This window comes from Nomascus leucogenys, chromosome 16, assembly GCF_006542625.1.
Source record: "Nomascus leucogenys isolate Asia chromosome 16, Asia_NLE_v1, whole genome shotgun sequence".
In the NCBI taxonomy this organism is placed as follows: domain Eukaryota; kingdom Metazoa; phylum Chordata; class Mammalia; order Primates; family Hylobatidae; genus Nomascus; species Nomascus leucogenys.
The window spans coordinates 11,742,267-11,886,445 of NC_044396.1; the positions used below are offsets into that span (position 1 = coordinate 11,742,267).

At 42.1% G+C, this 144,179-nt stretch overlaps 3 protein-coding genes and 1 long non-coding RNA gene across 6 annotated transcripts; 3 read left to right on the forward strand and 1 right to left on the reverse strand.

Annotated features, from left to right (window-relative positions):
* Positions 1-7,926: 7,926 nt before the first annotated feature.
* PTDSS1 (phosphatidylserine synthase 1) lies at positions 7,927-81,202 on the reverse strand. Its single transcript, XM_003268333.4, has 13 exons — positions 80,663-81,202; positions 69,674-69,765; positions 59,050-59,094; positions 56,014-56,138; positions 47,430-47,588; positions 42,864-43,015; positions 38,509-38,650; positions 35,825-35,937; positions 32,769-32,834; positions 22,152-22,251; positions 12,210-12,278; positions 11,404-11,473; positions 7,927-9,023 (listed from the first exon to the last, which is right to left on the reverse strand). Exons 1-13 carry the CDS (start codon positions 80,839-80,841, stop codon positions 8,914-8,916), a joined length of 1,422 nt encoding a protein of 473 aa, XP_003268381.2. The 5' UTR covers positions 80,842-81,202; the 3' UTR covers positions 7,927-8,913.
* A 67-nt stretch (positions 81,203-81,269) lies between these two features.
* Positions 81,270-103,480, forward strand: MTERF3 (mitochondrial transcription termination factor 3). Of its 3 annotated transcripts, none has more exons than XM_003268332.3 (8): positions 81,270-81,382; positions 84,161-84,504; positions 85,743-85,895; positions 91,742-91,931; positions 96,436-96,583; positions 96,959-97,030; positions 98,803-98,964; positions 103,213-103,480. In XM_003268332.3, exons 2-8 carry the CDS (start codon positions 84,171-84,173, stop codon positions 103,405-103,407), a joined length of 1,254 nt encoding a protein of 417 aa, XP_003268380.1. In that variant the 5' UTR covers positions 81,270-81,382; positions 84,161-84,170; the 3' UTR covers positions 103,408-103,480. The 3 variants fall into 3 exon arrangements, with proteins under 3 accessions (XP_003268380.1, XP_030650859.1, XP_030650858.1); XM_030794999.1 differs by having other exon boundaries at positions 85,778-85,895; XM_030794998.1 differs by lacking the exons at positions 81,270-81,382; positions 84,161-84,504 and adding an exon at positions 84,656-84,669.
* A 3,802-nt stretch (positions 103,481-107,282) lies between these two features.
* On the forward strand, positions 107,283-112,034 carry LOC100604897 (cytochrome b-c1 complex subunit 7). The gene is made up of 4 exons (XM_003268330.4): positions 107,283-107,376; positions 109,723-109,794; positions 111,011-111,177; positions 111,817-112,034. Exons 1-4 carry the CDS (start codon positions 107,358-107,360, stop codon positions 111,892-111,894), a joined length of 336 nt encoding a protein of 111 aa, XP_003268378.1. The 5' UTR covers positions 107,283-107,357; the 3' UTR covers positions 111,895-112,034.
* Positions 112,035-112,445: 411 nt separating this feature from the next.
* Positions 112,446-115,951, forward strand: LOC115830661. Its single transcript, XR_004026208.1, has 2 exons — positions 112,446-113,267; positions 113,350-115,951. It is a non-coding gene; the product is annotated as an uncharacterized LOC115830661 (long non-coding RNA).
* The last annotated feature ends 28,228 nt before the right edge of the window (positions 115,952-144,179 follow it).

Sequence of the window (144,179 nt, forward strand, 5' to 3'; positions counted from 1 at the left end):
CAATAAAGAATTTTTTTAAACAAGATACAACCATTTGCAATATTTAAAAATCAAGGGCTAAAACAGTACAAATGAGAAAGGTTGAGGCAGTGGATCTCACACAAGATGTAGACCCTTGTTTCTGTCCTTGGGCCAACTCTGTCATACCCATTTTGGGTGAGATTTCATGAAGCTGGCCAGCTCTGAAACAGAGCGCCAGAAGTTGTGTTTACACCATTGTTCCAAACCTAAAAGGCAATTCTGCTGCTCGCAGCAATGTCGCCTGAAAAACCCGTGACAATACAAGATAATTTACAGGCCAACAATCACATTTTGGAGCATCCATTACTCCAGAACTCTGATTCTGTCATTTCCCTTTATAAGATTTACTTACAAAACTTACTTCAAATACAAGGCTGATGCATCAATTTTTTTTATCACTTCCATTTCATAATCTATTAACATAATAGTCAATCACTTGAAAGTGAAAACTGATCACAATATAGTGGAGGCTTCCTGTTGACTGATGTGAGTGCTCATTCAGAGGGTGTTTGGTGATTCTTTCATCTGCCCTGCTCTTTCTGCATTCCAGTGTGTCATCGAGTGTCCTCCAGCTGATGGGCATGCATTTAACAACACTATTTACACAAGAGGGCACCATCTGGACCAGAGGGAAGCCACTCTTTCTTTCTTTTTTCTTTCTTTCTTTCTTTCTTTCTTTCTTTCTTTCTTTCTTTCTTTCTTTCTTTCTTTCTTTCTTCTTTTTTTCTTTCTTTCTTTTCTTTCTTTCTTTCTTTCTTTCTTCTTTCTTCCTTCTTTCTTCTTTCTTTCTTTCTTTCTTTCTTTCTTTCTTTCTTCTTTCTTTTCTTTCTTTCTTTCTTTCTTTCTTTCTTTTTTTATTATTTTTGAGATGGAGTCGTGCTCTGTCACCTGGGTTAAAGTGCAATGGCGTGATCTCCGCTCCTGGGTTCAAGCAATTCTCCTGTCTCAGTCACTTGGGTAGCTGGGACTACGGGCACACGCCACCACACCCAGCTATTTTCTTTTTTTTTTTTTTTCTTTTACTTTTAGTGGACACGGGGTTTTACCATATTGGTCAGGCTGGTCTCAAACTCCTGACCTCAGGTGATCCACCTGCCTTGACCTCCCAAAGTGCTGGGATTACAGGCATGAGCCTCCACGCCTGGTTGCCACTGTTGCTTTTAAGCCAAGTTTTTATTATTAATTTTTAAAAAATTTGTGTATTTAGGAGGTCCAAGTACAGATTTCATACATGCATGTATGAAGGAGTGGTGAAGCCTGGGCTTTTAGTGCACCCATCACCCGAAGTGACATTGTGCCCAACAGGCAATTTTTCAACCCTCTTCGACAACCTTCTGTCGTCTCCAGCATCTATTATTTCACTCTGTATGTCTATGTATACCCATTGCTTAGTGGGTATTTATTTATTTATTTGAGATGGAGTCACTCTGTCACCCAGGCTGGCGTGCAGTGCTGCGATCTTGACTCACTGCAACCTCCGCCTCCCAGGTTCAAGCAATTATCCTGCCTCAGCCTCCCAAGTAGCTGGGGTTACAGGCACCTGCCACCATGCCCGGCTAATGTTTTGTATTTTTAGTAGAGATGGGGTTTCACCATGTTGGCCAGGCTGGTCTTGAACTCCTGACCTCAAGTGATCCACCTGCCTCGGCTTCCCAAAGTGCAGGGATTACAGGCGTGAGCCACCGTGCCTGGACAAGATTACTTATAAGTGAGAATAAGATGTGTACCTTATTTTTTTAAATGGATAATGGTGTTGGGCTTATCTCCTTTCTGTTGAAATTTCTTAGATGTACATAAAGAAAAACTCTTTGGCGGATACACAGTATTGATGAATGGACCTGCAGCTGAGGTGATCTGGGTGGCCAAAGCGTACAAACATACGTGGATGTTACCAAGAACCATAATGGCCTCTCCTTCATGCCCTATGTGTGGTCTGGCTAGCCTTGCACTCAAGCTGAGCCTGGCATTTTGTGACTCAAATGCGGTCCAGAGAAAGCGACAGGAAGACACAAAGGGTGAGTATGTGAGTGAATAGGTATTTGTGAGATTATGCGTTTCTGTAGGCGGATACATTTGTGATTGCACTCAAGCTGAGCCTGGGATTTTGTGACTCAAATGTGGTCCAGAGAAAGCGTCAGGAAGACACAAAGGGTGAGTGTTGGGTGAATAGGTGTTTGTGGGATTATGTGTTTCTGTGGGTGGATACGTTTGCGATTTCAGGCATCCTATTCTCAAGCACACTCCTCCACCGTCAGCATACTTAACTGACCACACCAAGAAAAACACAGCCCTATTCACTTTCATAGATGCTCCGGCAGGCGTGGGCTGTTATAACAGGAGTTTGGGAACTTTGGGCCCTGGGTGTTTTTTCAGCTTTCACCCATCATTTTGAACTGGGACAAGCAAGGGTTTAAGGGGAAAAATGCTGAACACCAGCACAGCAATACCACACATTGGCTTCTGTGGTCTGAGAAGAGCAGCAGGAATTCACGCCGTGATTGGTGGCTCTTTCCCACCTCAGCAAAGCACAGGGCTGCTGCTGCCCAGCGTGTGAAATCTAAGCCAGGCGCTGACCCACCGCTGGAATGGAAACTCAAACCTGCACAGCCTCTTGGCTTTGTGGCTGTCTTTCCTGCTCATGGCGGCAATCAGAAGTCTGTTCCCAGTTAGGGAGCAGAACCTTGACTGATAAGAGAGATGGGAAGAGAATTTCAAAAATCTTACATGAAAACCGCCTCCTAGAAAGTTAAAGTGGGGTGGCGGGAGGTTGCTAAGTGAGAACATTGGGGGTTATTTTGGGGTGGACAGACACCAGATCACCAGGGTGGTGAGTATGGAAATGTCACTGTCACCTACCATCCCATCCCCCTCCATGAAGAGTGGCATTTCAAAGTATTTGGCCAGTGAGTCATCAGAAAAATGCTATTTTTTCATTTTGGAAAAACACTGTATCACAGCAGGACATTTTGCTGTTATCTGTTCTCCCAAGAAATACAGTGGTGGGGGAGGACCCAACCCCTTCAAAATTAAAGCCATATGCATACCATATTAAAAATAACCCACCCAGCCCATTCCAGTATTGCTGACCATAGGAATTCAGTATTTATAATTTACATTCTTTCCCATACTTTGCTGTTTCAGACGTGAAAAGTAGAGGTTTATGGCCTCATCAGATTGTAAATCATTCCTGAGGGCAGAGGGAGCTGCTACAGAGGAGAGAAATTGCCTTCCAACAGTTTGCAGAATGCGTCAAAACATTGGGAAAATAATCCACGTGGAGTATGGGGACCGTGTTCAAGAGCTGGCATCTCGACTGATTTCAGGCCACAGAAACACAGGGATGTCGAGGCCGGACTCTGTCTACTCACAGGACACAAAAGACAACCAAGGCCAACACCAGTTATTCTGTCCACAGAGCACGCAACCAGCCAACCACGCCTGGAGCCATCTGAAGAGTGGCTTGGAGGTGTGGCCATCTCTAATCAAGCAAGCACCTGAGATCTGAGTCTCCTTCCAAGGAGGAGGAGCAAAGGTGTGGCGGTCACCAGGGAACCAGCTCCTTGCCATCCATTTGCCAGCTCTGAGGCCGGTGAGGATCTATGGGGCCGTGGTCTGCTGATAGGAGTGAGACATGTGCACAAGAATCCAGGGGAGGAGCCTGGCACAGAGTCTCAGGCTGTGTTGCTCTGGCGGCCCCCCCAGCACCTCCTGGCCGTGTGCTCTATGTGTAAGCTTGTGTTACTGTGGCTGCTGGGAGGATTCAGGGACCAGAGGGAAGGGGTGCGGAGAGCCCCACACAGGGGTGTTTTGAAGGCTCCAATCCTCTGAATGCCACTGTCTGGAAGTCGTGTTAGCAGTGGCCCTAGTGAACTCTTATTCCCCTGCTCCTGGTCTGGATTTCATCCACTCTAAGAGAGGTGGAGGATCCCTAACATTTTGAAAGCTGAAGATCTTTCTTAAGCCTTTCCCACGCTGCACTCATAAAATACCTAATCAGTCCATGACGTATGCAGTTGGAGAGATGAGAATGAGCCCAAACAGCCCTTTGTCGGGCGGGTGGGAACAGTCAGGCTTACAGCCCGGATTTCCAGTATGGATTGTTACATAAACCTTGCATGCAATTTGACTCTGTAATAAAAGCTATTGTGTGCATACTTCAGACACGAAAATGAAGTTACTTTGGTTTTTTTAGTCTCAAATGTTAGAAAACCAATTTTCTTTTAAAGGCAGACAAACTTCATTTCCTGTGGTTCGTAAAACCACAAGAATCTCCTTTACTCAGCATCCAGAAAGGGGCCACACCCTACGCTGGAACACCAGGCTCTGACGCCCCGGTGCTCTGACTGCTCTGAGGGGCAGGAGGTCGCAGCTCCGAGCAAATCTTCCTGCCACCGCAGGGCACTGTCGGTGCCCACAGTTTGCAGACCCTGGCCAGGGTGATGTCTTGAGCATTCCAGTAACAAAGAAAAACCAGCAATTAACTCCCGGGCACAAGAAGTACAAGCGTGAGCCCAGATCACTTAAAGAGGCTGGGTGGTTGGTTGCATCAGCTGTGAAAGCAAAACCCTTGGGTAAATTCTATGTTCTGAATGATGTTACTGTCCTCACTGGGGTTATGAGAGGGGAAGGGATCTGCCAACACCCTTCTCCTCTCTGCTCCAAGAGGACAACAATGCTGGGGCTTAGGAGTCCCTTTTGCCAGAAATGCAGGCAGGAAGCTTGCTGTCACCCGCCTCCCCAGCCAGGTGTACTGAATATGGAGGTAGAGACCAGGCTTCAACCAGAGTATTATGAGTATCAGAGTATCACGAGGGACAAATTCAGCTTAGCCCAGTGAGGCCTTGGAGGTACTTGGACCTGTTGCCACCCCTTGAACAGTGTTAGACTGTGACAACAAGTATCTCTTCGCAGGACAAGCAGCTTCAAAATTCCACCTAACAAGCTGCAGGAAAGGGAATATCAGAGTAGACCAAGTCACGGATGAACTTTCTGAAATGGACTAAAGGCATTTTTTAGTGAACGTGGAAGAAAAGGAAGCTTTTTACAATGTAGCATTCCTATAAACTAAAAAAATTTCAAATCCAACTGTTTTTTCTCTTCTTTGGTAGACATCAATGAAATAATTCCTTTAAATTCACAGAAGATAGCAAAATTAAAAAGCCGTATTTATTTAATGCATCAAATACCAAAGTTCAATTAAGGAAATTATTGCAATCTTCACCTGAGATAGGCCCATCATCAGGTTAGAATAAAGTGTGATAAGGGGGAAATGTTGTGAAAACCTCTTACGGCATAGCAACACGACTGCAGCCCACCAGTCTCAGCCATTACTGATACTGACCCTTGCAAAGAACCAAATCTCTAATATAATCCTGGGAATGTGCACACACATGTGAAGGAAAGAGGTGTATTATGTAATGGAACACTGACAGACAGACGTCTTAGCTCTCCTTACAGTTTTTTTTTTTTTGAGATAGTCTCGCTCTGTCGCCCAGGTTGGAGAGTGCAGTGGCGTGATCTCGGCTCACTGGAACCTCCACCTCCGGGTTCAAGCATTTCTTCTGTCTCCGTTTCCTGAGTAGCTGGGACTACAGGTGCCTGCCACCATGCCAGGCTAATTTAAGTATTTTCAGCAGACACAGGGTTTCACCATATTGGTCAGGCTGGTCTCAAACTCCTGACCTCAGGTGATTCACCCACCTCAGCCTCCCAAAGTGCTGGGATTACAGGCGTGAGCCCTGCACCCAGCCAGCTCTCCTTACATCTTGATTTCAATCCTATAAATGGGAAATGGTATGGAGCACTCTTGTCTACTATGGGATTTCTAGTTGTCATAACAATAAGAACCATATAAACAATGCCCACCTGGTAAACATTAGGGTGGGCCCAGGAACTCCGAAGCAGTCACTGAGCACATTCCAAAGAGCGTGGATGTTAACCCCCCAACCCCGTATTTAAAGGGCTAGCTTCAGTCTGGCTGCCAATGGTTAAATTTTTTCTTCACCACCTTGTGTTTAGCCTCCCCGTCTGTGTCCAACCTCCTCCACTTCTCAATGACCCCGAGGGCCTGTGTAAGTGCAGGATTCTACCCAAAACCCTCCCAATTCCCAAGGGTGGGCCTTGGCATAAAGAGGCATCACTCCAGGGTGCTACACAGTGGCTTCTGAGGGAAGACCAAGAAGGCTGAACCTGTTGTATTTGGTAATGAATTTTGTTTTCTCCTGGATGAGCACCTTAGGAGCTTACTGTAGAAGCAGAGTCCTAGTGAAAATAAGACTGGCATTGATAGGACGTCTTGTATCATCAAAATGCTTAACAGGTCCATGAAACATCCTAGCACTGCTGTGACAGTGGTTCCAAGGTTTCTACGAATGGTGGAAACAGACACAAAAGAAATGTGGGAAGAAGCTTTGGGAAGACCAAGAATGAAAAAACGGGAAAAGAACCGAACACTCAGTGCAATGCTACTTAAGGAGAAAAATACATAAACCGTTCTTCATGCTTTAAGTCCAAAACAATGTTGTCTCTTAAGAGGGCGGTTTGCAAACAGGGAACATGAGATAATTTACAATCAAATCATTTCAGATATTGAATGATAATTCTGAAACACGCATTCTATTTCCATCAATGTGAGATCTATTTCCATAGAAACAGTGAAAAAAGTAGGCCAAACTCAGCAGTACGGCTTCTAAAAGGAATGGCAGCTGTGGTTCTGGCCAGCCATGGAAAGCACTGGTTTTCTAACTGCTATAGTAAAGAGCTCTGACTGAAGGGAAATAGAAAGTTTCAACTCAAAGAAAGGGCATGGAAAGTATCTGAGGACTTTCCTGGCTGTTTGCAAAGCCATGGAGAAAAAATCGTCTCCTGTGCACCCTGCTATTCACAATGCCACAGTAAAGTCGAATTCACCATCTGTGAAACAGCTGCCTCCTGTAGGCTGGCCTCAGAGGAAGCACACATGCTCCATCAGTTGGAACAGGGTGACAGTCAGAAGAGTGTGAAAGTGTCAGGCCCAGCGGTCCTGAAAAATGAACCTGGAAACACTCAGTGAGGCACCACAGGCATGAGAAAGAAGAGACAGGTGTCTTCTCCAATGGGCACAAGTATGTCATGCTTAGAAAAGCAGAACACAGGATGAAACAAAACATATTTATTTGCAAAGAAAGATCACGTTTAAATTGTACCTGTGTTTAAAAATGGCCTCTTTGATGGGTTATAAAAGTGCAGGCAGGTTTTATAAAACACGCACTTTGCCTCTCTTCTATCCTTTTGTGGGAAGCAGGCGGATGCTGGCTGGAGGACATTTGAGAGCTTGGAGCTGAGGCTCATCACTGCCAAACCCCTCACTCGCCAAGTGAGCGGAGCTGCCACTGACGCTTCTCCACTCCCGCAGAATCTACTATTGAGCCCTGGGCCCCCTGAGGACAGGATGTGACCCTGGCTGGCATGAGTCATCCAACCCCTTCATCTTGGAATGCTTTTGCAGAAAAAAAAAAAGTGACACTTCTATGGCTAAAGATTTCCTTAAAGAAGAAGAGACATCAGAACGAACCTTTGTGCTCTGTGAAATTAGGGAACAAAAGATTACTTTCAGTGAGTTGATATCTGCAAGCTAATCAACTGGGTACTGGCCTCTTGTTAGAGGACAAAAAAATCCAACTTGGAAACCATTACCACAGGAAAAACAATGACTATGTTGTTCATTTCCCGTTGGTCACTTGGGAAGTCTAAGAAGTAGGACATATATGTCTGTAAGCCCTTTAAAATACACATCTTTTCTTTTTCTTCTCACTACATAAAACACATACACATTATCCTAAAGTCACTTGAAAAACACACTGACTGCTTACAATTAATGGAAGATACCAGTAAGATGCAAGAAAATGAGCATTTTACAGACAGACCTTTGATAGGCTTTAAAGTGAATCGTTTTTATTTAAAACAGGGATCCATCAGAGGTGATGAACTATCAGGGTCAAGGTTCTAGAGCATGGCACGGATGAAAGGTAATACTCACCAGCACCTCACATGGGACTCAGTGACAATGTCAGCAACACACCATGGAAGGAGAACAAACCCGATGTAAAAGGCACCTGGCTGGGGAGAAGCTGTGGTGTGCACTGCCTCTCTAGCAGGTTTGCTTTTGTGCACTGTGGGTAAGTCTGGATGAATAACATGGGGAAGGGAATAATCGGAAGCGAGGCTCCTATGCAGGCAGCTACCCTCTCCTGATTGGTGTATACTCGCCACGTGGTAGAAGGTCTTACAGGAGACTGAGGTTACCAAACAGGAATGCAACACCTCTCTCCCTTTTCTGCTATAGAAGGAAGGGGAACCCTTCCCCCAGTGTCAATTTCAGCAGCGGCTTCTAAAGGCTGTTAAAAAGCATCCTAACTTAAAAACAAATAACAACAGTAACCAAACAAAAGACAGAAAAGTGGCCTGAACTTAAATCAATCAATGGAAACGTAAATTCATAAAAATAAAATAAAAACTGGTGACCAGTCCATTAACCATGGGGTTAATGCCTTGTCTGAAGGAAGATGTTTACGCTGCATCCACGATCCAGCAGGTGCGGGAGCTGCTCTTGGCAACTGTGAATGAATAGCTACCGTTTCCCTTCAACACACCGCGCTGCCACCGGTGACCGCATGCCAAGTGCTGAAGTTAGAAGAGACCGCACGTTGGCAACGGCCCCCCAGGCGATGATCTGCCTGACGCGGCCAGGTCTGTGGGAAACAAGACTTACGATCTCAAATAATGACCCCCAAGTGCCCTCGCCTCTTCCTGCTTGCCCTGTGCGCCTCGACCTCCTCACGGGGAGGTCCAAATGAGTTCCATTTCCCTCTCAGTTCTAGGCACTCTGGAACATCTTTGATTAACCAGGGTTTTTCATTTCTTTCCAACGCCATTGGTGACTTTTGACTTGGAATGCCGATTCCTTCTCCTGGAAGAATGGCTTTCGCTGTTGCCTGCGTGCTTGGGTGGGCTGTCTTCAGAACCTGGCCAAAGAAATCAGAGCACACCGTCACCCTGGGCTCTGGAGATTGGTGGCTGCCCTTTTCCAGACCGCCCTAGGCTTGCCGGGGAACAGGTTCTTCCCTGATACGTGCACTCCCCCTAGTGGCCTCATTCAGAAATGAAGGCGAGGCTCTCAAAGAACTAGTACTGAAGGAGCACACACGGTGGCGCGGGGTTCAACGCAACAGCCCCCCAAAGTCTGGGTGGTTCCTGAAGCGTGTGTACATCTGTCCTGTGTATGATGGACATGGTCATGATGGTGAGGACCAGAAGTGAGAGCACAGGTGAAACAGAAGCCCAAACGAGGGGCAATTAGAACACACACCACGCGGTGCCCATCCTGCCCTGCAACCAAGGGTTTCCATCCCTTCACCTGCTCTACACCACCTTCTAAACCCGACATCGGGAAAGACTCTTGACACTATAAAATCAGAGCTATTTCACACCCTCTACCACTTGATCTGGAGAACATCTTTACAACTCAGGCCCCTGCTGCCCACGATGGAGGGCACTGGGCAGCCTCTGCCCTCCGGCTGAGCCTGTGTTCAGCCCCTGCCTGGCCTAGCGGCCAAGCCAAAGGGTTCTCTGCCCCAGGGCTCTGATCCAGCCCCATAGGAAATCTCCACCTGAGGCTGCCAACAAAAAAAAAGTTACCAGAGTTACAGTCTCCACTGTAAGGAGCATTTGACTTAGACTAAGAGATTCTTTCCCCACTCAGAAGACTTCTGTTTTTGTTATTTTTCTTTTTTTATTATTCCATCTAGTAAATACATCACTACTACTGCTTAATTCTTTTCAGTGGAGAACCCGTAAGTGCCAAGGTTGTTTGTAACGGCATGGTTCTAAATAAGACACCTGGGGAGCCCCTCTGCCCATCTCCATCAGATTTCACAATGGGCCGCTCACTGATCAATTCCGTGGTTCAGGAGAAACTTTCCCCAAAAGGGCGGCCAGCAACTCAGCAGAGTGTATGCTAGTGTCTCCCCTGGGAGATCTTTAATGAGCCTGATGCCAAAAGAACTTAGGAGAATGACTGCAACAGGGCGCTTTCTTCTCCATTGGCCCACCGTTTCTCTGAGCAATTTTGTGAGCTAAAATTCAGTCTTTAGTATTTGTAATTTTCTTTCCTCAGCCAAGCTTCCCAAGCAGCTTATACGGATTGACAAGGAATTACTGTCCAACGAAGTCACCTCAATGTCATTATTCTACAAGTCTAATTCTTTGAAATAACCAGGTGGCCCCAAATGTTCCCAAAGTGATCCTTGGAGGCCAGTGGAGGCTCCCTAACTACACGACTGAAATCTCTTACTGCTCTGCCTCTTGAATAAATGCCATTAAAATGATCCCCCTCTTTTGAAAGGCTTTTCCTCCTGATACACAATTCTTTTTTTTTTTTTAAGAGGCAGGGACTTGTTTTGTCTTCCATGTGGGAATGCAGTGGTGCAAGCATAGCTCACTGCAGCCTTGAACTCCTGGGCTCAAGTGACCTTCCTATCTCCGACTCCTGACTAGCTGTAACTACAGGCATGTGCCAACACATCTGGCTAATTTTTTAAGCTTTTTGTAGAGACAGGGTCTTGCTCTGTTGCCCACGCTGGTCTCAAATACCTGGCCTCAAATGATCCTGCCATGGCCTCCCAAAGTGCTGGGGTTACAGGTGTGAGCCACTGTGCCTGGCCGGATATACAGTTCTTCCTGTTCACTCATGATGAAAGCCAAGAGGAAGAACGTTCCCATCAGGGTGCTTGAAATGGTGTGGGGCCCTCAGGAAGGGCAGAGCTACGTGGAGCCTCTTCTTACAAAACAAGTTTCTCACTCAGATCCTGTGAGCATTTTGCATGTTTCTTTTTCTTTTCTTACCTTTTTTTTTTTTTTTTTTTTTTTTTTTTGAGACAGAGTCTCACTCTGCTGCAGAGGCTGGAGTGCAGTGGTTTTGAGACAGAGTCTTACTCTGCTGCCCAGGCTGGAGTGCAGTGGCATGACTTGGCTCACGGCAACCTCCGCCTTCCGGGTTCATGTGATTCTCCTGGCTCAGTGTCCTGAGTAGCTGGGATTACAGGCGCCCGCCACCATACCCGGCTAATTTCTGTATTTCCTGTAGAGACGGGAGTGTCACCATGTTGGCCAGGCTGGTCTCGAACTCCTGATCTCAAGTGATCCGCCCACCTCAGCCTCCCAAAGTGTTAGGATTACAGGCGTGAGCCACTGTGCCCAGCCATGGCATGTTTCTTAATAAGTGACAGGAGACATTCGATGGGTAGGCCTGAGACCCTTCAAAGCTTATATCATCTCCACTCAAAGAACAGGTAATAATTCCACATCTCAAGGACCCAGTAAAATTTTAAACAATGAACAAGATACCTTTTGTCCCTTTCCTCTGATGCCAGGAGATCTCTGGACTGTAGGTGCCATCTTCACACTCTGAGTAGGTCTAGGGAGAGAGACAGGCTTAGTGCAGGAATTTCAGGAACTCCCTGGGAGAAGTGGCAAGGCAAAAAGGCGAGCATGCTGTGTCCCTGCCTCTCCCAGGCTGGGCTCATCACTGGCAAGTGACAGAACCTCCCTGTGCTTATATTTCTCTGCTATAAAAACAAGGTTCTTTCCTCTCCCAGGTGATGCAGAATCAATCTTCCAAAACATGCCTTAAGTTCTTTAGACCGAAGGTGTAAATAAAGTGTTATTTTTACTGAAAAAAATATTACCGTCTACCAGACTGCCATCGTGTCTTAAAGCCATTCATGTCTATTTTCTATTGTATCCTCATATCTGCTCAATGAAGGTCAGGGCAAGCGTTTGCCCAGAAGAGCCACAGGCTGGAACACAGGACGAGGCCTCCACACAGTTTAAGAGCTGGGGAGAAAACCCAGCTTCCAAAAGCCAGGCCATGGCTTTCCTATCACTTTCCTTTTTTCTCCAAACAAACATAACGTTTTTTTATCTAACAAAAGTTAGACAAAAATATCGGTCTACTGAACAGAGCCGTCACAGGCAGGGCTAGCAATGGCTAGGGAGTGAGTTGCAACACGCAGTTTCTGCAGTGGCAGAACTGGAGGCCCTGACCTCAGGGTTCGCCTCGCCATATCCTTACAGGCACATGCTCTGAGCTAACCTGCCAAGCCCGGGGTGATTATTTTAAACAATGGCCATCCCTGCCTCTCCTTCCATACCTTTTCTCGGTGACCATAGTGTTCTGCATACCAAATCATGCCGTACAGACAGAGGAAAGTAGTGAAAGCCTGGAAGAGAAAAACAAATGATGCTGCACAAAAAAATTCCATTTCCCAGAACTTCACGGTTTCAGTGGGAATTAATGCAGGACAGCTCAATGCACTTCTGCCGTCTGGACGCCGGTTACAAAATGGCTGGACGTGGCAGAGATCAGACCTCAAGGGGAGGGTGCACACCCAAAGCTTCTGACAACAAGGGTTATGATGAGACCACAGTTACTACCTGTGACTCTACTATCAGAAAGCAAGAAAGACCATTTTCAGATGTGGGATATGGTGGGATGCATTTTCTTGATAGCTTTGCGGGTTCTGTTAAAGAAGACATAGAGGATTCTATGTTCTAGTTCTGACTTTCAGGGCCCATCCTCTCCTAGCTTCCCCATCACAGGAGAGCGCTAAGAGGACTCAGTGTGTCAGCTTCTAGGGGGAAGAGGTCACAGCGGCACCTGAGGGCCCAAGAACAAACACTCCCGGGGTAGAGGGTGGGGAGCTCAGCTGGACGGGGCTGCCCTTGCTTTTCCAGGCTTTTGAGTGTCAGTGACCCTACTCTGACCCCAGTTTTTATTGCTTTTGTTTTTCTTGGTTATATGGATAGGAAAACAAAGAGAAAATAAAGATGCTCTGTAACGCCCTGAGTGGAATGAGGAGGGTGTGGCCTGTGGGTGCCCAGAGGCAGGGACAACCTCTACTCCACACTTGCCCCACCCACTGGGCCTGCCCTGACACCCTAAATTATACCCTAATTTAAGGAAAGAAAAGCATAGACAAGAATCCAAAGTTTCAAAACATGTCAAAAAATCAAAGCTTAGGAAAAGTCTCTGGCTGCCTGAACTGCATACCAAAGGCGGGAGGGAGGGAGGGTGAGCAGGCAGAGCAGGGCCATGAATCTCCCTGGCCACACCTTCCCCACTGCAAGCAAAGCAACCAGAACAAAACAAGGCAACTGCCTGTTCCTTCCAAATTCCTCGCTCTAGAAACCCAGTCATATCAAGCCATCCTAGCTGTCGAGCCTCCATCTCTCCCCCTGCATTTCCTGTGGACACCTGGGCACCTGTCATTTTCCTGGACCCCTATCATCTTGCACCAACTGTGGGGACAGCTGTGAGAGCATGGAGGGACCTTCTCAAGGAAATAATTTTAGTTCTAAGAATCATAACTTTAGATCCAAAAGGTCACCTCAGAGACCATTAATTTCATTGCCCCTCATTTTCCAGAAGAAGAATGAAAGCTCAGAGAAGTGAACATTGGAGCCAGAACTCAGGTTTCTTGAAACCCCCGGATCTGAGTTTAAGGGATGGCTATTGATACAAATATTGGCTTTATGCCTATATAGCTTTATTTCTCCATCCATGTATCCATCCCTGAGAACGAAAAGCATCATGGGAACAGTGAACAGCAGCAGCTTCTCCTCTGCACAGCCACAGTCTGGTGGTAGGGCGGGAAGGCAGGGGCTGTGAATTCTCATCACGGCAGCCTGCAGTCCAGCTTTGGCCCAGTTCCTTTATCAGTGACATTTCCTGGTAGCTGCTGGATACACAGTGCCATCTTACTTCCAAAAAAGAAAGGAGAGCAACACTCTGGCTGGCCGTCCTCTTCCGTGCCAGTTACGTGGAAGCAGGAACAGTGGCAGCATGGAGAGAGAATGAGAAGCACAAGCAGCGCCACTGGTTCATTTCCTACTAAACCCACGTGCAAACTGGCATATACCTACAGGTTAGGGATTTATTAAAAAGCTCATATCCATCAAAAATTAGGCCACGAATGAATACATTAAAACTACAAAGTGAAAATGACTTCCAACCTTTAACATGCTCTAATGCTTGCCCAGATTTCTTAGACATACCAACGTTAAGTGTGCCATTTTCATGGCATGGAAAGAGTGGGAAGGACTAGAAATGATTTGCAGAGTGTAAGCCTGTGTATGCGCTAGGCCCCTTACAAAGAGCAAAACAGGACATTCTGTGTTTCACACAGCGGACTGGGGGGTTAGGTTCCACCTCCCCAAACCAGAGGGCTGTGGGGAGGCGGGTCCCTCCACTAGACTGTCATTGCAAACTCTGACCACCAGAGGGCAGGCACGCAGGGCTCTTCCCTTCCCCAGTCCCAGGCTCAATAGGACAGGCAGTGGCAGCTGCGGCTCCCTCCAGGCGCAAACAGCAGGCAAGTGGAGAACGACAGGTGCTTATCATCAGAATCGTCACACAAAGGGCCTGTTGTGATTGCCAAATCTACTTCACCTGCGTACAAAGAGGCCCATTTTACACTTGTCCCAGCAAACGGAAGCCGGTAATTTACAGGTTTGCAATCACACCTGTGGAAATCTAGGCACGTACCCACTGAAAATGTCACGGCTCAGATTTAAAATAGCAATTGCACACTTCGTTTAAAGAAAGGGCGGGGGAGTGAGAAGAAACTACGTGGGATGAGAGCCAGGCTGTCCAAGACCACGGGGCTGGCGGCAACGAGGGCGCAGGACCCCAGCTTGCCTTCTACATTATGGTAATGAGCATTCAAATTAATGACGGCCGAGCAGACAACCACGCTCCTGGAAAAGCTTATTAACCAGCACCCGGGATCTTTGCTTCTGCATTAATCTCAAGCTCCGTGCGCGCTCTCTTACCAGGCCAGGGGAGTAATTAGGGGCTTTGCTTCTCTGAGTGGGGCACAAGGCACGGTGTAACTTGAAGCTCTCTTATTGAATAATGTTCGCCTCCACTCCTGAGTCTGAGATCAATCTTGCTCTTTATAATAAAGGTCAGGAATATTTAAAAAAGTGTCAGGACCTTGTTTCTGTTCTTCTTTGAAGGAAGGCAGTGGAGACCACTAATCATCCTGTCTCAGGGCCTCTTTTCAGGCCAGGTCCCTCTCTCATGTCTCATCCTGTAAGTCTAATCAGAGATTCTGCCTGTCTTCAAAATCCTGCTCATTGTCCCCGGCCTGACCTCTTATTAAGGAATCCCAGCCTCAGTCAGCTCCTCTCCCAGAGGCATGTTCCCTGAGCTCTTAACCTAATCCCAGGACTCCAACTGCACCCTCCATATGGGCTCCTCCCAAGTATTTTATTTCCACCAATGACCAAATCCTTCCACTGTTACTGACAGATTAGAATTTCTCATAAAACAGGACATTTCCACCTGTAAATTCTAAAGGTTCCTCAAACCCAAATCCCCTGAACCAAATTCACCTCCTCCTTTCAATGGGCTTCTCCTATACCCCCAATCTGTCGCTAGCACTGGTGGCCACCCAGTGGCACCAATTAGAACCCTTGGAGTGGCACTCAAGTCCCCTCCCAGCTATCACAAGAGTAATGGCATCCTGTTGAGCGGATTCCTTAAACAACTCTCAGATCCAGCCCTTCCTCTGTATCTTCAATGCCTCTGCCTTGGTTCAGCTTCAGTTACTTGTCAACTAGGCCTGGCAGCACCTCTGACTGTGCTTCCTCCCCCCAGCCCATCTTCCCTCTAGACTCTCCCAGCCTCCATGGTGTTTCCCCATGAGATACAGATCAGACCACATTGTTTCCCCGCTTGAAAATCGCTGGAGCTCCAACTACAGCCGCACAAAGCCCTTCCTAAGCAGGGGACCCTGTCCTACTCTTCATCCAACTCGCTCTCTACACTGTCACTCCTCAAACAGGTCACCACTTTCCTGAGCCACTGGGCACTCTCACAGCTTCCTGTCTTTGTATGTTTGTCCCCCAGCCACCTGCATGTCGCAAGTCTTTGTCTCTTGAACTCACTCCTTTATTCTCCACGAAGCTGCCGAGTGCTTCCTATGCACCAGGCACTGTGCTTGAGACAGTGGGGCCAGAAGGATGACTTCAACTTATTCTTTCTGAGCAAGGAGTGCAGTGTGGAGGAGACGGATAGAAACAAAACAAATTCCACCGCACTGGGGTTAGAACTGAGAGTTACGTACAAAGCGCTACTGGTCCCAAGGAGGGAGCTATCTACTTGCCTTGGAGGTCAGAGCATATTTCATGGGGGGCATATGTTTAAGTTGGTCTTGGGGTATCAGTTTCATCATGTAGATAAGGCAGGGAAAGTCTTTCAGATCAGGCAGAGAAAACAGCATGGGAAGGGCAAAAGAAGTCTGGAAGGATGACTTGTTTAGGTAACTACCAGCAGACAAGTGCAGCCTGAGAATAGAGTACACGTGGGCAGATGTGATGGAATGCTCGCACTATGAAGGTCCTGAACACACGAGCAGATTTTATAATTCATCTGGGAGGTTTCATGATGGGGAGCCTTCTTCCTTCTTGAAGTTTCTTCCTGTGTGGAGGAAGCTTCACTGCTTCCCTCCACCCCTCACTCCTTCCCTGGGGAGGAGTCACACCTTGAATGGTGACTCTAAGGAAGCCAGCATTTCCTGAAAAAGGTGAATTCTCAGAAATGAAGATGCTACTCTGATCCCCATATCTTTCCTCTATCTTGCTTATCTCTTACTTATTTTTTAACTCAGGTGGGGGAAAAGATTGTGTTATTGTGCCCTCTCAAGCCCCCAACCAGAGAGAATGATTCTTAGTAGGGGAAAGAGATTGAGTTCTGAATTTTGGAAGATCATTTTGACAGCAGCATGGAGAATGGATTTGGAGGGCAGAATGGCAAGAAAATGGGTGTCCTGACAGCCGCAGAGGCAGTGGGAATGGAGAGGAGATGGAGTTGAGCTACATTGTCGAATTAACAGAGCTTAGTGACCGGCTGATTCGAAGAGTGATAGAGGACAGGAAGCAGCCTCCAGATTTTTAGCTGGGGCCTGGGGGAAAGCCAGTGGTTCACTGCAACCCTTAAAAATCCTGCTCACATATCACCAAGGAGCCTTCACCAACCCCCAGCATGTCTGTTGCTCTAAGTATCCTATAGCCTTATGCACACAATCTTTTACAGTATTTATCACATATTAACATAATTCGTTTGCATGTCTAATTGCCATCTGAACTCAGAGATCCTTGGAGGGCAGTGATGAAGAGCAGTTCCCTAGAGAGAATGTCTGGGTTTGAGTCCTGGTTCTGCCACTTAACTACCTATGTGACCTTGGGCAAGTTAGTGAACTTCTTTGTGCCTTTGTTTCCTCGTCTATAAAAGAGGGATAATAAAATACCTTCCCTCAAAGTCTGAAGATCAAATGTGGAATTCATGAAAGTGCTTAGAATGGTCTCTGGCACATAGTAGGCATCAGTAAATCTTATCACCGTCATCCATCTGTGTGGCTAGAGCTCCAGGCACAGCATGGAAGAGCACTCAGCAACTGTCTGTGAATGAAGCCCGGACTAAGAGGTCTGCACCAAGTGAACCAGAGGTCAATGGGAGCATAAGAAATGGTGCATGTCTTCAATAAGTTACAATCACACAGACACAAAGGCTAACCCACAAAAGGAGATATATTCTAAGTGTCAAATAAGTAACAGAAAGTCTCTAAAACTTAAAGAGAAATTAGAGGGGTCCCTACAGTCTGGGTGACTGCTATGGTTTGAATGTCCCTGCCAAAACTCTCCTTGAAACTTAACTGTGAACTTAACAGTATTAGGAGGTGGGGCCTTTAAGAGGTGATAGGTCATGAGGGCAAAGCCCTCATGAATGGATTCAGGTTGTTATCTTGGGAGTGGGTTCCCGATAAAAAGGATGAGTTTGGCACTTCCCTCTCTGTCTGGTGCACTTGTTTCTGCCTTTTGCCCTTCCACCATGGGATGACCTTGCTGGATGCCAGTGCCATACTTTTGGACTTCCCAACCTCCAAAACTGTGAGCAGAATAAACTTCGTTTCTTTCGAAATTACCCAGTCTGCAGTATTCTGTTACAGCAACAGAAAATGGACTATACAGAAAATTGGCACCAAAAAGTGGGGGTTACTATAACAAATACTTGAAAATATGGAAGCAGCTTTTGAACTGGCTAATGGGTAGAGGCTGAAAGAATTTGGAGGAGCAGGCTAGAAAAACCCTGTATTGCTGTAAAGGGAGCATTAAGGGTGATTCTGGTGAGGGCTCAGAAGAAAAGAGGGAAAGCCTCAGTCTTCTTAGAGATTACTTAGGCGTTCATGACCAGAATGCTGGTGGCAATATGAACAGTCAAGGCCATTCTGATGAGGTCTCAAATGGAAATGAGGAGCAAGGATTGGAAAGTGGAATAAAGGACATCCTTGTCATATAGTAGCAAAGACCTTGGCTGAATTGTGTCCATGCCTGAAGGCTTTCTAGAGTGTGCAACCTAAGGGCAATGAACTAGGATATCTGGTGGAAGACAGCGAAGCAGCAAAGCATTCGGGCTACTGTGTGGCTACTTCTGACTGCATACAATGAGATTCCAGAGGAAGGAAATGACTTAAAGACAATTTATAATTAAAAGGGAAGCAGAATGGAATAATCTGGAAAATTCAAAGCCTGGCCATGTAAACAGTGAAAAAGCATATTCCAAACACTAAGGGTGAGGCCACGTGGCTGTTAAAGAGATTACCATGGAAAGAAAGAAACCAGGTGCTATTCATCAAGAAAATGTGAGGAGGATCCCTGAAAGCAAAAGCATTTCAGAGATCTTCAAGGCTGCCCCTCCCATCACAGACCCAGAGCTCTAAGAGGGCAGAATGGTTTTCCATTACAGGCCTGGGGAGCCCTCCACGGGCTCACTGACCAGGGCTACCTACGGACTCTACTCCCACATTCTAGCAGAGTGCTCCTTGGCTGCCTTAGCTGTGGCTCAAGTGGGTCTTGGTGTGGCTTGGGCTACCACTCTGGGAGGGATAAGCTATAAACCATGGTGGTGTCCATGTGGTGTTAATTCTGCAGGTATGCAAAACGCAAGAGCTGTGGAGGCCATGGCTTCCTCCACCTAGATTTCGAAGGATGCAGCGAACTGCCTAGAAGACTAGTCAAAAACCTGCCACAGGGGCAGTGCCACTGCAGAGAGCCACTACTAGGGCAATGCCAAGGAGAAATGTGGGGTCGGAGCCACCAGAGAGGACTAGTGGCAGCAGGGTCATCCCCAACACCACAGAACTGTAGGGTCGCCAGTGTGCAACTCCCGCCTGGAAGAACTGAAGCACTGGCCGAACCCAGCACAGCCATAGGGATGGAGCTGCTGGGCCTGGGGGCCCAACTCCTGCTCCAGGCCAGGACGCAGAACATGAAGTCAGAGGAGATTATTCTCCAGCTTTAAGATGTAATGTTTCCCTGTTGGGTTCTGGACTTACTTGGGACTGCTTATCCCTTTTGTCTTGCCCACTTCTCCCTTTCAGATTTGCAGTGTCTATCCTATGCCTGTCCCACTATTGTATTGTGGAAGTAGATGACCTGTTTGATTTCACAGGCTCACGGCTGGCATAGTTCTTCTTGGCTGTGGCTCAGGTGGACCTTGGTGTGGCTTGAGCTACCACTCTGGAAGGTATAGGCCAGAAACTGCGATGGTGTCCAAGTGGGGTTAATTCACCTCAGGATGAATTGTGCCTTGACCGTCACTCATATCTGATTTAGATGAGACTCTGAACTTTGGAGTTGATGCTGGGCCAAGTGAAGACTTTTGGGACTACTGGCATGAAATGGATGTATTTTGTATGTAAGAAGCGGGGGTCAGGGGTGAAATGCTATGGCTTGAATGTCCCTGCCAAAACTCATGTTGAAACTTAGCTGTCAATGTAATGATATTGGGAGGTGGGGCCTTTAAGACATGATTAGGTCATGAGGCGTGTACCCCATAAATGGACTGATGCTATTATTGCAGGAGTGGGATTGTTATCACAGGAGCGTGTTAGTGATCGTGGGAGTGGGTTCCTGATAAGAAGGGTAAGTCCAGCCCACCTCCTGCTGTCTTACATGCTCACTTCCCCCTTCCGCCCTTCCATCATGGGATGCCCCTTGCCAGATACTGGTACCAGGCTCTTGGACTTCCCAGCTGTCAGAACCGTGAGGCAAATAAAATACCATGATTTAATTTCTCTGTAAATTACCAAGCCCATGGTATTCTGTTGTAGCAACAGAAAATGGACTAAGACAGGGACCAGAGAGGGCTGCCTGGGTAGGTGGCCTGAGAAGACCTTTTGGCCACTGCTGCCTGGGGGGCAGTGGTGAGGAGGCAGCTGGGAGGCCTGTGAGTTGCTGTGGTGAGGAGGGCTGTCTGTCTTTTTCTGGGAGTCCTGCCTGTCTCACCCTCCCTGTGGGAGGGTGGTTCTCTGGTACCCGGTGAAGAGGGCACCCACCTCTGCCCCCTGCAGTCAGGTCCTATTACAATTCAGACTTGAGGTGCACAGGCCAGAGACATATCCGAGAAGAGCATAGTGAAAATGTCTGGGCATGTCTGACTCATTTCCCTAACCGATTCCTTACATCTGGTCTCACTGACATGGAAAAATATACTTGGGCATTAATTCTGTAGTTTAAATACAAAGGAGATCATTATTCCCTTTTATTGTTCAAGATGAAACAGGACAGAACAGGCTCACTGTGCCTTGGCACAGTTAGGATTTCTAACAAGTAACCCTAAAAATAGATCCCGTTAAAGGCGATAAAAGACACGTTAAAAATACAAAGGTTAGTCTTGCCAAAAAAGAGAAAAGAAAAGAAAAAACTAGACCCAAATGTGTTAAGCCTCTAGATCCAATTACCAACTTACAGAAAATACAGAGGACAAAAAAATATGTTAAATTACAAGATAGGATAAAATCAGTAAAATCCAGACTGTGGGAAAATCTATAGGACAAAAGAGCTGCTTTCTTCAGCTGATAAATTACGAGGGAAAGAGGATTAGCGATAGAAGGAAAACCTATGGATTCAGAGACTTAAAAGGCACGCCAACCAATCATGATGGGTGAATGTGGATTCAAATATATTGTTAAACAAATACAAGCTTTAAGAAAAAGTTAGTAATTTGAACACTGATTAGGTATTTGATGATATTAAGGAATTATTGTCAATTCTTTTTTAGATATGATAATGGTAGGGTGGTTGCATTAAACTGAAAAAGCATCCTGAGCTTCTTTTAGTGATCCATCCTGAAATATTAAAGGTGGATCTGTTTCAAAGTAAGTTAGGTTTGGGGCAGTGAGTACAACATAAGAGGAAACACAATTGGCCCTGAGTTGATAACCGATGATGGGTTCATGAGAGGCCATCTATTCTCTCTATTTGCACATGTCTGAAATTTTCTATGATTATTTAAAAAGCCCAATTACATTTTCTAGACTAAGTGAAAAATCTTAAGCTTAAATATAAAATAAGAACTTTTCTTCAAAATAATAACTTCAAATATTTAAATGAAGAATGGCAGTCGCAAAATGTGTAAGTGGGTACTATCTTACTTCATTTGAAAGGTGAGGGAAGAGCCCCAGGGCAAAAGAACCAAGGCTTAGGCCGGTATCCCTAGAGGCTCTTCCCTTCAGAGTGGAAGGTGATATCCAGGCTTGGGTTGTAACGTGGACCTGGAGGGCAGAAATTGCAGGATCGAATTATCTTCCAAAACATATTTTATTGCCTATGAAAGACCATATGTCCTTTTATATATAAATCTATGTGCAATGAGATGCATGTTAAGATGTATGCGGCATGATGATGATGAGAAAGCAAAGTGCACTGTGATCTTCCTTGTCCTTTCATGGCGGTCCCTAAATGCATAGCACATGCAGACAAATTCTCGTGAGTCAAGGAAATGCACGTGGGGTGTACCTGACGAGGGCATTTGACTGGAACCTGCTGAGGTGACCCATTTCAGATACTGTGTAGTTGTGTCTTATTCTTAAAATTAGGCTGGTGGCCAGTCTCAGACAATTACAAGTAGAACATCTTTTTATGAATTTCTAAGGAAATTTGATACACAAGAGGGTTTCTTTTTCCCCCTCCGTTTAAAGTGGTACTATGAGAGTTTAGCTAATGCCTTTGGGTAAAATGCAATGACTTACCACGCAAAGAAGCCAAAGCACAACATAGAGTATTTGGGTCTTAGAGAAGAGATCTTGTCCAAATTTTATGCAAACAATGGCCTCCAGGAAACCAATGACCCTAATTAGACAGAGAACAGAGGTTAAGTATTAATCCATCTTACCAGAGCATACACTTTTTCCAAAATATGCATGATTGAATCAAAAAGTTCAACTCATCACGTGATTTCTGCCTCAAACACTGGTAGCAGGTACCCCACAAAATAACACTGTTCAAGCCAACTGCATTTACTTCGGAAATAATAAAGTATTTTTCACCTCTTCCTTCTTCCCAGACCAAAATCGTGACTCATAAATTTTAATAGCTAGGGGCACTGGCATCACCTAACTCAGCACCTCCACTGCCATAAGGGTGGGTGATCACGCCGCCTCTGCTGGAACCCTCTCAGGCACAGGGAACCTACTACCTTTGCAAGGTGGCTTATTTTTCTGGTCAAACTCTTTAGCAGTTAGAAAGTTTTTTCCTTGTCTCAGGCTGGTATCTGCCTCCTATACCTCCTACCCTGGGTCCTAACATTACGCTAGCATGTCACAGGTGAGAAAGTATCATTTCAGTGGAGGAACCTAGAAGGCTTTTTCACTGTACTTCTGAAGTCTAGACTGTGATTAAGAGGCTAGGTGGCTGCCACACAGGGTGAGTCTGACCCTTCCAAGGGAGTCTTTCAATAATTTGAAGGCATTAATCACATTCCTTCCCAGCCTTCTAAGAATTTCCAGATGAAATAGCCCCTGTTTTTGGTGACAATATAAACCCTTTACATTCTCTTGATCTGTAAAAGATTGTGCTAAATACAAATTTTTTTTTTTTTTTAAGAAACGCCACACACTTATTTCCCCTTTAAAGCATTAAAAAAGTCACTCTTGTGTTCTATATCTTCATTTATGACTATAAAAATCAGGCCTTTCTAAAGGTTCAGGACTTGGAGGTAAGAATGGATGAGGTGAGGTTGACATAGTTGGCCATGAGATCCCAGGCAGCATATGAATACCGATTTTAGACAAGTCCATTTTATGCATTCCTTGCTCAAGATGAGATCTGTACACTCCAGGAATGGTGTACTCACACAAATGTTTTCTAAAAAGGCAAGAAGGGGCAAGGCATGGTGGCTCGTGTCTGTAATCTTGGCACTTTGGGAGGCTGAGGCGAACGGATCACTTGAAGTCAGGAGTTCAAGACCAGCCTGACCAAAATGGTAAAACCCCATCTCTGCCAATAATACAAAAATTAGCCAGGCATGGTGGCACACACCTGTAGTCTCAGCTACTCGGGAGGCTGAGGCAGGAGAATCACTTGAGCCTGGGAAGTGGAGGTTGCGGTAAGCCAAGATGGCACCACTGCACTCCAGCCTGGGCGACAGAGTAAGGCTCTGCCTCAAAAAAAAAAAAAAAAAAAAAGGCAAGAAGGGGCCAAGAAGGCCCTTGGTATCCGTGCTTACTGGCAGACACAGTGATCACTGCCATCATTAAAAGTGTGGATGGCTCTAAACAACTGAAGGCCTGAACGCCTGGAGTTAGAACCACTTCAGCAAAGCAGAAAAATCAACAGAAATTCTCCTCAATTTGTCGTTAGAGAGTCTCAGGTTGTCTTTTCCCCTAGCCCGAACCAAACAAGGTTTAAGAGTGGTTGGCTTGAATCTTTAAAGCGTTGCTCCACAAAGCATGTCACATGTGAGAAAGTATCATTTCAGTGGAGGAACCCAGAAGGTTTTCTCACTGTACTTCTGAAGTCTAGACTGTGATTAAGACGCTAGGTGGCAGTTACATGTTTGGTATTCCAGCCTGTACAGTGCGGAGACATAAAAAGGATGATTTCATCTTTGGCTGGGACTTCCTGAACAACTCCTATGATGGGAGTGTTGAGCCCAGGACATAAGTGTGATTATCTACCCATAAGCCAGACAGAACACCCTGAGTTTATTATGAAAGATTTCTGAATATTCAACTAGACTTGAGGCCCCTCTACTTTTTTTTTTTTTTTTTTTAATAGAGTCTAGCTCTGTCGCCCAGGCTGGAGTGCAGTGGCATGATCGCAGCTCACTGCAACCTCTGCCTTCCCGGTTCAAGTGATTCTACTGCTTCAGCCTCCCGAGTAGCTGGAACTACAGGCACATGCCACCACACCCAGCTAATTTTTGTATTTTTAGTAGAGGTGGGGTTTCACCATGTTGGCCAGGCTGGTCACCAACTTCTCACCTCAAATGATCCACCCACCTCAGCCTCCCAAAGTGCTGGGATTTACAGATGTGAGCCAGCCTGAGGCCCCTTTTAAAAGGATGTTGATTGGCCGACTAAAGCTGTGTTTCTCAAACTTTTGTGATCTAAGGCCCATTAAGAACCATGGCAAGAAACACAATTTTCACTGTGATCCAGTATACGCATGCGCATACACACACACACACACACACACACACATACACACACACACACACACTCACTGAAACAAAAGCTTCATAAGACAATTTGCATCCTTATTCTGATATTTTTCTATTCTATTTCATTTTAAGAAAATACTAGCCAGAATCCAATCATTGGCTTCATAATGACCTGAAGTTTTTGTTTTTTTAAAGTTTTTGAGACCAGCCCTGACTCCGTTGCCCAGGCTGGAATGCAGTGGTACAATCTTGGCTCATGGCAACCTCCACCTCCCAGGCTCAAGCAATTCTTCTACCTCAGCCTCCCAAGTAGCTGGGACTACAGGCTCACAGCACTACGCCCAGCTAATTTTTGTATTTTTTGTAGAGACGGGGTTTTGCCGTGTTATCCTGATTGGTCTTGAACTCCTGAGCTCAAGTGATCCACCCACCTCAGCTTCCCAAAGTGCTAGGATTACAGGTATGAGCCACTGCGCCTGGCCAACCTGAAGTTTTTTCTGAAGACCAGCGCTTTTGAGTTAGTAACTTAAGGATATGATTTGTTCCAATGTGCTGAGGAGTCCCAGCTAAGCCATTACCCGTGTGTGTGGGCACATCTCATGAGAAGGTGGCTAGAAGGAGGTGAGGGGGCCGGCTATGGGATTATATAAGTGTGGGGAGTCCCAGACTGAGGCCTGGGCATGGGAAAGGCACAAGGAAGGGCCAGGAATCAGGGGAAAGGGCTGAGTTGAGGTCAGGGTAATATGGACCTGGAAGGCCACCCGTAGGCTTGGCTTTTAGTCTGAGGGGATCCTAGAGGGTCTAGAGCAGAGGGTTTAACATGGTCTTCTCTCTCTCTCTCTCTCTCCATATATATATATATATATATATATATATATATATATATATATATATATATATATTTTTAGACAGTCTCACTCTGTCGCCCAGGCTGGAGTGCAGTGGTGCAATCTCAGCTCACTGCAACCTCTACCTCCTGGGTTCAAGCGATTCTCCTGTCTCAGCCTACTGAGTAGCTGGAACTACAGGTGTGTACCACCACACCTGGCTAATTTTTTGTATTTTTAGTACAGACGGAGTTTCACCATGTTGGCCAGGATGGTCTCGACCTTCTGACCTCGTGATCCGCCCGCCTTGGCCTCCCAAAGTGCTTGGGATTACAGGAGTGAGCCACTTCGCCTGGCCAGTTTGCTCAATATTTTTTTTTTTAATTTTTCAGCTTTTATTTTACATACGGGGGTACATGTGTAGGAATGCTACATGGGTATATTGGACCCAGGTAGTGAGCGGAGCACCCAGCAAGTAGTTTTCCCACCCATGCCCCGCTTCCTCCCTCCCTAGTAGTCAGCAGTGTTTATTACTCTGATGTTTATGTCCATGTGTACTCAATGTTTAGCTCCCACTTTTAAGTGAGCATATGCAGTATTTGGTTTATTTTTCCTGCTTAGGATTATGGCCTCCAGCTGCACCCATGTTGCTACAAAGGACATGATCCCGTTCTTTTTTATGGCTGTGTATTATTCCATGGTGTCTATGTACCACATTTGCTTTATCCAGTCCACCACTGATGGGCACCTAGGTGGATTCCATGTCTTTGCTATTGTGAACAGTGTGGTGATGAACATTCGAGAACCTTCTGCTGGCTGAACAGAACTGTGTGAGAAGACAAGAGCAGAAGCAGGGAGGCTACTGTACTCATCCAGACATGGGGCCCCGGGTCAGGGCTGTGGAGATGGTGAGAAGTGGTGGGAACCCAGCAATCACATGGGCTCTTTTAACCACCAGCCACTGCCCCCACCATTACCTCTGGCCCACTAGGGGGAGTCCTTATCAACAGCACCCTTCCAGAAGGCTAACATTACTTTTCTACCAAGAGTGGCTAGTTTAGGGCTGAGGCCTGAGGCTTCAGCACAGTGGGAGCCTGTATTAAGCCTGCCAGTGTGAGACTACATACCTCCTCCTACCTCCTCACCCCTGGGGGTGCTGGGGTTTCCTCCGCATAGCTCAGCAATAGGTCCCTTTACTCAGTTCAGTTTAAATCTCTCTGATCTTTCCCAGGCTAAGCTAGGTGGCCAAATGTGGCTTAATGGAATTCAGTCAGGGCCTCCACTCCCTTTGATGCCATCCACCATCCTGTATCTTGGTTTAGCAGGGTTAAAAGGCAAATAAACATTTGGGCAGCCTGAGGTGCTTCTGCTGGGAGCAGGCACTAGAGATTCCTGACCTAGGGCTGCTTACTGGCGCACGTACTCCCAGCACCCCCGATTTGTGAAGCCAGTTCCAGAAGGTGGGAAAAAAGATGATGTTAATGTCGAGCCCAGAGTCAGGAACTCTTCGGTGAGTTGAGTGGAGCAGGCATGGTGGCAGGGTTGTTGTAGGAATCTGGGGCATGAAAGCTCTAGGCTCGTGTGTGTGAGCTGGGTGTATGAGCCAAACTTGAGAAGCAGAAGAAGAGATTTTGGCTTGCCAATGGGCCTGCACGTGGATTCTGAGGATGCCACAGCAATGCCAGTGACATGGAGGCCGGGTACCTGGCTGCTGCATCCCACACACACTGCTCCATGGCTGCACAAGCAATCCCTGGATGGCTCAGAGTGTGGGAGACCCCCTCTCCTGGCAGCCAGGGCCCAGCCTCCAATAGTGGAGATGATATGTGTATCCATGTTAACTCAATGACCACACAATCACACAGGATGCCAGGAAGGGTTCTCCAAGTTCAGGAGTGAGCTTCTAGTTCTGATTAGGGTGGGCAAAGACACCTTTTTGGAGGAAGCAAGAGCTAAGTGTGGCATAAACAATAGATACAATTCCTATTGTGCTCCTCTGAACTTTCTAACTTCCAAAGAATCCCCGGCACAAGGAGGGGAGGGGAGAAGCGGGTCTTGGGTGGCAAACCCAGAACTGTTCTGCTTAGTCGTTTAGATACTTAGTAGGATTTGGGGCAAGATGCCATTTGAAGAAAGGGGATTGGCTGCTGAAAAAAAGCTTTGTAGGCTGGGTGTGGTGGCTCACGCCTGTAATCCCAGCACTTTGGGAAGCTGAGGTGGGCAGATCACGAGGTCAGGAGATCGAGAGCATCCTGGCTAACATGGTGAAACCCCGTCTCTACTAAAAATACAAAAAATTAGCCGGGCGAGGTGACAGGCACCTGTAGTCCCAGCTACTCGGGAGGCTGAGGCAGGAGAATGGCATGAACCCGGGAGGCGGAGCTTGCAATGAGCCGAGATGGCGCCACTGCACTCCAGCCTGGGCGACAGAGCGAGACTCCGTCTCAAATGTAACTACTGTCAGAGCTTCTGAGATGTCAATGGAGGTGCACTTGAGTGCAGGGGGTGGGGTGTGGCAAGATAAAGGGAGGATGAACAGACACAGTCACGAGGAGAAGGGGAACTGGCTATAAAGCTATACGAGCAGGACAGCAGTGACTCCCTTGTGCTGGGAAGGGACCCTCCTCCCAACATCTGTTCCCCTGTGTTTGCACCCTCTCCCTAGAAGGAAGCTCATGCTCATAGTTGCATCTACCCTTAAGACAGACAGTCTAGGCTGGGTGCCGTGGCCAATGCCTGTAATCCCATCACTTTGAGAGGTCAAGGTGGGAGGACTGCTTGAGTCCAGGAGTTCAAGACCAGCCTGGGCAACATGGTGAAACCCCGTCTCTACAAAAACTAAAATATAATTAGCTGGACATTGTGGTGCGTGCCTATAGTCCCAGCTACTTAGGAGGCTGACATGGGAGGATTGCTTGAGTCTGGGAGGTCAAGGCTGCAGTGAGCTGTGATCACTGCCACTCAACTCCAGCCTGGGCAACACAGCAAGACCCTGTCTCAAAAGAAATAAAATTTAAAAAGAAAGAAAGCCTGAACCATGGGCCTGGAAGAACAATAGAACAAAAGCACAATTATGAGAAATTGTAAGGAGGAGACAGGGGTAGAATGGGAAGCCGGCAAAGGGAATTGAAAACAGAAAAGTGAGAGGAAATACAGGACAGATATTGTAGAGGGAAGAGGACAGTTTCAAGAAGGCAGATACTGTGCAGAAGATCCAAGAAGAGGATGAGGAAAGGACTGGCTGGTTTGGAGCTGACCTTGGAGAGCAGCAGAGGTGGGAACTTATTGTGATGGACATATTAGCAGAGGTGGGATAACAGGCAGTGAGGAAACTGGTCGGGTGAAGAGCAAGCTCTGGCCGCCTCTGGGAGGCAGGATGCAGTCCTGGGCCCTCAGGAAGGGTAGGCTCACTCTCCCATGAGGGCCCACCCCATGCACTCCCAGGAAGAGGAAAAGCAGCTGTGCACTCCTGTTCAGCCAACGCTTGGCCACCTTCCTCCCAGGACCAGGTGATAAAACGCTGCTTCTATTTAAACTGGGCCAATACTCTCTTTCTGAGGCAAAGAAGCTCAATTCTAATCGGGGTGGAGTGGGGAAAAGACAAAGATGACATAAACCCCACACCTGGAGAATTTGTTCACATCAGTCTGGCCCCAAAACTCCCACTGAGCTGAAGGAACATCATGTGACATCTAAATAGAGAAAGAGCTGACCTTTCCACGCAGCTGCTTTCTCCCTGCTAGGGATCCCATTCCCTTGCTGGATGGTGCCCTCTCTCTGCTGAGTGCAACACCTTTCGTATAAAAGGTTTAAAAGCTCAGTCTATGGCACAACTGTTAGGGATGACATGTATTTAGCTACAACAGCAAGTAATTCATAAAAACATTTTGAGGATACCATCTTTACAGAAGAGAAAGTACCCTCTTCAGAAGAAAAAGGGTGGAGTGCTGGAAAAGAACTCCAGGCAGGTTATCCTGTTTGACCTTTGCCTTCCCCCTTCCACCTCCCAAAAGGCAACAGTCACTATTTACGGCACTGCTCCCTCTCATTTCTCCACCTTACCAAAGTCTGAGATCATTCCAAAATTAGTGAAAAGAAAGCTATAAAGCAGCTACTAGTGATTAAAGGAAACCACACACTTCAGTGTTTTCTGTTTTGATAGGAGAGGAAATAATGACAAAATGGTGGGGAGGTAGAGCTGGGGCAGAGGAAAGAAGTGGGTGGCCTCCGGGGTCAGGAGAGCAGGAGGCTGTGGCTCCCGTTTCACCTTCCCTGGCTGGCAGTGGACTGTGCAGGGGGCAGCTCTCACGGCTGTTCACGCACACAGGAGGATCCACTGGGTGTGATTTATGAGGAGGGCTTTATTATTTTTCAGCATAGCTCACTGGTTCTCACAAGATTCTTCAATCTCGGTCTCACACTGTTCCGGGAGTTCTCAATTCTCAGTAAAGCATACTAAGCCCAGTGATCTCTCCTTTGCATTTCACTATTTTAATCACTTTCAAACAAGGCACAACTTTCTGGGGCAGTGTTTACCACTCTTTGGCATTGTTTACTTTTTTCCTTTTTTTTTTTTTTAAAAAGAGAGACAGGGTCTTGCTCTGTCATGGGGGTGGGAGTGCAGAGGCACAATCATAGCTCAATGCAGGCTTGACCTCCTGGGTTCAAGTGATCCTCCTGCCTCAGCCTCCACAGTAGCAGACTACAGGCGTGTGCCATCATGCCTGGCTAACTTAAAAAACTTCTCGTGGAGACAATGTCTCGCTATGTTACCCAGGCTAGTCTCAACCTCCTGGCCTCAAGCGATCCTCCCACCTCAGCCTCCTGGACTGCTGAGATTACAGGCATGAGCCACCACGGTGGAGTTTACCTTTGCCGTTTCTCCCACTGTGGGGATGGTGTTTCATGGCTGTCCAATTAGAAAGAAACTTTGTCATGATGCGACCTCTCTCTCTGACCCACTTATTTTCCTCAACATGTAAATCGATACAATTCTGTGGGAAAAAGTCCACTCCACAGCAGAATAATAGGACCTTGCTAAGGACTTTTAAATATGAAAGCAAAACGCACGTGGAAAGAATGTGTGAGGGGGAGAGAAGAGCTCAAATGCAGAAAGACCATTTCCTCCTCGGACAATCCTTTAGAAGGAGGGGCCCACATCCCTTCTTCCAGTACACAGGGCCCTCGCACATGAAGCGGGAGCGCCGCCTCTGCTGTGTCAGAAATCTGGGAGATGTGTGAATTCTCCCTCCTGCTATATCATGAACAAAGGAAACCAAATCCATTTTATTACTCTTTAAGCTGCAACCACTTTGGGTAAGAAAATCAGCTTACACCATAGGACTTATGAGAAACAAATGACAATGGCCCTTAGTCTTCTAGGAGTCGGGAGGAACCTGCCTAAATCTAACCTGAGTATCAACATTTTTAGCCTTTAAAACTATGTCACCCTTCAGAATCTAGATGACAGCTGGAAACACATACATACATACATAGAAAAATGGAAAGGAATGACATTAATATATTAACAACAATTATCTCTAAATGGTCGACTTCTTTGGGTGATCTTTAGTTCCTTCTAGATCCTTTTCTGAATTTTTATCATTGTGCATGTATTACTTTTTAATTGGAAGAATGTACTGTTTACAAATCTGTGAAAAGTAATTTCTTCTCTATAATGGGTTTTCCTCAATTTTTCTTTATACTCTCACACTCCATTTAGAACCTTGATTAGGTCTTGAAGCTAAGCCACCTTGGGGATTGAACTTCATGTACAGATTTGCTGGATGTCTCTGGAACTTCAGTCACTAAATGGGATGGTAAATTGTTGCTGACGTTAAGTAGAAAAACAACTTACCGGAGATATTCAAGACGGTCTCACATTTAACAGCAAGAGGTTAAGCTAGATAACCTAAGGTCTCTTTCTCATCAGTTAAATAATAAATTAAATTGAGGCTGGGCGCGGTGGCTCACACCTGTAATTCCAGCACTTTGGGAGGCAGAAGGTGGGTGGATCATGAGGTTCAAGAGCTCGAGACCATCTTGGCCAACATGGTGAAACCCCATCTCTACTAAAAATACAAAAATTAGCTGGGTGTGGTGGCACACGCCTGTAGTCCCAGCTACTTGGGAGGCTGAGGCAGGAGAATCGCTTGAACCCGGGAGGCGGAGGTTGCAGTGAGCTGAGATCACGCCACTGTACTCCAGCCTGGCGACAGAGCACTCCGTCTCAAAAAGAAAAAAAAAAAAGATATAGCATTTGAATCTATAACAAGACCATTGTGACCATGCTGCTGTATGTTAGTTCTCTTTGGAACAATAAAATTATACTTCAGTATATAGCAAGCAGCTGTTCCAAGGGGCCCTTTTGATGTGACAATAATATGGGGTGTGGGTCAGCCCATAACAGGATGGCATTCCAAAGTCAAGATACATCCAGAAGGAATGCAACCAATCCATTTTCTCTCTAATGTATTTCATAAAACAAAGTCTCAGAGTTGTCTATGGGAAATACCATCTGATTTCCTAATTTAAAAAAAAAAAAAAAAAAAAGAGAGCCAAGGCCGGGCGCGGTGGCTCATGCCTGTAATCCCAGCACTTTGGGAGGCCAAGGGGGTCAGATCATGAGGTCAGGAGTTAGAAACCATCCTGACCAACATGATGAAACCCCGTCTCTACTAAAAATACAAAAATTAGTAGGGTGTGGTGGTGCGCACCTGTAATCCCAGCTACTCGGGAGGCTGAGGCAGGAGAATCACTTGAGCCCAGAAGGCAGAGGTTGCAGTGAACTGAAATCATGCCACTGCACTCCAGCCTGGGACAGAGTGAAACTCCATCTCAAAAAAAATAAAGAGAGAGATCCATTTCTTTTTGTTTGTTTGTTTTTTTGACATGGAGTCTCACTCTATCGCCCAGGCTGGAGTGCAGTGCAGTGGCGCGATCTTGGCTCACTGAAACCTCAGTCTCCCGGGTTCAAGCGATTCTCCTGCCTCAGCCTCAACCAGCTAATTTTTGTACTTTTAATAGAGACAGGGTTTCGCCATGTTGACCAGGCTAGTCTCGAATTCCTGGACTCAAGTGATCTGCCCACCTCGGGCTCCCAAAGTGATAGGATTACAGGTGTGAGCCACTGCGCCTAGCCAAAATAAGAGAGCCATTTCTATACTCTTGTTTTATAATTTGCCAAGTAACTATTCTTAACTTAAATCAGAAAAGGGAATATTAAAGATGAAAAGATATATCTAGATATAGATAAAATCTTGTCCACCTGCCTTCATAGAAAAATTATACTGAAAGGCTCTTAACACAGGGTCAAGAAATACCCAAAGAAATGTAGGGCTTAAGTGGTTTTTAAATCTCCACAATAACAGATTACTCACCCAAACACCCAGCACTGTGTACCTACGCGCTTGCACTGTGTGTCGGTGAGGTAAGCGTAGTACTGTCTGAAAGAACAAAGTTGGAATTCATTGAGAGCTGCTGGAAGACCAGCAAGTCAGGACATAATTAAATCACTTTGACAGAGTGAATGTAAAAAACGTCCCTCCTTGTCCCATGTCAGGCTGCCTGGTCTAGTTCTGTTCAGGAGAAGAGAAAGCCAGTGCCTGTTAAAACATTCCTGTAAGAGATTCAGCGTTTTGGTTAGGCTGGAGGGAGGGGAGCATCATTTAAGAGCCAGATTCTTGTCTGGTCTGAGTGCCGGGGTGTTTACAACTAACTGATCACAACCATTTACAGATTTCTTTGTTCCTTTTCCACTCCCACTGCTTCACTTGACTAGCCTTAAAAAAAAAACAAAAAAAACAAAAACACGAAAAAGAGCCAGATTATTGGCAAAGGCAGTCTGGATTCAGTGGTAAGACTTCCACAGCGCTGCAAAGCAACCCCAGGTAGGTGTTTCCATGTCTAGCTCCGTGGAGGTGACTCCAGAGAGTGAGCAGCACTGTCCATTGGTTGTCTCCTCTGGCTCTCTCCAGAACAAAGGTTGCTGATTGTAACCAGGCAAAAAATATACAGATTTTTGGCTTTCAGAAACTGGAATGGGACCCCAGCTATATCTCATTGCCATTGAATGTCAATGACTTGGAATGTTACTGACAAGTTCAGAAAAAAACAGGCAATGACATGGTGTTGAAAGGCTCAGAACAGCACCATCCGGTAGAAATATAATGCAAGCCATAAATGCAATTTTAAATTTTCCAGTAGACATGTTAAAAAAAGTAAAAAGGAACATACAAAATCCATTTTATTAATATGTTAAACTAATATTTAAACAAATATATTAAAACATTATAATGAGGTATTTTATATTCTGTTTTGGCCCCAACTCTTCAAAGTCTGGTGTGCAGTTTCCGTGCACGGCACATTTCATTGTGGACTGACCACATCCCTAGTGCTCAATAGCCACATGTGGTGAGTGGCTTCTGTGTGGTACAGCATGGCTTGGAGTCTTGTAAGTACCCCTGAAACTCAATCTACCCCTTCAGCAGTAGCATCTGAACCAGGAACTCATCACCTTTTTGGGGTCACTGACTCTTTGACGATTTGATGAAAGAAAGGCATAACACTTTGCATTAAAGTTCAGAGGATTCACGGATACCTGAAGCTCATCCATAAACTACTGTCTCCTCACCCCAAAGACCAGAGTGAAGAATTCTAAAGAATGTAGCTTTTCCTCTAACTTCATATTGTCATGACCTAAAATGTCTTGATCATTTTAGCTACTTTACCCTCTAACTGGACCCATTTCCTTATATTGTACTTTATAGTATCAGATTAAAAGCATGTTCACTCAAGTATCTTCTCAAAGCAGATTCGTGTGAAAGTCTAATAAAAAAGGAAGAAGCTGGAGATGTTATGATTTACACTGAAGCCTCTAAACTCTCTCTCCTCTCGGGACCTAACATTTGCTAAATGGGGTGGCTGTGTTAAAAATCCATTAGCAGCACATCCATCTTTTGGAGTAACTTGTCAAAGAACCTCCTTACATGGGAACTGCCTCAAACAGTGTAAGGGCACAGGAAGTGTCTGATTTTTTAAACAAAGAGAGTTGTGGAGAAATCCATAGGGCATTGTAAAATTTTGAGGATCTCTCAAAAGTTCAAAACATTGGATTTTTAGTGTCTAGTTTTTATTTTGGAATGTTTAATACTGAAATTTCATGATAAATCACATACGATTTGCTATTTTCTTCTAAGAAGAAAATTCTTTCCATTCTTACTGACTTTATTGATTGCTCTTAATTTTATGAAAGAGCTGCGGTGAATCTTTCCTGAAAAAAATTGTAAAGTCTCAAATTAAATTACATTTTAAATGGGGACTCTAAACCATTAAGAAAAAACAGGATTTATGAGATAATGACTGCAATAGACCACTAATCTATTAAGTTTCAAAGGGCTGCTGGCTCACTCACTCTTCTTTTCCATTTTGGTCATAACAAAAAGAACAGATGGGAATGTTAGGCTTAACTCCTCAGGACTTGGACATGTCTTACTTGGTTTGTTGAATCCAGAATCTGGAGTTTTTTTTTTGTTTTTTTTTTTTTGTAATAATGAATGATGACATGAAGAGGTGCTGGCTGGAAGGTCTGTTTGACCAAGGTGTAGGTCTACCGTCCTTGGCAAGTGAGGCCCGCTGCTTATGGGGTTTGCAAGCACATTAAAAATAATGAAATAAACAATCTTAGAGCTTCTGAAAAGCTAACTCTTTTAACTGCTTAAATTATATTTGTAGCTTTGGCAGATCTTTGGTGTTGCTACTCATTAATGCCAGTATTCCGTATTAGTTATAAAACTCAAATGCCATTTCTAAATAGGAAAAATGAAACAAAGGAAAATGCTTGCTTTGAACTGCACTAGGCCCAGTCTACTTGAGGGATGGTGTCTGAATAAGCCTCACCTCTAGGGCCCCACATTAATCCAGGGGAATAATGGCGGGAACACCCAAGCTTATCTCAGTTGTCCTAGAGGACTACAGGAAGCGCCTTTTTAAAAGGAAATTAAATTAATTGGGTCTGAAAAAGCTAAAAGTCTTATTCAAAAAATAATGTCATTTATGACTTCAGTTCTACCATAAAAAGTGTGCATTTTTCCAGTAATCTCATTTTTAAAAAACTCAGCATCACTACACTGTTGTTTTTTTCTAACATGATGTTATAGGAGAAAAAAAGATCAGCAGTCCAAGACTGTAAAGGAATCTGATAACAATGGATAGTACTATTGGTGTGGTGTTGATCAAGTGCCTCTCTTTTTAAATGTCTGGTTAATGTTACTGACATCTGAGAACAAAACATTTTCTTCATATTCTGGATGTATAATTCTTTACGGTGGCATTTTCATGGAAAATCTGCTAGTTTATGTGACTTTCCTTATGCTAAACAGGACAATCTAAAGCAAGTTAATGTTCTCATATGACAGTCGGGCTTGCGCAGAATTACCTCACTGTGGGAGCCGTGATGCCACCAATAAAGAGAATTCTACCCCAACTTAATGGATGACTGGCTTGGAACACAAAGATATGCTTCAAGAAGAAGGTATTCAACTCAGTCAGCTGAAAAAGACGGAGAAATTAGTCAACCTGGTACCTCATGCTAATTCAAAATCCTCTATTCCTTAAATAGACATTCTACAATTAGAAATAATTGGTATGTTCAAAGCATTTTCAGAGAATAGATGTGGTCTTCCAAGGATTGCTACTCAAACTAGTTAACAGCCAGTACATTATGGGCAGGGAGCAACTGGAGGCCTAGGGAGAGGTGGCAGGGGTGGTGGATGGGCACATAGGGGCACAGGATATCAGCTATTTGTCATGTTTCCTGGTTTGAATGATTGTTACTCAGCTCACACATGTGATCCACTGGGATAGTCAGGAGAGAAATGCTTTGAGCATACAGAAGTCATAAAAGCAAACCTGTGCCACAGAGCACCTACGCTGCCTTACAGAAATCAGGCCAGGTCTAACAGAATTCCAAATGTAGATAAGTAAGCTCTTTAATAATCAAAAGAGGCTTGAGGCCACGCACGGTGGCTCATGCCTGTAACCCCAGCACTTTGGGAGCCTGAGGCGGGCAGATCACCTGAGGTAAGTTGTTTGAGACCAGCCTGGCCAACATGGTGAACTTTCATCTCTACTAAAAATACAAACAGTAGCCAGGCGTGGTGGTGGGCGCCTATAATCCTAGCTACTCAGGAGGCTGAGACAGGAGAATTGCTTGAACCTGGAAGGCAGAGGTTGCAGGTTGCAGTGGGCTGAGATCGCGCCATTGCACTCCAACTTGGGTGATAAGAGTAAAACTCCATCTGAAAAAAAAAGCAAAGGCTGGGCGCGGTGGCTTACGCTTGTAATCCCAGCACTTTGGGAGGCCGAGGAGGGCGGATCACGAGGTCAGGAGATCAAGACCACGGTGAAACCCTGTCTCTACTAAAAATACAAAAAAAATTAGCCGGGCGTGGTGGCGGGCGCCTGTAGTCCCAGCTACTCGGAGAGGCTGAGGCAGGAGAATGGCATGAACCTGGGAGGCGGAGCTTGCAGTGAGCCGAGATCGCGCCACTGCACTCCAGCCTGGGCGACAGAGCAAGACTCCGTCTCAAAAAAAAAAAAAAAAAAAAAGCAGAAAAAGAAGCTGGAGACACATCTGAGAGATGACGATGGACTTATGCAGCACACGCCTGGGACAGAGCAGATCCTCTACCAAAGGCAGTCCTTAAAAGTGGGTGTGAAGGGTTGGTCCAAGTTTCAGCTGGGAGCAGTAGTACTTTTCCCTGAGGTTAGCATCCTCATGCAGTTCATCATGATGAGTAGCACAAAATATCTTGTGGCTGGGATGTGGCTGCTCTCTGCCTGGAGCCCAGCTCCAGGTAGCAAGCAAGGGATGGAGATTATGGAACGGTCACTGTGCTAGGAGAACACAGTACATGAACTGGCAGGTTCATTACAATTCCACAAAATGCATGTTGTTTTCCCATAGCACTGACTTCAAGGACACAAAATAAAAAATAGTCTTCTAATTAATATCACATATGGAAAGCTGATCCCAGTGCAGTGCTCACACTCATGGGAACAGTGTGCTCCATCGCATACCACCAGGTGGTTCCACCCTAACGGCACTATACTACTCTCCTTGCCACATCCAATCATTCCTCCTTGTAATAAAAGAAAGCTTCTGCTTTCCGTGACATTGGGCCTGATAAGGCAAAGCTTAATCCCAATCCATCTACGTCCTGTTTTTAAAGATACTGACCTCTCCAAACCATTGTGATTACTTACTTAACTATTCACATACACTTCTGTATGCATAAACTTCATTTATTGAGATGGGCATTGTCTCTGTGTGAACAAGGAAGATCGTCTGTCCTAAAAGGGACATCTGCTAATTTTTTCCTTATATTGGGAGTATTTTGTGTTTACGTGTCCAAAACATAATTTCTGATGATTCTGAAAGATCCTCTTCAGGCTACTTTCCGAAAGATCCCTTGGCTACTTTCCAAAAGTTGTGAAACAACCTGGGGCCAGGAGCATCAGAAAAAATTGCTGTCTCTCAGAAACACAAATGCTTGATAATCTTTTGCCAAGACCCTGGGCTGTCGGAATCACTTCCGTCGTGAAGTGGGCCACTTGGAAATATAGCTTCTCTTCACGGAGGACAACACTCTGGAGGACTCAGCAAAAGGCTCCAATTCCCCGGCACTCATTTAGCACCCTACAGATTACCCAAACTGGTAACAGCTGAGGAACAATTTTAACCAATAAACACTGAATTAGGAATGTAAGAAAAGCCTTCTCATTTGTTTCTTTGGTCTTGAAAATGATCATTCTAAAAAGCAATCCAATGCCTAACTCATTGGATGATGGATGCTAGACACAAATTATTTCACGGAATCTAATCTGTTTCTAATTTGTAATTCAAAGATCCATATTTTAAAACTGTCTTCACAATGAGGCAAGACCTTAGGCATAATAATATCACTTTGCTTAATTATCCTACATGCCAGCTGCAGAATATTATATCTTGTAAAGTATGGAGCTGAAAAGCAATGTAAACTAACGTTAACTCTAAATTCCTAAAAAGTTTTTATTTTAGTTTTTGTTTTCCTCCCAACTTCTGGGCATCTGAAAAAATACCTGCCAGATGATCATGAAAAGGTACACTCCAGCTACTCTCTGAAAAGAAGATTTGGGGTCAAACCATCGAACATAGGTCCAGCTAGCAGGAGTGAACTGCAGTACAGCTCTCTTGATCTTCCCAGTGGTGGTATGAATGTCCCTGTAAGAAGAGAATGGCTCCGGTGAAAATCCAGAGATAAGGCAGTGGGAAAAACAAAGCACAAGAAAAAAATCCTGTGTGCTGATGATTTTTATAATAAATGCTCTGGACAAAGAGACTGCTTTTTATTTGAATTGTGTCTCCAAAGTCTCTCTATACAGGTAAAGCAGGTGACAGAAGCACACTCAATGGGGAATCTCATTGATGACAGGCACAGGGCAGCAAGGAGCCTGTTCTCACCCACTGCTTGTCTCCCATGTAAAACTGCACACACTCCATATTCTTGCATCACCCACATCACTTCTTTACCCTATTTCTTCCCCAAAGCAGCAAACATTTTGGGTTGATGAACAGTGATATTTAACCTTTCTTCATTTGCATCCTCGAAATCACTCAATTAAAAGTTTCACACACCCATGAAAGAACTAAACAGTCCTACAGTTTACAAATGCGGACATTAAGGCCCAGAGACAGCAAGTGGCTGGCACACTCAGCATGAGGAGTGGGTGTAGACTCCAGCCCTTCCTGTACTAGTCCAGGAGAGCCAAAACCCAAGGTATAATAAATACTATTTAATAACTGGTAAAGAGTCTTTAATTCCACAAATATTTATATCATGAACTTTTACGTCTCCAACATTGTGCTAAGTGCTTGGAGGCACAAGCACCAACCAGTCAGGCCTTCTGTTCTAGTTGGTGGGAGCAGGGAGAGTGACAGGAAACCAGGGCTGTTCCTTCATCCACCCACCTATCCACCAACAAACTCGTACTGAGAAAACATCACAGCAAGAAGATCTGCGGCACACTGGCAGCAAAAAATAGAGACTATCCAAAAATAAACAAGAACTACAAAAGACTTGTACTGTAGAAATAGCAAAGTGCATAGAAAGACTGAGAAGAAAATGGGAATAAAGAGAGATGCAGTGTGATCAAGAATCAGAATATTTAATACAGCAAAGAGGTTAATTCAACTTAATCTGTATTCATTTATACATTTAATATTACTTTAAAAAACCACCAATAGGATTTTTTGTTGTTGTTTATTAGTTGGGCTTATGCCATGGGAACTTGACAAAATGATTCTGAAGTCAAATTTCAAGCACAAACATAAGAAAACAAGGAAGTATATTGTAGCAGTGTTCAAGAAAGCAAACATCCTGAGGCCAGGCACAGTGGCTCACGCCTCTAATCCCAGCACTTTGGGAGGCTGAGGCTGGCAGATCACTTGAGGTCAGGAGTTTGAGACCAGCCTGGCCAACATGGTGAAACCCTGTCTCTACTAAAAATACAAAAATTAACCAGGTGTGGTGGCGGGTGCCTGCAGTCCCAGCTATTTGGGAGGCTGAGGCAGGAGAATCACTTGAACCTGGGAGACAGAGGTTGCAGTGAGCCGAGATTGTGCCACTGCACTCCAGCCTAGGCGACAGAGTGAGACTCTGTCTCAAAAACAACAACAACAACAACAACAAGGAAAGCAGACATCCTGGTGCAAATTCCGACTCAGCTGCTTGCTAGCTGTGTGTCCTTAGGCAAATTACTAAACCTAAGCCTCAGTATCACATCATTCCTAAAATGAAGAGAATAACAGTGTCTACCCTCAGGACTGATTCAAGGCTCAAATGAGATACTGCTTGTGAAGCTTGCTTGGAGCAATACTTGAAGCATGGCTACTATTTTTATTAGGTTAAATGCTGCCTTAAATATATTAAAAAGTGGCTGGGCATGGTGGCTCATACCTGTAATCCCAGCACTTTGGGAGGCCGCGTAAGGCAGATCACCTGAGGTTGGGAGTTCGAGACTAGCCTGGCCAACATGGAGAAACCCTGTCTCTACTAACAATACAAAAATTAGCCGAGTGTGGTGGTGCATGCCTGTAATCCCACCTGGGGATTACAGGCACTTGGGAGGCTGACGCAGGAGAACTGCTTAAACCCGGGAAGTGGAGGTTGTAGTGAGTTGAGATTGTACCATTGCACTCCAGCCTGGGTGACAGAGCAAGACTCTGTCTCAAAAAAACAAATACATAAAAATTAGAATTAAAATTAAATATATTAAAAAGTGTCCTTGCAAGTCAGTGACCAAAGAAAGGTTTAGTAATAAAAGGGATGGGGAAAACTGGTTAACCAATGGCAAAAACATTGTGAAATCTCCTCCTCACATCATATACCAAAATAAATTTGAGACAGATTAAATACTTAAAACAAGTAAACCCAATAAAGAACTAGAAGAAAGGCTGGTCACGGTGCTCACGCCTGTAATCCCAGAACTTTGGGAGGCTGAGGGGGGCGGATCACCTGAGGTCAGAAGTTCGAGACCAGCCTGACCAACATAGAGAAACCCCGTTTCTCCTAAAACACACAAAAAAATTAGCCGGGCGTGGTGGCTAATCCCAGCTACTCGGGAGGCTGAGGGAGGAAAATCACTTGAACCTGGGAGGCGGTGGTTGCAGTAAGTCGAGATCGTGCCATTGCATTCCAGCCTGGGCAACAAGAGCGAAACTCCCATCTCAAAAAAAAAAAAAAAAAAAAAAAAAAAGAACTAGAAGAAAATACTGATTAATATTTACCTAAACAAAAAGATTAACAGTATTTTTGATGTTTAAATAAAAAAATCCACTACAAACTAGTTTAAAAGGGGATGACGGGCTGGGCGCAGTGGCTCACGCCTGTAATCCCAACACTTTGAGATGCCGAGGAGGGTGATTACCTGAGGTCAGGAGTTCGAGACCAGCCTGGCCAACATGGTGAAACCCCATCTCTACTAAAAACAAAAATTAGCCACGCGTGGAGGCACGCACCTGAAGTCCCAGCTACTTGAGAGGCTGAGGCAGGAGAATTGCTTGAACCCGGGAGGCGGAGGCTGCAGTGAGCCGAGATTGCACCACTGCACTACAGCCTGGGTGACAGAGTGAGACTCCATCTCAAAAAAAACAAACAAAAAAAAGGGGGTGACAAAGTGGAAAATAAAGTCATATTTATGGGAAAGTGTTAATAAGCTTAATCTGTAGAAAGCACAAATAAAAGAGGGTAAATCCAATAGAAATTGATAGAAATCCAGTATCACGCAATTTTATGTGTGATAAATTTGACAAAGGTTTAAAAATGCAGTTCAAGGAAATAGTGAAATAGATATACATATATATTATAGATGAGATTATAAATTGGTACACTCTAAGAATTTATTTACCAAAAAAAAGGTGATGCACACCAAGATATATGTCCAAGAATGATCACTCCAGTCTTCATTATGAAAGCAAAAACTTTGAAACAACTAAACGACCATAAAATGGAACTGGTTAAATACTACATGGTTTATCCATATGTTGAAGTACAAAGAAGCCCTTTAAAATCATGTTTTAGAAGAATATTTAATGATGTGGGAAAATGCTATTTTGTTATACAGAAAACAAAGTTTTAAACACAATTGAAGCAACCACAACTTTCATTATCAGTACCATTATTCTTCCTTATCAATGGCATGATTCGTGCTGCAAAATGAGAAGCAAGTTTAACAAAGCAGGATAAAGCAATGCCGGCGGTATGACTGTCCTCTACTGGAAGCATAGTGGGGCATGCAACTTAAAACCAGTCAGAGAACTTCCTGGGTGGCAAGTGAGCTGAGTCAGCAAAGAAAAGGATTATCAGGCTGGCCTATGGGTACACAGGCCAAATCTCAGGTGAAGAGAGGGGAGCGTGTGCACAAACAGACTCTCGGTTGCCTGGGAGGGTGTAGAGAAAGGATCTCCTTACTGGGGCAATGGATGTATTGACCATGACCAAAGACCATGAGAAGCCATCACAGGGGAATGACATGATGAATCTGATGTTCTTAAAAAGATCACTCAAGCAATGGTGTGGGAAGGACTGGAGGACTTAACCTGGAAACAGAGATGAATTGATCCAGGGATGGGAGTCTGAATGAAGGCTGAGGCAGTCGGGATAAAAAAGAGGGGGTGGATTTGAGAAATCTTTTGAATTAGGAGGATGGTGTTAGGACCCCCTGAATACATAGGGTGACAAAGAGAAAATCATAAATGATTGAGCATTTTCTGGACAAATGCTTGAAATCAGGTTTATAATCATTTATGAGTTTCAGTTATTAACATGGAATTTATTCCTTATCATCAAAGACCATACTAAAATGGATTCCTACCAAAACAATTAAATATATATCATGAAAAACTGTGACTAAAATCCAAAAAAAAGGCAACTCACTTGAAGCTTGCCCAGTGGTAAGTCCTCATCTCTAAAAACCGGCAAACGACCATGCCCAGCCAAATGCCACCGCCATTGCACAACAGGATGTCCAGAATGACTTGATCCCACCAGCACTCCGCAAAATTGGGGAGGAGATGCATGAAGAAGAGCTGAGAAACACAAGAGCCCATGGTTGGAAAAATAAACAAAACTGGGGTACCATGCAGATAGATGGATTTCCTTTTTAACAATACATTATTTTAGAAGAAGTTGTTGACATTTCAATTTTTCCTAATGTATAGAAAATAACCAACAGTACCAGGTTCTGCAATCTGTTTCTTGTTTTTTTATATTGCAGATGGCTTGCAAACAAACAGCACATATCCAAACGGCTCTTCTCTTTTTGACACAGGGCTTTTAAAGAAAGGATGGTCTCTCTTGAAAAATACTACCAATTAATTACCTTGGCTAATGACAACATGACAAGGATCTGGGAGGGGAAAAGGAGAAAAGTTTCCAACCCTGACAACAAAGCATTGTCATAATTCTCAAAATTAGCAGCTTGAGAATTCAAATTGTGCATTTCAAAAATATCCCCTAGATATTTAGGTAAAACAGTGAGTAAGTTGTAAAAGAACAGTTAGCTCTTGATGACACAATGTAGGAAGCATGACAGCTTAATAGGAAATCTCACACCAACTGATTCACAATAATGACAATCTTTTATTAAGTGCCCATGATGTGCAAGGTGGTGACAGAAAAGGAAGTCAAGGGTCTTGATTTCAAGGAGAGGTGTTAGATGTTGTATTTTTTTTTTTTTTCTGAGACAGAGTCTTGCTCTGTTGCCCAGGCTGGAGTGCAGTGGTGCGATCTCGGCTCACTGCAACCTCTGCCTCCCGGGTTCAAGCAATTCTCCTGCCTCAGCCTCCCAAGTAGCTGGGATTATAGGCACACATCACCATGCCCGGCTAATTTTTGTATTTTCAGTTGAGCTGGAGTTTCACCATGTTGGCCAGGGTGGTCTCGAACTCCTGACCTCATGATCCACCTGCCTCGGCCTCCCAAAGTGCTGGGATCAGATGTTTATCCAGATAACCAGAACCACAAAATATGGAAGACTGAGGAAAGTGTTACAATGGTGACATAAATGGAGTATGGTGGAAAAAAACATTCATTCTGACTGAGGCTGAAGGTTCCTTTGGCCTCTGGAACTTTCCTGGAGAGGGCTTCTGCAAGAAAGACATATTGGAGGGGGACCTTTAAGGACAAGAATGACTGATTTCATGAGATGGAGATGAAGATGCGGGCATTCCAGGAAGGGGAAACAGTAAGATCAAGGGTGGAACAGAAGTTCTCTGGAAATCAATTTGTCCAAAACAAAGGGCATATCCGCTGTGCTCAGAACAGCATGCCCTGCTGTGTGAAGGCCCAATGTAAGAAGGTGAAATTACTAAGACAATGCCTGGGAGTTCTCTGGAAAGAGACAAGCCTATAATTATAAACCTTTGAAGTAATATAATAAATACTGCAAAGATAAAACAGTATTCATGAAAGCATTTTGTAAGCTATAAACAAATTATAAATATGAGGAATTTTTTGTTCTTAATGAACCTGCTGTCAAGAAGCTACAGAGTAGCTGCTGCGATGGCTTCTGGCTGCATTCTTAACCCCGGGGGCCTGGTACTACCCTTGAAGTGTATTCCCAGGTTCCAAGCCACGAGATGGAGCCTTAACTCTTGCCCTTAGAGAGGGAAGGGAGAAACTTCAGCAGAAGTCAATGACACATACTTGCTGAAAGAAAACTATGCAAGAGAAAGTGGGATGTGGAGGACATCCTCCAGCCTAAGGAACTTTCCTGGAAGGTACCAGGTTCTGAGGGTGAGATGGGCCCCTGATAGACCCAAGCCCAAGGAGGAGGGGGCTGCATTCCTTCATTCACTACAGATTTGTGGAGCATCTGCCATGTATAAGGCAAAGTCCTTGGGTCTGGTAATACACAGGCATGGGCCCTGCCCTCTCGAGGCACAAGGATTAGCAGAAGAGACACTTATCCAGTGTCTAACATGTGAGGAGCATTTCAAAGGAGAGTGGCGAGGTGTTCCATTTCCAGCTGTATGAAGATGGAGCACAGTTACTGGAGGGGCAGGGAAAGCCTTCCAGAGCTGAGCTCTGGAGACGGCTTGTTAGCAGGTGAAGGGCGAGAAGATAGGGAAGAGCAGCGGGGAGGACTCCGTGGTGGGGAAGACAGCAGAGGCAGCTGCAGCACCAAGGGCAAAAATGAGGCATGATGAGGCTGAGGCTGCAGGCAGGGGCCGGTGAACCTGGAGCCTCATAGGCAGGGTTGGAAGTTTGGATTCTATTTTAAGAGTAATGGAGGCCTGGTATGGTGGTTCACACCTGTAATCCCAGCACTTTGGGAGGCTGAGGCAGGTGGATCACCTGAGGTCAGGAGTTAGAGACCAGCCTGGCCAACATGGCGAAGCCCCATCTCTACTAAAAATAAAAAGTTAGCTGGGTATGGTGGCACACGCCTGTAATCTCAGCTACTTGGGAGGCTGAGGCAAGAGAATCGCTTGAGCCCAGGAGGTGGAGGTTGCAGTGAGCCAAGATCGCACCACTGCATTCCAGCCTGGGTGACAAAGCAAGACTCCATCTCAAAAAAAACAGAGTAATGGACAAACACTAAAGAGCTCTGAGTAGGAAAGAGCCTTGGTCTGGTGGGGTCTAAAGAGGATCATTTGGCAATAAATAGTGAAGAGACAAGCAATTCTGACGGAGATGACCATGGATTAGAGACAAGTGGGAGCGGAGGTCTGAAGAGACGTCAATGGACGACTGGGTGCTTAGAAGACTCTACAGAACTCTATAGGGCCTGGTGACCACAGGCACTTGGGAGGCAGGGAAAGAAGGTACAGCAGATGCCCAGTCTGCAGTGCAAGGGGGAAGCAAGCAACGCCGACAAGGGCCAGGTGCCTGACACAAGCCTATGCAGTGGCCGGGTTCCAAAGACACTTGGAATTCAGAGGTGGAATATGGTATAAGGGCAGGAACGTGGGCTTCACATCTGGAATCCAATCCTAGCTCACCTAAGGAAGCAAGGCTGTGCGCTCCGGCTCCCCCATCTGTACAGTGGGAACCTGTATGCACCGCCTTTCCTGGTTTGTTGTGCGGACTTAGAAGGCACATGTAAAGTGTTGGGCACTATTATGGATCGGTTGAATTGTGTCCTCTCAAAACTCCTGTGCTGAAGCCCTAACCTCCAATACCTCAGAATTTGAGCTTATTTGGAGATAGAGTCATTGGAGAGGTACTTTGTTAAGATGAGGTCATAGGCAGTACAGTGAGCTGCTAATCCAATATGACTTCTGTCTTTATAAAAGGGAATGCTCTTGTGTCCTTATGAAAAAGAACACATGGGGCTGGGCACAGTGGCTCACGCCTGTAATCCCAGCACTTTGGGAGGCTGAGGTGGGCAGATCACGAGGACAGGAGATTGAGACCATCCTGGCTAACATGGTGAAACCCTGTCTCTACTGAAAATACTAAAAATTAGCTGGGTGTGGTGGCACATGCCTGTAGTTCCAGCTACTCGGGAGGCTGAGGCAGGAGAGTCACTTGAACCTGGGAGGCAGAGGTTGCTGTGAGCCGAGATCACGCCACTGCACTCCAGTATGGGCAACAGAGCGAAACTCCATCTCAAAAAAAAAAAGAACACCATGAAGGCTCAGACACGCACAGGGAGAATGCCACGTGACCAGGAAGGGATCATGCATCAACAAGCCCAGGGACCACGACTGCCAGCAAACCACAAAGATAGAGAAGGAGCCTGGAAAAAATGCTCTGAAAGGCCCCAGGGGGAACCAGTCCTGCCGACGCTTTGATCTTGGACTTCTGGCCTCCAGAACAGTGAGAGGCACATTAATGGAAGCCACATCTAGTTGGCACACGTCTCTAAGTTAGGGTCAGGATGATGATGAGCATGGAGAAGTACACTGTGCATGTGGCCAAATTCTGTTCACTGGGAATGATTAATAATAATAGAACAATAATGAGTTAGTTCCCAAAGTTTCATTTTGCTAGTAGTTTTTCAAGACTATAACTCTTTTATTAAGTAAACGCAACAAACTTTTGATTAGTGACATATTAGAGCTAACATTTGGAATCCATTTTGCAGCTACCAAATACCCTGGATGCTCTTATAGTACTTGAACACACAATTCTATTATCTCAAACTGGAAGCTAGTTAGTAGGTCAACTGATCTATTGAATTCTAAGCAGATCTCCTCATTCCCATTTATTTGTCTTACTTGGAATTTTAACTTCATTCTTTAGCTTTATTTCATTTGTTTCTCTTTAAGACTTGCAGGACAGAGGTACACTTTATTAAGTTAACAAGGAGGTTTTTTTTATATTTGCTTTTTTTTAAACAGAAGTATAAAATATTCTTATGGGATGGTTTAAATACTGTTTTGTACCACAGGGGCTGGAGAATGGATTAACTGACTGTTAACTGACATACTTTTTCCTATATATAAACTACACACATGGCACAGTCTGGGGAACCCCCAATGCCCTCCTTCTTACCTCAGTCAGCTCCCAAGTAATACTGATTGTCCAGCAGAGACCATAACTACGGATCAGCAAGGCCTTCATGGCCCAGCCCCAGAAATGTCCAAATGCAAATATATCAAAGTGGCTGATAATCCTCTCCCAGGTGATCACATGGCAGTTCACAGCATACTCCTATTTAAAATAAAAAAGAGAATAATTAGTGAAACCCTAGAAATCAACTTGCTTCCAGGATTCTGCCGGTAAATGAAAAGAACAGATATGAATTTGACAACTAATAAGTCCTGCTCAGTAAAAAATGAGAAAGTTGTAATAACTTAAGGGTCTTGAGGGAAAATAGACAAGTATTTGAGTTTATAAATCAAAACTGCTTTGCTCTGAATTGCAAAAGCTGCATTAAAATGAGAAGCAAAATAATTTTACAAAGGCTCAACATATCCTAAAGAAGTGGTATCACATAGATCATGTCATTGGACCACAGGGCAATGATATTAAAGCCAGTAACTAAAGCACAAATAAAAGATTCCCAATAGATTTGGAAATTTAAACACACATTTCTAAATATCATGGATTAAAGAAGAAATCATAATAGAAATTTTTTAATGTCTCATAATGATAATGAAAATACACCATGTAAAAATTGAACTTTAGAGGAAAATGTAAAGCCTTAAATAGTTATGCTAGAAAAAAGAAGAAAAGCACCCAACTTCGGTAATTAAAAGAAAAGAGAACTCCCCTCCCCAAAAATATATCAGAATACTACATAATTTAAATATTAAAAGTTACAAAGCTTTTAAGAATTTTGGTTCCATTTCTAATATCTTTGTTTTTGATTATACATATTTCTAAGTAATTTAATATCTTATCATATGACTGCATGACAATATGATAATATAACATTTATCAGGAATCTCTACATTTCAAATCCTTTCTTCCCAAAATTAATTTGACAGGCAGTAGTAAGAGTTGGCAAATATTCACCCCCTATTATCAGCCAGCTGAAAAAAATTCCTATAAACTATAACAGTTTTAAATTCCAGAAATGATACTTTCTGAGAGCAAAAGAGCTTCCCTGTCTCTTATGAAACCCACCACACATCAGATTTCCTTCTCAGATAAAATGCATTTCAACTTGCAAAGCTGAACAAACATTTTTAAGAATTCTATTTTTTGAGAAGCAGTATGATGTGAGATTATGCTGTGTAAATGGGAAATCCGGAGAAAAGAGGATAAAATTCAATAGGGATAAGTCAAGATAAGGCTTTAAAAAAAACAAACTGCCCTGCAATAAGATGAAAAGTCTCTTCCCGGACTCTGGAACAGCACGTTCTTGTCACACAAAATTGCAGGCTGACAGAGGGAAATCCCCTTAGGCTGAAGCAGATTGTATATTAGGTTAAGGAGCAGGGCCACATCCCATCAACCTCAAATGTCTCAACCACCCCACCCTCTTCTTTACTCTGGAATACACTGTGTAGAGTTAGATAAGGAAGGGGTAAGATCTGTTTTTAGAAGCCTACTCTTAAAGTAATCACAGCTTGCAGATAACTCTGGAGGACTTTATACTCTATTAAGTATTTCTATGCTTTGACATGTGGGAAGGCATTTTAAAAATCATAAAGACCAATCCATCTATTTGCAGTATAGTTAGTAATGAACAGATTTGCCAATTATCCCCTTCATAAGACCTGAGGTCCTTGTCCTGGAAGGGCCACAGGGCACTGCAGTTTACAGCAGCCAGAGAGCTGCATGCAGGCAGAACCCTGGGAACCAGGAGGAACAGGCTTTAACTGAAGTCAGTGTAGAGCTGAAGCCTGGAAAGGGGGTCAAGTGGACAGGTGTATGCCTGTGAGCAAAAGATGGGTAAAGACAGATTCTGCTGACCTCCCAACTGGTCCTAGGCTGATTTTGGCGGCCTTACCCTCTGCCTCGCTTGCTGGACACCTAACCAAATACCAAGTCCTATTCACTTTACCTCCCCAGGTTGTTCTTTTATGCATCTCACTGCCACTATTATTTCTTGCTTAGACTTCCGTAATAATAGCTTTCAAAAACTGTGGAATGTGTCGGGAATATAATAAAGTACAGATGATGCTATAATAAGCACCTGGGTATTCACATCCAGCTTAAGACTACAGAGAGATCTTGAAAATCATAATCAGATCATGGAATGTGCATGCATGTGTGTAAGGGTGTCTGGGGCAGGAGGGTGGGGAGAAAGGGGTTGGGTAGCATGCCCGTCCCAATGTAGAAGGATCTCCACTACTACACACGCTAGGTCTCCAGCCCAACTATCTTTTCACTCCTCTCTGGGGCAGTTGCTGACTTTGGAAGAAGAAAGAGATCCAACCTCTTTTGGGTCCTCTTTGGAAATTATCTGTCTACAGACAGCACGGGTTCTCATCAGCTCCCCCAACCATGCAGCAATTTTTGTGGGTCAGGCCCTGCTTTGTAGAAGCAGCTTGTGGTTGTCTAATGGGCTAGGGGAGGACAGGCTTGCTTAATTCAGCCGAGATCTAAAGCAATCTGCTCTACTGAGCTTTTACAGGAAGAAATCAGCTGAGATTTTGAACTCTTGTTTCTGTTTCCAAACTCAACTAGAAATGGAGGTATTATTGATTGACCTCCTAAAACATCAACACAGGTCATGTAGTTCCTCTGCTTATAAACCTTCCATGGCCTTTTCATACACTTAGAATAACACCCAAACTCCTTGTCCCAGCTGGCTCAGCCCTGGCAGCCTCCTAGCCTCAGGCAGGGCCCTCTGCCTCGTGATCCCTACACTCCTTCCGCACCAGACTGGTCCCAGCTCCCCACACCCCCGATCAGGGCCTCTACACAGACTGTGCCCTTTGTAATGATCGTGCTTCCTTGAATCTATGACATGCCTTTTTCACACTGTATTGTTTTGAGAATTAGGGTGACTATTTCAATATATTATTACAATGTATAGCACTTTAAATATAAGGTTTCTTTTTTTTTTTTTTTTTTTGAGACAGCGTCTCACCCCGTTGCCTAAGCTGGAGCGCAGTGGTACCATCTCGGCTCACTGCAACCTCTGCCTCCCGGGTTCAAATGATTCTCCTGTCTCAGCCTCCCGAGTCGCTGGGATTACAGGTGTGTGCCACCATGCCCAGCTAATTTTTGTATTTTTAGTAGAGACAGGGTTTCACCATGTTGGTCTCAAACATGGTCTCAAACACCAGGCTGGTCTCAAACTCCTGACCTCGTGATCCGCCCACCATGGCCTCCCAAAGTGCTGTGATTACAGGCATGAGCCACCATGCCCAGCCCAAGGTTTCTTTTTTTCTCCTCCAAAAAGTCACACCTATAATTGATGGTGCATCTTAAAATTGATGTTGACCTCGCAAAGCCATGACTAATCTTAACATTATAAAAAGCAAGACCACCAGACACTGTGTGCCTCCTAGTGTGATATGCAGCACCAGCTATGAAGAAGTCCCACTATAAAAACTGATCTGGAATCTAGAATCTCATCCAGCCCCTACACCTGAGTTCTACTTTATAGAAGATATAGGGGGACAAAAAGAACACGTTAAATGATGATACTGCAAATGCAGCTGCAAAATCCAGATGTGAAAAACCCTATAGAATAAGCAATGTGGTTTCTTTGACAAATAAACTTTCAGGACATGATGAGGGGAATTACAGATGAAAAGAGATTTAAAAGACACATCAAATGCAATGTGTAAACCTTGTCTGGATCCTATTTGGAATAAATCAACTGTACAGAACATTTACGAAGCGACTGCAGAAATGTGAACACTCACTGTGTACTGTTCACTGTTCAGTGGTTATGCTAAAAAAAAAAAAAAAAAAAAAGAAAAGAAAAGCCCATCTATTTTAGGTTTAATTTCTGAGAACTGTTTCAAAATAATCCAGGATGTGGGATGAAAAGGTGAAACAAGTTTGGGCCTGTGTCAATAATACTGACACTGGGTGATGGGTACATGAGGTTATAGATTCTCTCTACTGTTGCATAGGTTTAAAATTTTTCACAATAAAATTCTAAAAAGCTGTTGAAATTGTCTTAGGATTCAATAGCCAACAATTATTTGTTTAATTTGCCTTCTGGTAGACTCTAAGCTCCAAGAGGACAGGGAGCATGCCCACCTTCTCCCCCACTCCCACTAGCATGGGATGGTGTCTTATGCAGAAGAAAAGCTGGGTCAGCATTAATTAGCCAAAGACTGCTGCTTCAAGACAACCCAGTCTACAAACTTGTCTGAAGCTTAAAGGCATATTTTTGAATAGAATCAATATTTTAAAATGCAGCAACTTCTCAATTACACAAAAAACTGGCTCTAATGGGATTTCAGTGATCCAATTTATAGTATTTATAATATTATAATATTAATTCTAAGGGATTTATAATATTTTATAAATGTGTATATTTATAATATATAATATTTTGTGAATATTTATATTATATATTTATGAATATTTATAATATTTATATTATATAACATTTTATAATATTAATTTATAATATTAATTCTAAGGGAAAATGAAGTCTAAGTCTCAATGTATGATACCAGGCATGGACCATGGTCTATCAAGATTAGGAATGGGTAGAGCATGAAGGAGTGGAGAGAGTAGGGACTCTGGGAAGCCAGGAATTATAGACCTGTCTTGCATAAAGGAACCACTAATGAACAGGTCCTTAGAATTGCAAAAGACAACTTTAAAGAAGTATAAACGGATGGGATTACAGATGGAGAAGATGGGCTGTTTTAGCACCAGTTAGAACTCTACAGGCTGAACACAGCCTCGTGCTTTACTTTGGCAAGAAAGATTTAGCCAATACTTGAAAACTAGAGTTTAAAAGCCAGGTTCAGCTACTTGGGGGTTGTAACTTTGACATCTGGATGTCCCTGTGATGTCAAATTCTTAAGAAAGCCAGGTGTCAGGAGCATTATTATTCGATTCAATCTCCTCCTACTGGCTGTGAGAACTGGATCAACAGAGGCACACAAGCACATCCACCTGCAAGTCAGTTTACTTTGCAATGTGACCACTTTTGCTCAAAAATGCAAGAAAGATGTTTGGGAAAATATTACACTTGGGTATCTTTCTCCCAATTTCTATTTCCTAAGGCTCCTGTGAGCATCAAAGCACTTATTTTTTTTTTTAAAATCTTGATTATTATTATTATTTTTTTATTATACTTTAGGTTTTAGGGTACATGTGCACAATGTGCAGGTTTGTTACATATGTATCCATGTGCCATGTTGATTTCCTGCACCCATTAACTCGTCATTTAGCATTAGGTGTATCTCCTAATGCTGTCCCTCCCCCCTCCCCCCACCCCACAACAGTCCCCGGAATGTGATGTTCCCCTTCCTGTGTCCATGAGTTCTCATTGTTCAATTCCCACCTATGAGTGAGAACATGCGGTGTTTGGTTTTTTGTCCTTGCGATAGTTTACTGAGAATGATGTTTTCCAGTTTCATCCATGTCCCTACAAAGGACACGAACTCATCATTTTTTTATGGCTGCATAGTATTCCATGGTGTATATGCAAAGCACTTATTTTTATAACTATATACTAAAAGCACACTCCAAATGAAAAGTACAGGTTTTGACGCCAGAGAGATCCATCGGCTTGTGTTTTCGGTGAGATACTGCATTTTAAACTTCCATCTCCTCTGTAAAATGGCGATATGAACATCTAGCATGCATGCACGAGGCTTATGTAGAATATAAAGTGCCCTGCACAGTGTCTGACATAGACCATTCATAATAAATAACTGCCATTATCCTCATAACCGTCATCTGCATTATCATCATCATCATAGGCTAAGAAGTCAACCTCCGTCATTCTCTCCCTTAGAGTAAAAAAATTCCAAAACAGACTTTCTCCCCCGAGACTGATAAGTAATTTCTGGCATTCTTATTTTTGCTTTAGGCATATCCCTTAAAAAATTTATAGATAACAATCTTTAAATACCACTCTAAGAAGGATTTGACCAATGTCACTATGGGGGAATGATTATTTCTTGGACCTTCTATGAAGTCCCTTTGTGTTACTTCTTGTTTGCCAAAGCAAACCCATCTATGGCCCAAATTCCTGTTCTCCTTTTCAGAAAAGAATTAACCTGTACCAAATGTTGGGATTAAAAAGCACTGGAAAAGAACATATTATAGTATAAAATGCTGTGATATTGTGATTCATAATAAATACATAATTTGGTCCTTGTCCCCAGTTCCTGGCCCAGAGCTCCTGAAACCCTTGCAATTTCCTGACCAATAGGGGTGCCAGGTGTATGTTTTGTTCTAATATGTGTTCTTTGACCCCAGTTACTGACACAGAGCTCCTAATTCCTTGGAGTTTCCTGGGTGATAGGAGCATCTTTTGCTCTAATGAGGTGACTTGGTAAGTTCTTGGGTTGGGGCTGGTCACCAGAAAGACTAAACCATGATTAGAAGCCTAGAACTTTCAGTCCCACCTTCCATCCTCCGGGAAGGAGAGCAAGACTGGAGATTGAGTTAAAAATTGATCATGGGGGGCTGGGCGCAGTGGCTGACACCTGTAATCCCAGCACTTTAGGAGGGCAAATCACCTGAGGTCAGGAGTTTGAGACTAGCCTGGCCAACATGGTGAAACCCCGTCTCTACTAAAAATACAAAAATTAGCCAGGCGTAGTGGCAGGCGCCTGTAGTCCCAGCTATTTGGGAGGCTGAGGCAGGAGAATTGCTTGAACCAGGGAGGTGGAGGTTACAGTGAGCCGAGATTGTGCCACTACATTCCAGCCTGGGCAACAGAGCAAGACTCCGTCTTGGAAAAAAAAAAAAATTGATCATGGGCCGGGTGTGGTGGCTCACACCTGTAATTCCAGCACTTTGGAAGGCTGAGATAGGTGGATCACTCGAGGTCAGGAGTTTGAGATCAGCCTGGCCAACATGTTAAAACCCTGTCTCTACTAAAAATACAAAATTAGCCAAGTGTGGTGGTGCATGCCTATAATCCCAGTTCCTCAGGAGGCTGAGGCAGGACAATCACTTGAACCTCGGAGGCCAAGGTTGCAGTGAGCTGAGATCATGCCACTGTGCTCCAGCCTGGGTGACAGAGTGAGGCGCCATCTCAAAAAAAAAAAAAAAGGCCAAATGTGGTGGCTCATGCCTGTAATCCCAGCACTCTGGGAGGCCGAGGCAGGCAGATCATTTGAGGTCAGGAGTTCGCGACCAGCCTGGCCAACATGGTGAGGCCACCGTCTCTACTAAAAATACAAAAGTTAGCCGGGTGTAGTGGCAGGTGCCTGTAATCCTAGCTATTCGGGAGGCTGAAGCAGGATAATCGCTTGAACCTGGGAGACGGAGGCTGCAGTGAGCCGAGATTGTGCCACTGCACTCCAGCCTAGGCAACAAAGTAAGACTCTGTCTCAAAAAAAAAAAAGATCATGCCTATGTGATAGTCTCCATAAAAATCTCTGAACTCTGGGGTTCAGAATTTCCAGGTTAGTGAACACATCCACATGCTGGGAGGGTGGTGTACCCCAACACCACAGAGACAGAAGCTTCTGCCCTCAGGACTCTGCTGGACCTCGCCCTAGGTACCTCTCCATCTGGCCGTTCACCTGTATCCTTTATCATATCCTTTACAATAAGCCGGCAAACTTAATTATTTCCCTGAGTTCTATGAGCCATCATAGCAAATGATCATGCACAAGGAGGATATTGTGGGAACCCCTGATTTGTAACTGATTGGTCAGAAGCACAGGTGACAGCCTGGACTTGTGAGTGGCATCTGAAACGTGGGCAGTCTTATGGGACTGGGCCCTTAACTAGTGGGATCTGATGCTAACTCCAGGTGTCAGGAAAGTTAGAGAACTGGTTAGTGTGGGAAAAACCCACACATCTGGTCACAGAAGTGTTCACCGTCAGTGAAGAGAAAAATAGTTGGTTTTTCCCATATAATTAGTCTCTTCAGTAAAAGCCAAAATACAGTCGTTTTAGCCAAGAATAAATTTTTTTTGTATGGTTTAACAAAAATAATAGTAACAAATGAAATAAACTAATTCATTACAACTGGCCTCTCCGTGGCAAGCAGTGGAGCAGGATCAAGGAATCAGGGTCAGAGAGTGCAGGTGCTGAGGGTGACACTGACAGGTGCAGGGGCAGCCACTGTGACCCAGGGCATGGCCCAACAACATGGGGTGTTGGGGGCACCATGGCAGACCTCGAAGTAGGCCTCACAGATAATTCTACTTTGTTCACTTCACAATAACCCCCAAGTAAGTATTACTATGTCAACTTACAAAAAATGGAATAATCTAACAAGTACTTTGCCCAAATTCCCACAACTACCAAGTAACAGAGGCAGAATTCACACCCAAGGCTGATGATAATGTGTGTGTTCTTCCTCACAGACCCCTTTACGTAATGAGAGGATTTCCTTTCCCCGGACTCTATCACCTGTGGACAACCATGCAACTCAACAACCCTCCCAGAGACCTGGTTTTTAGGTAACTACACAGGAAATGCAGAGAAGGAACAATTTAAAATGTCAAGTCTATTACCTCTTACACCCAAGAAAGAGTCTACCAGTTTCTCCAAGAGGCCACTGACAAGTACATACCATGACATCTGCTTCCCTTGTGGCGTATCGAAGATTTGGATCTAGCCAGTACATTAGAGATTTAACCTGCTCGAAATTCAGGAAGAGTAGGAATACCAGGAACAGGAAGTAGAGCACACTGAGTCCTGAGAGAAACAAAAACATGCTGAAGTTCAGAAGAGATCCAATAGTCAGACACACACGATACAAATTAGACTCGAATGGCATTGCCAAAACCAGACACCAAGATTGCAGCACAGCCTGTCAAGACTCCTCTTATAGTCTGGGATTTCCCTTGATGAGGCAGTCTGATACACAGTCCTAATTCAGATTGAGAGGGGTCAAGAAAACCATCTCTGAGAAACTGATGCTAACTTAGACTGAGACTTGAAGGATCATGAGGCAAAGGATGTGCGGGGTGGGTGTGAGGATTGCACGCAACATTCAGGTAGAGAACAGCGTGCAGGTCGCTTTCCGAAAAGAGAAATGTCTAGGACCCCGTATGTGGCTAGAGCACTGGCAGAGAGGGGAACGGAGCAAGGCGGCCCTGAAGTGACCGTCAGGGCTTAAAGGCCACGGCCAACATTTCAGATATGATTGTAAGTTACGTGGAGAAATAAGATGATCTAGGTAACATTTTAAAAAGCCAACTAAGTGGACTGGAGGAGGGCAAGGCTGGGTGTGGACAGTACTACTGGTGTAAGGTTCAAGAGGTAGCCCAGGGCCACTTATTTGAGACTTACACTCCACATTACCCCATGTAGGCATTATTTTATTGTTCTATCATCTCATAATTGCTATCCTAATAATCACTATGTGTCATTTAAAAAAGAAATGTTAACAATGCACTTTTAGAAGGCAAAAGCCTGTCCAAAACATTTTAGAGAGATTTCAGAAACGATCACCAGGGGTTTTGTGGTTTCTCTTTCTCTTGAACCTGCTGGAATTAGAACGTTTATGTGGGACATTTAGAGACCGTGATACAAATGACCTTGGATCACAGCATCCATCCAAACTTGGCTCAGCACTAATCTCCAATGAGCCACTCCAGAGGAGGGCACGTCCGTGGCTGGAATGAAATCCACTGCAAGCGCTGTAGTGCCAGGCCTTCCAATGGGCACCCCTCTCCCAGGCCTCAGGGAGTTCAAGGGAGGCCTGGGTGGTATGTGGCCAGCCCATAATTGTGCATCCTAGGGCCCAGGGAATGCACATTTTTTAGGCAAGTTGATATGAGAATTGCCTTCAGTTTGCACTTATGCACCACCCATTTTTTTTAACGAATTTTCACCACAAATGCCCCCCACTGTACTTTTTTAATAATTATGATCCTCTTGAATAATTCCATTAGGACAGAAAGAATCTGTGGTGCAGGGATTCTCAATCTGGAGTTCTCGGTTGGGCTTCAAGGTCTGTGAAGCCCTGGACACTATATGCAGAACTGTGCATGGTGAATGTCCATGGGTGCACGCATAGGGAATGGGTCTATCTAGAGGTCTCATCGGATTATCAAAGGGATCCATGCTCCCAAAAGGCTCTTAAGAAGGAAATAAAACTGCTTATTACCTACCATAGATCATTTGAAATAGGAAGAATTCAGATGTGTCCAAATAGCTGAAAATAACTTAAAACTTCAAACAGCACTATTAAATCAACAGGAGGTATGTATGTTATAGCCAGGAGTATCTTTTTGAAAATGTAAATGGAATCAGGTCACTCTGGGAAAAACCCTCCCGTGATTTCCCCCTGCCCTTCATGCCCTGCTCTTTACCCTGGCCCACAGTCCCCATGATTACATCTGTGCCCGATGACTCTCTGACTTCTCTCCTACTCTTCTCCCAGGGCTCACTATACTTGGGCCACACTGGCCTGGAAGTGGTTTCTAGCTGTGGGTCATTTTAGCAGCTTTTCCCCTTGCCTGGGATGCTCCCCTCCCCCAGAATCTTTGCAGGCTTGAATCCTTCTTTGTATGACGGTTTCAGACTTGGCATCACTCCCTCAGGCCTCCCATTACTCCTTAAGCTAAACCAGACACCAGCTCCTGTCACCTCCCCTGGTCTTAACTAGCTTCCTAATAACTTCAGATAGCTGATATTTTTTTGATTACTGATTTGTGTAATAGTTTGTTTACTAGCTGTCCTCTGTCTCCAAGTGGAAGGGCAGCTTCTTGAGGGCAGGCTCCTGTCTGTCTGGTCTTCCCCGGTGGCCTCAGGGCCCAGAGCAGCACCTGTCACACAGCTCACTCAGTGAATGGCTGCTGAGTGAAAAGTTCACCAATCAATTCAGAGAGACTAAGAGTTACCTAGAAGCTCTGAAGGCTGAAAGGAAAATAGGCAGCCTTTAGCAAAATAGCAATTTCTTAGAGTTCTTGAACATTTTTACATAAGATTACATTTTCCAAACCTAAAATAATTCATTTAGTGACTTATTTAGGCCAGATGAAGCCAATATCCAAAGTTTTGCAGATGCATTTTTAAATCTATTTAGGTGATTTCACTATTTAGACTACAAAATCAAGTAAAAATAAGACATCCAATATTTATATGCTTATTTGTAACCCTTAGTTCAAATTAGGGTTCTTTGTCAGAAGTCTTTCTCATTCATAACACTGAAGAAATTGAATTGCTTTGTTTTCATTCCCTTCTAGATGCTCGCAAGACAAATGTGCTCATAGTAGATACTTGGGCTTGCACTAGTAAAAAGCAATATGAAAACACATAAAGGAAACAAGAGATATTTGCTTAAGGAAAACAAGAGATATTTGCTCAAGGAAAACAACAGATATTTGCTTAAGTCAAATCCTGTGTACATTAAGAGACAACAATATAAGGAGGCATGTGGAGTTGAAACAGTTCACGTGTAAGAGAATTTAAGTCATCATCAACACTTTATTTTGTGTCAAATAATTTTAAGAAAACACGTATATTAGGAACATCAAAAAGTAAAAAGCTAGAATAAAGTTTTAACTATTGAGAGTGGCAAGTAAAAGTCTTAAAGTGATAAACAGAAAAAAAGATTAAAAAAATAGAATATTCTTTTACATTGCTAATGTAAACTCACCAAAAACCATTCGCCATAAGGCTGGATGAGGTCGAGTGAACGGACCTGCAGATAAATAACATTATAAAGTTAGAATGAACTGGTTTCAGAAGGCTAAAACTTAAGGTGCTACTGATCTCCATACAGATAACAAGAAGAAAAACCTCTCTACTGTTAAAAGTTTTTTTTTTTTTTCTACATAAACACTTTGAGGTCAAAGTTTGGTTGAAATGTTTTCTCCACATTATAACAACTGTCACCACAGTCATCACAGGCACCACTCTCCACAACAGAGATTTTTTTAAAGCTTTGTCTTGAGAAGTCAGAACATAATTTCCCATGGAAACGATGTTGTAATAGTGAGTGGGTCACCAGGCTAGGCTTAAGTGTGTGTGATACATATTGTACCTTAACAAGTAAAATGTCCCAGCTGCCCAGGAGCTCCAGGGAAAGAGGTTCTGGACAGCACAGTCATCATCATGTGTGTGCGTCTGCGTGTGTGTGTGTGCGTGTGTATGCGTGTGTGCGTGCATGCGTGTGTGTGTGTGTGTGTGTGTGTGAGAGAGAGAGAGACTGAAAAATAACAGAGGAAAAAGAAACACCATATGGCTTTTGATTATGACCTGTGCTGACAAAACACCTCTGACATGGCAATCCAGTTCAGACACATGCAGATTCCACACAACTGAAACAAAAGTCTCATAGGACAAAACTTTCCCTTACCACAAGTGATACGTCAATACTTTCTCTTTTTTCATTAAAAAAGCAGAAGAGGGAGAAGAAAGCAAGCTGAGCCTTGACCTTACACCTCACAGCTATGGAAAAGCACCATTCTGGTGAGTACCTGTTCTGTGCGGGGCTGCCAACACTTTGAACAGCCTTCCTACACTTGCAGAATTTCCAACTTTATGAATCCCATGTCCCCAGGAGAGACACCAGAGCTTGTTTCCCAGCCTTCTTTATAGGTAGGGCTTGGTGTGCAGTGGCACTTGTGCCAGGCTTGGCCTCAGGAGCTAGTGACAGTAAAGGGAGTAGGCACAGCTCTCCTCTCTCTCTGTTTCTCTAGCCCTGGCCAGTAGGGGCAGTAGGCAGGTGGTGGCCATCCAAAGTGGCACTCCCTTAGAATCCATTGCAGAAGTGACACTGGGGCAGACCATAGCCCAGGCTCGCTGGGGTTTCCTCCTTAGAACAGTTCTGGGGGTGGTGCCTGTTTCTGGAAGCTCAGACTATGGCTGGTTTCCAAGCAAGCCTATGACACTGTGAGCCACTCCTAGTCTTTAACAGGCTCTTTAATGAGCACAGTCAGCTTCTGTTGCTTGCAATCTTGAATTCTATCTGAGGCAAACATTCCACTGTAATTTTTATTCCTCAATTCATTCTAAAATCATCTATATATTCTTAAAAAGACCACATTGAAACATATTTTAACTACTTTCTTTTGATGAGTCAAGTTCTTCTTATGAAAATCAGTTACAAGTACCCCCCACCATTCAAATCTATCAGTTCCTAGGTGGCAGTTTGGATGGTGAGTTTGGTTCATGAGAGACTCTGCTTTATCCAAATGCGTTTGCGTTTGGTTCCTGCGTTTTGGATGGCAGGTAGTGAGAACTCAGATGGTTAGGGGTTTATTGAAAATTCATCTAAATCTGTTTGATTTCTGAGTTCTAATAGTGAGGGCTCAGACAGTGAGGAATACCTATATTCCTTTTCAAAATCAGCTGCTTCTTTCTCAGAAAGTCAGTGAAGGTTATAAACCAGGATCCCCCGCCAGGTAATGTGACACCGTCACCTTTTGTCAAGTCATTGGGAAACTCATGGCTACAATTATCATCTTTTAAGTTATTTTCACTTCCAAATGCTCCTCTTTACTCATGGTAGGCGATAGCTCTTGGCTCGTCACCATAACTGACTTCTGTATTTTGGTGGCTGCCTGGCTTACCGATATTACTTCATCTATAACATTAACCTTTTAGACATAAAATGGGACATCAGGTTTCTGTATAGTTTCCTCTTATAAGGTTCAACTCTAAAACTGTATGACCTATTATTTGGCTTGTGACAAAATCAGCACTTAAAAATCCTATAATGTTATTCTCAAGAGCAATCATAATGACAAGAGTCAGCAGTACCTTCCTGAGCACTTACTATGCACCAGGCTGTGGAATGAGACACCCCCATACAGTGTCATAAGGACTCAGTGACAAAGGTGTCATAATTACTCCCACTTTACAGATAAGGGTACTGAGGCAGAGGAACCTGCTCGGGGTCATGCAGCTCATGGAGTCCACCTTAGTTCCATCAGAGCCTCCTGTGTCACCAGGCTGAGTCGTGAGGAGCACCTGGGGACTTTCCTATGAACTTTCACAGAACTGGGTCGGCTCAGGAAGAGGAGAGGGTTACAGAGGGTGTCTGAGGGTTGAGCCCGGACTGATTTCAGAACCAGGAGAGTGAGGGGAAAGAAACAAGCTAGGAGTGTTTAGAGCTGATGCAACAGAGAGAAAGGCATGGCGCAGGCTTTACCGTAATGTGGAACTGATAAGCAGGCTCAGGAAAAGCAAGACCAGGGAAAGGGCAGGGAACTGATAGCTCTGGAGATAAAAGCCAGGGACCACCCTAATCCAGGGAGGTGGGAACCACTGGTAACTTTTGCCTACAAAAGGTGAGATAAGGCCCTGGAACATAAGGTGACCCTTTCAGTAACTAACTTCAAAACCCAGTCTAGGTTTGATTTCAACCATCAAATCTGCCGCCCTGCAAGTGTGAGCCTTGTCATAACTGCCCATTGCCTCCTGAGAAGAAACTGAATTTTTTAAAGTGGTATTTTAAAAAGTACATTTTAGTAGCATTATATACTAACAGTGCAATCTTTACTGTCAGACAACAGTACTGCTAAAAGTATCATTTTACTTTAAAAAAAAAAATCGAGGATGAGGCTGGCGTGTTCTAGATTATAAATCCTGATACTTATGCTCACTAGGTTACTTGCACCTGGCTACTCCAGTCAAGTCACCCTTGCAGAGCTTAAGGGTGTATGTGCCAGGGGTGGGGACACAACTGAGGAGGAGCCCCGCCTTCCACAGCATCACCGGCCCGGCATGAGCCCCACCTGTAGCATACTGTGAACGTTCATGTCATCTCAATGCCTTCCCCACAGATCTTATTTCCCAACAGACTATTGACTACTTTTTCAGTGGTCTTGTAAAGGCAGGCTTCCTTTTCCTCTCTGACCATTGTTATGGTTCTGAGGTTATTAGAAGGGCTCAGCCTCAGGGCTGCTTTCCACAGGAGTTCCTACTCCTTATCTTTGCTTTATATGGGATTTGATAAAAGCTGCCTGGGAGAATTTGGATCTGTGGTTTGGTTACTTACTCTCTTACTTATGTTGGAGAATTGGAGAAGACTTCTTAGGGCAGTGGTGCAGCAACAAATGGTGGGTTTTGGTTTTCTTATGAGGGACACTTAAAAACTATGTGTTTTATTTATCGTTCCTTCCACCTAGAACACACCATTTTTTCTTTTTTGTTTTTTTAGACAAGTCTCACTCTGTCACCTAGGCTGGAGTGCACTAGCACGATCTCAGCTCACTGCAGGCTTCGATCTTAGCTCACTGCAGGCTTCGTAACCCAGATTCAAGTGATTCTCCTGCCTCGGCCACCCTAGTAGCTGGGATTACAGGCATGTGCCACCACGCCCAGCTGATTTTTGTATTTTTAGTAGACACAAGGTTTCACCATGTTGGCGAGTCTGGTCTCAAACTCCTGACCTCAAGTGAACCACCCACCTCAGCCTCCCAAAGTGCTGAGATTACAGGTGTCAGCCACCGCGCCTGGCCTAGAATACATCATTTTCAATCAGATATCAAGAGCAAGGTTAATTCCAAAAGAAATAGAAACCAAATGTCTTCATCATGAGAAGAGCTAGCATTTTAAAATCTACGTCAGAAATTAGAAAATAAGATCATTGCCTGACTCACCAGAAACAGTTATACCTATAAAAAATTAAGTTCACAGGACTTCACCTTAGGGAAATATAATTATTTTAATAAAAATCAGACATTGCCTGTCCAACAGCTAACATTTGTATCCTCAGGCCAGAGGCCCCCTGGCAGACCCTGTTAGTCAGCTTCTCCTTTTAATTATTATTAGTTAGAGTTCTTCTAGGAAAATTTGAGAAGGTGAAAAAAATGATCTCTAGGCAACTTTCAAACTTACGGAAAAGAAAATTGATTGATTGATTGATTGACTGATTTGAGATGGAGTATTGCTCTGTTGCCCAAGCTGGAGTGCAGTGGCGCAATCTCGGCTCACTACAACCTCCGCCTCCCGGGTTCATGCAATTCTCCTGCCTCAGCCTCCTGAGTAGCTGGGCTTACAGGCATGCGCCACCCTACCTGGCTAATTTTTGTATTTTCAGTAGAGACGAGGTTTCACCATGTTAGCCAAGCTGGTCTTGAACTCCTGACCTCAAGTGATACACCCGCCTTGGCCTCCCAAAGTGCTGGGATTACAGGCGTGAGCCACTACACTGGGCTGGAAAATTTTTTTTTTTACAAAAAGTAGTGAAGCAGGGGACACAGGATGGAAGGAGAAAGGAACTTTTTGTTTTTAATTTAGAAGATGGTGACCTTTTGGACCACTTTTAAACATCAAGGAGACATGATTACCATTATCTTAGCAAAGAGAAGTCAAATGACACAGAAGGACAAACAATGATAAACTCAGGAAAAATAAGAAATACTAGTTTTTCACTCTCCTCGAAGACCGTAAAAAAGTGCTGAGTGCAGCCAGGTGTGGTGGCTCATGCCTGTAATCCCAACACTTAGGGAGGCCGAGGCAGGCGGATCACCTGAGGTCAGGAGTTCGAGACCAGCCTGGCCAACATAGTGAAATCCCGTCTCTACTAAAAATACACACACACAAAAAATTAGCTGGGTGTGGTGGCATGCACCTGTAATCCCAGCTACTCAGGAGGCTGAGGCACAAGAATTGCTTGAGCCTGGGAGGTGGAGGGTGCAGTGAGCCGAGATTGTGCCACTGCACTCCAGCCTGGGCAACAGAGTGAGACTCTGTCTCAAAAAAAAAAAAAAAAAAAAAAAGGGCCGAGTGGTGTTTCTCTTGCAGACAACAAAAGGAAAAAAAGAGAGCTTGTTCTGTGAACTTTTTTCCAGGTGGATTTATTATTTAATTCAGCATATATTCATGAGAAGTTACTGTGGGCCAGGCACTTGAAGTACAGATAAGGCTAGGCTGGTTTTGGGGGCATGGTAAGGTGGAAAGGGGATGAACATCAGTTAAAGGGAGTTCTCAGAAGCAGGAAATGTATGCCAGAAGGTCGCCCGTTGAAAGAAATCTCCAGCCAACTGGAGACTCAAATAGGTTTCTAAATTTCACTCCAGTGATACGGTGGTATAGTTAAAATTATACATACACTTGAGTGTCAGTTGCTATAATGGGATGAAGGTAGCAATTAAAACATTTTTGTAAGGAAGCCAAAAGAGAATGAAGAGGAGAACTGAAGAGGCGAAGAGGGCAGGAGAGAAGTGTAAAAGCGGACATCAGACCCTCTCCTTCCCCTGCTCTCACTGCCAGCCCTCTCCCTCCACATCTGCTTATGGAACTGAATGAAAGAACTCTGGGACCTAATCCTGCCACTCACCCTGTTGATTGTCACACAAAATTTTGTTTGAGTGTCCACTCCTCTGCCATATAGCTCGGGGTGGATTCTAAACCAGCGGAGGTAATCCTAGTCCCCTGTCATTCTTCTAGCCAACAAATATCTGTTGAACACCTACTCCTCTACACACTATAAATTTCTGTCCTTGGAACTGGTTGAGAAGAGACATGTGGCCCAATCCTAGTCAAAGACATGTAAGTGTGCTGGAGGATTGCTAGAAAAGGGGTCTCTACTCAAGTAAAGACACACGAGAAGAGATGATCTCTTCATCTGCTGGCCATTGCTTGCCACTACATGGCTGGCACTACAGGAGCTGTCTCAAGGCCAGCAGGGCAGACTGCAGCCTAGAAGATGGCAGAACAGAAAGGGGTAAAGAAGCTGGGTCTTCACAGGTCACTGAGTTGCTGAATAAGCCAGTCTGCCAACTACCCTATCTCAGAACATCTTGTTACGTAAGAAAATAACGAATTTCCTTAGTGTTTAAGCCATTTTGAAATGTGTTTTCTATCACTTGCAGCCAAAAGCATCCTGACTATTATAAAGCCCTATGGAGAAAGTAAGAGGTCTTTTTTGTTATTTAGACTCTACAAAAAGAATCACAAGGCTCCCTTCCTGTAGAAGTTGACCAAGTCTACCACATAGATAACATACATGAACTCACACATACATGATGAGACAAATGGACACAATCCACTTTTGGCCTATACACAGCCGTGCAGGGCAGCATTTACCAGGTCAAGGATAAATGCATTTCAAGTTGCCAAAAAATTGTTCCGGACATGCTATCCACTGCAGGCACTTCCCCAAAACTGTCTGTGAAGGAGAGGGCAAGTTTGGGCTCCATTTTTCCTATTCATTTTCATTACTTGATTTGAGAATATGTGCCAAGGGTGGGGAGAATGGAAAATAAGGGGACAAGACTGAGTGTGAAGGGGCATGTACACTCCACTCACAGAGACAGCCGTTCAGCGTGGGCTCCTGGGGAGGCCTGTGGCCTGAGAGCGGGCTCTAATAGGGGAGGCCACGCACCTCAGGGGCACCCTGCCCAGGGCCCTCCCAACTCCCCACCATCTCCACTGGCACCTTCCAAAGCCATCCCTAATTTGAAAATATTCAATAACCTTCTTTCATGTGGAAAAGTTAGTTTTACTACTCTTAGGTAAGGTATGAATAAACAGATCTTTAGAAAACAAACAACGTAAACACAGTATGTTTGCTATATACACGTGGCTTCAAGAGAATCCAAGTTCTCCCTTTGCTGACTAATGTCCCAATCCCTCCTGCACAGGACACTGAATGGCCATCCTCCTTGTTTATACCTTCTATACCTATCTGAAACCTTATTTTTGGCATGGTCTGCCTTTCGGTGAATGGTGTGTGTGTGTGTGTGTGTGTGTGTGCGCCCGGGAGGAGGAGAAAGGATGGTAGGGCAGAAATAGAGTGGAAACAGGAGACAGTTGGAAGGCTCAGATCAATGTGTCAGCTCCTGCCAGTCACAGACAACACATGGGCAATGGAGGAGCATCAGCTCAGTCACCACCCACCTCCTTTGTGGGATGCAAAGCACGCTAGGTCCAGGCCAACTAAGATCCCACCCTGGGGGAAAAGACAAGCCAGAGACTGACAGAAAAAAAGAGAAACAGGAGGAGACAGAAACATATTATGGAGAAAGCCAGAGATAAAGCACATCACAATGGACCTAATATGAGATATGACCAGAGCAGCACTGGGGAAGGGAAATGCACAGCTGGGGCCCTGCCAGCAGGCTGACATCAAAGGCTGGGGGACATGGTGGCACGTTTCAACCTTCTCACTGGTAAACTGAGCTGGCTAAACTAGATGAGCTCTGTGGCTCCTCCTTCCTTTGTGTGTATCACAAAGTCCATGCAGCCAGGATAAGAAAATCAAGCTTCAGTTTTATCTTTCCAGAATCAAAACAAAAGCACAGTCCCACAATGAGAGATTGAGCAGCTGAAGTCAACTTTGAAGATTAGAGGACTTCACTGGGGAACAGAGGCAAAGCCAGAAGTCACACAAAGTGTTACATCAAATAGATTTAATCCCCTAACCTTCAGTGCCTTTGGTACCTCAAGAAAAACATCTGCTAATGAAGCCCCAATACTCAGCTCCTGCTAAAGACTTAGAGAAGGGACGGCTGTAAAAATCACAGCTATTGAGAGACTAATCTTTTAGAATCCTCACACTTCTAAAACAGCTCTGGGCTCAGAAACAGCAAATTTTTCATAAGGAGTCAGAAAGAAACCTTCAAAGCCATGAAAAAGTAACCCTTGAGAACTAAGCAACAAATAACACTGGTCAAGGAAAGCTGAAGACTTAAAGAACAGACCTGATACCTTTGCACTGATCAGTTTCCTGAGGACATATGCACGTATCATGCTCTGATTGACTGATAAGGGAACAAAAAGACAGGACAGAGGACATAAGAGAAAAGTAGGAATAGAGGGCACAGACCAATAATGGTCATGGCATTGATTGATGACAAAGAAGGAGGCAGCAGATCACGGGATACAGAAGGCAGAATGGCTGAGGGGAATGGGGAATAAACTGTCACTACCATCTGAATAGTCACCTAGTCATGTTTTAGAGGCTCCAAATGTCTGCTTTGGTGGTGGTCAGCCTTGTGTTGGTATGTAACCTGAGATAGAGTTCGCCATTTCCTTGCTTTGAGCTGTATTCTTAGGCCACCTTTGTATGGAAAGTGCTCAGGGAACCCACCCTTGGCTGGCAGCTTATGCCATATACAATATGGCACTCTTGAATGACAGGAGGGTCTACATAGGACCCAAGCAATCCTCTAACCTAAAATTCAACGAGAGGGAAGGGAAAGTTGGCAAATAGCCAAAAAGCAGTTTGAAATCAGGGATTTTTTTTGGCAAATTTGATAGCAGGAATCCCAGCTGCTCAGACAGCTGAGGATGGAGGACTGTCTGATGCCAAGAGTTTAAGACCAGTCTGCGCAACATAGTGAGGCCCTATCTCTATCTACAAAAAATATAAAAAATTAGCTGGGTATGGTGGTGTATTCCTGCAGTCCCAGCTGCTCAGGAGGCTGAGGCAGAAGGATTGCTTGAGCCCAGGAGTTTGAGGATGTAGTGCCCCATAATCACACTTGTGAATAGCTATTGCACTCCGGCCTGGGTAACAGAGCAAGACTCCATCTCTAAAAATTTTTTTAAAAAAATTGAAAATTCTATAGCAGGGTCAATACCCCTTTATTCCATGAATTACCCATATTATGCACAACTTGTCTTTATACCATGATAATTGTGCATTACCAGAACCATCAATCCTTATGGAAAAGCCAAACTACATTTGACATATCTGCATAAGGTATGCAGATTTTCATTAAAAAATTCTTTTTAACCTAAAAGCTTGAGTGGTTAGAGAGCTAAACTCAGCTCCCAAATAACTTGGCTATGTAGAACAATTCATTCTCTGAGAGTTCAGAGTCATGGTTTTATCAGCATGATTATTATGCTAGTCTGCTACATAATAAAACCACTACGTTCTCGTAAATACAGTGCTACATATGAGTCTGCCTCCAGAGCAATGCTCCTAACTACGATGGAAAACTCAGGTTGTTATTATTATTATTATTATTATTATTATTATTATTATTATTTTGAGACGGAGTTTCACTCTTGTTCCCAGGCTGGAGTGCAATGGGTGATCTTGGCCCACTGCCACCTCCGCCTCCTGGGTTCAAACGATTCTCCTGCCTCAGCTTCCCAAGTAGCCGGGATTACAGGCAGGTGCCACCATACCTTGCTAATTTTGTATTTTTAGTGAGATGGGGTTTCTCCATGTTGGTCAGGCTGGTCTCGAACTCCTGACCTCCGGTGATCCGCCCACCTCGGCCTCCCAAAGTGCTGGGATTACAGGCGTGAGCCACTGCACCCAGCTATTTTTTCTACTCTATCTTCTAGATGACTCGTGTCTCAAAAAATAGGACCAAATTCCACTGCCAGCATCTTAGGAAGCCTGAAGGCCTTGACATGGAACATTTCCAGGTAGCATCTGAGAACATTCATAATGAGCTTCTTATATTACACATGATAGCCTACTGAATAGCATGAGCGGTTACAAAAGAAATGCATCTTAAAGCATGATATTTAAAACCCGAGTAGGGCCGGCCCATGGAGAATAACCCCTAAGAAAGACTGGAACAATTTCCAAATGTCATAAGTATTAAAAAAAAAAAAAAAATAGAAGACAAGAGTGAGTGTTTAGACGTGGCTACGGCAAACAAGTAGAGAATATTCTAGTGGAAAGGTACTGAAAGGGAATAAGAAAAAAGAAAACAACTTTTAAGGAAGAATTTGGAGGAAAGGGATGAATTGTGAGCATGGCAGAACACCAAACTTGCTTTTCAAACAAAAGCTTTACCTCACTCACTCCATAATCATGATGGGGGTAAAATTCACAGAAATCATGGTCTTTTTTTCCTGCTGATGAAAATTCATATCCTAAATGCATAATCAGCAAAGTTTATGGTGATAAAAGATCACTTGGGACAACTTATTTAAGTAATACTCATTACAGCATTGACCCTGTCCTTAGCAAAAAGGAAGAACTCAGCAGTAATGGAGTATTTTATGACTCAACTGATAATAACAAAAACAGCAACAAAAAGAACCACACTTATTGAGAGCTTATAATTTGTCAGTCATGTTCATAGTGTTTAACGTGCACCCATTTAGTTAACCCTCACAACCGTACCTGTCTGCTATCTCCATTTTATAGAAGGAAATTGAAGCATTCTCAGCACTTTTAGGAGGCTTCCCTGGGGCTAGAAGTGGCAGAATGGGCAGTCTGCCTCCAGAGCCTGTGCCCCTAACCACTACACAAAACTCAGATTATTTCTTCACTCCATCTTCTAGACGACTCACATCTCAAATAAACCAGAAAGGCACAATATAAGAGAAATGTGGTAATGCATGACATTACTTACCATTGGGGAAAGCTAACACACTGATGATAAGAAAGAAGAAAATAACAGAGAGGATGCCTCTCCAGATGTTGTCTTCTGGAACAGAGTCATCCCTGAAAATAGAAAAACAACATTGAGCATTTACTTTCAGATCCAAATTGAAAACCTAGAGGAAGGAAGACTTCCATGTTCTAAAAACTGGGGGACTGCTAGATGTATGACAGGATTGAACATAGGTTCTGCAATAAGAGATTATACAGATCATACAATAATTCTTAGATCATTATATGTCCAAACGGCACTAACAAAGTAATGCTGACTGTTAATTTCATAGACCTGATTATAAAACCAGACTACATAATCAGACACACTTTACCTTCCAGTGAAGGGCACTTTTAATAGACACCTAACAATTGAATATCTGCCCAGAGGTTATAAATGTGGCCCTCAAAATGCCAGCCTGATCTTTACTAGGGTATCTGTGATGCCTCCTGGCTTAGGTAGGGAGGCCCAACATCCAATTTCCAGGCACACTAGTTTTTACTTAAGAATGGCTGCACACTGAGGGCACACAATGTCCTCATTCAGACTGACATCACATTATTGACATTGGGAATGATGATGACAACAGTAATAGCTCCCATTTATCTATCTACTGTGTGCCAGGCACTGACCAAGCAGTTTATAAACATTATCCCTAATGATCACAAGTTTGCAAAATGGAAGTATTATCAACCACATTTTACAAAATGAGGTTGCAAAACTTCAGAAAGATTAAGTAACTTGCCTGAGGTCATGTAGGTAAAACGTTGCTAAGTTGGCATTCAAAACCAGGTCTGCTAGACACTGAAGACAATGATTGTTCCCCCAAGCCAAGCTGTCTCATGAAAAAATGATCCGTCATCCTAAATCAGCCTGACTTATGTTAGAGGCACAGGGTTGGTATAAAAGACATTGACAGGACACACAATATGTAGGTTACAAATTAAAAGCAAGGCTGAAATTAACAACTGTTGCATGGGAAAAGAAGGCTGATTCTGTAACTCATACTTTATAATAAATATATTCTGGAAGATTCAAAAAATTAAAATTAAAGATTCAAAAAATTTTAAAAAATACTGGAATTGGAGAATTAAAAAAACAAATGAACCTCAAAACAAAACAAACAACAATCATGAAGTGGTAAATTCACATGGCAAAGAAATCAGTAACAAAATTGAAGGAAAAGAGGTAAACTTGGGGAAAAAAATTTATAACTCATATCAAAAGACTAATTTCCTTAATATGCAAAGCATTTTCCCCAAAATCAACTAACAGGAAGAACAACAAATGAACACAGAAAAACAAACAGAAAAACGGGCAAAAGATATGAAGTTTGTTCATAAAGTAAAAAAATCTAAATAGAAAAATGGGCAAAGCATATGAAGAGTTTGTTCAGAGAGTAAAAAATCTAAGGCTCTCAGAAGTGAAAAGATGGTCAACCTCACTCATGGTAAGTTAAAATAGAGACTGTTTTTAAAATCTACCTTATTGATAAAGGTAAAACTTTAATGACTGAGCTGGGGAGGATATGAAGAAACAGGTAAATAGGCATGTTCATACAATGCTGGTAGCAGTATAAATAAATCACTTTTATGGAGGGCAATTTGGCAATATTTTAAGTCTACAAATGCATATGCTCTGTGACTCAGCAATTTTACTTTCAGGTATTTATCCTTTAGATAAACTCTCATTCATGCAAAAATGACTATATCCCAGATTGTTCACTATGGCATTACATGTATTCTTAAAAGTTGGAAGCAATCGAAATGTCCACCAAAAAGAGACTGAGTAAAGAAATTATGGTCCAGTCTTGCGATGGAAAGCTGGGCAGCCATTGAAAAAAACAAGGAAGCTTTTTAAGAATCAACTGATTCATAATAACTTAAAAGATATCATTAAGTAAATAAAGCAAATTGCAGAATAGTAGGTATAATAAGCAACTAGTTGTGCAAAACAAGGTGGGGGAATGTGTATGGGTATGTAGCTTATAATTTACGCTTATACCTGCATAGCACGTCATTGGAAATCCACCCAAAAAAATGGTGACACTGGTTTTCTCTAAAGAGGAAAAATGAAAGGCTGGGGAGAAGTATGGAGAGAAGTATTCACCACATACCCTTTGATGTATCTTGGATTTCAAGCGACGTGAGTACATCATTCTCTTTAAAAACATTAACTAAAATTTTAATTAACGGGTTATTAACCACAAATAAATGGCTACGGCAAATCAGTAAATTAGTCTCTATTTAAAATTATCTACCAATCAAAATGCTTGAAAGGGTACATCAGCACTAAATTTATAACTAAATGGGTAATACATTAGGATATAAAACCAATGAAATGGCAGTTTTGTAAATTTTGAGCAATTTTATTAGAAAAAGAGGATCAAACGGATGGCCTAGTTTCAGAGGGGGTAAAACGTTGATTAAACGGAATAAAATAGCAGTTGGGTCTGAAAAGTTGGCAGTTTTATATTTGTCTAACTAGGAAAAAATGTATTAATGAAAGACAGTGAGGTCTTTGGATAAACTGAAAACATGCAGTATGGGAAGATCAAACTTCTGCAATGAAAGATTAGGGGATAGGAGAGTGAGTTTACGAAGCCATGTGAGTCCTATCAGACTAAAGTCCCCAATGTCACACCCTACTGTGAGTTTCGAGAGCAGAGAGGGTGTCCCCACCTCATCTAGAACAGCCCCTTACCAGTCTGTGGTGGTGGTACACAAAAAGAACAGAAAGCCTAACAAGTGAGGATGCCAAACTCCCCTCTGGCCACAGGGCAACCTGAGCACACAGGGCCATTCTGTAAGGTCTGGTGTGAGTCCCTCCTCTCTGAACCCCGAATAATCCAGAGACTTAACCACATGCTGAGGTTTCCACAGTTAATCATGAAGCAGAACTTGGCTGCAAAGTACACATGAGTGGACCCCAAATGAGGGACAAGATCCAGTATCCATGGACGGCCACTATATTCTAGTGGCTTTGCATGTTAGCGCTCTGAATCTTCATAACACTCTAAAGCAGGAAATGATCATAATCTGCATTTTACTGATAGGGCCTGGCCCCAAAGTACAAGCTTTTTCCCCTACAGGAGGCCATACAGTGCAGTGACTGGTACAGGCTGGGGCCAGACCACCAGCCTGTGTGACCTTGGGCAGATTACTTAACCTCTCAGTGCCCCAGTTTCCTCCTCAGTAAACAGAGGATGGTAATAGTTCTACCTCATAGGGTTGTGTGAGGATTAAATAACTTAAAACATGTAAAGCACTTAAAACAGTGCCTGGCACAGAGGAAGTGTCCGTAATTATGAGTTCACAACGTTTAAATGCCCTTCATTTATGTCCACTCATTCCTTCATCTAGTTAATACCTGTCATTGGGTAGGGACTCTTTGAGGTCTGAGATGAAGAGACATAGCCCTTATTCTTGAGTGGATCAAGATAAAAAAGGACAATGAGACATTATCTTAGTATAGCCTTGCCCTGAAGGAAATGTTTTTCATACATAGAACTGTCTCTGACAAACCTCAAAAAAGCCCAGGTATTCACCTGTGATTGGCCCCTTGGTGGGGTTGTAATTGTCTCCTATGGCTTTGTGAGGCTGCAGTGTGGTTCCTGCTTCTCAGGAAAGATCATGACTTGTGGTCTGGGCTGCCCAATCCTCATCTTGACTCTTCCTGGCCTAAGGGTACTTGCTCAACTAAGACATTTCAGTTCACAGCAACAAAAAATATGAAGACTTACAGCTTTCAATTGTGATGCTGTGACACCGCCTTGACTTCTTTCCTGGGTCTACTGCAGCTACTAAACAAAATGCCCCAGTCTGCAGTGCCCTGAACACTCCAAAGAACTTTCACAGCTGGTGTTTTATTTAACTGTTCCACAGTTCTGTGGGGGAAGGCAGAGCCAATATTACCTTTGTTTGAAGGATGAGGAAAATTAAGCTCTTGGTTTATCTTGCCCACAGTCACACACAAATAGAGGCAGAGTGGAAGTAGATATGAGGGCTTCTGGAATGCTGTCTGTAGGTCAAGGTTGCTATTATACATTCTCCAATAAGGACACAAACAGACAAGCTTAGGGAGGCAAAGTCTTCCTCGCTCTCTGCTAAACTTAGGAGGTGCTCCAGCATAGCACTGACCACATATTGTGAAAATACCAAATGTACAGATTAAAATAAGAAAGCTCCCCAGGGCACAAGTCCCACCTCATTTCCCCAAGGTAGCTCTGGTGCCTGGCACAATGCCCTGACACACAGCAGGCATCCACCTGCCATAGTAGGTGGCAAGAATGAGCAAGATGATAAGACAGAGTAGGCCAGTGACTCAGGTAACATGAGGGGGGAGTCTCAGCCTGACCCACAGGGTCCACTGGCAGCGACTTCCCTCTCCCCTTGCAGAGTGTTGGCTACAGAGGGCTATTGAGACCATTAGCAAATATCTAAATTCCCAATCAAGTTTTCAAACACCTTGGCTTCTTCTGCAGAGCATTGTTTCAGCTAGGATAGGGAACTACCCAAAGAGACAAAGTCTTAACAGCAGGAAGTATCAGGAAAGCCCTGAGTTTAAAAAAAAAAAAAAAAAGTTTGCACTCCAAAGAATTTCTGGACTCCGACTCCGATTCTGTCTCAATTTAATATTTGAGTACAGGAATTTGACCAGAGGGGTGGTAACTTCAGGAAACCAAAGCAAACTCCATTCACTTGCCTACAATCTTTCAGACAAGTCTTTCTCCCTGGGGTCAGGCAGCCAGGAATATCTAAACTTTATTATGATTCCCAAGGTTTCTAGGTTAATTGTCCCTCTCCCCCTCCCATCTTCTCCCTCATTACCTTTAATATGAGTCCTTGAAATAAAGACCTATAGGTTCATGTTTAGACGAGTCACTGTTAAGGATCATCTCTCCCAACAAAAAGTTTAATCCCAGGTTACATGGTAGACCAATGTTAAGTAGCTTAGGTGTTATCTTTAACACCACATTCATCTATTTTATAGAAAGTTATGATCCTTGTCAAGAATTATGGGTGAGATATCAACTAAAGGAAAAGAACGGTGATAAATTTTAAGTTCTTATTGAATAAATGATTTCATGTATTCAATTCATTCAGCATTTACTGGATGTCTATCCCGGGATGATTAAGATAACTGGCCTCAAGAAGCTGACACAGGAACAAATATTATGACATGTGAGATACAATAATCACAAGTATTTGGAAGGATATAAACATTTCTTCCTCTGTGCTTCTTGGAACAATTGAGAAAGGTATCCTGGAGGGGAACCATCCAAATGGATTGTGAAGGATGCCAAGGGTGGCATCATGTGTGGGCAGGAGGTGGCAGGAGGTGCCTTCCAGTCTGAGAGATGGCAGCCCTGCCTAGGTGTGGGACACATGAGCTGTCAGGGCCTGCTGGGTGTTGGGTGTGCTATGTATGGAGGGAGGGATAGAGGTGGGAAAGTAGACTTACTCCATTACAAAGGACCCTGGAGTCCAGCTAGTACTTTCCTGTAGGTGACAGGCATCTACTGAAATACTGATGTCAACTACCTTTGGTGTTATCTTTCATACCATACTAATTTCGTTTTATGGAAAGTCACAATCCTTGTGAAGAATTACAGCTAAGTTATCAACTAAAGCAGGAGAAAGGTGATATGTTTTAAAGTATTTATTGGATAAATGAGAATTTTAAACAGGGAAAGATGGGACCATGATTTTGTCTAAAAAGATCACAGGAGCAGCACTGGAGGGAGGGGGAGCCAGGGCCTGGGAGTCAGCTATCCCAAAGTGTTGGGAGTTTGCTGAGCAAAGGCTTGGGAACGGAAAGAGAACAGTCCCCAAAGCTATAAGGGCCCAATCAGACCTGCTGAAGATAAACAAGGTGGTGAACTCCAGGTTGGGAGAAACCTAGGCTAGAGGCAACGAGGACTATGAACTGTTGAACTGAATTAATTGAATTAAATGGGATGCCAGGGCTGAGGAAGCAGTGCAGGCTGACTGGACTAGTCCTGGTTTTGGGATTAGTTAAGACTGAAAAACTGTAACTTCTCTACAGAAATCTGGGGCAATAGGAATTATGTCACAAGATAAATTGTGTTACATCTGGTAATAGAACTACATCTAAAATGCTAAACACAGTTTATTCAGAACAGATGAACTTGAATTAAGGTTGCTTACTAAAGAGGAGTCTGAAAGGCAGCTTCCTAGGTATATAATCTCTGTGGGCTGAGGCATCATCTAAGCCAAATAAGTATTTAAGTCATCCAAGTGCCCATTCACTGCAGAAGACCCCAGCGAAATATATGGCACATTTCCCCCTTTAATAAATTAGAAATCGTATTACGGACATAAAACTCTGGAAATCAGTATAAGAAAAAATATAAAACATTAAGTTCAATAAAAAATTTGATTCAAATAGTAACCAGGGAAAAGAAATGTTGACAATCATTGATAACTGGACCTCAGGTGCAACCTAACATAATGTTCACCTCCAGGGCTGGTTTAACCCTAGCCCATAATCACTATAGATGAGCACTTAACATTGCTAGTGTCAGGGAACAAGGGCATGCAGGGCTTTTGTTGCTGGGAGAGAAGGAACATGATGTATATAAAGGAAACAGGATAAAGACAACTGCATCAGCAGTATCAGGGGACATTTTCTAATGGGAATTTATGTGGTCAAGAAGGAAAGAACAGGGAAGGCTAGCAAGTATCCATAAGCAATACAATACAGGTGGGCAGAAGTACACCCCAATGATATGATGGTGAACTGGAGTTCCAAAGCCAATAAGGGAAATTAAGTAAAAACCATTATTAACAAATCAATCAATCAATCAATCAGTCTGTCCATTTCCCTGTCCTTGTCTGTCTCCTTAGTTCTAAATCGAGGAGAAATGAAACATAGACAAATTGACGATCACTTAAGTACACAAATCCACAGAAAGGCAATGTCTTCTAGGTAAGTAACAATTTTTGTTGGACAAGTGCTAACAAAGGCTGATTCTACTGTTGAATGGCAGGTGCCTCTTAAGGAGAGGTGGGCCTCTTTGAATGTGAATTAATAGATTCTGGTGTTTTCTAAATCTAAAGCTTGAGTTTTTTAAACTAAAGGCATTCAATATTTCCAAGTTTACCAACCTCTGAATGCAGAGTAAATATGAGGGTATCTTATAGGTAATTATTATACTCTGAGCTTGAGACAAAAGTTTTCCTTGCCCTACTTTGGCTAACAAACTTCTAAGACATATGCGAAAGCATTTATTTATAAAAATACTATTTATTTTTTAATAGAGATGGGGTCTTGCTATGTTAGCCAGGTTGGTCCTGGACTCTTGGCCTCAAGCAATCCTCCCACCTTGGCTTCCCAAAGTGCTAGGATTACTGGTGTAAGCCATTGCGCCCAGCCTACTTATTCTAAAATGTGGGAAAATAAGTTTTTCGTTTTCTTTTGAAACAGGGTCTCATTCTGTTGAGTGAGTAGGGTGGAGGCTGGAGTATGGTGGTATGATCTCAGCTCACTGCAACCTCTACCTCCTAGGCTCAGGTGATCCTCTTACTTCAGCCTCCAGGTGCATGCCACCATGCCCAGCTAATTTTTGTTTTGTTTTGTTTTGTTTGTAGAGACAGGGTTTCACCATGTTGCCCAGGCTGGAAATGAGCTTTTTCAAATAGGAAAATGATTAGGTAGTATCTAACTTTATTTTTAATGATGGTGATAAAGACAGGAGATTTAAACACTATGGTTTAACAGGGAATTGGCCTAAGGGCCATCTAACAAAAGAACTACTTGACAAATCCAAACTTGTCTCAGACTTCAGTGCAAGGTATCTAATCCTCTGTAATCTTAAATTCTTGCTGGATCTCTGAAGCATGTGACAGTACCCAAGTACTGTTTCTGACATACTGGTTATATGACATCCCAAAAGTATCCTATCTCCTTGTTCTCTTAGACAACTAGTCTTTGCAAAACAAACTTTAAGACATATTTTTTAAATTTTACTGAAAGAATTGCACTGAACAATTGTCCAACTAAAATCTTATAAAATAAATATAAGGCACTGGAGTTAATCATTACAAAAGAGCATAGGATAAATTTTCATTTAAGAAGTCGTTACTTTCTGTCTTTATGGAGGAATATAGAGCTATCATCGTAATGCCCCACTTAAGAGTCACGAATCATTACAAAAAATGAGTAAGATTTAGTAAGTACTAATTCTATTAATGGTGCTTATGATTTTATATAAAGTGAAACCTGTTATTAATTAGTTCTTCATTATGTGATTTCTGTCTCTTTATGAAATTAGTGGAAGAAATAAAATTGTTAACATTTTTGGATGAGGCCACAGTCTGAAGTTCAGATTATGGTTCTTCTATTATTTTGGACAAGCTGTTAAAATTCATATTGATTTCTTATACTTTCACTGCTGCAATTTATTGACTGCCTTGACAGAATATGATGTAAAAGGAAATTTCAGAATATTGTGACTTTTTATATCAGAAGAGAGGAAGAGAAACCTATTTTGAAAGGACCTAGAATAATATTAAAAATGAAAGGCTGAAACCAATGGCTCATTCTTGCTTCTCATTATTTAAAACAAAATACCATAATTATTTTTCTAATTTCCAGAGAAACTCCCTCACTAATTTCATTATTTCAAGCCCACACCTAAGATGAAGTTAAACTGAAGCTAACATGAAACAGGTATGTATGTTATCTAATGTCCATTTTTCAAATGCTTTTATCCTTCTCAATTACAGAGCATACTACATCCTCATTCAATACTAAATATTACTTAGAAGACAGTAGCATTCAATGAAATCACATCGTAATAACCACTAATGTTTATTAAGCACTTAATACTTGCCATGCACTGAGCTAAACAGATTATCTAAAAAGATGAATTTAATCCTCATGACAGATAATCCTGACAGATTACTGTATTGATATTTTAATTTTACATACAGATAAGGAAATAGAGGCCTAGCAAAATTATATGGCCACACAGCTATTAAGTGATAAAATCAGGCAACATAATGAAGTATTTGAAAGTAACCATAGTTAGGGACATGACTCCTTTCTCTCCAAAGCTAGAAATACGTTTGGTCAGGTACTGTGGAAAGGTCTGGTCTTAACCTGCTGCACAGCTTCAGCAGATTTTATAGTAATAGTGGCAAGATCCCTCAATCATTAAAGAGTAAGCAATTGTTACTTAAGCTTTATACCTTTAGGTAAATTCTTTCAAATGGATAAACACTTACATAACAAGAACCAAGAGTCAAGTGAATCCCAGAGGTAAGGAACAAGTGTGATGTGGGAGGATATTAGTTTTATGAGGATTTGAAAAACTGCAGTTATTCCCAAGGGAGGCACCACCGGCACTTGTGTGTGTGTACACAAACGACTGTATAGAAGACAATTCACTTTATGTTGTACAGCGCTGTCACGTATGTCACAATACATTTAATATCTGTTAACTGCTCCCCTTCCCAAATACTAGAAGTTCTCTCAATCCTTGTGACTACCCAATATATATATCCCTATACATGTTCTGCTGACCCTGACAGAGAACCTTGATTGTTGGATAAAAATCCTGGGAGAGAAGTAACTGACGTGAATTGTACATTGTGCTCCAGGGACTCTGCTAAATGCATTCACACACAGTCACTTAATTTTCATAACCCTATATAAGTAGATATTTCATCCCCATTTTACAAGTGTGGCCCCTGAGGCTCAGAGCAAGGTTATGCAAATTAATTAAGGACACACTGCCAGTTTTGCAACCAACAGTGGGGCTCAAAAACTACACTACTCTAAGTTGGCCTTTTAAGCCATAATGATGAGGGAGGTGTGACTTTCCTTTCTTTAAAGAGGTTCATTCAGAAAGTATAAATCATTCTAAGTAGGAACCACGGTGTGTACCTCCTTATGAACAAAGGATGAATTAGTTCCCTAGGTTAGGAATGAGGGGCCACAGGCACAGTGCCAGAGTTACATGAGGTGTGTTCAAGATTTGGGCTGGGCAGCTCCTATGAACAGGTATATATTAGAATGTGTGTGTATGTTTTCCAGGGAATAAGAGAGTTGTGTTATGCTGTGTGAGGTTTATGTGTTTCATTTAACACACAGCAGTTACTATACCCCAGGCACCACTAAAATTGCTGGACAAGATCACATTTCAGCACGTATGTTAGGTAATGAGTGAGCAGGGTATGCACTGCGTGATGTGTGGCGGGCTGGTGTCTGTGCAGCCATGTACACAGATGATGGGTATTGGGCTGTGCTGGAAAGGAAAGGTCCGCTGTGATATGTGTGTTTAGAGTGGCAGTTTGTGCCGTGGTACAGATGGTAGTGTTTGAGGCTGGGGGAAGTGTTATGCTGGATGACTTGTGTGCAATGCATAGGGGAAGTGCTGCACAGGAAAGACCATGTATGTAGCATACATGTGCATTTTTTGTGCGTTACGGATAGTGCCGAATTCCGGAGTTCCACAGGAAGGGATCTAGGTTGTGTCCAGGGCCTGTGTATGGTGCCTGCAGGCGCTGTGGATTGGGGTGCTTTGTATGTGTAGCGGTGTGTGCTGAAAGTGGTGCATACGTGATGATTCATGCGGTGTGCTGGGTAGGGACGGGGGCTGAAGCAGTGCAGAGGAGGGGCCCGCGTCGTGATGTTGTGTGGAGCGATGCTGAGTGCGGTGGGTGGGGGGGCGATCGTGCTGGGTGACTCGCGTGCGTTCCCCGTGTAACCGGAGGCGCTGTATGGAGAAGGGGCACTGAGGGGTGGGGGAGCAGGCTAGCGTACTGTGAGACACCGGGCGGGCGGAGGGGCTGCGTAGGCGGCGGGCTGCCAGTGAGTGTGCGTGGAGCAGCCAGCCCGCTTCCTCACCCAGAGCCATGCCGGGCCCCCCTCCCCGCCACCCTCCCTCCCGCCTCTTCCCTAGCTCTTGGACGCGCCCCCCGCTCGGCCGGGCCTCCCCACCTGGTAAAGGCGAAGTACATGAGGCTGACGATGGTGAAGCTGAGCAGGGTGATGGTATGCGGCCGGTAGAAGAAGTCAATGGTGATGTCCTCCACTTGCTGCTCGTTGATCATCCGGAAATGCATTTTGTAGTTCACATCATCCTTGCTTAGGGTCCGGCTCCCCACGCAGGACGCCATGGCCCGCCTCCCCGTCCTGCCGCGGTGGCGGCGGCCCCAGCCCGCGGAGGCCGGGACCCCGGGGGTGACTAGCCACAGTGGGCTAATAGCCGGACGGCGAAGCCGGGTCTGGCGCCCAGCAAAGGCTGGGAGCGGAGGGAAGGACAGGCGCGAGAGGGCGGGGTCGCGGCGCCGCCACCGCGGCCTGGGGCAGGGGAAGCCGCCGGCCGTCCCCACGCTGTCATCCCGGCTAAGGCATCTCTACGCACTCAAGAAATCTTCAGACTCCAAGTCCACACGACTTCAGGGGAGTGGCGAGCCGGAGAAGGGTAGCTGCGGCCCCTGGCTGGCTCTTTTCAGCGCACGTAGCCCGCTGTCTCCCCGCGCAGCCCGGCACATGGTCTCGCCCACTCCGGGCGCAGCCCACGTGGGCCGGGGAGCGCGGCTGCGCTGGGTAGGGCGGGCTGAGGAGCCGGCGTGCGGCGCGGCGGGACCGGGCGTGCGGCCCAGCGAGTCGGTCGGTCCCGGGGTCACCCGCTACGGGGCGCAGGCCTCGCCACAGGTAAAGCAGGAGCTGCCCCAGCACGAGGATCGCGCTCTTGGCGGGGGTTCAGGTTCCGGCGCACCCGCGTCCAGACCGCGCCCCAGGGCCTCAAGGGCCTTTAGGTCTTCGCGGCCCAGTCGAGGGTGATTGGTTTTGTTTTGTGTTTTTCCCTGGCTGATGTAGTGAAAACTCAACCATGCTGGCTAATTAGCGCAGTGTGAGAAGCCTCAGGGGGGGCTCTGCCTTCCTGCGCAAGTTTGGGGAACTGAAATGGGCTAAAATGGCCTAGGAAGTATTGAGAGGCCCTTTATTAGGAAGCTACCCCCATAACCTCCCTTTCTCTCCTGATTTCTTTTATATCATTTCGTAGGTAGAAATCTTGAACTCTATTTCAGTGCCTCTTTCTAGCGAAGCACTAGGCACTCATTGAGAACAGTATATATGAATTGTTAAGAGACTTCAGAGTTTCTTTAAGGGTTTTCTGTAATTTTTCTCATGAAAGGACCTTGTTAGAAGACTTCTGGTTACCACCTCACAGGGCTTTTATACACATCTGCACATCCCCTACCCGCTTTTGCATACTGTGTAAGCAAGTGAGTTAACTGTACTTGCCATTGATTTATTTCCATTCTGCAAACATAGAGCAGTACAAGGCTCTGGGAAAGTGGAGAATAGTCCCCGGAAGGGTGGATCCAGGGATGAGACCCAGCTCTGCTCTCGTGAATGAACAGTTAATCAATTGTTAAGATGTGTAGGCAGCAATGAAAAGATGTGGAGAAGATAGTGCACTTGTAAATAAAAATGCAAGGATAAACATTAGTTGTATGCACAAAGATCTTTTAATGACGGGGTGAAATTTGAAAGTGAGTCTTCCTGATGTTTATGTGGTATGGAGTGTGGAAAGGCTTCAGGATGAATTTGCGATTTCAAGAGTTTGAAGTAGGATGAAGTGCTTAGACGTCAAAAAATGTTAGAGCTGATAGGGGCCTTAAGAATCATCTTATTGTACCCCTAGCCTTTTAAAAAAGCATTATTTGAAGAATGGTTATTGACCCCCCCCCCCCATCATGGGCTAGACTGCTGCTTTTGTTAGACTGCTGCCAGAAACAGCCTTGTCAAAGTAGCACAACCGAGGTCTTTCAATTTAGTGCCCTTATGACTACCGTGCAGAGAATGAATGTTGTAGGTTTGAGGGAAAGCTTGGCACATTTGGAGGCCCATTTCCCACCAAAATCTAACAGAAACCACCTATCCCAGCAGGGTATTGTGAATACTTTTCTAAAATCATCGCAGAATGGGCCGAGCACAGTGGCTCACGCTTGTAATTCCAGCACTTTGGGAAGCCGAGGTGGGTGGATCACCTGAGGTCAGGAGTTCAAGGCCAGCCTGGCCAACATGGTGAAACCCCGTCTCTACTGAAAACACAAAAAATTAGCCGGGCATAGTAGCGGGCGGGGGTAATCCCAGCTACTCGGGAGGCTGAGGCAGGAGAATCACTTGAACCTGGGAGGCAGAGGTTGCAGTGAGCCAAGATGGTGCCGTTGCACTCCAGCCTGGGCAACAAGGGCGAAACTCCGTCTCAAAAAAAAAAATAAGAAGAATAATAAATAATTGCAGAATGAAAGGAAACTTTCACTTTTGTAAAATCTCTTTCAGCAAACTTCCCAAAACTACAGATCTCCAAGAGAAGATTAGACCCTCAAGTATTTGGTCTAATTTAGAGCATAAAACAAGCTGAATTCCACTACGTAGAAAAACAAAGTATAAAGTTGTAGGCAGCAATTAATTCAGCAGAATTTTTGTATTTGGTTGTGTAATCAATAATAATGGCTAACATTTATTGAGCATTTCTTATATCCTGACTCCATCCTGTGTTTTATGTGGATAATGTTATTTAACGTAAGATTATATGCATCAAATTTACCTTTCTAATTAGCTGGCTAAATATAAAATCCCTTCATATTCCTGGAGTTTAACATAGCACTAGCCTTTCCTGATAAAAATATTTTTGAAAACTACTTTTTCAGTCAAAATATGCAGGTATTAATTGCTGGTTGCTTATTTATTTCTGTCACTTGGTTTTGTTTACTAGTTTTGACCTTTTCTTTTTCAAGGCTTTTTTCTCCTTTCCTACAGTGAAACAAAACTTGACAAAACTGGTTTTGTTCAATTCGCTTTGGAAGAACAGCTTTATCTGTGAAGTAATCAACAGTGTTCAGCCCTGAGAATGAAGCAAGAAACTGCTTTCACTGTTCTATATATCAATTATAATATTTTGATGATTCATTTAGGACACAGTAGATTTCTGTTTTTTCATTTTGGGACAAATTTATATACATAAAATGTATTTGAATAATTCAGTGTTACTTTAATCAGCAATCTGCTGCGGAAACATCCTTCACACCAAATTTCAAGAACACTTAATTGCATCAGCTTATTCTTTTTAAATGATTAAATTAACAGATTAGTGAGGTCTGCAGTCACTTGAACATTTGCAGATTTTTGTTTTAAGCATTTTTCTTACACCAGTGTTGTTGCATTTTGTTTTTAAATTGTAAAGTATATCTTTATTTTTCCACTCAGAAGTTCCTGTCTGTTGGTTTGTAACTGAGATTGCCTTGTTGTTGGCTTTTCCTGTACATAAGAAACATCTATTTTAGACTAAATATATATTTAAACACCTTTCAATTAGAAAAAAATAATTTCCAGTTTATCTTTTTGTTGTTTGAATACTGTTTTAAACATTTAAGTAAATTAAATTTCTCTTCTTTTGACGGTTGTATCTTTCCTCTGTAGACTAAGAAAAATGGCTTTGTCAGCCCAACAGATACCCAGATGGTTTAACTCGGTTAAGTTGAGGAGCGTCATTAATGCTGCACAACTCACAAAACGTTTTCCTAGACCAGCAAGAACATTGTTACATGGCTTTTCTGCTCAGCCTCAGATATCCTCCGACAATTGCTTTCTCCAGTGGGGATTTAAGACTTACAGGACTTCCTCCTTATGGAATAGTTCCCAGTCTACTAGCTCAAGTAGTCAAGAGAATAATTCTGCCCAAAGCAGTCTGCTTCCTTCCATGAATGAACAGTCACAGAAGACACAAAATATATCCAGCTTTGATTCTGAGCTGTTTCTAGAAGGTAATTCTGAACTTTCAGTAAAGTCTCCCTTTCCCTACTTTGGCCATTTGAACAAGCTACCTGTTTACATTCTGCTAGCCCATTTCAGGTAATATTTTGTGCAAAGAAAGAAAAGGAATAATACCAGTTCTATTGATGAACTTCTATCATGTCTTTATTTTACTGGTAAGAAAAAAAGTTCGTGGGCTAACATGTAAGATTATTTTATAGCTACACATATAAGACATTTGCTTTCTAAATACTTTATTGTTTAGATTCTTAAAACAAAATTCTTCTAGTGGTAATTAGTTTTATTAGGGTATAATTATATCAAGTAAAATTCATCTTGTGGGATATATAGTTCTGTGAATTTTGACATACGCATTTAGTGTGTAACAACTACTGCAATCAACAAATAAAACAGTTATATTACTCCACAAAGTTCCCTCATGTCGCTTTTTAGTCAATCTTCTCCTTCCTATGGGTCCTATTCTAGGAATATTTCGCTGGTAAAGAAGTAATATAAGGTTAAGTAGAATATGAAGGAAAGAGAGCTGGGGAGAAGGCAGGGAGGAGATGCTGGCTATAAATGATGAGAAAGGATAGTTAATGATTAGAGGCAAAAAACAGAACAAAAGATCACAGATCTGATTCCTTAGCTTAAGGTAATGTGTAGTTCTAAGTGTCTTCCATGCTGCGTTTGACTTTAAAAAAACAAAAACAACTTCAGAATCAGGGCTGTACTACAGTCACATCTCCTGTAGAGAGGACTACAGGTTGTAGAAACAATCATAGAAGCCCTCTTAAAGGTGTATTTGAGGGTAACTTGGAAGAGAGGGCATTGGGTCAAAACAAAGACTTTCAGGATATGATTACTTTAATCCGTGCAATTCAGACTGTTGGCATATGTGTACTTTTGGCCAAGTTAACAGGCTATGGTAAACTCAATCTCTGTTTCAAAATTCACTTGAAAGTTAGGTGATTTTTAGCATTCTCGCCTACTGATTAAGTGAAGGAAAGGCATTGTGTGCTTTGAAATTTACCATCAAATTTCTAATCTTGGAGGAACAGTAGTTAGTCTGTCTAAATAGTTGTAACCTTACCTCTTAAAAGGTGAAAAATTGGGGGCTTGGATGTTTAATTCTAAAATGATGCCAAGATTTAACCACTGAAAGAAGCAAACAAGGGAAGAGCCGGTCTTTGTAGAAATAGTTTTAAGTGTGCATATTAGAGCACTAATTTGTTTCTCTCTTTCAAAGAACTGGATGAATTGCCTCCATTGTCTCCAATGCAGCCAATTTCGGAGGAAGAGGCTATTCAGATTATTGCAGACCCTCCATTGCCACCAGCTTCATTCACACTTCGAGACTATGTGGATCATTCTGAGACTCTGCAGAAGTTGGTTCTTCTAGGTAAGTTTGACTAAACTACAAGTACTTTTTGCACATAGTCTTCATTACTTTTTTTACTTTTTAAAATTAACAATGTAATCTATACTAAGTAGTATACAAACATAAGCAAAAGTCAAATAGTATAAAAAGGCTTCTAGTGAGAAACTGTATTCCTTGCCTCATCCTTGCTGATCTTGCGTCCTATTCCCCAGATGCATCTACTTAACTTGTGTCTTTCTTTCTGTTTGTGTTCAACCTCCTCATTTTAAAATAATTGTTTATAGTGCTGTTGTTTGGTTCATCAGTTTTAGACATCATTTGATCTCTTGTATGTACACATGTACTTTTCCTGTATTATTTTCAATTCTCTGAATATAAATTACAATTTTAGATAAATCATTAGTCTGACTATAAATATTGCTATCTGCCCTAACAAGAAGTATGCTATCATTATTTACCTTCCTGTACAAGTTTTCATTTTTCCAGCATTAATAGTTGCCTTGTTCTTCATTTGATGAATTGTTTTGTTTGTTTGTTTCTGGGGTTAAACTTTTCCATACCTTCCAGTAGCCTCTCAGGACAGTTTTTCCCAGGTAACCCTATCAGATGATGTATTTCATTTCTCCAGAGTGGATTGTTCCCTGCGTGTCCCACTACCCCGATCTCCTTCCTGAAGCCACTGTCCTCCTGATTTGAATGGTTTCTAGGCCTACTCTATAGCTGCCTTCGCTTTTTGACCATTAGGTTGCACTTGGATCTGGATAGCTTAAGGGAGCCAGGGGATCTCCCTCCAAACTTTCCGTTAGTCATCTTATTTTTAGTCTAGCATTTTATTACAAACTTTTGCTTTCCTCATTTCTCTGGGTTTGGTACTTCTTATACTTGATTCTCCCAGATAATGAATCTCCTTTCTCCTGGTGCATTGAGAGGAACTGGATTTGGGGGAGGTCAGATTTCTCCATACCCAATCCCCCAGTTTTTAGTCTGTACCTCACCTCTAATCTCTCAGATTTCTAGGGACTCCAATTTTGGAGACTTTTGAGTTTTTTGTGGTACTGATCACTTACCACTTGTCAGATTCTCATTTGCAGGCATTTCAGTGTCGTCTTTCTCCTCTCTGATAAAGCTGTTGCCATGTTTTCATCTGTTTTCAGATATGTGGGGATATAATCTCGTTTCCTCAAAGAAGCATCTTATCTTTTGTTTCTCATTCCCCATATTTTTGGGAGGTGATTTTTAGCAGGAGAGGAAAAAGAGAGACCTTTGCTCTGTTAGAAACTTTGGGGGTCATCCTTGATTTTTTTTTTTTTTTTTTTTTTTTTCAGACGAAGTCTCACTCTGTCTCCCAGGCTGGAGTGCAGTGGTGCCATCTCAGCTCACTACAACCTGCCTCCCATGTTCAAGCGATTCTCCCGCCTCAGCCTCCCTAGTAGCTGGGATTACAGGCGTGTGCCACCATGCCTGGCTATTTTTTGTATTTTTAGTAGAGACGAGGTTTCACCTTGTTGGCCAGGCCGATCTTGAACTCTTGGCCTCAAGCGATCTGCCCTCCTCGGCCTCCCAAAGTGCTGAGATTATAGGCATGAGCACTGCACTCGGCCTATCCTTGATTCTTATTGCTTTTGTCCCCTCCCTCTTTACATGTAATTTAACACCTTATCCTATGGATTCTACCCTCTCTATTTCTTTGAAATCCATCCACTTCTCTCATCCTACAGTCACTACCTTGTTTAGGTCCTCATTTGTCACTGAGTGGCTGCAGGAGCCTCCTATCTTGATAGTCTTCTCCTCAGCAGTATTGGCTCTGATATGTTTCCAGTGTTAGTGCTCTTTCTGAAATGCAGATCTAAGTCAGTGACCTATTTAAAATCCTTCAAAACCTTCCCATGGCATCAAAGCTTTTCCTGATTTGGCTTCTGCTTACCTGTTCAGCTTCATGGCTTGCCACTTCCCTCCTTTGTTTAGCCAACTCCAACAACTGGAGAGCATCACTGAAGTCCAAGTAACTTCTAAAGTGTCTTCTTGACCCTGCAGACAGAGTGACCCTCTTCAGGCTCTCATTTCACTCCCTGCTTACTTGGATCCTAGCACTAATGACACTATTATAATTGTATACTCATCTCTCTGTGCCCAGTTACCCAAATGTTACCCGTGTGTTTAGAATGGCCTTTGTTCTCAAGAAGCTTCAAGTCCTCAGAAACATCTAAATATATAAGAATAACTGGAATGCAAGGATGAAGGGCAAAGTGATAAGTCCCACATGAGAGATGCAAATAAAGCGTTCTGTGAATCAGCCTAAGTGTCCATCAGTGGATGAATGGTTAAAGAAAATATGGTATATTTATACATTGGAGTACTAGTCAGCCTTGAAAAAGGAAGGAAATCCTGTTATTTGCAACAACATGGATGAACCTGGAGGATGCTATGCTAAGTGAAATAAGCACAGAATGACTAATGCTATGTGATCTCACTTATATATGAAAGCTAAAAAAGTTGAACTCATAGGAGCACAGGGAGCTGGGGAGTGAGGGGGAGGAATGGGGAGTTGTTGGGCAAAGGGTACAAAGTTTCAATTAGACAGGTGGCATAAGTTTTGGAGACCTATTGTCCAGTATGATGATGGTAGTTAATAATAATGTATACTTGAAAATTGTTGAGAGTAGATTTTAAGTGTTCTCACCACACAAAAAAAATAATGAGTATGTAAGGTAATGAATATGTTAATTAGCTTGATTTAATCATTCCACTATGTATACAGATGTCAAAACATCATGTTGTATCCCATAAACATATAATTTAAAAAGTGTACATTCAGAGGCAGGAAAAAGATGACGTCTGCTGTGAGGAGACAGTCACCTTTCCTTTTGAAATAGCTTTCCTTGTCTTATGGCAGTGCTATGGATGATACAAGATAAACCTAAGACACAGTCCCTGTCTTTTTTTTTTGATACAGGGTCTTGCTCTGTTGCCCAGGCTGGAGTGCAGTGACACAGTCTTGGCTCATTGCAGCCTTGACCTCCTGGGCTCAAGTGATCCTCCCACCTCAGCCCCCCAAGTAGCTGGGACTATAGGCACATGCCTTCTGGGCTAATTTTTTTTTTTTTTTTTTTTTTATAGAGCGGGGTCTCACTGTGTTGCCCAGGCTGGTCTCAAACTCTTGGGCTCAAGCTTTTCTCCCACCTCGGCTTTCCAAAGTGCTGGGATAACAGGCATGAGCCACCGTGCCTGGCCTAGTCCTTAAGTCCTTATCTTTAAATAATTTACAGTATACTTACAGGTTTGGAATATATTTCAGCCATTCCTTTACCTGTATGCTGATACTTCAACAGCATGTCTTAGAAGTAACTTAAATAATAGTAACTTAGGGGAGCCTTATTTGCTCTGTCAAACAGTATTTTTGAGTACCCAAGTCCTAGTTTTTTCTCTGTTTGCTTCTGAGACCTGTTTTCTGCCTGATCTGTATCCCAGGAGGCCATCCCCTATGCACCAGGGCTCCTATGCCAGCTGGCTTCTTGGCAGCTTCAGCCAGTGGGAGGCATCTACAGGACAGAAGGTAGAAGGGCCAGGTGGGGATATTTTTCCCCTGTTCCTTCCCTACTTTGGGTCCTGTACCTGCCTCACTCCATGACAACAGCACTCTTGAGCAGCCCTTCCTTAATAGCCTCTAGTCCCTCTGCGCCCTGGTAACATTTTGCCTCCTTGCCTCTTTAGTGTTGAGAAGGCTCTTGTTTGTTCTCTGAAGGCTGCTCACACCGCTGTATAGAGTCCCTTCATTAAAGTCCTTGTCATTTGTACTTTCCAGGGCACGTTGTATAGCCTGCTAGACCCTGACTGATGTACCAAATATGTGTAACCATAACTGAATAAAATGGTAATATTCGTAATTACTGAACTGATGAGGTAAAGCCCAACTAGACTGGTCACCTAGAGGTTAGAATTGTGTACTATTCTTTTTTTATAACCCCAGTGCCTAAAAAAGTGCCTGGTCCATAGTGGGTATTCAGGGAATATTTTTTCAAGTTAATGAAATGAAGTGAGCCCAAGTTATTCGCATTGAGAGCAGCGTGCATTCCTGATGAGATTCTGCTCTCCCACTGCTGTTAAAAAGCAGCTTTTCAGGATTTCTGTTCGAGCACAGTCAGGGTGTGACAGCTCATGCTGAGCAAGGCACTTCAGTTCATGTCAGCTGTAATATTTAGTTAAATGTGAAGTCTGAACCCTTTATGTTATTTTTAAAGCATCTGCTCCCCCATTTATCACAGATTTTTGGAACTGGTTTTCATCTTATTTATTTGTCCATCTAATAATTGGATTTATTTTTCTACTAATATTATTTTTAAATTACAAAAGAATTACATCCGGTTGTCAAAAGAGCAGATATTATAAGAGAAGGACCTCTTACCCTCTCTTCGTTCCCAGTTCCACTTCTCAAAGGTAACCACTATTAACCAAATTGTGGAATAGTTTTCCAGACCTTTTTCTACACATAGGTCTTATACTATTCTGTAGTTAAACTTAATTTTTTTTTGTTTTTCTAGTAGAGTTAATATATGTTTAGATTCTTTATCTAGAATTGATATCTGTATAAGATATAAAGAGAATTTTTTTTTCAAAAGTATAGCTAGTGGTCCCATATATTTTAACAAATAGTCTATTTGATTTAAAATGCATTATTGTTGTGTAATAACATTTTTTAGTTTATTCTGGATCTGTTTCTCATCTTCATTGAGTGTGTGTATTAGTCTGTTTTCACACTGCTGATAAAGACATACCTGAGACTGGGCAATTTACAAAAGGAAGAAGTTTAATGGACTTACAGTTCCATGTGGCTGGGGAGGCCTCACAATTATGGCAGAAGGTGAAAGGCACATCTCACGTGGCAGCAGCCAAGAGAAGGGAGCTTGTGCCCGGAAATCCCCCTTTTTAAAACCATCAGATCTCGTGAGACTTATTCAGTATCACACAACAGCACAGCAAAGACTTCTCCCCATGATTCAGTTACCTCCCACCGGGTCCCTCCCATGACACATGGGAATTCAAGATGAGATTTGGGTGGGGACACAGCCTAACCATATACATTGTGTCTATGTGTATTTAATCCATTTTACTGTTCATGGGCATCTTATATCAATACCTGTTTAATATCAAGAAATTTGGATTTATAATTATATTTGGTTCTAATAATATTTGGAGTTATAATGAATATGACGATTTATTTTTTTGATTGTGTGATGCCATTAAGAAGTTTTAAATGTGGAGGTTTAAGGTTGTATACTTTCTGCTTTGTTGTATACTTGAAGGGCTATGTGTTCACTTGTTCTCACTCAGACATTTCTTGAGTTTCTTCAAGGGACTTGTCTCCATGCTAAAGACCTAGAGATTACAACGATGAGTAAGGCACAGGGTCATTTTTATTCCCCCTATGATGGGAATCATAAACATATTTTTAAAATAGTGCTTATAACTAAGGAAATAATAAAATCTTCAAAGAAAGTAACATTTTGTTCATATTGTTTGTTACCCTGCAGAATTACCAGTTACTATGGGGTTCATTAGGGACTGACAAACATTCTGAAACAATATTCAAGAAACCTTAGACAAAGGTTCCTTATGACTTAGTGGATTTGTTCTGGGGGGAAATGTAGCACTAAATGCTCTATTTTCCTCTGTACTTGATTTTTAAAATAAATACTATGTTGTTTCTGCAACCAACTTAGTTTAAAAATATTTAGAAGTTTCTGTTGATCTATCTCAGTGCTCCTTTGGCTAGGTATTGATCTCCATCAGTAATTTCTTGTGCTTATGTATGTGAGTTTAATGGGTGAACTAAGAAGTCATCTTCAAACAGTATTTATAATTTATTATAGGCGTGGATTTGTCCAAGATAGAAAAACATCCAGAAGCAGCAAACCTCCTTCTGAGACTGGATTTTGAAAAAGACATCAAGCAAATGCTTCTGTTTCTTAAAGATGTGGGTATAGAGGATAACCAACTGGGAGCATTCCTGACAAAAAATCATGCAATTTTCTCTGAAGACCTTGAAAATCTGAAGACCAGGTGGGACTTTTTTAAAAGGATTCTCATATAACCTAAGAAGTGGTTATGAAGGAAATATATGTGGAAGTTATTCTTTAAGTCTCTGCTGCACAAGGGTCTACTGAGATAATGAACATGAATGTTATTTTTTGTTATAGACCTTCTTTGATCTAAATTAAGTATTTACAACAGTTTTTTTATTCAGGTACCCATTATTATTATTATTATTATCATTATTATTATTTGAGATGGAGTCTCGCCCTGTCGCCCAGGCTGGAGTTGAGTGGCAAAATTTCGGCTCACTGTAACCTCCACCTCCCGGGTTCAAGTGATTCTCCTGCCTCAGCCTCCCAAGTAGCTAGGTGACTACAGGTGGCCACCATGCCCAGCTAATTTTTGTGTTTTTAGTAGAGATGGGGTTTCATCATGTTGGCCAGGCTGGTCTCGAACTCCTGACCTCAAGTGGTCTGCCCATCTTGGCCTCCAAAGTGCTGGGATTTTACAGGCATGAGCCACCCTGCCTGGCCCCATTATTATTTTTATGTTTTCAACTTATTACTGAGTCAGTAATTAACTCTTTCTCTTTAGAAACTAGAATAAGTTTTTTTCTAAAAAAAATCCATCAACAAATAGCTAACTTATCTGAGAGTGCACTTAAAGATATGATCTTTTGTAGTTTTTGTCTGGCCAATTTTTGTTGTTAGACATTTGAGATTGTCTTGGCAAATTACTGTATAATTTGCTTAATCATATCCATAAGTTGGCTATTTTGGTTGTTCCTTGTTTTCTTCTTAAGGAGCACTTTTATAAACATATCTGTGCTTCACTTAACATTCAAAGAATTATTGAATTTGTGAAAATAAATACAGTGAGATATTGATCTGTGAGGTAAGAATCCTGCTAGGCATTGGGAATACCACAGAGAACAAGGCAAAACCCCTGTCCCTAAGTTAACATTTTGAATTCATCATTGCCCCCACCTGTCACAACCCAGTCTGTATTCCCAAGATTCACTGAATACCCTTTTGCCCGACTCAGAAATATTGGTATTAACTTGCCTTCTCTTCTTTTATCATCTACATCCAATAAATCATGAAAGCCCATCAGTTCTTCTCTTCTTATAACTCAAATCAGTCATGACATTTCTCTGAATCTTTGCTTTGACTATTTTGCCTCAGTTCCCCATAATATCACACCAAGATAACTGCAATGGTCTCCTAATTGGTCTGCCTCTAGTCATGACCCTCCAGACTGTTCTCCACACTGATGTTGATTCTCACTACATTTCAGAATGCTTTGCGATTCCTTAAACCATCATAGTCTAATGTCTTTTCTCGGAATTAGGAAAAAAAACAAAACAAAAACCGCATTTATTAAATTGAACATTTGAACCCTTCTATATGTGAGACACTGGCCTAAACTTTAGACATCAAAGACAGTCTTTCCCTTCATGAGAGTGATAGTCTGGTGTAATATAGATAGGCTATCACAATACAGAGGGGAGAGAGAATGATTCTAAGAAACTCATCTGACATATCCAGCTCTAGTCTTCCTGGCTGTCAGGAACACTAATTCCCTCTGCAGTCAAAAACCAGCCTGCCCTTTTTGCTCAAGATTTATTCCAAGAAAGCATGAATACCAGGAGGTAGTGATAATTTCACAGGCTGCACCGTTATTGTTAATAGCCCCTTTGTACATGGGAGTCACAGAGAGGTTAAATAATTTGCCCAAGATTACATACCGTTAGCATAAGTAGCAGAGTAAGTGGTTTCAACCCCAGTTAATCAAACTCCAGGGTTCTGACTGCTACATACTGTCTCTACATTTAATTCTTTGAAGGAAACTTAAGCTTAATAGCTTAAGTTACTTGCTCAAGCCATACATGCGCCTAACAACTGAGGACTATTCTCACATAGGTAGCATAGTCCATTGATTCCTAAACCTGGCTGGCTATCAAATTAAGCTGTAGAACATTTTTTTAAAATTACTTAGAATTTTTTAATAGGTAATTCAGCCACATGTATTCAAAAGAGTATACAGTAAAAAATACTGAATAAACACAGGTATGAGAACCTTTATTTAAATGAACTTTGTTTCTGGTTCTGATATATGCAGGAGTCTTATTTCTATAACAGCACTGATTTCATGTACTTATTTTTTAAATAAAAAGTTATATTTAAAAAATCCTTGTAGAATTTTCAAATGAATAATTGGCATTTAAATTATTTAAATACTCTTTTTTTGGTTGGGTGGGCCTTATATCTCGATTTTTTATTGGAAAAATCATTACAATGTAGACAATAGTTTTAATAATTTTTTAATCAAATGTTGAACCTTGCTGCCAAAAAAACAAGTAATACCTCCTTTTCTCCTACTTTGTCCCTTGGCCTTTCAAGACCCACCTATCGACACAGCTACTGTTATCAGGATTTTTTGTTCGACCTTCTAGGAATGTTCTATAAAGCATATATCTGTGTATACACACATGAATACAAATACATAACAATTGGTAGCATTTATATATACTATTCTGTATCCCACTATCTTACCTTCACTGTATCTTGGAGATTATTTTTTCTTGGTGCTGCCTATTCTTTTTAACTCTAGTACAGTCCATGCTGTGGACTATTGATAAGCATGGAGTATGTTTCCAGTCCACTGTTAGGACAAGGCTGTAGTGACTTACCTTGTAGATACTTCTGAAAAATCACACGTATTGGTGTCTCTCTGTAGGACGTATTTCTAGAAGTGGAAATGCTAGGTCAAAGGGTATGTTCATCTGTAACTTCAATAGATATTGCCAAATTATCCGTCATAGGGGCTGTTTTCCAGTTTATACTCTCCCCAACAGTGTACAGAAGTGCCAGCTTCCCTGTTATCCTCACAAATACAGTGCTATCACACTTTGCTTTCAGTTGATTGTATAGATAAAAAGATACTTTATTTGTTGGTTTGGAGCATCAGATATTGAAACATGGAATGTTGTTTGGAGCATTTTTCATATGTTGAATTTCTGTTTACATTTCCTTTTCTGTAATATATCCTTTGCTATTTTTTAATCAGGCTTTTTTCTTTTTTGGTAAACGTTCTTTTGTATATGAAGAAAATTAGTTCTGTCTCTGAGACATGTTGCAGATATTTTTCCTAGATTGTCACTTGCCTTTTGACTTCATTTATAGTGGGGTGTGTTTTTTTTGTTTTGTTTTGTTTTGCCATGCATTAAACATTTTTATATACTTAAATTTATAAATATTTTAACTATTTTTAAAGGAGTAATAGTCATGTGATTATAAAGTAATATAAGTTTTGGTATATAGTATAAAAATACCATAGGCTTTAGATGTAGGCATGCCTGAGTTCACATCTTAGTTTTGTCAGTAATTAGGTGATGATCTCAGACAAGTTATTTAACTTCCCTGAATCCATGTTTCCTCAAATGTAATGTGGAAAATTTACTTGGCTCACAAGCTTTTTTGTTTTTCTGGTTAGAATTAAACAAAAGAATATCCTGATATATTTTAAACATTTAGTAAAACTATCTTTTACTATGTTCTTAGATTTTTAAAAAATGTTATTTTATAGCCAAACTTTCTATATTTTACTAACTTACATAGTTTGATCTTCAAAAACTTAGCAGGAAAATCTCTCAGTTAACAAAATACATATTGAAAGACTGTAGTAAAAATCATCTATAAAAATACATACTCAGGCCAGGCGTGGTCACTCAAGTGTAATCCCAGCACTTTGGGAGGCCGAGGTGGGCAGATCACTTGAAGTCAGGAGTTCGAGACTAGCCTGGTCAACATGGTGAAACCCCATGCCTACTAAAAATACAAAAATTAGCTGGGTCTAGTGGTGGGTGCCTGTAATCCCAGCTACTTGGGAGGCTGAGGCAGGAGAGTCACTTGAACCTGGGAGGCGGAGGTTGCATTGAGCCAAGATCATGCCACTGCACTCCAGCCTGGGCAACAGAGCGAGACTCTTCCTGAAAAGAAAAGAATAGAAGAGGGGAGGGGATGGGGCTCAGTAAATATACTAACCTAAAAAATGCCTCTCTCAGTTACAACCATTATTTCCTTAATTTTCTTAATTTGTGTTATTTTGTTAATTTGTGTTTTTCTGTTCTTATCCAAAAAAAAAAAAAAAAATCTTAAGAAGTAGCTATTTCATTCTTTCTTACCAGGTAATAAACCAGATTAATTGAAAGGAGAATCTAAAGGTTGGTGCAAAAGTAATCATGTTTTTGCTATTGAAAGTAATGGCAAAACCGCAACTAATACCTATTAGTGGATTTCAGAATTATTTTCTGTTTTTAAGTATAAATGGAAACCATCTAGAGTTGGGTGAATGCTTGTTTTGTTTTAAACATGCTTTTGCCATTGTTACAGAATGGTTTTATTTAGTTCGTAATTTAGGGTGTGGGAGCCTTTTTAAAAATAGCTGTTACTTTGGAAAGCAGCATGAGACGCCATCTCAAAAAAAAAATGTAAATGTTTATCACGTGTATGTATTTATGTTTCTCTAGGGTGGCTTATCTGCATTCAAAAAATTTCAGTAAAGCAGATGTTGCACAGATGGTCAGAAAAGCACCATTTTTGCTGAACTTTTCAGTGGAAAGACTGGATAACAGATTGGGATTTTTTCAGAAAGAACTTGAACTTAGTGTGAAGAAGGTAAAGAAAAGGAGAGAATTTGTTTATTTCCATGTCAGGTACATTTTAGTAGCTGATAGATGTCATGTTCCTAACAGATGCCTGGCCCATGTGAATCATATAAATTCCTGGTATTTTTTGTACAAAATTGAATTATCCTGCTAGTTTGAACATAGAGCTCCATCATCTTATAATACTTAATCAAACTGGCTCCATCAGTTTTTGTTTTATTTTTTTCCAAACAGTACTAATCTTATATATTCCTGGGGTTCCTATCGTTTTTCTGATTGGGTCATATTTTAAGTTTTAACTTTGTATCTTAATAATGCCTTAATTTTCCAAACTAGTTAAAGATGCACATACAGTAATACTAGATTGTTTTGTTTGCAACCACAGACTAGAGATCTGGTAGTTCGTCTCCCAAGGCTGCTAACCGGAAGTCTGGAACCCGTGAAAGAAAATATGAAGGTAGGACAACTTTAGGCTTTTCAGAAATCAGTTTCTTTAAGTGTTAAAATCCTCTGAAGAGAACAGATTTTGCTATTGTCATCTAAAAGAAAAGTAGACTTTAAGTTATTTCTAAAAAGAGAAATAGGAAATTATCTTTAACAAATGTCTAGCAAGCAGTTTGTTTCAGTTAATATTTTCACATTGACCAGGTATTAACATGAGTAAATCACCTTGCAGACATTGATACCCACAATCCTAAAGCATTAGATAGGGATATAAGTGGTACCCTGAAACTGCTTCTGTTGCCCAGTGTGGGAGTCTGACGTCTTTGTTACCTGGGCAGTGTTACCAGTCTACGAAAGTACTCCTGTTGGCCAGCATGACAGTCTGTGTATGTCTCAGGGAGTTTTGGAGGCTGGATCCAAAAGACTTCTGTGAAAAGAGTAGCAGCCAGCACATTGTTCTCCTTTGCACCTGTCCCAATTGCCAACTCTCATTCTATCACAGAATGTACCAGACACTCTTTACTGTCCTTCCTCCAAGAGAATAAGATGAAGCCAAGAGCAGCTGACTGGTTAGTATATAAAGCTGTAGTAGTATTTGAAATATTATATAAGGGCTGTTTTCTGAGGTGAACAGTTCAGTCATTGAAGAAATCTTTATTGAGCTCCTGCCCAAGCGCCATGCTGAGGAGACAGCTCCTCCTCCCAAGGAGCTTACAATCTAGTGGGGGATCAAATCCAGAGTGATGGGGGCAGTTACTTGGTGGGGGCACACAGGACACTATGAAAGCCAATAGAGGACCTGGCCCATGTTCGGTTGTTTAGTTCCTCATCTCTGCTTGGAAAGTTGACATGTCGTTTTTCAGACAACACATATGTGGGTATACTTGGGAGAAAAAGCTCAAAAAGCATTTTGAAGATCCTGCTGCTGAAGGATCTGTTTGGTGTTGGGCCCATGCCTCTGACCTGCAGCCCTCCCATGTCACTCATTCTCTCTTGTAATTATGGTTGCCCCTTTGGTGATCTTCATGACCATCACTGTGTAGCTCTTTCTCAGCAGAGGGGTTTGAAATTCCGGTGACCCCAGGAGCCGGAAGCTGTAATTCCTTGAAGGCACTGGCATAGCTGTCTCCAAATTTTAAAATGTTATTTTAAGTTTAAAAGAATCATGGTCAGGCATGGTGGCTCACACCTGTAACCCTGGCATGGGAGGCTGAGGTGGGCAGATCACTTGAGGTCAGGAGTTTGAGACCAGCCTGGCCAACATAGTGAAACCTCATCTCTACTGAAAATACAAAAATTAGCCAGGCATGGTTGTGGGCACCTGTAATCCCAGCTACTTAGAAGGCTGAGGCAGGAGAATCACTTGAATCCAAGAAACAGGTTGCAGTAAGCTGAGATCGTGCCATTGCACTCCAGCCTGGATGACAAAGCGAGACTTCATCTCAAAAAAAAAAAAAAAATCATGGCCAGGGGTGGTGGCTCACACCTGTAAGCACTTCGGGAGGCCAAGGTGGGTGGATCACTTGAGGTCAGGAGTTCAAGATCAGCCTGGCCAACATGGTGAAACCCTGGCTGTACTAAAAATACAAGAATTAGCCAGATGTGGTGGCATTCCTCTGTAGTTCCAGTTACTTGGGAGACTGAGGCAGGAGATCATGCCACTGCACTCCATCCTGGGCAACATAGCGAGCTCCATCTCAAAAAAAAAAGAATCAGCGCAGCCTTGCCATGGTACCAAAATAGCTATTTCTACTTACGATTCATAGCAAATTTACTTTCTTTTAGGTTTATCGTCTTGAACTTGGTTTTAAACATAATGAAATTCAACATATGATCACCAGAATCCCAAAGATGTTAACTGCAAATAAAATGAAACTTACTGAGACGTTTGATTTTGTGCACAATGTGATGAGCATTCCCCACCACATCATTGTCAAGTTCCCACAGGTAATGCCACTCACAGCTCTCTCTGTAAGCGCTGCCCTTGCGCTTTATTCGGAGCTGCTCTCCAGCTGCATAGTTCTGTACACTGGGAACAGTTTATAACTTGCAGGGCGCAAATGTCCATCTCCTGAGGAGAAGTCAGTGATTAGTCTCTTTCCCTGGAGTTTCTACCTAGCCCTAGTTCTGATTGTTGGAATCAGGCCAACAAATCTAATGTAGTCTCTCTCATGTTTTTGTCTACTTGACTTTGGAATAGATCACTTCCCTTAAAGGTCCTTTCACTGCTACGTGTACTTTTTAGTCACAGTTTATTTAAATTCATGAATCAATAAGCCATATTGTAATGATCCCCATCCCAATATAAAAGTGATCCAGTTTGCCATCATGCCAAAGCCGTAATTATATTTTCTAAGCTAATCAAGCTTTCATATTCTTTACCTAGTGAGTGACATTATCTGCTGTTCACAAGAATATTAATCTTGAATATTGACTCTTTAAAAGCAGAAACTTTGTCTGATTTATACACTGCCAAATCCTCAGTGCCTAGAACTACACCTGGCACTAAGTAGGCACACAATTAATATTTGTTGAACAAATGAATGATTGGATTTTATCAAAGTAATCCTTTTTTCCTATTTCCTATGCAAATAGCCACTCAGTATTTATTGGATAAATGACAAACTGAATTTTTATTTAAGTGATCCCTCTACTCCATTTGCTGGAACACATGTGTTCCTGTTTTTGAAAAAAGATGGGTAAAAGAAATATGACCTTAATACAACTCTCAGAACTAGATTGCATTAGGTCCAGTTCCTTCACATACAGCTATATTTATTTGCCTATTATACTTCACTAGGAATGGGCCTCTAATATAGGATTTTCCTATTTTACCTAATGTAAATATACTCATTATAGAAGTGTTAGAAGCCTACAATTTTGTGAATTTGGCTCATGGAGTAATTGTGAAATAATCTTCAACGAAAAAGCAATGACAATTTGTTTTTCCCTGGCTTGATGCGTAATTCATTTTTCCAGTATATCACTGAGCATGCATCAGTGCTACACGTTGGGCACTGAGGATACAATAGTCAAGCAGACATGGTCTCTGTTCTTGTGGAACTTACAATCGAGTGTGGAAGACAGGTTTAAAAATAGAATTGCTTTATATGATGGTAAAGAGTCCTAACCAGAGCTCCTACAGTGTGATTTAGAAGCGGTAGGAGAATTATGGAAGTAATAATAGCAATTGAGTACTTACTGTGTGCCAGCTCTATCTTTATTGCTTTATTTGTATTAACAGTTAATTCTCACAACCACCATATGAGGCAGATGCTATTATTGCCCCTATTTTACACATAAAGAACTTAAGCTTAAAGAGATTTAAGTAACCTGTCCAAGGTTACCCAAGTAACAAGGTTGGGGCAGAACCACAGTTAGAACTCCAACAGTCCAGTTTAAAAACCCAAGCCCTTTACTAGGATCTGCTAGAAGTACATTCGAGTTGTCTGTAGAAGAGTGAGTGGTGTTTAAAAGATGGAGATGAGCTTTCCAAATAGAAGAAATTATAAGCTGACCAGATGCATCAAAATCACTAAAAAAAACACAGATTTTAGGCACCTCAAACCCTTGCCTCTGAGATGCTCTGTTGTAGAATTGTGGCTTCCAAATTGGGATTCTCAGATTCCTAGAGTCTAGGTGGAATTATTGGGGGAAAAAACCAGAAAAATAAAAAGCTTATTAATGAAAAAATACATTAATGGACAGTGAGGCTGTGAACGGGCTGATATAGACTTTAAATTTTTGGCTGGTGTTTAAATCTCAGTGGCGTGGAACTAATTTTCTCATGCAGATAATATTCCTGGTTGGCAGATCTGACTTATGATTAATTAAAAATGGGGAAAGAAGTATAACTTAATAACTATGGTTAATTTAGTCATTTCAAAGAAGAGACCGTGGAAGGTAAAGGATAACAAAAGCAGTTTTAGGGTAATTAATGTGAAGAAATCACTAGGCTAAGGAAAGAGGTTATATTCAGGATCCCCCGAAACCTTGGCTCTCCCCTTCCTCTGTGACTTTCTGTGAAGGCAAAGCTGAAGTCCACCTTAGGATTAGAGGAGACCAATAATTCTCAGGCTAGGGGCACTTTTTTTAACTGTGAAGAATTTAATATGTCATTAATAGGATAAAATTTTTGTGCCAATGGCAAAGTAGCCCCTGGTGGCCAACCACCCTCCCCCCATACCACCACACCCATAAAAAAAGAAGGGAGAAACACCGCAATCTGAGCAGTAGCTTTTGGACTTGAAAGAGTACACAACTCTCTAATGATGGAGTAACTTAGGACCGCTGGAGAAGTAAACATATAATATCTGCTCATAAGCTAAATAAATGCTTTGAAGTGTTATTATATTTAGGAAATTAGTAATAGTTTAGGAGCACCAGAACCATTTGTGGTTTTGTCTGTTGTTGGGTGATAGTTGTTTTTCGTTTTTTGTTTTTTTGTTTTTTTGTTTTGAGACGGAGTCTGGCTCTGTTGCCAGGCTGGAGTGCAGGGGCGTGATCTTGGCTCACTGCAACCTCCGCCTTCTGGGTTCAAGTGATTCTCTTGCCTCAGCCTCCCGAGTAGCTGGGACTACAGGCGACTGCCACCATGCCCAGCTAATTTTTGTATTTTTAGTAGAGATGAGGTTTCACCATGTTGGCCAGGATGGTCTCAAACTCTTGACTTCGTGATCTGCCCACCTTGGCCTCCCAAAGTGCTGGGATTACAGGTGTGAGCCACTGCACCCAGCCGGGTGACAGTTTTTTAAGCCAAGAATCACTGCATAGGAGTCATACTTCTAAAAAAAAAAAATCTATCTAAAACCTCTTACATCTTCATTATCCATAATATTGTGATCATGGGAATTTAGTTATCAGAACAAGGGCAGAATAGCAGAGACTGAAAAGGGAGATGTTCTGTTTCAAAAGCAAGGCAAACCCATGTTGAGGTAGCACCCTGTACTTTTTTTAGGCACTCTTCTCACAGTACTTTGGGTTTCAACAATTGCTTTTCATAGTGTCCTTTCCAACTGATCTGTTACTGTTTCCACTTGAATATAGGGAAAGAGGCCTAGGGGTTATGTGTCACATCGCGTGTTCACATTATATCTGTAACAGCCAAGAGGAGAGCTTGAGGCAGGCATAATATTGAAAGGGCTTCCTCTGAGCTTTGCCAGGGAACCTCACAGATTTCTCAGGCTTCAGGGCTGTAGCTCAAGTCTGGCCAGATCTCCCATTTCTCTCTTCTGTCTGTAGCTGGCTGTAGAGCCTTGCCTGCTTCTCACTCCTTTCTAAAGTTGCTGCTGCTCACTCTAGTTTTTAGGAGTTTTACTTTGAGGCAGGTAAGACATAACTTTCCCTAGTTGCTCTCCCAGAGGTCAGATTCATTTCATTTTGATTCTAGTTAAGGGGAGGAGTGCGAATTTGAAAAAAGGGAGAGAAAGAGGTGTTACAGATTATGAAATCTTATAAATTTTTTTATAATAACATCTTAATCTCTAACATTGGTTCTCAAACTTGGTAGATATCAGAATCATCTAGAGGGCTTGTTAAGACAGATTTCTGGGTTCTGCTCTCAGAGTTGCTGATTAAGTAGTTTTGGGGTGAGGCTTGAGGATTTGCCCTTTTTTTTTTTTTTTTTTTTTTTTTTAGATGGAGTCTTATTCTGTTGCCCAGGCTGGAGTGCAGTGGTGCGATCTCAGCTCACCGCAACCTCCGTCTCCTGGGTTCAACCAATTCTCCTGCCTCAGCCTCCCGAGTAGCTGGGATTACAGGCATGCGCCACCACACCCAGCTAATTTTTGTATTTTTAGTAGAGACAGGGTTTTGCCATGTTGGCCAGGCTTGTCTTGAACTCCTGACCTCAGATGTTCCGCCTAGCTCAGCCTCACTACAGGCGTGAGCCACTGCGCCCGGCCGAAGATTTGCTTTTTTAACACATTCTCCTCTGTCTCTGGAGCACTCAATCTTCTTTGCCCACAGTATAGCCCTTAATTATTTTCTTATTGTTTTGTATGTTGATTTTGAATCCCTTTTTCTAGTTTCTTCACAGAAAATATAGGATTTAAATCCTCTGGCATTTATCCTACTTACTGAACACATGGTCAGTACTTTGTATTGATTAACCTATTAAAATTTTTCCCAAGTAAACTTTTTAATATTTCATCCTCCAGTGTGTAGTGTTTTTTAAAAACTTTTTTTCTTTTCTAGGTATTTAATACAAGGCTGTTTAAGGTCAAAGAAAGACACTTGTTTCTTACCTATTTAGGAAGAGCACAGTATGATCCAGCAAAACCTAACTACATCTCTTTGGACAAACTAGTATCTATTCCTGATGAAATATTTTGTGAAGAGATTGCCAAAGCATCAGTACAAGACTTTGAAAAATTCTTAAAAACGCTTTAGATTTTTATGTATGTTAAAATGCAGTATTGTAAAGTGAATATATATATGAATAAATGAATATATTTTTAAATGCCTCGGGTCTCAGCTGATATTGGAAACCATTTGATACTGTAAATTTGGGTACATATACTGTGGTAGATCTTTCATCAAGTTCCTAGTGACTTAATTCTTGTTTGACCTTTTCCTTCCTTCTTAGGAAATACAGCAAGCTCAGAGAAGGGGAGAGAGTTGGTTTACTTTAAGTTGGTGCTTTGTCATTCTAGTGAAGATGAAAACAGTGGAGGATTTTTAAAGTGGTTTCATTATAAAATGGCTTTATTTCCTTTGAACTGTTACGAGTTTCCAGAGCATACTACATTAGTCATCTAATATCTACTGCTCAGATAATGCTACAAAACACACTTCATTTTGGATTATCTACATTGTTAACTTCTTGAACACAGATATTCACAGTTGGCTAAGAATCAGGAAAAGGAAAGTGGAGTTTAAAGATTAGGGGCAATGAGATATAGTGAAAGGCTTAACTAGCCTTTGACTTATTACCAGTAAACAAAGATTTGTTTTCCATTTACAACATGTGTTATCCTGGGCAAATGATTTCATTTTTGAGTCTTTGCTTTTTTATTTGTAAAACGAAGCATCATGACTTCAGTGGTCTGCCTTATGATCACCAGATTGGGTAGACTGTTAACACTGGTGGCCCCCATGAACCACACCTGGTATTTGTACTCTTGTGTAGTTAGTCCTCTCCCACACTGACTCTGGGCGGATGTGATTTGGCCCAGGGGACATTTGTCAAGCAGAGGCTTAAGAATTTGCACATCAGGGCTTGCCCTCTTGGAACATTTGCTCTTGGCACCCTAAGCTCCTGTGTAGAGAGGTCTGGTTACTCTGCTGGAGAAACTAGGTGGACAGATGTCTGGCCAAACCCAGCTTTTTCAGCCATGCCAACTGAGCACCAGACATGCATGAAGAAATTATCTGGGATGTCCCAGCCTTAGTAGACACTACACTAAGCAGAACGACCCAGCGGAATTCAGAATTGGGAGAAAGTTTTAAGCCGCTAACTTCGGGGGTAGTTTGTTGTGCACAGAGTTTTGTGGTGTGCTGGATGCCCTTTAAAAAACCTCATGAAAAACTAAATTTGTAATCAGTCAGGGCCAGGTATAGTGGCCTTCCTGTTACATATTTTATTCATGCAGCCGACATTTGAGTTCCTAGAAATAGTGGTGAGTGTAGCATAGATATGTGCTTTCATGGAGTTCTCCAATGGATGAGATCAATAAACAGGAAACAATAAAAAATAAGCTGGGGACACCATGGAACCATCCTGTCCTCTCTTTCTATGGCTCACAACCGCATTTTGCCTTTATGAATAACCCACTGAACAACCTTAGCAGTCAGAATAGGCAAGTTGTGCTGATACAATGAACAATCCTAAAACCTCAAATGATTGAAAAGCCACAAAAGTTTTTATCTTATACATGTCTCATAGGACCACAAAGGCTCTGCTCCACATCGTCTTTAGTGATACAGGTTAACGTATCCTGTCTCCATCATTTCTGGAGTGTTGCCAGTCTATGGAAAAGGAAAGAAATGTGAAGAATTGCTCTTAAAAAGTTTTCACATTTTTCTTGGCCAAAGTATCACATGGCCATGCCTAACTTTAATAAGGCAGAGAGAGGCAATCCCTAATCCTGTGCTGGGAGGAAAGAAAACCAAAAATAGTTTTTGAATCAACATTAATCACTACCAGCAAACATTCCGTCTCTCTAGCTTAATTCCTTAGGAGCTGGATTGTGTGACAATTTTGGGTTTCAGATCTTTTGATATGTCTTTTCTTGCCACCTTCACCTGTAACCAGCAAGCTAAAACTTAAAGGGTGGAAAGGAGGAGAGTTTTTTGAGTACCTACCCTCTGCAGGGCAATGTGCCAATGTACAAATGTATTGCATTTCTTCACATCTTTCAGACTTCACTTTGGCTAGTGTAAGATAGAAGAGATCATTCACCAGCTTTAGTGCTGCATACAGGACTGGCTAATAGAAGAAATATGGTGGCAGCATGGAGATAGAAGAAAAAGGAAAATCAATAGAATTTTAGGACTGGAATGTGACTAAGATCATTAAATCTAACCTTTTGAACTTACGATGAAACAAGCTTCTATTCTGTATTGTCCCAGCTCTGAGCTTAAAACTGAGGGGGAAAAAAAGATATCACTGAGTAATGGTAGAAGTTCACCAGTAACTATCAGTCATGCTAGCTCCCCGCAATTGTTTTCTGTCTCTAGATGTTTATGCCTAAGACTTCGCATATTGGGGCTGAGACCTTAAAAGTGAGAAAATCTATATACTGCTCTTTTGTCTTAAAATTGTGTGCAAATTCTGCAATACATCTTAGATTTAATCTTTAAAAACCTTTTCTGCTGGGCATGATGGCTCACACCTGTAATCCAGCATTTTGGGAGGATGATGTGGGTGGATCACTTGAGGTCAAGAGTTTGATACCAGCCTGGCCAACACGGTGAAACCCCGTTCTCTACTAAAAATACAAAAATTAGCGGGCATGGTGGTGTGTACACCTGTAGTCCCAGCTACTCAGAAGGCTGAGGCACAAATCGTTTGAACCCAGGAGGCAGAGGTTGCAGTGGGCCGAGATTGTGCCATTCAGCCTGGGTGACAGAGGCTAAACAACAAAAAAAAGAGGTGAAAAAAAAAAAAAACCCAAAACCTTTCCTGACCTAACCTTCCACTAAAATAGTTAGATGTAGATCTTCAGCTGGAGAAACCCAAGGCCTGAAAGGCTTGGTGTCTTTCCTGGATTAGTAGTGTAGCAGTGTAGCATATAACCCTAGAATTAAGGAGCCCCAAATATGCATCTGGATTTTCAGATTCTGGAAGAAGAACCTGGACTCTTCTAGTCATGTGTTCTTGGACAAGTTATTCAACCTTTCTGAGCCTCAGCTTTCTCCTCTCTACAATGAGATAATTACAGTACTTTTAGAATTAAATGATAGTATAGGGGACTGAGAGATCACCTCCAACCCTCCCTCCCCTTTGCTTTTATGTGGGCTCTTTGGTTGGATCTAGGAACCAAATTGACACATGGCAGATTAACAGGAGAAAAGCATTTTACTAGTTTTACATGTACATGGGGATCCTCACAAGAGAGTGAAGTGGCCAATGTAAGATGCCTTTATACTTTTTACACGAACTACAAATCAGAAGAAAGGGGATCTGGCTAGGGACAGTAAATTTCTTATGGAGTCATTAGGAGAAAAGTGTGTGTGATGGGGTGTAAACTTAGTGGAAGATAAGGGTTACTTCGGAAAGTATATTCAGGTCCAAAGCAGCCCCCAGTTTCCAGTCTCTGGTGATAGGTGCTATTTTCTCCCTCTGGTAAGGGACGGGTACTGCAGAGGAATCCTGGAGGAAGCTTTATGGCTTGCTGCACGCAGGAAGAGATGGGTCATCAAACCCTTTCTGAAACCACAATTTCTCCAATATTTTCAACTCGAAATAATCAATGTACCAATTCCATATATTTTTGGGATGGCACATCCATCAGTCCTTCAATAGAAAATAAGACGATGCCCTTAAAACATTTAGCTTCCTGCCTGGCACAAAGAGCTGAATTAATACTGTCCATAGCTATTAACAGCAAGTAACAGAACCCAGCTTTAAGCCTTGGTCTCCTAATTCCTGACCTGTGTTCTTCCCATCACATCACAACCAATGCTTCTTAGAATGTAGCACGCAAAATGCCCCGCCTACTCCATTGGCCTCACCCTGGCCGAGAAGTGCGCACGCAGGTGCTCAACTACAGCCGTCAGAACTCCGCCTGCGCAAGCGGCCCTTCTCGGTTCGCGATGCGACGTAACGCGCCTGCGGACTGGGCCCAGCGTGTCCTCTATGACTTACCCAGAAGGCAACGCTTCTTTTTCTGGTCAAAATGGCTGGCAAGCAGGCCGGTAAGTAACTGGGGGTCTTCTTGGCGGGCGTCGTCGCGCTCCACCGTTTATTTTCGCTGCAGGTCGCTCCGTTTTCTCTCTTCTTTAAGTGGCCAAGTTTGTCGAGGAAGGGAAAGTGGCGGCTTCAGTCCAGCGAAAAAGACGTGCTTCCCCACTCGTTTGCTGTCCCCAGGCCGGGCTTGCCTGTATAGGATTGGGATGTTAACCCGCTGTTTGTGAAGGTGCCCGCGGTGGCTCTGACAGCCCTGGAGTTCCAGCTGCCCGTGCTCGGAAGTCCTTCCCCTCGGCCTTAGAAAAGTTAAAGGGTACAAGAGGATAACTAGTGGATGACTTTCAACCAGAATGAGCTCAGTGCTTTCTATGACCCAAGTGCTCTGTCGTGTGCAATGGCCCTGTAAACTCTCTTGCCATTGCGACGAGGGAGATATTAATTTCCCTTTTACGCTGATAAGATAACTGAGGCAAAGTGACCCAAGAAAGTAGAATTGGAAATTTCATTGCACCCCTTGCGCTTCTCAGACTGCCAATCAGAGACAGTTGAGCAAGGGATACAAGCGACGCTTCACGTTGACCTTGGATTATCTAGAACGTCAGCTTGATCAGTAGGTTTGGAGAAATTTGAATTTATTGTAGGTTCAAACGCATTTATTGTGGAGTAGAATGCAGATATTACTGGAATATTTAAAACAACTTGAACATTAAGTTGGGTTTTCCCTATTTTTTTTTCTTTTTTCTTTTTTCTTTTTTGCTAATCTCTGCCCTCTGGCGGTACAAGTTGGAGTAGCTTTTTTTTTGTCTTTGAGACGGAGTCTTGCTTTGTCGCCCAGGCTGGAGTGCAATGGCACAATCTCGTCTCACTGCAATGCAACCAAGTTGGATTAGCTTTAAAAAAATGATCCTTTTCTCCCCGCCTCCAGCAATTGTGAAGCTGTTAGGAAATATCAGGTTGCCAGAAACATCCGTTAACCTAATTGACGTTGAGCTTTTTGGGGGTGGGGGAGACTTTTTAAATAATTATTTTATTAATTTGGCAGATATTGAAGGAGTCTTACTAAATTCAAGACACTGCTTCTGTGCGTGTTTGGGAACTACATAGACCAGATCTCAACTCCCATTAGCTAACTCTGACCTTGGGTGGGATCACTTCTGTAAGCCGGCTTCCCCTTCTGTAGTAACAGTCATGTAAATAAATCAGCTAATGTTGGTGAAGCAAATAGGAAAGTGTTTGGTGCACAATAAGTGCTTAGTGGATATTATTATAGTCACTGATAGGTGGTTGAAAATAATCTGTCTTCCACAAGTATGTTTGCAGATTGTTGACTGATACTTGTTTTTCTAGCAGCAGTTTTATACATGACTCTTAATTTCCAAGGAGATTTGCTAAAGCCACGTAATCTGTAGTGCACTGAGTTTGCAAGCAAGGAGAGTTGAGTGAAAGGAGAGTTTGCTTTCCTTCCTTGGTAAGGGCTAACCCTAGACAAAATTTTAAAAGAGAATACAAACTTGTTCTACCTCTCCTTTTGTAAAATGTCTCTCCTAAAATGTCAGATACGGTCCTGCTGTACTTGGACCCTGCTGGGTTACTTCATCAGGCTCAGCCCTGTTCCCCAAAGAGTTTTAAAATTACCGATTTCTCATCCGTTTTCAATATCCATTCCCTTGGGGGGAACTTAGTTGCTTAGGAGGAGGTAAATGGACTTCTTTTACAAATCCATATTAATGTTTAAATGACTAATGGTATCAAAATCCTCCCCAAAATACATACATTTTTAAAGAATGTGGCCAAATGAAATAACTGTAATATCGAGTAAAAATTTTAGAGGATGAGGGTCATTTAGACCTGCCAGTCTATGCTGAAATCTCACTCTTTCTTTTCCTACAACTCCAGCTCTCTTGAAATGAAAAGTTTACAATTATTTCCTGTGATCTATTTATGAAACTACAAATGATAGAAATTTCCAAGTCCTTTTCCTATCTCCCACCCCTTCATTTCTGAAGGTAACAGGGCAGGCATAAGGGCACACGATGTACCTATGGATCTTTTGTACATTCAGTGTTTGAGTTTACCCTTTTCTTTCATGACTTGCTACCATTTTCCTGCAACCACTTTTGCTCATAAATAAAATAAGCACTTTTGATCAACATTTTATAGAGTATAAACTTTTTGCTTTTAAATCTAATTCTTTTTGATTAAATTCTTACTGTATATACTATATACTTTTAAAAGGAAATTTATTTCTATGTTTGCATTCATCAGCAAGATAACCGAGTACTGGTTGCTTGCCTGTCAATGTGTTCATATAGTTATAATTAAATTGTAGCAACTAACAGTGTGACAATTATCAGTTTCAGCATCAGGCAAGTGGCTGGATGGTATTCGAAAATGGTATTACAATGCTGCAGGATTCAATAAACTGGGTAAGCAGCTGTGCTGTTTAATGTTTTTTTTTGTTGTTGTTGTTTCTTTGTTTTTTTTGTTTTTCTGAGAGTATTGCTTTTGCAAGTGTTACTGTTGTTCCAAAAACCATTTCAGTTCTTGTATACATCAGAAGATTTTAAAATTAAATCACATTATGTTAAATCCAGTTCCTTTTTAAAGTTTTTTTGAGAGGAGAGGGACGAAAGCCTCTAAAATGTTCGACTGGGTAATGATTTAAGTAGTAAGACATTTTCCTTCTACACCCCCTCTCCCAACTCTTCCACTTAAAATTTTATTTATTTGTTTATTTATTTATTTATTTGAGGCGGAGTCTCGCTGTGTCACCAGGCTGGAGTGCAGTGGCGCAATCATGGTTCACTGCAACCTCCGCCTCCCAGGTTCAAGTGATTCTCCTGCCTCAGCCTCCTGAGTAGCTGAGATTACAGGCGTGTGCCCCGACGCCCAGCTAATTTTTTTTGTATGTAGTAGAGACGGGGTTTCACCATATTAGGCTGGTCACGAACTCCTGACCTCAGGTGATCCACCTGCCTCGGCCTCCCAAAGTGCTGGGATTACAGGTGTGCACCACTGCGCCTGGCCTTCCACTTAAAATTTTAATTGAAATTATATAAACATTGAAAGTAGAGAGTTTTCGAATATTAAAATTGTATCACGTCCATGCAATCATATGATTCCTAAGCTTTTTTAGAACTTTGTCATTTACCATGAACTTCATCTTTTGCTATTGAAGCTTGAAGAAAGTGTAAGCAAAAGTCACTGTTCTTAGCATACTATCTTTTTAAGATTCTTTAATACCTTGATCTCAGATTTAAACTATGAGAAAGTAGAGATGTGGTTTATTAATGTGTGTTTAAAAACAAAGTAAACATTTAAAATATTTTGTAAATGGTTTAGATAAAATATGAGTTTTGTGGCATTGGATTTTAAGAGGCTCATATATTGTTTCCATAGTCTAGTTCAAGAAGTAACCCATTATATCAAGTAATAACTCATTACTTTTAATGGCAAAACTGCAATTACTTTTGCACCAACCTAATAATGTATGAAATGCATTGAATTTCCATTGAACCTAGTGATTTGAATTCGATAGTTCACCAAAAGCTGTAAGTTATAAGTCATAAAGATATTTTACTAATTTAAAAAAACCGTGATTTTTGAGATGCATGTGCAATCTAACTTTGTCGTCTACCACAGGGTTAATGCGAGATGATACAATATACGAGGATGAAGACGTAAAAGAAGCCATAAGAAGGCTTCCTGAGAACCTTTATAATGACAGGATGTTTCGCATTAAGAGGGCACTGGACCTGACCATGAAGCATCAGATCTTGCCTAAAGAGCAGTGGACCAAATATGAAGAGGTAGCACAGCTTTATCTACCTGACAGTGTTGCTCATTAAGGATCGAATTTTAGAAACAAGAGAAACATGTTCATTTGCGTAGCATTAGAGTTGCCTGAGTCATGTCAAATAAATATGTGAGGTTAATAAAGCAAATGTTATTTCCGTTTTAGAAGAAAACCACATTGAGTCTTATATGTGAAGTGATTCTTCTGAAATTACTAAGCAAGTCTCTAATGTAGAGAGCCAGGACTAAAATCCAGGTCTGTTGCCTCCCAGGTCATTGTTGTTCCACCTCTGCACTCTGCTTCCTACTTAGATGAAAAGATCAGCCCATTGAGTGGCCCTCCAGATCCCAAGAAGAGCTTCTGTGAAGCCAACTCTCACCCCTTGAACTGCATTGAAACTAGGCAAAGGCCTGTAGACACTCATTTCTTTTTCTTCCCGAAAAGACTTCCCTCTCATAACCTATCAAAGCAACTTACCACACCATCACCAGATTGGACATTTTAAAAAGCAGATAGTTCTTAGGTTGAGAATATGTTTTCTAAAATTGGAAATTAAAAAGTAATTGCTTTTTTCTTGTTATCGAAGACCTGTTGAGTGTTTGGGATATATCAGTATGTGATGGTAACATATAATATTTCATTCATTCTTTAGGAAAATTTCTACCTTGAACCGTATCTGAAAGAGGTTATTCGGGAAAGAAAAGAAAGAGAAGAATGGGCAAAGAAGTAATCATGTAGTTGAAGTCTGTGGATGCAGCTGTTGTGAAGATGGTTAAACTTGAAACAAACCATTTTAAGAATTATTTGGTCTGCAGATGTTTAACTTTAAATAAATGTCTATTGTAATGGCTGGAGTTTTTGAATTCCAAACCTTATACTAAATAACTACTGAATCCATTTACTGTTAAATTTTTTTCCAAACTTTCAAGATATACTTAGTTGTGTTTAACTGCTACCTGGAGCTCAGAAAACAAAAAGTAGACGTTAGAAAAATAGAAGTATAAGGACAAATCATACTTGTCCCCATATCCCAGTGACTTTTCCACTTTGGAAATGATTATTATGAAGTTTAAGGGTTGGATACTAGTCAGTTAAAAGTTTTAAGATTATAGGGTAATTTTTAAAAATATAGATTAGAATCATTGGCGAGGCACGGTGGCTCACGCCTGTAATCCCAGCACTTTGGGAGGCCGAGGCGGGCGGATCACCTGAAGTCAGGAATTTGAGACCAGCCTGGCCAACATGGTGTAACCCCGTCTCTACTAAAAATACAAAAAATTAGCTAGGCATGATGGTAGGCACCTGTAATCCCAGCTACTCGGGAGGCTGAGGCAGGAGAATTGCTTGACCCCGGGAGGTGGAGGTTGCAGTGAGCCTAGATCACACCACTGCACTTCAGCCTGAGGAACAGTGGCTCTGTCTCAAAAAAAAAAAAAAAATAGGATTATTCAATGTTGTCATCATTTCCACTCCTAAATTCTGAAATGCTTTCTTTGGTAGAGATGAAAATGTGGAGCCATAGCTAGTAGAGAAAGAACAGTAGGACCTGCAGCCTCCCTGGTTTTCCAGGACAAGTCATTGCTATGTGTGGCAGGAATGCCTTACCTTAAATAACAAAACTGTGAAAAACAAATTTGTGTTACACTTAAAATTTGTAAAGCAATGAGAAATGTGTGTATCATAAAGAGCATCTTTAAGTTTTTGCTAAAATATTAGCCTCTTAAATTCTCTAGGAACCCCCTCCCCCCCTTTTTTTTCTTTTTGCTAGTCATTTTTCTAAACCTATCCTGAAATCATGTCAATTTTCTTTTGTCTGGTTGAAGACAACTAGATCACTGGATAATGGTTTTGCTCAGGTCACATTGTGACAAGGTTTTAATGTAGTCCTACTTTGCAGAAGGAGGCCAAGAAGATGGGCTGTCTAGAACCCCCTTTAAAAGCATTTGTCTATTCAGAAAATTTTCCTGAGTAGCTCTCTACAAAGGCTCTTTTGATTGTGATTTCAAGATCACTTTTGCAGGACTCTGGTCTATTCGTTCAGACGTCTACCGTGCACAATTACAAGGAGACTACAACTGAGGCATCTCAAAGAGCACTGTCAAGGTGTGTAGGGAGCTGGGTGGGTGGAGGGAGGCTGGGCTCTGACCCTAGAAACCATGCTTATGAATGCTGTTAATATTTAAAGCAAGCCTAAGGGCACTGCTGAAGGACAGGGGAACAAATAGAACTGACGAAGACTGAGGTATAACAGGAACCCCCAGGCTATCCACCTGCTCAAGGTAAAGTGTCGTATTACATAGGGCAACCTCTGATTTTGTAAGAGTTCTTCCTAAAGCCAAAGTGTATGCCTATTCTGTGTTTCCAGATTACTTCATTCTTCCAAATGAGAACAAGTGTGCAAAAGTTCTTTGAACATTAGATGAATGTTTTGTGTTCATTATAAATTATGGTTATCGTCCTGCTTGTTATGAAGACTAAGAAAGTAGATCTAGTATTTGGCTCACACAGGTGAATGGGTGAGAATTTGTTAATCCATCAGTGAAGTCCTTTCATTTGAAAGAGGGACTTTCTATTATCAAAAGCTGTCCTGTGAAAAATCACTATGAGAGTGCCTGAAACACAGGCTTGTCCTGTAGACTGAATGGTAGAGTGATTCAGAGCTAATTCTGGGTTAGACTGCACAGGTCTGAATCTATTTGCTCACTGTGTAGTGCTTTAGGAATACAGTTTAACCTCTCTATGCTTCAGTTTGTTTGTCCCTAAGATAGAGCTAATGATAGAAACCTACTTTACCCAGTTGTGAAAATTAACTGACTACATGTCAAGCACTAACAGTTTCTGGCATATAGTATGCATAATGTAAATTATGTGATGAGAAGCGAGAAAAAATAACTTGGGAAAACGCTGAATATCATGAAAGTCAAATAGCTAACCAGTAGCTAAGGTCCAAGGTCCCCTCTCTTCCTTTTGTGTGGCACTCTTGTTTCTGGTTCATCTACTCCCCTTGGGTGTCACCTCCTTGAGTGAAGTACCTGCTGGAGATGAGAAGAGTGGAACTGGATCTGCATGACAACTTTGATTAGGATGGAGCTAAGACTTGGCTATCTCTCTGTTTTGTGTTTTGGATGGGTGACATTTTAAAACTGCCAACATTCAAATCCTGCTAATTTGCTTTGTACAGTTTAAAATGTTTGATATCTTTTGTTGTTTAAAGTTTGAGATTGGTTTTGAATATACAGTTTTCCTGCATTTTGAAGAAGGTTATGTTTGTTTACCCTGAAGTGGTCTATGTTCTGTTTTTTTGTTTTACTATACTTTGCAAAAAACAGATGGCTGGCTTATGTTCACTGTTGTGGTGCACTACCTAGTATCACTTGGTCTTCCTGTTGTCAAGATGTAGGAAGCAGCGTAAGGGATGTTGGGCATTCAGACCCCCAGTTGCCAGCTCTGGTCCTAGTTCCAGATTGCATGGAAATATTTGATAACATTCCTGCACTGAGTTATCATGGTCTGAATATTTATGTGATGCTCTACGAGTGGCACCAAAATGTTAGTGATGGAATTTTCACTAATGGCACCTTTTCCTGTTTTTAAATTCTAGAATCTTAATAAATCCAAAGTGTACATTTTGGTAATGATTTCATTTAGCTATTTACTTTAAGGACTCCCTTTTCAAGCATTAACTCTGCACTAATTTTGACTTATGAAAAGATTCAGCAGTAAGAATAAAAACTGGGCCAAAGCCCAAAGTAATAATCCTTCACAAATAGGATGGAGTTTTAAAAATATGGGCATCGTGTGTGTAGCTTTGAAAATAACCAAAGTATTTGGAATTAAAAAGTTAGGTGAACATAAAAATTGTCATAACCAAATCCTTGACAGCTTGATGGATGAAGAGCAGATGGGTTTACGCTGTATGGGAGGAGGCATGGATTTTAGGAGGGACAGCGTCAGAGAGGGATGGTTAGAAAGTGAGTAAGACAGGTTGCTTTTTGGAAAACAAGGAAAGTCCCTTTATTAGAACAAGGCATGAAATTCTGCCACTAGGTGGCGATGCCCTATAACTTTACAACTTAGGGTACATCACACCAGCACTATGGAAGATTTCTCCATTCTGCACCCCACAAACTCCCTCCCCTCCCTCATTTTTCAGGATGACAACACCTTAGAGGTTTATGGCCATCAGGAGAATTTACTACTAAGCTATATACTGATGTAATGAAATCTAATATATGTTGTGCAATGAATTATGAGATGTTATTTAGTTTCAGGATTTTATTACTTCAATCAGTTATGACCATATTTCCTTTTATATGATTGCTCACTCTTTAAACATACCAGATGACTGTATAAGGAACACCTAATAAAGACTATAGATGTTAAAATATTTTAAATGTTTTAATTTATATGCCATAATTTGTTTACATTCTGGTTATACCGGTGTTCATATTAAAAGCCATAACATGTTAGAATCTGAGATCTCAGGTCGGATAGTGCCTCTAAGTTATATTTTGCTAAGAAATTTTATTGTATTAGCAATTGAGCAGGAGAAAAGAACTGAATCGTTATAAGGTGGTTAATTTTTAGCATAGATGTCAGAAAGCCTGTTAATATTCCAGAGGCTTATGATAAACTATTTAAATTGTCATTCTGGATTCTGATTATATCTCCTACAGAGAAAGAGTGTATTATTTGTTGAACTTTTTGTTTGAATACATGTGCCTATTTTTGCATAAATGTAAAAATGTAATTTTAAAATAAACCCCTGAAAACTTCTGGTAACATTATCCAGTTGAATAATTGTTCTGTTAGTATTCTAAATATTTTAAGAAAATTTAATACATATCTGTGACAAATTATATTCACAAGCCAAACCAAAAAAAGATAATTATTTGTTTTACAAAGGAGTCAGCTTACAGTTTCTCTCTTATGCATGCATTTAAAATGTGGTTTGCCACTAAACTGGAAACACTGATCTGAGGCCAATGATTTAGGCAAGTCATTAGTCTAAAGATTGGCTTCCTCAGCTATAAAATGAAGGGCTTTGACTAAAAAGTCTTTTTCATTTCAGTACCAAAACATTCTGGGTCTGTGATTTAACTTATGCTCTTTATTGTTGGGATGAACTAATACTGGTGGAATACTAGCTTTGTACTAGGCACTGTTCGTATGTTGTCTCTTTTAATCCTCCCTGCAACCTTCTGGCATGGCTATTATAATGCCCATTGTATGGAAGAAGAAATTGGGCTTTGAAAGTCCATTTTATGCTTGTTCATTACATAATTTTCTGGGTTTTTTAAATTGATGTACGTGTTTATGTTCCAGGCTAGGCAGAAGCTAGATAGAATATAGCAGCCTCGTCACTGTTGAAATCTGGGGCTAGATAATTCTTTGTTTTGGGGGCCTCCTCTGTATGTTACAGGATATTTAGCAGCATCCCTGGCTTCTACACAGTAGATACCAGTAGCACCTCCTGCCTCCAAATGTAACAACCAAAAATGTTTCGAGACATTGTCTGGAAATGTCCCCTGGGGGAGCAGAATTACCCCCAGCTAAAAACCACCAGTGTAGGGAATACAGAGAAAAACCAAGATGGTAGAGACAGGTATGTAATCAGATGCATGAATATGTAAACATATATGTACATACTGTGTGAATTGTCCACAAAAAGTATGTACTAGGTACTATGGAAACATGGAGAAGGTAAACTAACTAAACCTGGATGGGAATCAGGGCCTCTGATAATGTGGCTGATTCCAGAAGAGTAAGCAAAGTTAGCTAAGCCAAGAAGATGGTGAAGGGCTTTCCAAGCAGAAGAAAATGAGCAGGAAATGCTCAAAGGCATGGAAGTGCAGGGTGTATGTCTAGGGAAGGACAGGCAGTTTTGCACTGATGGAGTGGCAAATGTCAGCTGGAGAGACATGGGAGATAAAACTTGAAAGGTGTACGCCATATTGAGATGCCTGGACTTCATCCTGTGAGCAGCAGAGTGTTTGGATAGATTCTGGGAAGTGAAAATGTTGGGGCAAAGGGGATGAATATTTGAAGTTTTTCAATACTGGACTTCCAATTTGCTTTTCAAAAGTTTATAATAATTTATTTTCATCTAAGCAATCACGAGGGTCCCTTTATTGCATTCCTGCCTGCACTGAGTGCTCTCATTAAAAGCAATCTTTGTGAATTTGGTTGGAGAGTTTCTTGTTTAAACTTGCATTTCTTGGATTGAGTAGCTAGACCTTTTTCCATATGCTATTATCAAGTTGTTATTTCTCTTTCATCAATTTTGTTCATGTCCTTCACCTATGGGCCTATTTTTAATTTTCACAGCCTTTTCCTTATTTGTTTAGTTTTCCTCTTAGCTCCCTCTTCCCCCTTCCCAAACCTGGGTCAGTTCTTATCTATTTGTATGAGACCTTTATATGTTTAGATAGTACTTCTTTTACTTATATTTGCTGAAATGATATTTTTATTTCATTGTCTGAATTTTATTTGAGGTTTTTTGGATGCCTTTTCAACTTTGTTCATGGTGGGTTTTGTCAAATGGAAGTTTCTGATTTTTATGTAGTACAAATTCTCAGTCCTCTCCTCTGTGGTTTTGCCTCTGAGATCATGCTTTGAGAAGTCCTCTCTTTATTCCAGGCTTTCATAAATATCCAGCAAGGTTTCATCCAGTACTTTTAGGTATAAGAAACAAAACCATAAATCTTCAATCCCTCTGGAGTTTAGATATATGGTGTGAGCAGAGTATATTTTTGAGAGATACAAGGAGGTCCAGTTGGCCTGACTGGATATCAATTAGATGTGTAGGAGGTGGATGTGAGGAAGGGTAAAAGAGAGGTCCGGAGGGGCTCTACGAACACGGGTGTGTTAAGGGTGATGCAGCCTGGTAATCAGCCCCTTCTATGGGCTTGTCATTCTGTGAGATGTTGGCTGTGCTGCATATTCCAAATCTACTCTTGTCCCTTCTGGATTCAGCTCTGTACCCCAGGAGAGATAAATTGATGTAAAGACCGCACAAATAGACACTTTTGCCTTCTGGCTTCTGGCTTGGGCTTGGCCAGCCAGTGTGGAGAGGGTGAGAGAGGGCAGATGAGAGAGACAGGGATGTTTATTCCCCAGCCCACGTTCCTATGAAGAAAGCTACAGCTCCTGTCAGGCAGCCCCTCTCAAGATTCCTACAGCTCTCCCTTCCATCCCTCCCTACTGTGCTGTCTCTATCAAAGTTGGATGTCCTTGACCTTGCCTGCCCTTTGTTAATTGTCCCTTCATTGGACATTCTTTGGTTTGCCTGATTGGGTGTGCCACACTTTCCTGCCAGGACTCTGACTCACACAGAACTGGGCTGCCCTTGAGAATGGCTGGGTTGCCCCATGAAAGCACCAAGTGCTGCCACTTGGAACTGGTTTGTGGTCTGTTCCTGGAAAACCAAAGCTTGCTTCTTTGAGGTTAGCTAACTCATGCCCCAGAGTCAGACTCCAGGAGACCACACTAGTTCCTGTTGAAGGGAGTGGCCTTCCAAAGCCTGGCTTCTACAACCCCCACTTATCTGCCTCTACCTATGATAGATCTGCTTCCAATCAGAGACTTACTCTTCTACACAATTTAATGCAGGTAAATGCCAGTGCTAAAAAGATGCCATATGATAGAAAACAGAAGGTTTGTCCATTCTGAAAACATTGTGTTCTCTTTCCTCCTGTTTTAACTCCCTCTTCCCCAAATTCATTCTGCAAAATTCTACCTCTAACCTTTGTTCCTTCTAGTCTCAGTCCCCTGCAGTGCTGCTAGCAATCCTAACCATGCTGTCTGTCTAAATTCTAGCTTTACTTTAAGACAAAAATTAAATTCTGCCTACTGGGAGAAGCTCTTTGTCATCCCCAGGCACTTGACATTTCTATTTTCTTTGACTTTACAAAGCACTTACTGCTTCAACCAATCATTTATTATTTAACAATAATGAATACTATTTACCTAGTGTTCACTGTGGGCCATTTCAGGTTTCATTTATTCCTTGAAAATTTTTCCAAGATGAGTACAATTATCCTCTTTTCATAGAGGCTCAGAGATGTTAGGTAATGGGTACAAGATCACACTTTGCCAGTGAGCAAATGGAAAGTTAAATTCTGTCTTCCTTGAAATTGCTATGTTGTCTTTTTTATTTAAGGTGTACAGCATGATGTTTTGATGTAAATATTCATAGTGAAATGATTACTACAGGCAAGCAAATTAAAATAACCATTACCACAATAGTTACTTTGTGTATGTGTGTCTGGTGAGCACCTAAAATCTACACTTGTAGCAAATTTTCAGTTTACAATATAATTAATTACAGTCACCATGCTGTACATGAGATCTCTAGACCTCTTCATCTTATATAATTGCAAGTTTGTATCCTTTGACCTACCTCTCCCCATTTCCTGATCCTCCCCACTCTGGAAACCACCATTCTTCTCTGTTTCTATGTATTTGACGTGTTTTAGATTGCACAAATAAATAAGATCATGCAGTATTTCTCTCTCAGCATCTGGCTTATTTCACTTAGCATAATGTCTTCCAGGTCATCCATGTTGTCACAAATGGCAGTATCTTATTATTTTTTAAGGCTTAATAACATACCATTGTGTGTGTGTGTGTGTGTATGACAATTTTTTCATTCATTCTTCTGTTGGCAGACACTTTGGTTGTTTCCATATCTTTACTATCGTGGATAATGCTGCATCGAACATACAGGCACAGATACCTTCTGAGATGTTGGTTTCATTTTTTAGAGGTATATATCCGGAACTGGGATTGCTGGATTGCATGGTAGTTCTACTGTTACTCTTTTGAGGAATGTCCATACTGTTTTCCGTAATGGCTGCATGAATCTGCATTCCCACCAACAGTGCACAAGGATTGTCTTTTCTCTACAACCTCACCAACACTTGTTATCTCCTGTCTTTCTCATAGTAGTTATCCTCATAGGTGTAAGAGGATATTTCATTGTGGTTTTAATTTGCATTTCCCTGATGATTAGTGACATTGAGCATCTTTTCACGTACCTTTTGGCCATTTTCATGTCTTCTTTAGGAAGATGTGTATTCAGGTCCTTTGCCCATGCTTTAATCAGGTTATTTTATTTTTTATTTTGTCTTTTCAACAATATTGTCCCACACTTACCTTTATTTTTACAAATTCAATTCCATTTTGTACTCATCTTTTGTTTATACTTTTCTTTCTAAACTCTATTTCTTAAATGAAATCTTTAGTTGTGAAAGTAGAGTGATCATGCTGTCTCTGAGGAGATGACATTTGAACGCTGGAGAGGAGCTACCACAGGAAGCCCTGGTTCTTTAGGTGGGCTGTGCAGAGAATCACCTGGGAAGCTTCAAAACAAACAAGCAAACAAACCCCAAATAACCTGATGCCTGGGTCCCACCCCCAGAGTTTCTACATTAATTGGTTTGGGAATCAGCCTGGGATGCAGATGGTCTTAATGTGTAATTGAGGCTGATAAACATTGATCTAGGAAAGAATGTTCTTAGCAAAGAGGACAGTGAGTGCAAAGGGCCTGTGGTAGGAGTGAGCTGGGGGTGGCTGAGAAGGAGTCGACAGAGAAGGCCAGTGTGCTGAATCCAAATGGAGAAGGGAGAGTGCCAACCCTCAGGTCAGAAAGGTAGGCACAGCCACCCCATGGAGGGCATTTTAGACCAGAAGAGGGAGTTTAAATTTTACTCAAATGCAACTGCAGGCCCTGGAGGGTTTCTAACAGTGAAATATGATTATAAGGCAAGTAGTGTGTATAAACTACCTCATTCTTTTTAAGAAATGCATACAACTCTGGATTATGGATGTGCCACAATTTATTCAACTACTTGCCTGTTGATTGACATTTGGGTTGCTTCCAGTTGAGTGTTATTACAAACAGAGCTGCAGTGAATATCCTTGTGCACTTGTGCTTTTGAATTTTGGTAGGATAGAGTCCAAAGGCTTAAAAAATTTAGACAGGAAACATGGTTGGTAGGGAGGGGAGAAAATCATTTCAGACTCCCTGTCATGCAAGGTAGAGAGATCTCCTAAGTTCAAGTGTCTCAAATGCGTGTTCTACATCAGCCTGGATAAAGCCGGGTTTAGCAGACCATCAAGATTTTGCAACCAGCCACTGGAGTGTCCTACAATAACATTGAAGTGTGAGAAACACAGACACACCCAGCGTTACTGAAACGGACATTTAATTTCTCATTAGGTTTTAATACTATCATATGTTGATTACATTGACTCTGCTTTCAGTTCTGTCCAAGTGATTTAGCTAACATATTGTAAGTTCACTCAGCTTTTTACAGTTCTATCATAAATCTGAACAGAATTTTCCTTTTAGAGAAGCATATGAAATTTTATAATTTCCATTGTCTAAAGAAAAGGAGCCTAGTATGAATGTTTATCTACTCAGAAAGTTTTTTTCTTAAGCCACTTCCACCTTTTTTGCACATTTATATACAAATAAGTTTTAATTTGTTCATGCAACTAACATTTATTTGTACAACATGCTAGGTGTTGGCATGGAAAGATGAATCACATTCAGTCCTTGTTCTTACTGAGTACAGTCTGGAGGGGGAGATAGCCCAGTAAGCAGACAATCGCAACTCAGGGCGAGAGAGGTTCCTTCACAGGAAGCAGGAGGTGGCATGGGAGCATAGAAGATGGGTACCCAACCAACACTGGGTTGTAGGCTAGAGGTGGGTGACATTCAGTTGATAATAAGCAACTGAAATGGACTGTGGTTTAATTCAGCAGAAATTTGTATTGAGAGAGTATCATGGAATCAGTGAGAAGGTGTGTTAGTTTTCTATTGCTGCTGTAACAAATGAACAGACTTAGTAGCTTAAAGCAACATAAATTTATTATCTTACAGTTCTGGAGGTCAGAAGTCCAAAATGAGCCTTATGGGAATAAAAATCAAAGAGTTGTGAGGGCTGGCTCCTCTGGGGAAGAATCAGTTCCTTGACTCTCTGAGTTTCTAGAGGCTTCCAGCATTCCCTGGCTCATGTCCACATCACCCCAATCTCTACTTCCATTGGTACATGGCCATCGCCTATCTGTGACCCTTCTGCCTCCCTCTTATAAAAGCTCTTGGAATTACACTGGCCCACTTGGAGAATTTAGGATAATCTCCCCATCTCAAGGTCCTTAACTGCATCACATCTGCACAGTTCCTTTTGCCATGTAGGTTAACATACTCACAGGTTCCAGGGAGGAGGATAGGAATATCTTTGGGGAGGTTGTTATTCAGACAGAAGGCAAGAGAGAAAAATGCAAGAGAGGTATGGATAGCCTCAAGTACATAGCCAAGGTCCTGCCCAGGACATGAAGCATTGCACTGGCCACTGCAGCTGCAAGCCCCTGCTGCTGCCCTGAGTCATTTCTCAGCTATCCTTGTGCCTGTGTAATTCCTGCAAGACAAAGCTCTTGAGTTGGAACCTATAGTTGGTGAAGACTGGGTCAGGAATACTGGGCCAGCTATCAGGAGAAGGCATATAGTTTCTGATGCTCTGGTAACAGGATGGAGGGGTTTACCTTCCACCAGGACTCACACTCTGAAGTGTTCCTTCCCTCCACCCAGGAGGCAGCATGTTCAGATGCGGAGTTCTGATGTGGACACATCTAACACCTAGACACCACAGGAAGGAATGGATAACTGGGGGGTCCTCGTGGAGCAGGAGATGCCTGGGCTGGGACTGATGAAGGGTTTTAGAGTAACTCAGGTGAGTTCTTTTGTCTTTCTTCAGGTAACTCATTTAAGGACACTTGGGCCCTTTATCAGGTTGTCATTTTCCAAAAAACTTTACTAATACAAGAGATCTGAAAAGAAATCAAAGCTACACAATGCATTTCAAGAACATACAAACAGGCTGGGAGCAGTGGCTCATGCCTGTAACCCCAGCACTTTGGGAGGCTGAGACGGGCAGATCACCTGAGGTCAGGAGTTTGATACCAGCCTGGCCAACATGGCGAAACCCCATCTCTACTAAAAATCGAAAAATTAGCAGTGCGTGGTGGCACATGCCTGTAATCCCAACTACTCGGGAGGCTGAGGCAGGAGAATCGCTTGAACCCAGTAGGCAAAGGTTGCAATGAGCTGAGATCTCGCCACTGCACTCCAGCCTGGGCAACAGAGCAGAATTACATTGGCCCACTTGAATAATTAAGGATAATCTCCCCATCTCAAGGTCCTTAACTGCATCACATCTGCACAGTCCTTTTTTCCATGTAGGTTAACATACTCGCGGGTTCAGACTCTGCCTGAAAAAAAAAAAAAAAAAGAACATACAAACAAAAAAATAGATTCCCTCACACTTTAATACATTCCGGGTCAGTGTGCAGATTGAGATGATCTTTCTCAAAAGCAATTTGGCAGCAGATGCTGAGTCTTTAAAAAGACATACCATTTAACCCATCTATTTCCCAAGTAATTTCACATCGCAGAATGTAAAAGGTGTATATAAAAATGCAGAGATTTATGTACAAGGATGTTTATGAGAGCATTATTTATAGTAGCAAACATAGTTAAAGTTACTGTTCCAACATAGTTAGAGTTACTGTTCAACCATGGGAGGATGGCCAGTGGAATATTATTCACCATGTCAAAGTGATATTCTCAAAGGGTACTTAAGGATATGGACAAATGTGCATGCATTCTTGTTAACTGAATAAAAAACCAGTTTCAAAACAAAATATACAATACCAATATTATAAAAAGCCATGTATGGGTTTGGAAAAAAAAAGACTAAGCAGTAATTTTCCACAAATTTTTAGAGGTTTGTGCCACAGATCTTTTGAAATCTATCCAGATCGAAACTCCATAGACTAAAAGGGTGTCTCTGATTATGAAATTAGAAATGATGTTAACTTTTTATGTATGCTTTTTCATATTTTCCAAATTTTCAGTGAATTGTTTTTATAATCAGAATGTGTTCTTTTTTAAAATTAATGGTACTGGAAAAATTAATTTGTGATATGAGAAGAAAATCAAGAAGAAAAAATACATATATGGTACAATGTTGTTCTTAACCAGGAGTGTGTTTCTTAACCTGGAGTGGTTCTAATGTATGACACACACCCAGGCCCTACCCTAGAAATTCTGGTTCAGCATGTATATTAGTCTGCTTCTACACCGCTGATAAAGACTTACCTGAGACTGGAAAATTTACAAAAGAAACAGATTTATTGGACTTAAATTTCCACATGGCTGGGGTGCCTCACAACCATGGTGGAAAGTGAAAGGCATGTCTTACATGGTGGCAGACAAGAGAAGGGAGCTTGTGCAGGGAGACTCACGTGTTTTTTAAACCATCAGATCTCATGAGACTTACTATCACGAGAACAGTACAGGAAAGACCCCATGATTCAATTACCTCCCACTGGGTCCCCCCAACAATACGTGGGAATTCAAGATGAGATTTGGGTGGGAACACAGCCGAACCATATCAGTATGCAAACAAACAAACACAAAAAACATGAGAATCATCTGAATGCCCCGGCCAAGGATTATCAACATAGTATAACTCCAAACATGTACATGTTTCCCATATTTAAAATCAGACTCCAAACCTTCAACTGGAATGCCCCATTTCTCTTCAGTTTTTCGGAACTAAGATATTTGATGATTCTTAAGTTTTTCTGCTTTTCATTTCTCCACCTCCTTCTTACTTCTTAATAGCATGCATCTTGCTGGAAAGCACTATCCTAACTTATATCTTGGAATTCTCTCATTCTTTAATATGCATTTTCAATGAATCTGTGGCAGAACCCTCACAAATAAGTTTGCCAGCATTGCGGGCTTTGCTACCATTTAAATGATTTTAAATACTTAACTATTGAAAAGTGGCTTTCATTGTCCCAGTTTGGAAGACCTGGGAGCAGTTTGTTGACGGCAAGAAGAGTAAGTCCTATATTGCCCTCCAGAGCAAGGGTCAAATCTTAATGTCTTTAATTAGGAAACTGACTCAGTAACCTGGTGATCAAAACTTGGTATAAAAGCAACACATCAGATGTCTTTCATCAGTGGGAGAGCTTCCTAGTGGAAAATTGGTTGAGAAGGCAAAGAACATGCCGAACCATTTGCTGCAACTGGCTTCTGGGGTTAGAGGGCACCTTATGTCTCTTACTCAAATATTTGCAGCACAAGGTGATCATGAATAGGTGGTCCAAAAAAAGAAATAGTCACTTTGGGGCTGGTCACTGGTTTGTTTTTCTTTTTTCTCCCTAAATTGCTTTTCTTTTCAACCGACATGGAAATTTTGATATAAGATTTTGTTAGCTAACTTGAATATTGAGTCCTAAATACATTGCTTAGCTGACTGACCCATATTTTAAGCCTTTAATTGTTGAGATTGTTATCTGAAGATCACAAAAAAGTAAGAAAAACTGATTTGCCAATGAACAACTGTTTCAAATTATAACTTGGTTGACTTAAAAAGCAAAATATCAACATTAGACCTTAACACTTCAATTTGGAACTCAGCTTTGGGGCTTGATTGAATTTATAATCTCAATTTCACAGCTCAATTATTCTAGGAGAAAAGGCTCTGTGGACTTTGGTTCAGAGATTTAAGATAGGGATTTGAGAGTAGAGGGGTTGGTGAAGGCAGTTGTTTAAATATCTGAAGAAATTCTTTCATTTGACAAACAAGTTTGTCTTTGAAGTTTAGGCATTGTGCCTGAGTTAAGCAAAAACAGAAATATAGTATTTTTACATTTCTTTCTGATAGTTCAGAAAATCTTTACGTGAATCCTAACCTGAACTTATTTTTACTCTGGAATCTTTACTGTCTTTCAACTGTGAAAATGCCAGCAGTAATTACAAATTGGAGCCATCTCTGCTGTGAGTTGACAGAGGTAGCTCAGTCTCATCATAATCCAGAGACACTTTGTGAAGTTTGGACACACTGGACATTTCAGGAGGAAGATATAGACAGACCCTGATATATGAAGAAATGGGATTGTCTGAGTAATTGAATTAAACAATCCTGGCTGAGTAACTCTGTATTTCAGGCAATGGAACACGGGGGTTACAGTGGTGAATAAAGCAGATAAACTGTCTACCCTTGTGACACAGTGGCAATAAATTAGCCTTTTGAGAACAAGGTGTGGGAGAGAAGAATTAATTAGACATTCTGTCTGTGTGAAGGTTGAGTAGAGGTGCTTAGCAGTGAGGATGAGCACTCTCTAGACTTGGTCCAGGATTGTGCAGTTTCTCTCTCTCTTTCTCTCTCTCAGTCTCGTGTGTGTGTGTGTGTGTGTCTGTGTGTGCATGTGTGTGTGTGCATAAATTTTTGGGTGCTGGTGAAGCCTCAAAGAATGATATCTGCTATGAACTGAATGTTTTTGTCTTGCCACCAACCCCTAAATATGTATGTTGAAACTCCTAATTCCCAATATAATGGTATTTGAGGTTTAGGTCTTTGGGAGAGAATTAGGTCATGTGCCCTCATGATGGAATTAGTGCCTTATAAGAAGAGACAAAAGAGAGCTTGCATACTCTGTATCTCCTGTTTGGCCTGTGACATTATGAAAAGGTGGCTGTCTACAAACCAGGAAGAGTGTGCTCACTAGACACCAGATCTGTTGGCACCTTGATTTGGAACTTAGCATCCAGAACAATGATAAATAAACATTTGTTGTTTAAGCAGCCCAGCCTGTGGTATTTTGTTATAGCAGCCTGACCTAACTAATATGGCATCTAATAGATCATTTTTTGGCTGTGTTACGATTATGAGGCTGGTAATTTTCTAGTCCTCAAACTGGATTCAAGCTACGTGCCTTTGGTAGGTCACTGGATGGATATACACATATTATGTCCAGCATTTGCACCTCAATCTCATCCACATTTGAGGGCACTATGCATTTTCCTTCTTTCTCATCAGGGTGAGCACCCATCCATGCCAATGCCATATTAAGGCACTTCTCAGGCCTCTCTGATTGGCTGGTTGGCAGGCATGCTGGCAGCTACGGACCCTGTGCCTAGGTCAGCGCGGTGAGACCTGTATTCTTGGCAGGACCCGGTCCAAGGAGCCAATGCAGCTGCTGTTCTCTATGTGGTTCTCTCTGCTCTTCCAAGCAGCCTTCACTTGCTGCCCTCCAACCATGGGAATGGGGGTAGGCATGTTCCCCAGGCCACTTAGCCATTAGTCTCACACCTTTGCTTAGAGGACAGGCTGGGTCTGGGGTTGGGGGGTAGTTAAGGGGCTCTGAATTCAGACTGTTTGGGTTCAAATCCCAGCTCTGCTGTTTATAAGCTGTGTGACCTTAGACTGGTTGCTTAGCCTCTCTGTGTCTCTGTCCCCTCATCTATAAAAACGGGGATTATGATAATATTACTTATTTCCTAAGATGATGATGATGATGATGATTATTATTATTGAGATGGAGTCTTGCTCTGTTACCCAGGCTGGAGTGCAGTGGTGCAATCTCGACTCACTGCAACCTCCACCTCCTGGGCTCAAGCAATTCTCCTCCCTCAGCCACCCGAATAGCTGGGACCATAGGCACCCACTGTCATGCCTGGCGAATTTTAGTATTTTTAGTAGAGACAGGCTTTCACTGTATTCTTCAGGCTGGTCTCGAGCTCTCTACCTCAAGTGATCCTCCTGCCTTGGTCTCCCAAAGTGCTGGGATTACAGGCGTGAGCCACTGCACCTGGCCTATTTCCTAAGTTTATTGTGATTAGGTAGGTAAGTGAGCAGAGCAGTGCATGGCACTTACTAAGCACTTGATATGTGCTGCTTATTATGATTTCACAGGTTGTAACACACAACTAAACTCTGACCTTCAGATGTCCAGTACTGGAACAGGCTCCTTTTCACATTTAGACTTGTTCATTTCTACATGAAGTGACAGTGGCTGGAACAGAAAAGGGGCTTATTGTACTGATTTGGAGAAGAGCTGCCGCAGGGAAATGTGACCTGGAGGGCAACGTGAGGAAAGTGGGTCTGCGTCCCAAGAAGTCAGTGTCAACTGTTCTAGACCAACCAGCTGGTCTGAACCAATGAAAAAGCCCTGCTCCTTCCCATTTCCCCTCAAAGTCTTGACCTTTCGGGAGCGTGACTACCTACAAGTAGCTGAGAGTGAGAGGAATAGGGGAAAGAGGCAAGGGTCTGTTTTGTTGCTTTTTAATAACTAGAGAACAGACCTTGGGGTATGCATGGACTGCACGTGTTCATTCTCTCCTAACATCCACCCTGCCTTCCCCACCCCTACCTAACCACTGGCACTGAACAGAACCATCAACAAAGGTTTACTTGTGTGTTGGATTTTTAAGGGGGAAAGTCCTAGATTCGTACATTTGTAAAGAAAAAATTATCTGGCCCATATCTTTGCCTCCCGTTGTCAACAGCAGATCGGTGGCTTCCAAAGTTTCTCGACCACAGAAAGCTGAGCTTCCCAGCTCTAGCTTTCTGTGTAAGGTGAGACTGACCTCAGAGTTTTGTATTTATCATTGGATTTTGCCAAACAAACCAGCTTAACGAAAAACATGGACTTGAGAATGTCTTCACAGGGCCAAAACCTGAGCAGTAACAAGAACAGAAACTTAGAAACTTGGCATTTGGGTCCCCATTTGTTTCTGAAATACTTTTCTTGTCCTCTCCCTCTCTTCCCCCTGGAGTGTTTAAACATTTGAATAAAGATTTCATTCAAAGGGAACTGATTGGCTCTCCTGCAAGTGGGGTGGAAGATGCGTCATTGAGCGTCAGCAGAAGGCAGGAAGGTGGTATTGCTGGCACTATTTATGTCAGGGGATCGACTTTCTCTTTTGGCTGGTGTTTTGTTATTAGAGTTTGTTTAAAACTGGAATCCTTAGAGTCCTTTTCTGAATAGCACCATCAGCATCTTTCTCAGCAGCAAAGATGTTTCTTTCCATACCTCAGATCTGCCCTTAAAAAACCAGACCATGTCAGTTGGCTTGTTTTGGTCTTCTGGACAGTGGGGTTTTCAGACTTTTTGAAGTCTTAGAAACTTTATCAAAAAAATAGGAACCTTGATTAAGAGATATGTTTCAAAGATATAAGGCAAACGTTAATAAAGTGCAAAGTACAGTTCTTTGTAGACAACATTCTGTGTTAAAGGGGATCTTATAAAAGATAACAATAAAATATTAGGGTGGTAAGGATAGAGGTTTAGGGATTGTAATAAAATTCAGTTCAACCCAAAAAAACTTTATTGCAATTATATTGTTATGCTCTTCCCTAGCTAATGGTAACTGAACCATGTCGAGGGCAGAAAGGTAACAAAGAATTGTGGGGATGATAGAGAGAGAGGAAACAGGTATGGCTTTGGAGTTGTAAATTTTAGGAGGTGGTGGGATGGTGATGTCTTTAATTGAAAAACAAGAAAATAGGTTTGGGGATAGAAAAGTGTGGTTCTGTATTGGATGTATTGATTTTAAGTGCCTGCATGACATCCCTCATCCAACCATAAACTCCATGAAGACACCAAGACTGTTATGTATTTTTGTATCTGGAGTACTTACTATCCAATAAATGTCTGATAAATGGTTGAATTAATGAATTAATGGCTCCATGTGGAAATGGCCACCATACAGGTAGGAAAGTAAATCTGGTGCTCCAGAGAAGACCTGGATCATTAATTTGGGAAAATCCACAGAGAAAGGATCATTGACTCTGGGAGTAGATACATTGAAGAGTGAGTGTTGAGTGAGAACAGAAGGGTACTCAAAACAGATTTGGGGGATTGCTTATGTTTCACTAGTGTCAGCCTCCAGGAAACCCCTATGTCTTCTATACTACCAGGGCCCCTGTTGGCCCATCATAATTGCCAGAATGGTTTGAGTAAAAGTCTGAGGATTATAAATGAATGAGAAGCATATATCCCTCCCATAAACTATGTCCATTGGGAGGTACGTTACAATAGAAAAAGCAAGCCTCAGAGGAATTATGCCACACATATTTATTAGCAACAAAAGACATTCATCCAGTCTTTTCTTGTAAGTTTGGTGAAGTCCTAGATTGCCCGCAATACTTTGCATGACATTCTCTTGAGGCCGATGAACTAACAATGCAGCCAGCTTCTCTTCTAGGCTAATGGGATAAATCCTGCTTGAAGTAGAGACACACAGGACCAAATGGAGCCCTAAGCCTATGGGGCCGTGTGGTCTAAAATCAAGACCCAATATTGTGTGCTGCCTTGGATCTTAAAAAATCCATAGGGTCTCAAATGGCATAACTACAAGTTCCCCTCCCTGTGTTCTTTTGGATAAGGTCCCCCAGCCAAACAAAGCTCCTTATCATGGAAACCACAAACAGTTTCTGCTTATCTCTGAGTAGCTAGTTTCATTCCCTGCCAGGCTGTGGAATTATTCAGACAAGCCTATTGCATCCTCCTGCAGGAACTAGGGGGGCGTCTCACCCTCTTGATACTACAAGCCTGCCTCCCACAGCCCCTGGTTGTTCACTGCATTCCCAAGTATAACCTCCATGCAGCCCTGTGTGGCATGCAGTATCTCCTCCCAGGCTGTAAGTGTATGTGACTAATAAACTGCTGTCAATCTCATCTGTCCAGCTGTATGTTCAGCTGTCCTCATGACCTCAGAGCGGAATCTCTTTCTTACCAACAGGGTGCATAGGTGATTAAAACAGGACCTATTGAAGGAATTAGGTTCTTAGTGTCACCGAATTTAATAACCTGTTCATGTAAGGAGCCTGCGCAGCATTTCTAGCCAATTCCTATATATTTAGCACTACTCCTTTCCCCAGTGAGGACATTTGTATAACAGTTTTGTTGTTGTTTGTTGCTCAGGCTGGCCTTGAACTCCCGGGCTCAAGTGATCTTCCTGCCTTAGCCTCCCATATAGCTGAGGCTATAGGTGTGTACATCACACCAGGCTCTTGTAACATTCTTTTAAAAAATTTTTTATTTATTTATTTTTATTTGGAGAGGGAGTCTCACTCTGTTGTCCAGGCTAGAATGCAATGGCGTGATCTTGGCTCATTGCAACCTCCGCTTCCTGGGTTCCAGTGATTCTCCTGCTTCAGCCTCCCAAGTAGCTGGGATCACCGGCATGCACCACCACGCCTGGCTAATTTTTGTATTTTTAGTAGAGACGGCGTTTCACCATATTGGCCAGCCTGGTCTCGAACTGCTGACCTCAGGTGATCTGCCTGCCTTGGCCTCCCTAAGTGTTGGGATTACAGGTGTGAGCTACCGTGCTGGGCCTTTAGTTTACAGACCTGAGTGCAGCATCAAAGCCCTTGTGGTAGCTGCTTCCAGAGTGTGTATGCCTAATTAGGGTTTTCCAAATGCTAACTGTGCTTCTGGTAGGTTACTCCTAGGATATAACATATATACATATTTCACTCTACGCTGAGGTATTTTAAATCTAATTACAGACAGTATTAGTTCTTGTTTCCTTTAATGTTGAAATCAGTTGGCTTGAGCTTCTTTTTCTTATAAGGTGGATAGCTACTATACCTTTTCTAGATCTCTTGGGATTTAATGATGGGTTTACCTCTCTTCTAGTCAACTGCTATCTCTGAATTTGCAATCTCTGTGTGCATTCTCCCTTTCTCAAACCCTTGCCCCTTCAGGACATTACCTTGGTTCCTTTACTCCCCAAATTACCACTGACTGTGAGTAGCGGACTTTACTGAAGATGCAGGGCAAGGAGGGGCCTTTTACCTAAATTGAATACTAGAAGGGTTGCCAGATTTAGCCAATGAAAATATGACTCTCAATTATCTTTGAATTTCATTTAAACAAGTAATTACGTCCCAAATATTTGCATGGCATCCTGTATTTTATCTGGCCCTTTTTTTTTTTTTTTTTTTTTTTTTTGAGATGGAATCTCGCTCTGTCTCCCAGGTTGGAGTACAGTGATGCGATCTCGGCTCACTGCAAGCTCCACCTGCCAGGTTCACGCCATTCTCCTGCCTCAGCCTCCCGAGTAGCTGGGACTACAGGCGCCCTCCACCACGCCCGGCTAATTTTTTGTATTTTTAGTAGAGACGGGGTTTCACTGTGTTAGCCGGGATGGTCTGGATCTCCTGACCTCATGATCCACCCGCCTCGGCCTCCCAAACTGCTGGGATTACAGGCGTGAGCCACTGCACCTGGCCTTATCTGGCAACATTAAATACTAACCCCCAAATAATAAACCCTAAATAGACATCTCCATTCTTACTCTATCAACTAGAAATCACTCCTGATCTCCTTTCCCGACATTTAACAACCAAAGAGCAGTCATAGTTGTGAGAGATACGCTGTGGACTGAAAGCCTGAAGTGTGGTAAAGGGTGTGCAATGCTGAAAGGAAGTGATAAGAAAAGTTGTAAAGAAGCCATAAGGGCCAGGCATAGTGGCTAATGCCTGTAATCCCAGCACTTAGGGAGGCTGAGGTGACAGGGTCTCTTGAATCTAGGAGTTTGAGACCAGCCTGAGCAACAATAGTGGGACCCCATCTCTACCAATTTTTTTTTTTTTAATTAGCCAGGTGTGATGGCACGTGCCTGTGGTTCCAACTACTCCATAGCCAAGGTGGGAGGTTCACTTGAGTCTGGGAGGTCAGGGTTACATTGCATCACTGCACTCTAGCCTGGGCAACAGAGCAAGACCCTATCTCTAAGAAATAAAAAAATAAGAGGCCATAAGCCTGAGCTTTGTGACCGTTGTAAAAGCAATGCTATTGGATGTTGAGCGGAAGGATGATTTCAAGAGACTGAAACAAAATTAAGAGAGACTGTTGAAGTTTGTTAGTGAAGTGAAGAAGAGCGTGGATACCAACCTGAAGGGGATAGAATGACGAAGGATTTTTTTCATTGCATAGAGTTATATGCATTGTTAGCTGAGGAGAAGGAGCTGCTGCAGATAAAGATGGCAGAGAAATGAACTATGGATGAAGGATTCAAGAATAGGAGAGTCCTTTCTTTTGGCTGCTGTTCTGATGGAGAAGTAGTGTTATGGACTGAAATGTGGTTTCCCCAAATGTATATGTTGAAGCCAAACCCCCAGTATCTCAGAATGTGATGGGATTTGGAGACAGGGTCTTTAAAGAAGTAATTAAAGTAGAATGATGTCATCTGGGTAGGCTCTAATCCAATATGACTAGTGTCGTTGTAAGAAGAGAAGACGAAGACATAGACACACACATACAGAAGACAATGTGAAAACACAGGAGAAGACAGCCATCTACAACCCAAGGAGAGAGGGCTTAGGAGGAACCAACACTGTCGCCACCTTGATCTTGGATTTCCAGCCTCCAGCACTATAAGGACATTTCTGTGTTTAAAGCCCCAGTCTGTGGTACTTTGTTATGGCAGCCCTGGCAAACTAATACCAATAGTATTTGTAGTCATTGCCCACACAGGCTTTGGGGTAAGACAGTGTGCGTTTGAATCCTGACTGGGCTTCTTTCTGGCTATGTGATCTTGGGTGACTAAATCTGGAAGCCACAGGTTCCTCCTCTGGAAAATGGGCCTACCCTCCATTTAGTATTGTTGTGAAGATCATTATGAGTTCATGTATATGAGACTCTTAGCATAGTGTCTAGCAAGCGGTTAAGTGCTCAATATCTTTATTCTTTCAATAAAGATTTACTGAAAGACTCTGTGCCAAGCACTGGTCTAGGTGCTGTGGACATATCAGTGACCTAGACAGACAGAAGTCCCTGCCCTCAGGGAGCTTTCATTCTGGTGGGGAAGACAGACAATAAACAATTAGGTAAAATCTATAAGTGTTGAGGAGAAAAAGTAAAGCAAGGAAGGGGTAAATGAAATGCTAGGAGGTAAATTTGAGGTAGAGTGACCAGGGAAAACCTCCCTGAGGAGGTAACTCTTGAGTAAAGACCTGAAGGAGGGGACAGCCAGCATTCTAGCAGAGGTAATAGCACATGCAAAGGCCCTGTGGAAGGAATGAGCTTGGTCTACACAAAGCACAGCAAGAAGGCCAGTGAGTATGGAGAGGAGAGAACAAGGATAAAAGGAGCAGGAGATAAGGCCAGAGAGGTGAAGGGGATAGATCACATAGGGCCCTATAATGGATTGAATGATGGTTGCCCTAAAATATATGTTTGTGTCCAAATCCCCGGAACCTGTGAATACTCTCTTACATGGCAAAAATATGACCAAGTTACCCATCTTTGGAGGCAGAGCTTGTTCTGGATTATCTTGGTAGCCCTAAAGGCAATCACATGTATACTTATAAGTCAGACATGAAGAAGAGCAGGTAATCAGAAGACAGAACACAGGGAGATGTGTCCACAAGCCAAGGAGTGCCAGCCAGTGCCAGGAGATGGAAAAGGCAAGGAACACATTCTCCCTAAAGCTTCTAGAGGGAGTGTGGGCCTGTGTGCACCTTGATTCCAGACTTCTCACATCTAGAACTTTGAGAGAGTAAAATTTCTGTTGTTTTAAACCTCTATGCTTGTGGTAATTTGGTACAGAAACCCTAGGAAAGTAATACCAGCCCTTGACTTATCTTCTCAGTAATATGGAGGACCATAGGAGGGTCTTGAGCAGTGGAACAGTATAATCATGATTGAACTTACTTTTTTTTTTTTTTTTTTTTTTTTTAAAAAGTACTGGCCAGGCGTGGTGGCTCACGCCTGTAATCCCAGCACTTTGGGAGGCCGAGGTGGGCAGATCACGAGGTCAGGAGACCAAGACCATCCTGGCTAACATGGTGAAACCTCGTCTCTACTAAAAATACAAAAAAAAATTAGCTGGGCGTGGTGGCTGGTTCCTGTAGTCTCAGCTACTCGGGAGGCTGAGGCAGGAGAATGGCGTGAACCTGGGAGGCGGAGCTTGCAGTGAGCCAAGATAGCGCCATTGCACTCCAGCCTGGACGACAGAGCAAGACTCTAAAAAAAAAAAAAAAGTACTTTGCAGACTATACTGGGGCACAAGGGCAGAGGCAGGGGCACCAGTTAGGGACAATTTTAAGAGGGCAAGGGAACAATGATGGTGGCTTGGACCAGCGTGGCAGCAGAGAAGGTGGTGAGAATGGGCTGAATTCTGGGTGTGTTTTGAGGTAAATCCAATAGGATCTCTGATAGTCACTTGTGCAATGTGACAGAAAGGAGGAATCAAGAATGACTCCAGGATTTTTGGTTTGAGCCACTAGAAGAGTAGAGTTGACATTGCCGAGACAGGGCCAATGGCAGCAGGGGCTGTGTGGGTGCACACAGGCGAGGGCCAGCTAAGGGCTCAGGGACATGGTACATTCGAGGTGCCTCTAAGCCCTCCAGGTGGAGATGCTAGCTGCTGCAGATGGGTGGGTTGCAGAGTCCATGTGAGAAGTTCTAGCTGGAGATGTACATTGAGGAGTCAATGACACACAGGTTGTATTTAAAGCTGAGACAAGTTAGTCTTAAACAAGTGGGGGCGAGTTTTAGTCTTATTTTATGTTATTGGGTTTTAATTGACAGGACCAAGGACCACCACACTGCAATAGGGGCAGTGATTATTGAGTCAAAGGAACACAAACCTCTGCCTCTGGATTTCCATTCTCACAATGGTTGTCTCCTGATGTGTCCTTAGTTGACTGGGAGCACACGGACCACAACCACCAGGCTGATGATGTCATTTGGCAATGGCACTGACTTCAGACTTACTAAAATGCAAAATATTTAAAAATCAGTAATTTTATAAACTAGTTCAAGCTTCACTCTTCTTGCAAAATACCCACGACTCTCCAAATAGGCCTCCATGAAACACAGTTTGAAGATGAGCTCTGTCTGGTGCTTGGGTCTTGCACCCAGAAGGGCACATCCTGAACAGCACATTTCTAAGAAACGGAAGTCTTTCCCTGAGATCTCAGGAATGGAGTATATTTGCAAACTCTTCCATTTTTTAAAAAAGATAAATTTACAACTGCTCAAGGTTAAGTTAAAAGAGCTGTGAGAGCAAGTTAATTAATTTTTCTGAAAAAGATGTGGCCCATTTGAAAGCAATAACAATGACATTAGCCTCACCACTGCTGTGCTTGATACAGCATTTTATATTCACAATTGGTTTCAATGACTGTCATGTTTATCATCATAATCACTTCCATCCTACTTTCTCTTGAAAGGAAATCTGAAACTATCATTGACCTAGGGGAAAAATAAAATTTAAAATCAGGGAAAGTAAAATAGCTTAATTAGAAAAAAATTTTCTATATTTTCTACTTCGATTTACTTCATTCCTTAGAGGATTTTGTGTGGGTCAAATATCCATTTTTTTAAATGTAGCTAAGCTCTCTGGAGAGGCAACAAGCTGGAAGAAAGAATATAGGCATTGATGTAAGAACTGGCTTCACATCCCACACATGTCCCTAACTGTCTGTGTGCCCATGGGCAAGTTGCACCAGATTTGTGACACTGAGTCTCCTTCCTTCTTAAGTGGGGGCAATAGCATCTACTTCGTAAAGTTATGAGGATAAAATAAAGCATTATCCTGAAGGCACATAGCAGAGCACCCATCACATAGACAGTAAAGGTCAGTTGCTTCTCTGCACACACCTCTAATTTGTAGCATAAATTAGGCAATAAGCTCCTGTCTTGTCCTAGGCACTCACATTAGATGCTAGCGGTTGAAGGATGAGTAAGACACAACCCTGGCTCTTGAGGCTCTCAGAGTCTTTTAGGGAATTCACTCATTCATTTACTAGGTATGCATTAAGTGTTTATGATGTTTTAAGAGAACACTCTACTTATTACTGTTATTACTCTCTTATTACTGTTCTAAAAGAGAATTGATGAAGTCCCTGTCCTCAAGGAGCTTTCCTTTCGCTGTAAGTAGCTATATGGACAAATACAAAGGAAAAATTAAGTAGGTAGGGCCAGTGCTCTGAAGAGGGTAGGGGTCTAGAGAGTGGTGGTGGGAGTTGGCGCTAGTTGGATAGGGTGTTTGGGGACAGCCTCTCTGAGGAGGTGGTTCTTAAGAGGGAAATGAGGGAGTGAGCCACGTGGCTCCAGGGGAACAGAGTTCCCAGAGAGTGCAAAGCCCTAATGCGGCAACCTGCATTACTGAGAAATGGATGGAAATCCAATGTGGCTGGAGCAGAAAAAGCAAGGAGGGAAGTGCAAATAGAAACCATATTGAGATCTCACCTCACACCTGCCCAATGGCTATTATCAAAAGATGAAAGGTAACAAATGTTGGTGAGAATGTGGAGGAAAAGGAACCCTTTATACTGTTGGTGGAAATGTAAATTAGTACAGCCATTATGGAAAACTGTATGAAGGTTCCTCAAAAAATTAAAAATAGAACCACCATATGATCCAGCAATCTCACTTCTGGGTATTTATTCAAAAGATTTCAAATCAGTATATCAAAGAGGTATTTGCATTCCCATGTTCATTGCAGCACTATTCACAATAGCCAAGATACGAATCAATCTACGTGTCTACCAATGAATGAGTGGATAAAGAAAACATGATATATTTATACAATGGAGGATTATTCAGCCTCAAAAAAGAAGGAAATCCTGTCATTTGTGACAACATGAATGGAACTGGAGGCCATGATGCTAAGTGAAATAAGACAGTCACAGAAAGATTAATACCACATGATCCACTTGTGTGTAGAATCTAAAACAATCAAACCTACAGAAGCAGAGGGTAGAATGGTGATTACAGAGGCTAGAGGGTGGTGAGAATGAGTAGTTCATGGTCAGAGCAAACAAAATCTCAAACAGGGGGAATAGATGTATGTATATATATATATTTATGTATATAACTATACACACACACACATATATATATATATATACATATGGAGAGAAGGGAGGGAGTTCTACTGACAGTGTAGTGAATATAGTTATTAAGAGTATTGTACATTTCAAAATTGCTAAGACAGTAAATTTCAAATGTTCTCACCACAAAAAATGTTAAGTATTTGAAGTGATGGATATGTTACCTAGCTTTAATTATACCACATTGTGTGCATAAATCACATCATTTTGTGCCCCATACATTTAAACAATTATAAATCATGAATTTAAAGTTTAAAAAATGAAAAATCAAGGGGGCAGTAAAGAAGGTAAAGTTGGAGAAATAACCAGGGCTCAGTAGTGGTGGCAGGTTTTTCTGGTGAAATGAATGTGGTGCTTTGGAAATGCAGAGGAGGGTTTTCTTACTCCTGCTTGAAAATGAGAAATAGCATGCTGGTTGTGTAAGGGAAGCCTTCTCAGAAAGGTGGAAATGGTGCTGAGCTATTGAGCAGATGCTCAGACACTGCTCAATGCTGGGGTGCAGAGACAATCAGATAAGGTACATACAATCTATTGAGCTTATGAAACAAAATACTTGTCCTGATAAACTGGAATGCAGTGGAGCCCCATTGAAGCAGAGGTCAGCGGCTTGTGGTGTGCATAGGGCAGGGGGTTGCCTACTGAGTATTTGGCATTTGCTGAAATTAATTCAAAGATATGCTTTCTCTAACCTGTCCAAAGGAGATCTTGGCCAATGGGACACAATATACACAGGCCATCTCTCCCTCCTGTCACAAGAGTGTGGGTGAGGGTAGCTGTTGGTGGCTTGCTCTTCTGTATTTCAGTTGTGTTCCCTCATGATTTTGGTCTCCACTTGGTCTGGAGGCCCCTGTGCATCCCGAGGATTATCCAAAAATGTAGATATATACTCAGGGTGACTGCATGTCATTTTGCACTGGCTATCCTTTGATATGGAAATTGAGAGAGAATCTGTAAGATGGGCGTACCAGAAGCCATGAGAGGCAGCAGGCATGGAAAGCTTTCAGTGAATCAGGCAGATCCAGGCCTGATTTCCAGTTCCACCCTAAGGCAGCTGATGGTGGGTCAGTTACTAAACCTTTCTGGGCTTTCTATTGCTCATCTGTAAACTGGCTAATAATTGTATCAGTGTCACCATGTTGTTGTGAGGACAAAGTGAGTTAATGCTTAGAAAGCATAAGCATCTTGCCCAACACATACTCAATTTTCAATAAAGGCTTTTTTTAGTTAATAGTGCATCTCATTAAAAGGATAGAAATGGTCTCAGTTCAGATTGAAAAGTTTGAACTACTTAAACTTGATATGGTGAACCCATAGGAGCTAGCAAAGTGCTTTGAGCAGTCAAGCAATGGGATCAGATGCCACAGTGAATAACATTGAAGATAAACTTGAGAGGGGAGAAAGTGGTGTTAAAAAAATGTAGGCAGCATAGTAGGTCCCTGTTTCAAGACATTTGGTGGCAAAGGGAAGGAAAGACTTTCAGATTGCTTGAGGGGAATTTTTAGGTTAAGTTTTCCAGAAGGTTGGGAATCTAGGCTGCCGCAGCTGATGTGATGTGCCCTAGCATGGATACCATTCACTCCCAGGGAGGTGGGTTTGGCTCTTTACTCTGGCCAAGGGGTTGGTAGAGAAGAAAGATGGTCCTGGCCTTCTTAAGCTGGTACCAGAGAGTGGAACAAGGACAGAGTCCTTACTTAGACATTACTGATAAGCCCAATTGTCAACCATAGAAATTGCTTTACTCATAGCCTAAAGCTCATCCCATGGTTAACTCATTCCCACCTCTAAGGCCAGAAACAACACTCACCGTGCTTCACCATACCCGGCACATCATACATACCCAATAATTATTTTTGGCTGTATAAATAAGTCTATTTTTTTCTTTAATCAAAAATTAAACAAGGAATTAATATCTAGAATATACAAGGAACTCAAACATCTCAAGAGCAAAAAACAATCGAATTTGATAATGGGCAAATGATCTGAACAGACATTTCTCTAAAGAAGACATACAAACGTCCAACAAATATATTTTAAAATGCTCAGCATCACTGATCATCAGGGAAATGCAAATCAAAACCACAAAGAAGTATCATCTCACCTTAGGATGGCTGTTATCAAAAAGACAAAAAGTAACACATGCTGGCAAGGAGGCCGAGAAAAGGGAACTCTTACACACTTTTGGTGGGAATGAAAACTAGTACAGCACTGTGAAAAATAGTATGGAGGTTCTTAAAAAAAAACTAGAGGTACAATATGATCCAGTAATCCCAATGCTGGATATTTCTCCAAAGGAGAGGAAATCAGTGTATTGAAGAGACACTTGCATCCCCATGATTTTTGCTGCACTATTCACAATAGCCAAGATATGGAATCAACCCTAGGCGTCCATCAACAGATGAAAGGATAAAGAAAATATACATATACATGATGGAATACAAAATGAAATCCTGTCATTTGCAGCAACATGGATGGAACTGGAAGACTTTATGTTATGTGAAATAAGCCAGGAACAGAAAGTTAAACACTGCATATTCTCACTCATGTGGAAGCTAAAAAAAAGTTGGTCTCACAGAAGTAAAAAGTAGAGGCTGGAAAGGGTAGGAGAAGGATGAAGAAGGGGAGAGATTTGTTAAAGGATATAATATATAATATTACAACTAGATAGGAGAAAAAAGTTCTAGTGTCCTGTATCACTGTAAGATGACTACAGTTATCAATAATCAGTTATATAGTTTCAAATAGTTAGAAGGAGGCTATCAAATGCACCAACACAAAGAAATCATAAATGTCTGAGGTGACGAATATGCTAATTACTTTGATCTGATCACTATACATTATATGTATTGAAACATCACTATGTAGCCCATAAACACGTACAATTATTATGTGTCAATTTTAAAATAAAATATTTTTAAAAATAAATTATAATCTATTATTCGATAAGCACAAACTGATCCTGATGGCTAGGTCTGATGATTAGATGATTTGACCAGTGCATAGCTGATTCAAGTTCACAGTCATAAACTAGAATTATTTGGCAAAAATACTACTAAAGATTTTGCAGGTCACATGCGTTTTTATTGGCCCATGTTTGCCAGAGAAGTGACACAGGTGGAACAATAATTGAAGTCAGCCTTTTTCACGTGGCCTTTGAAAGTCGTTACTTACTCTGGACAAAGAAATGGTGGAAAGGCTATGCAGCAGAAACCTTTGCAGTAGAAAACCTTGAGGCATGAAGACTTATCAGCAAATTTCACAGCTGGAAAAATGATGTTATAGGAAGATTAAGTGACTCAGTCAGTGTACCAAATTTAGGGACATGTGTTGGAGATTACTAGTGATAACTTTCCTGTGAAATTCATCAACAGACCACTAAGGAAAAGTTGTTCATTCTAACACAGAACTCACTGAAGGGGGAGGTGGTAAGAGGAAGATGATTAAACAGTAAAACTCTACTAGGGGGAGGTGAAAATGTGTCCAAAGCATATAGACAAGGAGCAATATTAGAGTCAGCCAGAAAAGACCCAAGGAGCTACAACTGTTTAAATAAAATTGCCATTTTATATTCACAAAGGGCCAGATTTTATCCCAGTATAGCTCTGCAGGAATTCTTTGGAAAGGTTCCTAACTCTAGAATTACTTGGTGAGAGTGAATTGGGGCCCTATGAAAATGATACTTGGTGATTTTATGCAAACCACCTAATAGACATAGAATTACTTTTCTACTAGTCCCACATTGACACAGCCCTGAGCCACATAGAGATGAACATTCAGCAAATCCCATTATACATGAATTTGACTTTCCTTTCAGTTTAATAGCTTTTATGGAAAAAACCTCCAGTGAGTTGTGTATTTGTCTAATTATTTCAACATACATATTAATTTCTACAGAATACGTGTACTATGCAAAGTTGGCCCAGCCATATAAGTTTATAAAGTTTAGCAAATGCTGTAAGAATCATTTAAGGCATGAGAATTTAAAACCTAGCAATGTCTATGTACCTAGATAATCAGATTGCTTCTACTGCTGCCTGTTCCCTTGTTATGGGCAGCAAATACCAAGGAAGTTTATTCTGTTTCCTCATGCTTTGTCCATCTGTTATCTTTCTTGTAATTACATCCTTTCTTCTGATAGTTTAAAATGTTCCTACCAACTTAATCTTTCCTTAAGTTGTCCTCAAATTTGGGGAGCTGTTATCTTCTTCCCTGTGCTTTATTGTCCCAAACTCACCATCTATAGAAAAGCTGTCTCTCTCCTTCCCTCCCTTCCTTTCCTAACTCTCATTTATATGGTGATAAATAAATCGTAACTTTTGTCCTTGAGAAATTCACAGCCTAGTAGAAGGTGGAAGTATAGTGATTAGGAAAATAATGGAAGCATTAAAGAGAGGAATACAAGGGGACTCTAAAAAGTTTATGGAAAATGGAATTTAAAAATTTTAAACTATAAACTTTTTCTCAATATAAGTTCCATCAAGTTAAGATACTTTTGGAAGTGATGATACCAGCCATTTATCCCATCCTCCAAAATTGAGGGTATTGGGAATTCAACGAGGTATATGCAGTCTTTTTTACATTATTAACTGAAGAAAAATAGGTGCCCTTTAGAGACTTTTTAAGATTAGCAAGAAAAAATAAGTGAGAAAGGGGCCAAATTAGGACTGTAAGGTGGATGCCTAGTGATTTCCCATTGAAACTCTTGATGAGAGTAACAAGAAGGAGCATTGTCTTGGTGGAGAAGAACATTCTAATGAAGCATTTTTTTTCCTGCCAAAGCTTGGCTAACATTCTCAGAACACTCTCATAATAAGGAGATGTTATCGTTCTTTGGCCCTCCAGAAAGTCAACAATCAGAATGTCTTGATCATCTCAGAAATCTGTTGCCATGACCTTTGCTCTTGACTGGTTCACTGTTGCTTTGATTGGACCACTTCCACCTCTTGGTAGCCATTGCTTTGATTGTGCTTTGTCTTCAGGATCATACAAGTAAAGCCATGTTTCATCTCCTGCTACAATTATTTGAAAAAAAATTCTTTAGGATCTTGATCTCACTGGTTTAAAATTTCCGTTGAAACCTCTGCTCTTGTCTGCAGTTGATCTGAGTGCAATGGTTTTGGCACCCATTGAGTGGAAAGTTTGCTCAACTTTAATTTTGTAGTCAGAATTGTGTAAACTTAAACCAAGTGAGATGTCTGTGAGGTTGCCTGTTGTTTCTGCTGTTAATTGTTGGTCTTGTTCAATTAGGGCATTAACAAGGTTAATTTTTTCCTTAAAAATTGATGTGGATGGTTTGCCACTGCAGGCTTCACCTTCAACATCATCTCATGCCTTCTTACAATGACAAATCAATTTATTAATTGCTTATTTATTTGGGGCATTTTCCCTACAAACTTTTTGTAAAAGATCAGTAATTTCACTCTTCTTCCATCCAGGCTTCACCGTAAATTTGATATTTGTTCTTGCTTCAGTGTTAGCAAATTTGTGTTGCTCTGACAGGGCTTCTTTTCAAACTGATGTCTAACTCTTGTTAGTGGTTCAAACTATATCCTGTCTAGCAATGTTATAGCAAGTTAGTATGAGTTTATTTTGGTGCAAATTTTTTTTAAAATCTATGCATAATTTTTTCATAATAAGAATTTTCCATGAGATTTTTGAAGACCTTTCATATCTGCCAGCCTGGAAAGAAATCCCAGAAGGACTCCAAAAAAAACCTGGCATCTTAACAGAGTCATAAGATATGAATGAGAGCTGGAAGTGGGTAGGCAGAGAGGGGAGCAGGGGAAAGAAGTCTGGGCAAAGCAGACATGAGCAAAGGCAAAGAGGTGGGCAATAGGAAAATGGGTTCTGTGGCCAGGGGTGGAAGACTACAGGTCCTTGGGATGGCACAGTAGGAAGCAGGAAGCTGGGGAGATGGGGAAGGAGGGGTAGACAGGTCTGCATCATCAGACCCAGTCATGCTTGGAGATTCTCTTTCTAGAACTCTTCTGTGCCAAATCTTCACAGAGTTCTGTTCCCAAAAGAACGTCTCCTCCCTTGCAGTCATGGGTACGTAACAATACATTGTTGGAGGAATGAAAAATGAATCACTAAGAAATTGTTTTTATGGTGAGGCTCACAGAGGTATTGAATAACATATGTAAAGTTCCTTAACACAGTTCACAGCAAGGACTTGGTTTCTGTGTAGATTAAACTCACCATCAAATTGCTTGATGATTTATTCTGTTTTTATTATGTACATTATTGCCTACGATGTGCCAAACCTTTACCGGATACTAAGGATACAAAGATAAAGAAGATA

Coding starts and splice junctions, on each gene's coding strand:
- MTERF3 (XM_003268332.3), top strand. CDS start 84,171: ATGGCTTTGTCAGCCCAACAGATACCCAGATGGTTTAACTCGGTTAAG. Junction 85,896..91,741: donor GCAGAAGTTGGTTCTTCTAG/GTAAGTTTGACT, acceptor AATTTATTATAG/GCGTGGATTTGTCCAAGATA. Junction 96,584..96,958: donor TTGAACTTAGTGTGAAGAAG/GTAAAGAAAAGG, acceptor TTGCAACCACAG/ACTAGAGATCTGGTAGTTCG.
- LOC100604897 (XM_003268330.4), top strand. Junction 109,795..111,010: donor TGCAGGATTCAATAAACTGG/GTAAGCAGCTGT, acceptor CGTCTACCACAG/GGTTAATGCGAGATGATACA. Junction 111,178..111,816: donor AGTGGACCAAATATGAAGAG/GTAGCACAGCTT, acceptor TTCATTCTTTAG/GAAAATTTCTACCTTGAACC.
- PTDSS1 (XM_003268333.4), bottom strand. CDS start 80,841: ATGGCGTCCTGCGTGGGGAGCCGGACCCTAAGCAAGGATGATGTGAAC. Junction 47,589..56,013: donor CAAGGGAAGCAGATGTCATG/GTATGTACTTGT, acceptor TATTTTAAATAG/GAGTATGCTGTGAACTGCCA. Junction 22,252..32,768: donor ACACAGTGCTGGGTGTTTGG/GTGAGTAATCTG, acceptor CTGTCTAATTAG/GGTCATTGGTTTCCTGGAGG.